The sequence below is a fragment of the Mobula birostris genome, chromosome 3 (assembly GCF_030028105.1).
Source record: "Mobula birostris isolate sMobBir1 chromosome 3, sMobBir1.hap1, whole genome shotgun sequence".
Classification (NCBI taxonomy): Eukaryota; Metazoa; Chordata; class Chondrichthyes; order Myliobatiformes; family Myliobatidae; genus Mobula; species Mobula birostris.
In genome coordinates, this window is record NC_092372.1 from 84,070,832 (window position 1) to 84,180,588 (window position 109,757).

Sequence of the window (109,757 nt, forward strand, 5' to 3'; positions counted from 1 at the left end):
CGATGGAATCCTTCTGTGATTATTCAAGGCCAAGTCCATCATTACATCGGACATTTAATGCCAGACCCCAACCAGCAAGCCCAACTCCTTCAAATTTACTTCATGGATCCTCAATACAGCATAGAATTGAGAGTGGGGATACTCCAGAATGATGGAATTCAACGTGAGATTGTTGAATTATTGGAAAACCTACTACGACAACGAAACCCGTACATTGCATCCCTTCAACTTGCAAAAGAACAAGTTCGAGGCATGCCAGAGGCGTCCATTGTCATTGATCCTGACCAGAGACTGGCATTTGAACATGAGAGAAGATTTAATGCACAAATTGCCAATGAAGCCGCTGTCATTATACCAAACAGCACCGAACCTGAAGTAAGATCACGGCACATTGAGTTGAAAGAACGAGGAGGTGATTTAAAAATAATTTCAGAGTCCCATCACTCATATGACAGCTTTCAATACATACTTTTCTTTCCACTTGGAGCCGATGGCTGGCATCATCAAATCCGAATGATGAACAACAAGAAACTGACGGCAATGCGTTATTATGCGTATTGAAAAATGAACCATGAGAATGAGTTTAATTACCTTCTCAGAGGAGGACGTCTATTCCAACAATACTTGGTCGATATGGCTGCCAAGATTGAAGGCGAGAGGCTGAACTACATCCAAATGAATCGAGCAACCTTGAGGTCAATAACATACAGAGGCCTGACTGATGCATTGAATGATGCCGATGATTTCAGAAACATTAGAAGGTGCATCATTCTCTCCTCAACATTTGGCAGTGGACCGAGATACATGATGGAACGATGCCAGAATGCCGTGATGTATATATGGAAGTATGGTAATGTCTCATTGCTCATTACAATGACATGCAGTCCAAACTGGCCTGAAATCCGACAGCATCTCTTTTTGCGTCAGCCACCAAACAATCGGCCAGATTTAATTGCGAGAGTGTTTGACTTGAAGAGAAAGTTGTTTATGAAGTACCTCACTGGAACAGATGGTCTCTTTGGTAGGTGTGTAGCTTACATTGTAAGTGTTGAATATCAAAAGCGGGATCTGCCTCATTTGCACTGTCTGCTGTGGCTCGATGAGGCATCCAAGCCAAGACCACAAGATCATGATAAATTCATTCAAGCAGAAATACCGGACCCAAATGAAGATCCAGAGCTGCATGAATTGGTATTGAAGCACATGATACATGGTCCATATTGCACCACTAAATCACCGTGTTGGCAAAATGGTACATGCAGTAAGAGGTACCCGAAGGTGTGGGCGTGATTCATATCCTGTGTATAGGAGACGGTCTGTGCAAATGGGAGGATTCGAAGGTCATCAAGTAGGACAACAAAGTCGAACCGTAACTCCTGAATGGGTGGTCCCCTATAATGCCCAACTATTAAAGCTGTTCAATTGTCATCTAAATGTAGAAATATGCTCATCTGTCAAGTCCATTAAATACATGATCAAGTACACCATGAAGGGGAGTGATCAGGCAATTTTTGGAGTGAATAGAGAAGACGAAGTCACACAGTATTTGACAGGCAGATATATCGGGCCCTCTGAAGCTGTCGGATCAATACTTAGATTTCCAATTCACGAGAGGGAACCAGCCGTTGTTCGCCTTCAAGTGCACCTTCCCCAACAGCATCAAGTATTCTTTAGAGATAATGCTGCTGTGCAACTGAATAATGATATGCAAAGAACCACTTTAACGGAATTCATGGATCCTTGCACTCGAAATCCATTTGCAAGAACCCACTACTATGCGAATATTCCCAGATTCTACACATGGACTAATAAGAGATAGGAAAGAAGGAGAATGGGGAAAAGAGTGGAAGAGTACTCTGGGTCGAGTGTATACCGTTTCTCCACGAAGTAGTGACCTCTACTATTTGAGACAATTTCTTCATCACACAAAGGGACCAGTGTCTTTCCAATCAATGTAAACACATGATGGAGATATCCTTCCATCATTCAAAGACGTCTATAGACAGAGAGGATTGTTGCAAGTTGACGATCTCTGGCAGGAAACTATGGAAGAAGCAGAGAGAACAAGAATGCCCAGAGCAATGAGAGATTTGTTTGTCGTCTTGCTAACAAACACTGAAATCAACAATCCACAGCAATTATGGAACCGGTTCAAGAATGCAATGTCTGAAGATTTCTTACAAACGGAGAAGAAAACTATCAATGATCCTAACATCATGATCAATGAGAGACATCATGGACAAGCTCTTCTGTATTTCCAAGAGAAACTTGAGAACTTGGGCAAAACACTTGAAGAATATAACTTGCCGACACCAAGAAATGGTACAATTCCTCAAAGTGCTGGCAACCTGGAATTCTTGTGTGAACTGCAATACAACAGAGACGAACAGCAGGAATTTGTTTCACAGAAGGAGCCCCTATTGAATAATGAGCAGAGAGAAGTATATGAATATGTGTGCGACTGCTTGGAAAGGAATCTCTCTTCAATGATTTTCATTGATGCACCAGGAGGAACGGGCAAGACATTTATCATCAACTTGATCCTCGCTAAAGTTAGAGGAGATGGAGGTGTTGCTATTGCTGTAGCATCATCAGGTATTGCAGCAATTATGATGCCTGGTGGTAGGACAGCACATTCACGATTCAAAATACCCCTCAAAGTCAATGAGGATGCCCTTTGTAACATCGATAAAAACACCAATACTGCAAATTTACTCCCAAATGTGAAGCTTATTGTCTGGGATGAGTGCCCCATGATTAGGAGGGAGAGCTTTGAAGCCGTGGACTGCACTCTTCGTGATGTATGCGGCAAGAATGAGGCCTTCGGGGGTATTTTAACCATTTGCTGTGGCGATTTCCGTCAGCTTCTAGCAGTTGTGAAACGCAGAAATGATGCTGATGTGGAGAATTCATGCACTAAAAAATCATACTTGTGGAGAAGCTTCATCAAGTTTCAATTGAAGAGAAACATGCGATTGAGTGAGGGAGAAGGACGATATTCTCAGTTCTTACTGGATATTGGAGAAGACAAGATTGAGAAAAATGAAAACAATGAGATCGAATTACCTGAAGATATGATTCTGCCAGTAACAACTATGGAAGAATGCATTGATTTCACCTACCTGACATTCGACAATCCTGCAGAACTCTTCTTAAGGAATTCTATCTTGCTTTCTCTTAATGAAATGATGCGAAAAATAAACTTCACATGCATTAGACACTTCCCTGGAATCATGAAAGAATACTGTTCCTCCAATGCTGTAAGTAAAGGAGCTAACACCACTCATTTTCCTACAGAATTCCTTGATTCGGTTGAACTCTCTAGATTGCCACCACATAAACTGGAATTGAAGAGGGGATCTCCCATCATTTCAATGAGGAATTTGGATCTACCAAGGCTTTGCAATGGAACGCGAATGATGGTGGAAGAACTGCACGACAATCTCATTGTAGTAAAGATAAACACTGGTGCATTCAAAAATGAGATTGTCATGATCCCAAGAATTACTCTCAGTTTATCAGAAGGGGAAGATGTCCCTCTTCAGCGGAGCCAGTTCCCGATACAGTCACGCTTTGCTATGACTAGACATAAGGCGCAAGGCCAAACCATGGAGAATGTGTTGATGTATCTGGAGAAACCAGTATTCCAGCATGGTCAGCTGTATGTGGCTTCAAACCGGGGAAAAAGAAATGAAAACGTTAGAGTATTCCTGAAGGGTGGCAGATCAACCAGAAATGTGGTCATCAAAAGTGTCCTTCCTTAAACGAGGAGGAGCAATTATTTGCTTTGCTATGTGTCTTTCTTCTTTAATAAACTGAGTTCTTCTTCTTTAATTTCCAAAGCACATCACATCAGACTGCACTACCTTTCTCTCAAAAGGTGTCCCAACGGGTCACCCAGTTGTCTAGTGATATGATAGAATTCACCCAGCAGTTTGAGAAGGAGAAGAGTAAAGGGAACACAAAATACTCTGCAAATGCTGGGGTCAGAGCAACATGCACAACACGCTGGAGGAACTCAGCAGGTCGGGCAGCATCCATGGAAACGAACAATCAACATTTCAGGCCGAGACCCATCGTCAGGACTGAAGGGGGAGGGGGCAGGGGCCCTATAAGGAAGGTGGGGGGAGGGTGGGAAGGAGAAGGCTGGTAGGTACCAGGTGAAAAACCAGTAAGGGGAAAGATAAAGGGGTGGGGGAGGGGAAGCAGGGAGGGGATAGGTGAAGAAGGAATAGGGGAAAGCACAATGGGTAGCAGAAGGAGGCAGAACCATGAGGGAGATCATAGGCAGCTGGAGGAGGGGGCAGAAGAACCACTGCCCACCAGCCTTCTCCTTCCCACCCTCCCCCCACCTTCTTTATAGGGCCCCTGCCCCCTCCCTCTTCATTCCTAATGAAGGGTCTCGGCCCAAAATGTTGACTGTTCCGTTTCCACGGATGCTGCCCGACCTGCTGAGTTTCTCTAGAGTGTTGTGCGTGTTGCTGAAGAGTAAAGGGAATTACAGAGGTAGGAGAGAGCAGCAGGCCAAAGCTGATTAGAAGAGGTGTCACTATTGGGGATGACAGCAGACAGCAACGGATGGTGCTTATGGGGGAAATACGAAAGGTGTAGGAAAGATGCATCTCAAAGATGAAGAAGTATTTTAAAGGGCGGATAAAGCAACCATGGCTGACAAGACAAGTCAAAGACAACACAAAAGCAAAAAATAGTGGAAAGGTCGAGGATTGGGAAGCTTTTAAAAACCAACAAATTTAAAAAACCATAAAGAGATAAAAGATTATATATGAAGGTAAGCTAGCCATTAATGTAAATGAGTATTCAAGAAGTTTTTTTCAGATATATAAAGAGTGAAAGAAAGACAAGAGTGGATATCGGACTGCTGGATAATGGCAATGGAGGAGTAGTACTTGGGGGTCAAAGAAATGGTGGAGGATCTTAATTTGCACCAGTCTTCACTGTGGAAGACAATAACAGAATGCTAGAAATGTGAGAATGTCAGGGGCAGAAGTGAGTGTCGTGACTATCACTAAGGAGAAGGTGCTTTGGAAGCTGAAAAGTCTGTAGGTAGATAAGCTACCTGGACTAGATGGGCTGCACCCCAGGGTTGTGAAAGATGTAGTGGAAGAGATTGTGAAGGCATTAGTAATGATCGTTCAATAATCACCAGATTCTGGAACAGTTTCTGAGTACTGGAAAATTGCACATGTCACACCACGCTTTAGGAAGTGAGGAAGGCAGAAAAAAGGAAATGATAGGCCAGTTAGTCTGACTTCAGTAGTTAGAAAGATGTTGAAATCTATCATTAAGGATGAGGTTTCGGGGTACTTGAAGGCACATGATAAAATGGGCGAAAGTCAGCATGGCTTTCTAAAGGGAAAGTTTGCCCTGACAAATCTGTTGGAATTCTTTGAGGAAATAACAGGCAGGATAGACAAAGGAGAGTTAATGGATGGAGTTTATGTGTTTTATTCAGAAGGCCTTTAACAAGCTGCCATACATGAGGCTGCTTTACAAGAGCCCTGGTATTACAGGAAATGTACTATCATGGTTGGAGGATTGGATGACCGGCAGGATGCAAGGAGTGGGAATAAAGAGGAGCTTTTCTGCTTGGCTGCTGGTGACTAGTGGTATGCCGCAGGGTTCCGTGTTGGGACCTTTGAATGAAGGAATTGATGGCTTTGTGGCCAAGTCTGTAGACAATATGAAGACAGGTAGAGGACAGGTAGTCCTGAGGAAGCAGGATGCCTGCAGAAGGACTGAGACAGTTTGGGGAATGGGAAAAGTAGTATAAGAAAATGCATGGTCATGCACTTTGGCAGAAGGAGTAAAGTCATGAACTATTTACTAAAAGGAGAGCAAATTCAAAAAAAACAGATGTGCGGAGGGCCTTGGGAGACCTTCTGCGGTATTCACTTCAGATTAACTTGCAGGTCAAGTCAGTGGGAGGGAAGGCAAATGTAATGTTAGCATTTATTTTGAGATTGTTAAAGCAAGAATGTAACGTTGAGGCTTTATGAGGCATTGGTCAGTCCACACTTGGAGTATTGTGAACAGTTTTGGGCCCCATATCTAAGAAAATAGGTGCTGGCATTGGAAAGGGTCCAGAGGAGGTTTACAAGAATGATCTCAGGAATGAAATGGCTAAAGATGAGGAATGTTTGATAGCTCTGGGCCTGTACTCACTGGACGTCGGAAGAATGAGGGGTGATCTCATTGCAACCTATTGAATATTAAAAGGTTGGAATAAAGTGGATGTGGAGGGGGATGTTTCCTATAATAGGTGAGTCTAGGACCATAGGACACAGCCTCAGATTTGAGGGACAATAACTTAGACCAGAGATGAGAAACAAATTTCTTGTAGCCAGAGGATAATGAATCTGTGTAATTCATTGCTACAGATGGTTGTGGAGGCCAAGTCGTTAAGTATACTTAAAGCGGAGGATGACAGGCTCTTGACTAATCAGGGTGTCAAAGGAGAATGGAGTTGAGAGAGATAATAAATCAGCCATGGTGGATCAGACCCAATGGTTCAAATGGCCAAACTCTGCTCCTATGTTTTATGGTCACACCGTCACACACTGTCCCATCTGTGACAAAGTCCACTTAACCCACAAGCAAGAGAAAATCTACTGATGCTGGAAATATAAGCAACACACACAAGATGATGGAGGAACTCAGCAGCCCGGCAGTACCTAGGAAAAAAGTACAGTTAATGTTTCAGGCCGAAACATGGACTGTACTCTTTCTCAGATGCTGTCTGGCTTGCTGAGTTCCTCCTGCGTTTTGAGTGTGTTGCTCCACTTATCCCACAATAGGTTTAATAGGTGCTTTTTCTGGACTTTAGAACTTGACAACTACTTTTCCTTTGTTGCAATTAAATGTCATCTGTTTTACTGTTTTTCTGTTTACTTATTTTCACTGCAAAACTGCTACCTAAATTGCATATTATTTCCAAAGTTTTCTATTTTTATTCTATCCTTCCACCCAATCTCAGTTTTTCTTTATTATTATATCGAGAATGCTTGCTTGGGTAAATTCAAACACCAATGCCTTGTAACTGTGATAGTCCAGATATTTTAGTTTGAAAAATTAATTAAATTATATTAATTATTTTTAACTTTCAATGTTTTCTTGATACTCATCCCAAAAGTCTTTCTATCCTTCATTGTGGTTTGGTTACATGCCATCTTATGTTGCTGATAAACATTTTCCACATTTAATAGCAAAAAGATTTACCTTAGATTTCCATGTCAAGCTTAAACTTTGTTTAGTATTACAAGAGTTGTATCAGGTGTTCAGCTTTGCAATTCTGACAAATTCAGATAACTAATATTTTATTGACAGCTAGAGGGAAATAAACTGTAGGTTGCTATCTAACAGTCTGGGCTAGAACTGATGTACGCTTGTGTAAGATAGAGCTTGACTTCATTTGCTTTCTTCCCTGCTACTATCAAATAGCATGTGGACCATCATAATCTAGAGCTAAAAATGAAGAACTAGCTAGCCCCAGTGAGGACACTGGCTGAGAAATACGTAGCTGACATAGAATCATATCCCATATGTCAGAAAACAAATTCAAGGAAAAAGATGGACAAACAGCAAGCAATAAATCTTTGGTAATTATAATGAATGCAGCCTTAAAGATAAGTTCATGGTCTTTCAAAACTGATTAGGCTCTAATTTCTCCAGTATAAAGTAATTTGACTTGCCTCCATATATCATTTCATATATTTATTTAATTTTGTACACAAATCTGCAGAAAATAAAACAGTATTTCACGTGATCAAACAAAGCTCCTGCAAGATATTCTTCCCATTTGTGGTTTCTACCTGGATGCTGAACGTACTGACCAAAAGCGGTTGTGTTTTCTTCAATTGTAAATGGAGCAATAGGTAGGAATTTTGGATTTAATAATGACCAGACAATCCTGCAACAGAAATAGAAAATCAGAGTAATGTTTTAAACAATTATGCATTTTCATTTCACAAGAATGAAGCTTCAGCCAATGCCACTTAGCAATTAATCAGAGATTGAGGAAAATTGTAGGGTTACAACCCTCTGATTTTGTACTACTTACTTGCAAACTTCATAAGATTATGATGCACTGTACTAATTGGGAAGTCATTCTGCTAGTACTTAAAAGACAAGAATATCTTGTTTATTAATCAAAAATAAATATCACAATATAGCATAACTGTCAAATGTTTTGATCAAAGGTACTCCAGGTAGTTTCAATACTTTTCAGGCTCCAATTTGCAGTATGTATAAAAAAAGCCTTGGATGTTAAAATTTGTTTCCTTTAGTGGGAATAAAGGGGAGGATGAAGTGAAGGTTGAACTGGACTGGATCATCCTGCAGCTTGGCTCACTATCAGGTGTTCCCACTGAACCCATTTTTTTTCAGATGCAGAGGTCTGAATGAGTTCATTGCTCCCATATGCTGGGACTCTGATGAGGCAAGGTGGGCTCTTCGGGGCACATTGAGGGCTGGGTGCCCAGAATGCACCGACAGCTTTTGACAGTCTGAATACCAAGGATATCGTCAGATTTTTTTCCTCGATTCATTTTCAGGGAAATGAATGTCACAGGGAGTAGCTTTTGCTTGATTTTAACTGACATGTGGCTGTTGTGTTTTACTATTTATTGTTACGTTTATTATTTAGTGTTGCGTTTGTTATGTTATGATTGCACTGCTCCTGGGAAACGCTGTCTCATTCTGCCCTGCAGAGCTGATGTACGGTTAGAATGACAATAAAGTTTTTTGAATCTTGAATCTTGAATCTTTTGCTGCTAATCTCCAAATGCCTTTGCAGATGATGTTGGCTGCCTATTATGAATTAATGAAGTCTTCTCCCTCTGGAAAGGTACTCCCAACAATGTTGATAGAAAGTCACCAGATTTAAGAACTGTTTACAATGAAGGGATGGGTTTGCATTCCTAAGTCAAAACAGTGTAATTCATGACAGAATCCTGCACAGTATGGTTTTCCCATCTGCCTGTTGCTCTTGCCCTTGATGGTAAAAGTTATGGGCTTGGGAAGGTGCTGGTGGTGTAGCCCAAGTGAGTAACTGCAGAACATTTTGTAGGTGGAACATGTTGCACCTGTAATGGTCCTGGATAGCAATAGCTTTTGAATATTTTGAAACCACACTTGCCAGGCTAGTGAAAAGTATTTGATCTCAACCTGGATTTGTGCTTTGTGGCCTTTGGGTACAAGCAAGTCAATCACTTTCTGCAGCATACACAGCCGCTATTTGCTCTAGTAGACACAGCATATTAGGTGAGTTTCAATTTTAACCACCAGTATGCTTATGGTGGTAAAATCTCATCGATAGAAATGCAATTCAATATCATCGGTGTTTGGGTTCTGTCAGCAGTACGTCTACACCTTGCTGCATGAAGACTTGGATTGCTTCAAATCCTTATCAGGGTTTTAAGAAAATGGAACTCAATATTATGAAATCATTAGCAAAATCACAAGTTAGGAGTGTAATGGACTCTCTCCTTTTCCCATGATGAATATAGGGTGAGTATCAAATATTGACCTTGCCTGCAATTGTCAGATCCTGAAAATGAATAAATAAAATATCAGGCTGGGGCTGGGAGAAGAAGCAACTTAAATGGAAACAAAATGCTAAAGAACATGTCAGTAAATTGTTTAAAAAAATCTGCAAAGAATGTTACCGTTGCAGACAAAGCAGTGACTACGTTCATCTATATAGCACATCCCGTGTAAATTGTTCTGTTCACATGGAAAATCACTCTTGCGCCTGGGGGTGAGACTATAATGTTATGCACAAGCCTCCTCTTACATAAAGGATTATCTACAGGGCTGAATAATGGTGGCAATAGCATGTAGCTAGAGGAGATTTTGAATCAATGTCACTTTATTTACTTAAATGACCAAAGCTTAAACTAAAACAGAATAACATTGGACATTTTGTGTTTCATCAGATTAGACATCCCACTGCCTAAAACTCCAGATTTTTATTAGCTTGACTGGATTTGCCTCTAAAGGGATCATGAGAGACTAATGGTTGCAGCTTGGATTTGCACGCAATCTGCAACAATTACCTCTTTGGCCCTAGAATGCGTAATGTAATCTTTCACATTAACCTTTATCCAAACAAAACTGACTGAATCATCTAAATGTAACCATTAAATAACATTCAATTACTGAAAAGAACAAAGACAAAATCAGGGACTTCTGAAATAATTCAAGACCATACTGCATTCTGGTAGTTGATCAAATGCTTCACATTAACAATTACTTAATACGTGACCAGCAATACTAGAATGAAGAAGGAGTCTGCACAAAATATAAAATGGGTAATTTTGAATTATTCTGTATCTGGCCTGGCAGTAAGTGGGCTAACTGAAGTCAGTGTGAGGTTTAATCCATTTATATGCTGAACTGCATTAACATGCAAGGGATGTTTTTAGCCACCTACATGTCTGGAACATAAAGGAGAATTCTGAAAACCTCAGAAAAATAATTGGAAAAGATGTTTTCATTTTGGGAGTGGTGTACAGAGTATTTTTTCAAGGATAACTAAATTGGCTGCTTAATGCTCAGTTCCAGTGGTTGTAGCACTTGAAACTTGGTGCAATGGAAGGGCAAAGCTGAATAGTCATTCAAAGAACCTCCATTCATTTGAAACTTGGATGACAATTCAACCAATATATATCCACTTTACATCCACTTCTCAGAATATTGTATTTTAGCACAAGTTACAAACTCCTTTCTTCAGGAACAAATAATGACTTTTCATCCCAAATTATACTTTTAGAATATGGAATGCTGCCAGATATAATTATGTTATGCTTTGTACCTCGAAAACATAAAAACTAATTGAAAGGAAAACAAGGGAGCCAGGAGATAACATATACGTTTGTTTTTACTTTAAGCAAGGCATGCACTTATGATGTGGTAGCATCATAACATATGCAAATCATGTATTTTTACATATAACCCACAATGAATTATTTAAATGAACACGAATGCTTAATCAAACAATATATTTACAAAATTACTCAAATATTAGTTAAGTATTAAATACACAGATTACCTATCAAATGTACCTGCTGAGTTCCTCTAACATTTTGTGCGTGTTGTATCAAATGTAATATTTAAAACACAGCACTTTTTGTTTCTAGAATTTCATTTATCTACCATGTCTGGATATCAACTCTCATCCTCTCTTTGCAAACACCACATAAGCCTGCAATTAATCATTACCCAATTTTCAACATATTGTAGGAGTACGTGGAATGGCACAAGTAAGAATTGATGTTAATAGATGCCAATAGATAGGGATGGCCTATCCCTATATCTGACCAAACATATTTTTAAATATCTGAAATCAGGGCCTGCAGTGGGCATAGGCATCAATTCATTTTTTTTTAAATTGAAATTCAACATTTCTGACTGGTTTCAAAACACCTGTGGATGGCAAGAACGGAGAATTTTGTATGCTTACAATTAACTAAGAATTTCAGTCTGAAATTTATAAAGCAAGGTAAGATAAGGTGATTTAGTTTGTTTGAAGCTATACATGAACAAACATACCTTTCCACCATGTTGTTCCAGTCTTTGCAGGGCATCTGTGATCAGCTGCTTAAGATTTTTATCCATCAGTCTTTTTGACAGCTTGATGCACATTAAGAAAAATACATTGAGTTGTAAAATTCAATATACTCAGAAACAAAGACTCCAGTGTAAATAAAAGCTCCTAAAACTCAAGAGAGGTGCAAGTTGACTACATCTGTCCTTTAAACCTGTTTAATGGGAACGATAGTGGCAAAACCACTGGTTCATTGCCCCGTGAAACCAACAGCAACTTGAGGATTTTTGCAAATGTGTCCGTATTTGGAAATCCAGCAGTATTCATGATCTCCATTTTCTCCACAGCAACCGTGTTAAAGTCACTTGTTTCTAAGCCATTTATCAATGACTGCCACCTGAAAATCTTACTACATAGTAACAAAATTTTAGTGAATTTCTAAAATGGCATCCCAAACCATAATTACCACCTGACAATACACTTGAATCACCTAAGTGCTCAATAATCCTTTACTTTTGTGCTAGAAACAGTTGAAGAAAAGCTACCAATCCACCAACGCCTCAGCATTAAGCAATGCCTCAGTGCTGAATTTGGTATGAAACTACACTTCAAAAGACCTTAGCAAGGGTAGCAAATAGTCACAATAACTAAGACATGGCTGGAAATCTGAAAAGAGTATTGTGACAAGGAAACCCACAAATACTACTGTAATAAACATAATTGCCAGGTGGTAATTATGGTTTGGGATGCCATTTTAGAAATTCACTAAAATTTTGTTACTATGTAGTAAGATTTTCAGGGTACTATAAAGTGGCAGTCATTGATAAATGGCTTAGAAACAAGTGACTTTAACACAGTTGTTCTGAAGAAAATGGAGATCATGAATACTGCTCAAAACATAATGACAAGGCAGAAGACATTGTTGAAGATAATTATGGAAAATGTTTCTGTACTGGTGCAGAGAAACATTAGTAAGAAAATAATCAGGAATTCTACAAGAAAATATTAAGACAGAAGAATGGGAGTGCGAAAACCTACTGCTACAGATCAGATTGATAGAATTTGGATAATTTATTCAACTACTGTATATTAACTGCGCAAACAAATAGTGCATTAATATGCTCTATTCAATAACCATATTTAAATTCTGTAAAATATTGTCTCCTGTTCTTCCTTAGCAGGCATATATTAAGTAGTTAAGTCATCACATCTTGAGTTAAGCCCACTTGCAGGCACGAATCCAGACATATGGACATACTACATAACAAGTACACAACAATATGGACACAGCATGGAATCATGGGAGAATCAGCATGGGTGATAATTAATAACAACTAACCTGATAATTTGAGGTCCAGCATGCTGTAAATCTTTCACAAGATATATAGAGATATAAACCTTAGCCAACTTTCTTTAAAACTTTTAATGCTGAAACTTCTAGAATTGCAGCTATGGAGTTACATGGCCTGAAGTGCAATTTTGCTGCTATTATCCTCTCATTAGCATGCATGCACCCATTGTGTAGACTGGCATATTTATTGTTAACCTAAAATGTGTCTGAAATTTATTGTGAATTTTGTAGCTAGTTGGGAAAATTAGTTTCTAGTTCTGTTTATACTGTTTTGTAAAATTCGTGAGAAGAATTAACAATGTTAAAACACAACAGAAGCCATACCAACAGCCACTTTCTTAAAGCGCAACAAATACTTACACTAGTCAACAAATGTTTAAGATGGTCATTCACAGCAGGGCCAACAACAGCACTTAGCTGGACTAAGCCATGCAATCCCCTCTCAAATACCTCAATGTCTGAATGTGCCTTTAGGGAGAAAAGTAGCAATTTTAGAAACATTCACCAACTGTCAAGATTGAAAATTTATTAATATTTATCAGCACCCAACACCGGTTGCATGCCAGTGTAGGTGCGTTATCAAAACATCCTCACAGGAGCAAATTACATATGGTTAAAATGTCTTCTTCACCCTCATACAGTTAGAACGGGGAGAGTGATGGAATTGGCAGTAATCGAATGGAGTGCGTATGTTTCTTTGTTGGTATTCATGTCTTTGGCCCTCCCAATATCCATGTGAGGAACCTTTAAAGGGACAAGCAATTGTGGTGAAGCCAATCTGGATGTCATTAATGGAAATATGGAACCATATAAAATATGGATGAGAAAAGGGAAAGATTGAAAATAGATCCTTAGATAGTATCCCAGACAGCACTATCCAATGGAGAGTTGGATTTATGAAAGCACATTAGCTCCTCTAGTATTTTTAAGAGTAGGTACAGTACTCTGCAAAAGTTTTAGGCACATCTATATAGCTAGAGTGCCTAAGAATTTTGCACAATTCTGTATTTATCAACGTGGAGCAGAGAGCAAGTTTGTAAATCTGGTGCAGCAAAGGATGTTGGGAATGGCGAGGGAGGAGTGCCACAGGAGGGGCATCGCACAGGTGGCAGAGAAGGGGTACAAGGGGAAGGGGTTGAAACAGGTGCAGACACACACAGCCCTGACACAACAGACAAAGTCATTTGATTCCAAATAATTGGCTTATTGATCATTACAGATCGTCTCTGTGATGCCTGGTGTTCCCTTCCCTCTCCCCTTTTTTCCAACTATGATTCCCTCTTCCTGTCCCTTTCCCATTCTCAGTCCACAATAGAAACCCATATCAGAATCAGGTTTATCATCACTCAATATGTAATAAAATGTGTTTGTTTTTTTGGCAGCGGTACAGTGAAATACATAAAATGTCTAAAGTACTGTGCAGAAGTCTTAGGTAACCTAGCTAAATATATATGTGCCTTAGACTTTTGCACAGAACTAAATCTGTCTGTACTTTAGGGAAAAGTAAACATGCACTCGGGCTGTTATGATGGGAACTAAGTGAACACTGCTATTCTGCTGCAAAGTTCAAATACAGTTATTTGCTGTTGAGGTTGTAATCCTGGAGAGAATCCTTGGGTTTAGGAGATCTGTGCGGAAAAAGTGTGCTACAAACTGAGTATAGAGGTAATTACAATCATAAAGCTATGACAAAGGGTAATGATAGTTATTAATTTTAAGTTAATGCAACATTAATGTTGTACTTGTGAATATTTTAAGAGTTTGACATAATACTTTGCAATGAAGCCAAATTTGTTGTTATGTTCACATCCCAATTGCAAAGAAATATTCCCCTAGAAAACATATAATGACTGAAAAGAAGTATATCTATTATTGCTACAAATCTAAATTTTGAATTGCGAAAGATTCACTGATAACTTACCAGAGCAGCTTTTAACTTTGGAATCACCTTTGGAACCAATGGAATAGCTTTTTCAGCAGCATCTCCAACCTCTAGCAGTTCCTTGAATCCTTCTTTGGCTACAAACGTGTAAGGGTGTTTTGTTTCTCTTAATCCCTATATAGGGAAACAGGCAAATTACAAAGCCAAAGGCTGGTGTTTCCCAACACAATCTGCCTCTGTCTTTATAATACAACAACCCCACCAAGTGGTCAAAAACTATTTCATAACTTTATTTCAGCAAACAATGCAATATCAGAGAAATATCCAATAGCAACTATCACTAGAGTGTTAATCTATTGGAGTGTATTTAGGGAGGACAATAAAGATAATTCTTAGAGCATACCAGAAATTTATCCTAAGTTGTTAAAACACATGGTAAAGGCTTGTAAATTGTAATCAATTTGCCTGAAAGAAATACAAGTAAGAACTTATTGAAGATAGGGGAAAGAGAAAAATAAAGACAAGCTGCAACTGCAAGATAAAAAATAATCATTGCTATCAATCCAGACTAAAAGAGAATGCTTAAAATGTTCAGCTGATCAGACAGGAACTTTAGATGAGAAAAACTGAGTTAGTTACATTAGAATTGGTCAGTTTTGGAGAAGTTATTTGAACCCCGAAGGCTCCTGTTTCCTTGGATGGAAGACAAAGTGCTATTCCTTAAGCTTACACTGGGGTACATTGAAACTGTGTAAGAGACCAGAGCCAGAAGTCAGAGTGTAAATGGGATAGGCAATTAAAGTCTCTGTCAATTGAAAGCTCAATCACATGAATGGAGAACGCATGGAACAATGGCAATAAAACATCCTAACTCCAGTTTCATTATTCACGAGAAATGCAGAACATGAATTGGAAGTAAATTGTTGCTTCATCTGCAATGTATATTTGGGTCCCTAGATAATGGGAAATAAAGACATAAAGAGGCAGATGTTCTGTCTGCTGAGCCTGTAACAAGTTCTCATGTTGAACTTCACTCTACCCACCTCCCCTCGATTAGGATATAACTATAGGAACTTCCATGGGTCCAAGCTACATCTATTTCTTTATTGGATGTATAGGGCAATTTTCATTCAGCTTGGGACCCCACTCACACTTTTTCTGGTACATTGATGATTTCACTGTTGCTGTTTCCTGCACTCAGAAAAAAATTGAAAATTTCATCTCTTTTTAAACATGACCCATCCTCTGACTCTTCCCTTTCCTTTCTGGATCTCACCATCTCCACCTCTAGAGATCTGTTACCAACCTGCAAACTCCTGTAGCTACCTCTTATATTTACTCCCTCCTTGCCACCGCTACAGATTCCATTCCATTTCTCCCGGCTTCTGCATCTCAGTCATTAATTAGTCTAGATAAAATGTTTCACATAGTTACTTCTCAAGTATCCTCCTTCCTCTTTAACTTTTGCTTCCCCTCCACTGTAGGTGACAGAATCCTTAGCTACATCTCATCAATATCCAGCACCTCTGCTTTCACCCCCTCCTCCTAAACAGAATTAGAGTTCCGCTCATCCTCACTATCTGCTTACCAAAAGATCATCCTTCACAATTTCTGCCAGTTACAGTAAAATTCTACATATCTTTTCCTCCCCTCCACTTTTGGCATCTTGAATGGACCATTTGTTTCACGACTCCCTGGTCTGCTCTTCCATCTGCAGCAAAGACTCCCTTTCTTATTACACACTTCTATGCAACTGCATGAAATGAAGCACGTCCATTTGTCCTATTTACTTCCCATGAGCTAGGGACCCAACCAGTTCTTTCAATGTTCAAATTAAATTTATTATCAATGTATGTATATCCCACCTTGAGATTAATTTTACAGTAAAGCAGAGTGATACAATGAAATCAACGTAAACTGCACACAAAGAGTGACAAACAACCAATGTGCAGAAGAAGACAAGCTGAGGAAACAAAGAAAATAAATAAATAATACTGGAAAGTTGAGTTGTAGAGCCCTTGAAAGTGAGTCCATACGTTGTGGAATCAATTCAGAGTTGAAGTGAGTGAAGTTATCCACACTGGTTCAGGAGCCTGATGTTTGAAGGGTAATAAATGTTCCTGAACCCAGTGGTGTAGGACCTAAAGCTCTCATACCTCCTTCTCGATGGCAGCAGCGGAGAGAGAGCATGGTCTGGATGGTGGGGTCCTTGCTGATAGATGCTATTTTCTCGTGGCAGCACTCCATGTAGATGTGTTCAATGGTGGGGGGAGCTTTGTCTGTGATAGACTGGGCTATGTCCACCACTGAACAAGCTGCTACTTCTTCCAACCTAGTGTACTGCTGTTGAAATTGACAAAGTGACCTCCTCTTCACTGGAGAAACCAAATGTAGATTAGGTGTTTATTTTGTGGCACACCTCCATTGCCTGCTACTTTAAGTCTCAGTCGTGCGCGCGCGCGTGTGTGTGTGTGTGTGTGTGTGTGTGTGTGTGTGTGTGTGTGTGTGTCTGTCTGTCTGTCTGTCCTGCTTGAGGAACAGTACCCTCATCTTCCATTTTTTCTTGACGCAGCATTCAGAGCTCAATATCAAATTCTACAACTATTTTGTATCAGAACTGACCATTTTTTCTCGAAATCTAAGTCATCCACCTGTGATACTGGCTCATTTTTTTCTCTCTTGATTAACATGGCCTGACTACGGTACATGTTCTACAGCCATCTGCAAGCCCTCATTAATTCATCAACTGAATGATTCAACTCATCATCCCCAACACTGGTCTCACTCGATCAGTATTATCCTTCCTGTTCTATCCACTGCAATTTAAAACCAACTTCTTTTCTCATTTTTCCCCAATTCTTTCAGGTTCCAGCTGAAATGTTAACTGTTCTCCTTGGCACACATGTTGCCTATGTTGAAAACACTTACTGGGAGTTTTCAACGTTTTCTGTTTCTATTTCACATTTCCCAGTCTCTCATTTAATGTGATATGATACATAGGCATAGGAAGAACAAATCCTCTTAATATTTAGCTAGATCAATAGCTAACTATTAATTTACATCTTTTTAATTAACTGGCCACTTAACTACTTCTAGTTCATTATTTTTTTTTATCATTTAATAATTCCTAACAGATTAACACCTGCCTCAGGCCATACAATATACTCCATTATCTGTGTATATTTTTTTTTAATTATTAAAAACGTCTTAAAAAAACATTACTAAAAATATACTTCTTTAAATTTAAAAATAATTAACAAAAAAAAACAATTTTTCCACTTTGAATTTTATCCTAGATCTAGATTCTTTAAGTTAATTGGTTTCTGATGCTATGACATGAGAAAAGACAATGATAACATGGGGGAATTCTAACAAGAACCCCGGGTACAGCTGAGCAGCACAGATGTGGAATCATCTGTCACACCTCAATTCTCACACATCAGCATATAGCAGTGCACACAGACTTAACTGATAGATGGTGATTCCAAATGGAATCTGCAATCTATAAATTTGCCGATGACACAACTGCTGTTGGTGAACTTCAGTTGGTGATGAGGTGGTGTTCAGGAGCGAAATAGATCAGTTAGTTGAGTGGTGTCAAAACAATGACCTTGTATTCAACGTCAGTAAGACGAAGGAGTTGATTGTGGACTTCAGGAAGGAGAAGTCGAAGGAACACACACCAGTCCTCGTTGAAGGATAAGCAGTGGAAAAGTAGGCAAGTTTAAAGTTCTTGGGTGTCAACATCTCTGAAGATCTATCCTGGGCCAAACATACTGATGCAATTGCAAAGAAGGCACAGCAGCGGCTACATTTCATTTGGAGTTTAAGGGGACTTGGTATGTCATCTAAGACTCTCACAAATTTCTACAGATGTACCATGGAGAGCATTCTAACTGGTTGCATTACCGTCTGGTATGGAGAAGCCACTGCACAGGATCGATAAAAGCTGCAGAAAGTTGAGAACTCAATTAACTCCATCATGGGTGCTAGCCTCACAAACATCAAGGACACCTTCAAAAGACAATCTATCATTAAGGACTCCCATTATCCAGGACATGACTTCTTCTCATTGCTACCATCAAAGAGGAGTCTTAAGACATAAATTCAACCTTTCAGAAACAGCTTGTTCTCCTCATCTATCCAATTTCTAAGTTGACAATGAACCCATAAACACCGTATCACTATTTTTCTTGCTCTCATTTTTGCACTATTTATTTAATTAATTTGTGTACGGCTTCTTATTGTAATTTATAGTTTTTAAATTATTATGTATTGCAATGTACTGCTACCACCAAACAACAGATTTCACAACATAAGCCAGTGATATGAAACCTGATTCTAAACTCCAAATCCAGTCCAGCAAGGTTTACTTGAAGAAGCTGTGATTTGTAATTTCAGGTAAGTCAAGTAAAGAACAGAAGGAACTATAATGATACCAAGAGACTCAGATGCTCAACCATTCCATAAAGCACACCATTTTAATCAGGAAAAATACACTGAACTAAACTACAGAATCTCTCAACATTAATCCAAGGACTTGATGTGATCATTCAAAATGCAAAATAACACTTGATAACAACTATGGTGCCTCAATGATCCCTATTACAATCTTATCTGTGGAATGTGACACATCCTGATGATAAAGAGTTTTATTTTCAAATTAAGTTATGGCAAATAACCCAAATCTTGCAAAAATCAGTTTGAGGAGCATCTTCCTGTATATTCAGGGGTCAAGGAACCACTATATGGCTTCATCAGCAAAGAAAGACAGATGGAATTCACATATAAATAATGACTGCTTCATTTGGAAAAAGTGGAGGGAATAATAAACGGTCCTAAAATGGAAAAGGGCACAGGAGAAAGTCACAGAGATAAGAGTATAATGACTCTCTGAAATAATTATAAATCTTTCTTCTTCATTCTTTCATATGCATATTTCTTTGAGTGATTAAGAAGAAGAAGATTTTGAATTTGCTGCAATAGATAAAGGAAGAGACAGATCTGTACAAATTGGCTTTTATTCACAGTGAAAATTCACAAGCCCCAAGAGAGAACTACTGGAGAATTAGAATCCAGAGGTAATTGGCTTTAACTGTGAAGAGAAATGAGCTGAGGTAACAGTGTCATAGTTAGAGAATATTATGATTAATCTGTCCTAGACTAATTTGAAGCTCAGATCAAGTGTAAATGAAATCTAGCTCAGGTCAAGATCAAGTTTCTCAGTCTATGAGGAAGCTCTTGATGAAAAAGTGAGGAAATGAAAGGTAGAGTTCTTGGTTGGAACAAAACTCTTGCTAATTTTGCAGGAAGTTCTAGTTCTTTCACAACTTAATTACAGACAATACAATGATGATTGCACAATTAAATGTGATCATGGAGAAATACAACTCAACGTTCATGTGGAAGCTTACATTATCCCTATGAAAAATGTTTGCAAAAAACAAATTAAAGATGAAAATAGAAGCAAACTAAAGATAGGCAGTTGCAAGGTAAGATTGGGAGAAATATACTGGCTAGAGATTTATAAGAAATAGGAGCAGTAGGCCATCCAGCCCATCAAGCCTGCCCCGCCATTCAATAAGATCATGGCTGATCCGTCCGTAAACTCAGCTCTGTCTACCTGCCTTTTCCCCATAACCCTTAATTCCCCTACTATGTAAAAATCTATCTCACTGTATCTTAAATATATTTAGTGAAGAAGCCTCAGCTGCTTCCCTGGGCAGAGAATTCCACAGATTCGCCACTTTCTGGGAAAAACTGTTTCTCCTCATCTCTGTTCTAAATCTTCTCCCCTGAACCTTGAGGCAGTATTCCCTAGTTCTAGTCTCACCTACCAATGGAAACAACTTTCCTACTTCTATCTTATCTATCCCTTTCAAAATTTTGTATGTTTCTATAAGATCCCCTCTCATTCATCTGAATTTCACAGTATAGTCCCAGGCGACTCAATCTCTCCTCATAGGTTAACCCTTTCATCTCTGGAATCAACCTGGTGAATCTCCTCTGCGCTGCCTCTAAAGCCAGTATATCCGTCCTCAAGTATGGAGACCAGAACTGCACACAGTACTCCAGGTGCAGCGTCACCAGTACCCTGTACAGTTGCAGCATGACCTCCCTGCTCTTGAGTTCAATCCCTCTAGCAATGAAGGCCAACATTCTATTTGCCTTCTTAATAATCTGATGTACCTGCAAGCCAACTTTTTGCGATTCATGCACAAGCACTCCCAAGTCCTTCTGCACAACAGCATGCTGCAATCTTTCACCATTTAAATAATAACCTGCTCTTCTATTATTCCTTCCAAAGTGGATGATCTCGCATTTACCAATATTGTATTCCATCTGCCAGACCTTGGCCCAATCACTTAACCTATCTATATCCCTCTGCAGACACTCTCCACATCCCCTGTACAATTTGCTTTTCCACTCAGTTTAGTGTCATCAGCAAATTTTGCTATACTACACTCAGTCTCCTCTTCCAAATCATCAATGTAAACAATAAACAGCTATGGGCCCAACACCCACCCCCACGGTACCCCACTCACTACTGACTGCCAACCGGAGAAACACCCATTTATACCAACTCTTTGCCTTCTGTTGGTTAACCAATCCACTATCCATGCCAATACACTTCCTCAACTCCATCTTATTTATCTTATTTATAAGTCTCTTGTACGGCACCTTATCAAACGCCTTCTGGAAATCCAAGAATACGATATCCACCTGTTCCCTTCTATCCACTGCATTCATTATGCCCTCAAAGAGCTCCAGTAAGTTTGTCAAACAGTACCCGCCCTTTCTGAATCCATGCTGCGTCTGTCTAATGGAAGCACTTCTTTCTAAATGTTTCGCTATTTCTTCCTTAAAGACAGCTTCAAGCATTTTCCCAACTACAGATGATAAGCTAACTGGCCTATAGTTGCCTGTCTTTTGTCTACATCCTTTTTTAAAAAGTGGCGTGACATTTGCTGTCTTCCAATCTGCCGGGACCTGCCCAGAGTCTAGAGAATCTTGGTAAATGATTACCAACGCTTACAAATCATGGTGTAAAACAAACGATCAGATAATCACCAACACTTGGTTTAAACAACATCCAAGAAGGAAATGGACATGGAAAAGTCCAGATGGGAACAACAAAAATCAAATTGACTACATAACAATAAATAACAGATTCAAAAACTCAATAACTCAATCTAAAAGCTACCCTGGAACAGACTGTGGAAGTGACCACATACCAGTCATTTGCAAAATGAAAATAAGGATGAGAAAATTAAAGAACCCAAAAAGATCAGAACCACTAGATTATCAACAACTACAAAATAACCCTCATCTGAAAACAGAATACACAATCAAGGTGAAAAATCGTTTTCAATTGCTGCAGGATGAAGGAGGCAAATCTTCCTGGGACATACTGAAGGAATCCATGGTTGTAGCTGCAAAAGAAACCATCCCACGAGAAGAACAGAAAAATAAGAAGCAATAGATAACTGAAGATATAATGCAATTGATGCAACAAAAACAGACCATCAAACCAAGAGACAGCGAAGAATACAAACAACTTGATAAGACAATAAAAAGAAAATGCAGAGAAGCTAAAGACAGATGGCTAAATGAGAAATGCTCAGAGATAGAAATGCTACAAACCCATAATCCTGGAACAAAGTTGATGCACAGTAAGATCAAAGAACTAACAGGGAAATTACCTTGCTCAGCAAGTGGATGCATCAAGGCAAAAGACGACAGCTTAATTATGAACAAAGAGGAAATCCTAAACAGATGGACAGAATATATAAAAGAACTTTTTGAAGACCAAAGAGGAGAAAAACCGAACATAAAGAAGAATCTTGAAGGGCCTAGCATCTAAAATCAGAAATTCGAGCAGCCATAAATAAAACAAAACATAACAGAGCAACTGGTCCAGACAACATCGCTGTTGAAATGATACTGGCCTTAGAAGATTTTGGAATAGAGAAAATAACAGAAATAGCAAATGAAATCTTTGATCATGGGGAAATACCTGATGATTTAAGTAAATCAGTGTTCATCACACTTCCAAGGAAAAAGAGGGAGCAACAGAATGTGAGTTACATCATACAACAAGCCTGATGAGCCACGTGGTAAGAATTATTCTCAGAGTAATCATGATGAGAGCAAGGCACTGTATAAAACCAGAAATCAGTAAAGAACAATGCAGCTTTGTGGAAAACACTGGAACCAGAAATGCAATTTTCATGCTACGGATGGTCTGTGAACGAGCCAAAAAGGTACAAAAAGACATCTACCTATGTTTCATCGACTATACAAAAGCGTTCGACACTGTCAGACAGCAAGATCTTCTGGAAATGCTTCAAGATCTGACATAGATGGTAAAGATATACGTTTCTTAAGAAACTTATACTGGGACCAGACAGTATCCATCAGAATAGAAAGAGAAGTGAGTAAGTATGTGAATATCATGAGAGGAGTTGGGCAAGGTTCTGTCTTTTCGCCGGAGTTATTCAACCTGTATAGTGAAAATATCTTGAGAAGTATCCAAGGCATCAAAGGATTCACAAATGGAGGCCATAATATAAATAACATCAGATATGCTGATGACATCGTACTATTAGCTGACTCAGAAACAAAACTTCAAGAACTACTCACTATAGTGGCAGCAGAAAGTAATCGCAGAGGCCTCTCAATCAACACTAAGAAGACAGAAAGCATGGTCATCTCCAGAAAGGCAAACATCGCACAATGTGTGATCAAGATCGGAAATACAAACATCAAACAAGTCAACAAATTCAGATATCTTGGCAGCCTAATAACAAATAATGGCAGGTACGACACAGATATCAAATACAGAATAGCAATGGCAACAGAAGCTTTCCAAAAAATGAAGATCATATTAACAGACAGAAAGATGAGCACGTACACTAAAAACAGAATATTGCAGTGCTACATTTATTCTATCCTGACTTATGGAAGTGAATGCTGGACCATTTCTCCAGCAATGGAAAAGAGACTAGAAGCAGCTGAATTATGGTTCTACAGGAGAATGTTAAAAATATCATGGGCCACACACACGTCAAATGAAGAAGTTCTCAGAAGAGTCCAAGCAGTTCGATCACTCATACCAACAATAAGAGAAAGACAACTCAGATTCCTAGGACACATCATGCAGAAAGATGAACTAGAAAAACTCATACTCTCTGGAAAGATTGAGGGGAGTAAACCTATAGGAAGACCTCGGCCTATGTACATCAAAAGCATAGCCAGGTGGCCACAGATCGAGGAAATGGAAGTCATCCAAAAAATTAAGGATAGACCTATATGGAAAACCATGGTCACCGAAGTCCGCATCGGATATGGTACCTAGACAGACAGACAGATTACCAACGCGTCTACTATAACCTCCGCCAATTCCCTCAGCACCCTGAGATGCATCCCATCAGGACCAGGGGACTTATCTACCTTCAGGCCCTCTAGTTTGCTCATCACTATCTCTTTAGTGACAGTGATTTTATCGAGGTCCTCACCTCCCATTTCATCCATAACATCATTCTTTGGCATATTAGACGTGTCCTCTACTGTGAAGACTGACACTAAATAGTTGTTCAATGCCTCAGCTATTTCCTTATCACCCAATATCAATTTTCCCTTCTCGTCTTCCAAGGGACTGCAGGTGCTGAAGAATTGGGGCAGCGGGTCAGTGGCAGTGATCTATTACATTTTTCTTTTGGTTGGGTCACAGCGATTGGGCAGCGGGTTAGTGGTAGTAACCTATTACATTTTGAGGCTGGGGGCAGCAACCCGGTAATTAGATAAGGGGATAACCAACCTGGTCTATTCTAATTGACCCGGCGGGCCAGTGACAGTGGCCTGGTAAATTGAAGTAACTAATTGGGTGACAGGCGGTTGACCCGGTAAATTGACCGACACAGGATGGGACAGGCGGGCAAAAGGGCTCCTCTGCAGTCTATCCAGATGTTAAGTGTTAACAAAGAAACTGGGAAACGGTGTGTGGCCACCAGGGAGAACTTGGGATATAACTTCCTGTGAACAAGCTGTAAATTTAATTTGGAAAAAGAATTGCAGGAAAAAGTGGAAATTATTGATTAAAGAATGGAAAGATAAAGCTGATACCAAATGGAATAGTACTTTACTGGCCAGTTGGAGGAACAATGCCTGTGATAAAGGGGTGTAGAGGTACGTACGTCAGAAGGAAATCCCAAGAGTTGGGAAACACTAAAGGCAGAATGCGAGTGGGTAGATGGGAGAAGGAAAAAAAGAACGAGAGAAACAAAGAAAACAGGCAAAGGCAGATATGGACAAACAGGAAGGTTTAAATCGGCAGTGCCACGTGCGAGATCCAGGGCCAATATGGGATCCCGAACCTATGTAGAACATAGAACATAGAATAGTACAGCACAATACAGGCCCTTTGGCCCACAAAGTTGTGCCGACCCTCAAACCCTGCCTCCCATATAAGCCCCCACCTTAAATTCCTCCATATACCTGTCTAGTAGTCTCTTAAACTTCACTGGTGTATCTGCCTCCACCACTGACTCAGGCAGCGTATTCCACGCACCAACCACCACTGGCCCTCTTTGTCCATAACCTCTCTGTCCCCCTCCTTGGGGTTTCCAGTCTTGTCTGGGCTGCTGTTTAAATTTACTCTGTTCCTGATAGGGCATTCGTGGGAATGCTCCTCCAAAGACGTTTATTATTGGCGTGGGGTTTTCTGGCCCCCGTCTGACAGCGCCACCGGTTCCTCCATACAGTGGTGTTTCATTCATTTCAGCGGTTGCACTCAAATCGGGTGCTACTGCCAGCATCTTTTTTCCCTTCTCTATTTCCTTCTTTTTGAGTTCTTCAAGCTGCATTTGCATTAGCTTTCTGTGCACCTCTTCCTGCTGCTCAATCAGCTTCCGTTTGTCTTTCCGGTATTTCTCAACCGCATGAATTACGTGGTCTCTAAATTCTTGTGAGTTCATTGACATCAGTCCGACCGCCTCCTCCAATTTAGATTTAACTTGCGGAGGCATTGCGTCCAAAACGGCAGTTCGGAACAGTATGGTCATAAATGAGTTGTCTTCCACTTCTTGCTCAGTCTCCAGTGTCCACCTTTTCAACTGATTCTCTACATAGGCTGCTGGATTCTCAGTATCCCCTAGCGGATCCCCTTTCAAAGCTTTGGGGTCCACTTTGGGGGGGTAAAACTTCCTGAGGGCCTGCCATACCCTCTGCCTCACTTGGTCAAAGCTGGTCCCGTCAGTCATGGGGCTGAACGCATTTAGTAGTCCAGCCGTTTCCATCAACTCTTAATTTGGAGGTTCCCATCAACCTTATCAGCAGTGCCTTCAAATCTCCCATAGCCAATAACCGTCCCGCAGTTTCTTCTTCAAAAGCTCTAATCCACTTCCCTGCTCCTTCATGTAAGCTAGGCAGGGTGTTTTTCAGCCCTTCCAGGTCCTGGGAGCCCTAAGGAACATACTGTACTTGTCCTGACCCTTTTACTAACAACGGCATCACTTTTTTTCCTTCTCACCCCATATTCTGATTTTCCTCCTCATCCGACTCCTCGTCCCCTTCTGACCTCGTTCTCACTGGCTGCCACACAAATTTCTCCGGGGTTTGCTCTCTCCCTTGTTTCCCTATTTTCTCTTGACATCTCCTTAGAGTCCTCTCTTTCTGATTCGGGCTAGCATTTGCTCAGATCCTCGTGAATTCCTCAAACTGTTGTTGGAAACCCAGTGGGAAACCCAATTTCTGCTGTAATCTCCTATACTCTTTCTCCGCTTCTCTTATCTCCCTTTCCACTCTCTCTTTTTCCCCTTCAAGGAACTCCTCTTCTATCCCCTGTCTACACTCTCTTATACCCTCATACTCATTACTTGACTCTTGCTGTTCTGATAAATCATCTTCTTTTTCAGCCTGTTCAGTGTCGTATTCCTGTAACAGGAATTCCTCCTGATTTTTCCTCAGCCTCAATTCCTGCAACCCTTTGATACGTTCTCTTATTATCTTACTTTCTCGCTCTACTTTTTCCTTATCTTCCTGTATCTTCTTCCACAGTGCCCCTCTCTCCTCCTCATATTTCCTTCTTTCCTCCTCGGTCTCCCAGACTTTAAACTTTCCCTCCAGTTCTAGTTCTCCTGTTAATACAGGGCACTGTTTAAGAGTCTCCTTCTCGTAATAAGGGGAAGGGGTTTCTACATTTCTCAGGTCTGGGTATAGAGTTGGCTCTTTATTCCCTTTCTCCTGTGATTTACCAAACTGCTTTTTTTGTTTCTCAGTGTCTTCTTTACTTGCTACTGATATTCGTCCTTTCTTTCTCAATCTTTCTCCCTCCACCCTAGAGAGTTTTAACACTTCTATCTCCTGTTTTCTTTTATTCTCCATTTTTTTAGATTTATCTCTTGGTTTATAATTTTTAATCAGCGCCTCCATTTCCTCACATAAACTTACATCAAATGTTCCTTCTTTCAGCCACTTTGTGACCAGATTTTTGGTTCTTTTTTCCCATTTTTCTGAAATTTCCACGATCTTACCTTGACACACTGGGAATATTCTACTCAATATTTCTACTGCTGTTCCTTTCCCTGTTATATTGTTCTTCCCCCTTTTAAGGTATTCTTGGCGTCTCACATCTAAGTAATACTATTTTCTGTAACCTATTTTCTATCTAGCCTTATGGTTTCTTCTCACCCGTGTCTAAATTATCTACTTAAGCTATCCTTATCTTCTATTCTGTTCTGCCCGTGCAGACCCCTTTCTCGGGTGGTATCCGCAGAACCTTCTTTTTGCACCTCCCCTATTCAGACCCTTAACTTTTCTTAAGGCGGTATTCACAAGGATTTTCTCTTTTCTTTCTTTCCCTGTCCATTCAGACCTTCGTCTCGTACAAAGCGGTATCCATAGGGACCTACCTTACCTTTCTTTCCCTGTCCGTTCAGACCTTCATCTCCTATGAAGCAGTATCCACAGGAACTCACCAACACCACGTGGAATTTTTCTCACTTAACTTCTTATTACTTTATTCACACTCACCCCCCTCACTGCAGTGTTCTTGATTAATCCTCCGAGCCTCCTTTTTAACCCTCAATTCTGCCAGATTCTTTGAATCAGAGAGACCCTTTGGCAGTTGTTTCACACTTCTGAGTACCCGAGATCTCCCCAGAAACCAACAGAATTCTTAGTCCAAATTGTCGCTAAAAAGCGCTTACCTTTGCTTGGGTGCACCCTGAATTCTGTTAGCTCTGTGGAGGTCCCCCAGGGACCTGGAAGCGCCCTCAATTTGCCGTTTCCTTCTTCCACAAGTCTCTCCCTGATCCTGCCGACTACGCCAGTTTTGTCGTGGTTTCACAAATGACAAGGAAGCGCCGAAGATTCTTGAAGAAATGTTTAAACTTTAATTTGCAAAGTAAAGCTGAGATAGACAGTGGACCAGGCTGTGTAAGTCTGTCACTGACTGCCCATTTGTCGTTTTCACACAGCATTCTTTATAGCCCTTCTGGGTTAGCATACCTCTGTAAGTTTTTTACTCTAACTAATAAATCAATTACTCTTATCTCTCTTACTTGGCTACATTCGTTTCTCATTAAAAGTACACAGGTTTCATTCAATGGTTACATCCCAAATACCATAGTAATCCCACGCACTCAGTAACAGACACTTAATGCATAGTAAAGGCATGGTCAACATCTGAATAAACACCTAATACGCAATAAAAGCACACTTAAAATAAACACTTAGAAAACAGAGTTAAAATGTTTTCCAATACGCGCGCCCCGAGCAGACACTTTCCCCCGGATTCAGAACGGCATTGCTTTAACACGTGCCTGTGAGCAGCCGTTTGCAAGATGAGTTCTAAGGTATTGGAAAAGCCTAAAAGAGCTTGTAAGGCTGTTACACAGCGTAAAACTAGACATAATTAAGCGTTTCAATCATGGTGAATGAAGTAAGGAAAACGTGAGTTTGGCTTGTGGAATCTGACAAACATGATGTTGAAGAGGTTTTGGCATCCCATGACCAAGAACTGATAGATGAACAGCTGATGCAATTGGAAGAAGAAAGGATAACAATCAAAACCGAATGCAGTAGCCAATGGACCGAAAGTGAAGTCATCCAGGAACTGAACATGAAGCAACTGCATGAGATTTTCGCTGCAATGATAAAGTACGACTTTAATTTTGAAATGGTATGTAGGTTTAGGGGATATTTGCAGGATGGTTTGAGTGCTTACAAAGAACTGTATGATAGAAAAATGCGCGAGGTTCAGCAGTCAAGCAAGCCTTCCACATCAGCCACAGCAGACGACCAACCTCGACCTTCGACATCGAAGCAGGCAGTCATAGGAGAAGATGAGCTGCCTGCTCTAATGGAAACAGACGACGAGATGACACCCCAGTGTCCCACCACCCCACGATTCACGGAGTGCAGCAGTAGCCAGGAGACACACAGCACATCTTTAAGAAAAAAGCCGAAATAAACATGCTAATTAATTAGGTGCCGCCCGACACGTAATGTCAGCCCAGATCAGAGACGATGCAATCGGAAATCAGCACCGACCTAGGCCAACAATTACGTGCCGGGCGGCACCTAATTAATCAGCATGTTTATTTCGGCTTTTTTCTTAAAGAAGTGCTGTGTGCCTCCCGGCTACCGCTGCACCCCTGCATGCTTCGCGGCAATGTATCACTCGGCAGCATGGAGGGTGGGGGCCACTGCACCACCCAACCTGCAACGACTCAGTCTAACACACCATCATCATTGTGCTCTGCGCTGAACCAATTCCGGTAAGTGATACTATACTGTACATACATCATTTCTACTTTATATCGGCTGTGTATTTTTACGTGTTATTTGGTATGATTTGGCAGCTTCATAGCTTAAAGGTTACTGGAGAGCACTTGCGTCGTGTTTTTGCCAACAGCGCTTACGTGAGATTTTCTGCCAACGGCGCTTGCGTGAGATTTTCGCTACGGAGAACAGTGCAGTAATGATTGTGGAAAAGTATTTCTACTTTATATAGGCTGTGTATTTCTCATATCATTCCTGCTTTTACTATATGTTACTGTTATTTTAGGTTTTATGTGTTATTTGGCATGATTTGGTAGGTTATTTTTGGGTCTGTGAATGTTCACAAAATTTTCCTATATAAATAAATGGTAATTGCTTCTTCGCTTTACGACATTTCGGCTTACGAACCGTTTCATAGGAATGCTCTACCTTCGGATGGCGGGGGAAACCTGTATTGGGAGCGATCTGTAGCCTGCTACGGCACTTTCACAGGAGACCAAGCCCTTAATTAATGGGAATTCGCACCCCCCCCCCCAGTTTAATGCCCTACTGCTCCAATGCTTACCAATTAAGTCAGCCAACATAATGAAAACAAATAATATGGATTGGCCTGACAATAATCAAAATCGAATGCGACGAGCTTTAACATATTATTGGGACCCAGTTTTCAAATCCTGAACAATTCTGAAGGGAACTAATATTAAAGGTGAATATGTTCACTGGGAAGAAGGACGCAAGTGGGTTATATCTGGGGATCAGAAATGGGAACAAAAACCTACCAAGGGACAGGTGGGGACAACAACCCGTTTTGAAATTGACAAGCAAGGATGCTCACTACCCTACCACCCCTCAGGAAGAGCCCAAAGTAATATTGCAAGTTGCTGGAATTCCAATTCTGTTTATGATTGATACGGGGTGCGCCACTGAGGAAAGCCAATATTATGCACCCCTCGAGGGACGGAGGTTCCCAGTCACGGTGATTGGAGAGGTTAAAGGAAAAGAGAGCAGTGCATTACTGGCCAAAGTTCCAGATTTCCTTTGGCGACAGACAGGACTGGTAGTTCCCCATACCACCGTTAGGGTTTTCCCTAGGTTCAAGCCAAAGAGCCTAGGGTTCCTTGCCTACACCTGACCGAGGGAGAATGGCAAGACATGGCCGCGGGCTAACTCCGATACTGGAAGGAGTCGGAGGTGAGGATGGGACATCTGGTAAGACACTCTTATAATATTGTCCGAAACCAAGATGTTGTACCCCATCTCTGGGCAATTTCAGGCCATGAAGTCGGCCACACCAACTTCTCCCCTGTCCATACCACCATGAAAGAAGGACAGACTCTCCCAACCCTTCCGCCATACCTCCTCAAGCCCGAGGCAACGTTTTATGAGGATGGAAGCTCTTTTGTGGATCCAGCAGGGAAACGATGTTCTGGCTGTGCGATAGTGACAGACAGTGAAGTAATTGAGCAGACCTCTTTTGAAACAGCTGTCTCCGCCCAGAAGGCTGAGCAGTTTGCTCTGACTCATGCCTGTCTCCTAGCAACAGACTAAAGTGCGAGCGTTTACACAGACTCCCGTTTTGCATTTGGAGTTATGGGATTCCTGCTTTCCTCTGGCCACTCCATTAGTAATGCTACCTTTGTAAACAATTTACTCACTGCTCTACAGCTACCTTGAGTTTTGGCTATTATTAAATGGGCAGCCCATACTGGGGAATCTGATGAGATATCTAAGGGTAATGCTAGGGCTGATGCAGCGGCCAAACAGACAGCCTTGAACCCCACACTTTTGATTCCCTCGGGAAATAAGCAGACCTCTATTAGACATGACCCATGGACGGGTATGCCAGATATGGGGGAAATACGTACGTTCCAGGGGGACGCCCCTGAAGGAGAGCCCAAACTATGGTCCCAAATGGGTTGCCACCTTGAACCTCAGACCAATTTATGGGTGATCCCTGTGGGACAGGTCTATGTTCCTTCTGTGTTCTTACCTATTTTGATAGATTATGTACATAATTTTACACACCTGGGCAAGGAGGGAACAGTTAATACATTATTACAATCTTGGTGGCATCCTGACTTCCAGCAGGCAGCTGAAAAATGAGCCAAAGCATGTTTAACTTGTAAAAAAAAATGAATGCTGGAAAGGGAATTCCTTATGTTTCCAGGACTACCCCCTTGCCTGGTGGACCTTTTTCTCGTTTACAACTTGATTTTATAGAACTACCTAGGGTACATTATTACAAGTATTGTTCAGTGGTAGTAGATGTATTTAGCAGATGGATTGAAGCTGTTCCTACAACTAATAATACTGCTATGACTGTTGTGAAAATATTGCTAAAAGAAATAATTCCTCGCTATGGACTTCCAGAAATGATATGCTTGGGCAATGGGACACGTTTTGTAGCCAAAATAAATGAGGAAGTCTGAAAAGAACTTGCTATAAAACAGTAGTTCCACTGCACCCATCATCCGAAAGCAGCCGGTATAGTGGAATAAGCCAATGGTATTTTGAAAGATAAGTTGGCCAAACTTACACAAGAAACTAGATTGACCTGGTTAAAGATTTTACCCTTAGCCTATTCCATGTGAAAATCACATCATCAAGTAAGACGGGGTTATCAGCCAGAATAATTGAAGGCCCTATATCCACAAACGCAGTAAGTTCCATTTAGTGGTCCATGGGGACCCTGACCTTGTTTGCTGCTCCTCCCTGACAGCTTACCTGCAAAATTAGATATGCATACCTTGGGGGAAGAGATGAGAAAATATTTATGCAAATTAACTAAAACTCTCCAAAGCTTGCATTTACAGATGCGGCAGCCTTACCGGGAAGACGAAACCCAGCCTAAAGGTGACTAACCCATGACTGAGCCCAGAGATTTTGTCTTGATCAAGAACTGGGATCATAAGAAGTTGGAACCTAGGTGGAAAGGACCGTACCAAGTACTACTGACAACACCACTGCAGTGAAAGTGGCAGGACAGCTCTGGTCGATACATCAAACGGACTGTAAACACGTTACTGGCGGAACTGATAAGGACTGAAAAATATACTGGTTAATGCTGATTTTAATGACTCTAAGGGGACCTGCCCCTGTCTCGGGAGGCCCCCAGGTTAACACTTTTCTGTCTTTCTGCCACACCTATGCTGAGCAGGTCAAGCAGGGAAGCATGTTGGGTATGTGCTGAAATTCTCCAACATGGTAAGACTATGATCCCCATGTCAGTGGTGTCCCTTAATACTAGCGAAGTAAATTCAGTTATGGTGTTTTCTGATAGCAGCAATGGCAGCATTGTCCATTGCACCATATCCAGGTCTGGAAGGCGAGACTGTAGATGGTGTTGCTTTGAGGGTTGGAGTTATAGATCTCCTCCACAAGAACCCTCCAAGCTATGGCCAAGAATAAGAGTAACATCTCCAGCAGTGGTTAATACTACTCATTGGCGTAGCCATAATGAGAGTGCACCCTATCAAGTGGGAGTTAGTAACTGTACAAATAATCAAACTTATGATACCCCTAGACCACTAAATGGAACTTATTGGGTTTGTGGATATAGGGCCTATCCCTGGCTGCCGGGAGAAAGAAGAGGGCAGAGGCATGGAGCCACACCCTACCAGACAGGTCCTCGAGGGTGGGACAAGGGTTGGAGTGGTTGTTGCTGTTTGGCCTACCTTATGCCACACTTGAGGATCATGGCTCAGACCCAGGATCACCCGCATTGGAATAGGCAACGGGGTATATTTTGGATGATTGCCTTTCCCTCCTAAGGGGTAGCTAGAAATTCCAGGGAAATAATTAATTTAGCAGCTGCTCTAGAAGAATTGGCCAATAATACAGCTGGAGCACTAACTGATGCTCAAGCGCAGGTGACTGAAATATCCACTGAAATGATTGCAATTCGGCAGTCTTACAGAACCGGACGACCCTTGATTTTATTCTGGCAGAAAAAGGAGGGACCTGTGCTACTACAGGGAAGGAATGCTGCACCTATATCCCTGACACATCCTCAAATATTACGGAGCTATCTAAACACATAACCCAACAAATCCAGAAAATTTGGGATGTTGGCAGTAAACTACACAATTTTGGGATCAGTAAAGCAGGGGGATGGCCCTGGCCCTTTAATATATTTGGGGACTTCTGGGGATTGTTTTTGCATTTCGGAAGTCTCATTGTATTAATTTTGATTATTGTCTGTATCCTACAGTGCCGTTGGCCATGTTTTGTATCATGTTGTAGAAGCGACAATCTATTCCGAAAGGTTATCATGTAATGATAAAAAGGAGGGAATGATAAAGTTTTAAGGGTATTGGGGAAGTAAGAAATGATTCTTGGACTCTTATAAATAATGGGTTAAAATTGCGTACAAACTCCTGTTTACTCTGCTCTGAGTGATCCACCTGAGGCTGGTTTCAGACTAACGACCTTGCAGATGTTTCCTATGGGGATTGGGTTCTGCTTATTGGTTGCACACATCCTGCCTTAGGTTTTGCATGAATTGAGTTAAGTACCCTCGTTTGTTTAGAGAAAGGGAGGACTTACTGATGGGGCAGGAATGAACATCTGTCTGTAATTAAGTCAGGGCCTAGCAAAGGGAATAACTGGACAGTACATCCATCTGTAATTAAAACCTTAATTTAGTGGACTCTCTTAACTAAGTAATTAAGTTTTGCTCCAACAGACTTGGTGGGACTAACAGTTGAACTAATTGCTCTTTGTCTTTCGGGTTCTATAAATTGTAACGTGTCTGCATGTTAGACAGAGGTCTGATACAAGCCCCCAGGTGGAGAGGAACTCTGTCCCTCTGGTGTTTTGGCTCTGTGCCTCTTGCTGGCTGAATTCGAACAAATAAACTGGTGAAAAGGGTAAAGTAAAGAACTGTTTGTGGTGTGGTTATTGGTCCAGCGAATTTAAGTTTGCATAATAGCCTTGGATATTTAATTCCCAGTCATCTCCACCTTGCAACCAGATTTCTGTAGTGACCACTAAATTATATGCCTTGGTACTGATCTGTGCCACAAGTTCACTAATCTTGTTTCTAATACTACGGGCATTTAGATAAAGTGCCCTTATACTCATTGTCCTTTTAGAATCTAGTGACCTATGCGATTTTTGCTTTTTACTTTCATGCACTCTACTCTTAGTTTTTTCTTCACTAATTCTAGCTTTGGTCTCTGCATCACTTCCCTCTTCTTTTCTATGTGGGTTCCCACCCAACCCCTCCCCCCCCGCCATATTAGTTTAAAACCTCCCCAACAGCACTAGCAAACAATCTCCCTAGGACATTGATCCTGGCCCTGCCCAGATGTAGACCGTCCGGATGGTACTGGTCCCACTTCCCCCAGAAGCAGTTCCAATGCCCCAGGAGTCTGAAACCCTTCTTCCTGCACCACCACTCAAGCTGCATATTCATTCTAGCTATCCTGCTATTCCAACTCTGGCTAGCACGTGGCACTGGTACTAATCCTGAGATTATTACCTTTGAGGTCCTACTCTTTAATTTATCTCCTAGCTCCCTAAATTCAGCTTGTAGGACCTCATCCGCTTTCTTCCTATATCGTTAGTACCTACATGCATCACAAAGCTGGTTGCTCACTCTCCCCTTTCAGAATCCCTGCAGTCTCTCCAAGACATCTCTGACCCTTGCACCCAAGAGGCAACACACCATACGGGAATCCCGTTTGTGGCCACAGAATCTCCTCTCTATTCCCCTTACCATGGAATTCCCTACCACAACAGCTCTGCCACTCTTTATCTTGGCCTCTTGCGCGGCAGTGCCACCCACGGTGCCATAATCCTGACTACTGCTGCCTTCACCTGATGAGCCATCTCCCCCAACAGACTCCAAAGCGGTATATTTGCTTTGGAGGGAGATGACCACAGGAGACCCCTGTACTACCTTCCTGCTACTACTCTTCCTGTTGGTCACCCATTCCCTATCTTTCCTCAGTTCCTTAGACTGTGGTGTGACCAACTCACTAAGTGTGCTATCCACAACATTCTCAGCATCTCGGATGCTCCAAGGTGAGTCCATGCACAGCTCCGGTGCCGCCATGCGGTCTATCAGGAACTGCAGCTGGACACACTTCCTGCACACGTAGTCTTCGGGGACACTGTCAGCCTTCCTGGGTTCCCACATGGCACAGGAGGAGCTTAGCACGGGTCTGAGCTCACCTGTCATGACAGAGCAATGGATGTTAGCGGAAAAGGGCCACGGGAGAAAGGGAAGTCGAAGCCCATTGTCTGTGAATCTGCGAATCAGCTCTTCGCCTTGACTCTTCTTTGCTGAAGCCCTATTTGAGTCAAAGCCCTGTCACTCTGCTACCCTCTCACTCCGCTGCCTGCTGTATATGGTGGTCTTCTTTTGAAACTCTTCCCACTCTCGCCTGCGCAATGCTGCCTCTCTTTACCCTGAGCGGTAAAATGCCTCCTCTCCAAAAATCCTTTCAGACGTTCCATTCGCAGCCTTCTTGACTGGCTACATTCAAAAAGGCAGTACAAGAACGGAACAAGTACAAGTTCTCAGGGTCATACAGCAGTCCCACTAATCCCTGGCAGCTGGGTCAAGTGTGGTTATCAGCAACGGACAAGCAAAGTGAGGTTAAGGCTGAACACCAGTGGAATGGGGGAAAAGTTAATGAATCAATACTTTTCAAAAAAAAAAATGTCAAGAGGAAAACTCAATAAATCCAGAAGTACTGATAACAGGCTAAAAATGGAATGAATACGTTATTCTATATTGTCAAATTACTCTTATAAACGATAACTGGTATCACAGCAGACAGAGATATACTACCAGCTGCATATTGGAAATTACAATGATGTGTATTTCAGGTCTTCCAGAGATCCTTTTATAATGAGACTCAAATGAGTGGAGTAGAACTTCTTGCAGTCTATCCGGCTGGACATTTTCCTCAACCTTCATCACCACAAGACATTGTCCTGCAAGCTGCTGGAAATGCAAGCAGACAATGGCTCAGCTAGGGCATCAAGTCATGTTGAGCGCAGTGAACAATGACTTTAATGGACAATTTCTTAATTAAGAGACTTTAAGGTGCAAATGAATTCAAGTCAAATCAAGTTTAGAAAGATAAATTAAGGTCAAAAAAGGATTAAATTCAGAGAGGGCAAAGAAGGCCAGAAAGTTATACAAAAAAAAGGTGAAGAAATAATCCATTCAGCCCCATGAATCTGCTCTATTATTGGGGTCACAAAACCATAATACATTAGAGGAGAATTAGGCCATTCAGCGCATCAAGTTTGCTCGGACATTCCATCATGGCTGATTTATCATCCCTCTCAACCTTATTTTCCCGCCTTCTTCCCATAACCTTTGATGCCTTAACTAATCAAGAACCTATTAACCTCTGCTTTAAACATACTCAAAGACTTGGTCACCACAGCCATCTGTGGCAACGAATTCCATCGATTCTTCTTCATTCCTATTCTAAATGGATGTCCCTTAATCTGAAGACATGTTCTCTGGTCCTAGATTCACCCACTATAGGAAACACATCCACTTTATCTAGGTGTTTCAATCAGATTTCCCCCCTCCCCCCCCATTCTTCTAAACTCCACTGAGTACAGTTCCAGAGCCATCAAATGTTCCTCATACATTAACCATTTCATTCCCCAAATCATTCCTGTGAACCTCCTCTGGATTCCCTCTAATGCCAGCACATAAAGAGTCCAAAACTGCTCACAATACTCCAAGTGCAGTCTGACCAATGCCTTACAAAGCCTCAACATCACACCTTTGCTTTTATATTCTAGTTGTCTTGAAATGGATGCTGACAATACATTTGCCTTCCTTACCACTTCCTCAACCTGCGTTAATCTTTAGGGAATCCTGCACAATAGCTCTGAAGTCCCTTTGCATCTCTGATTTTTGAAGTTTAGAAAATCGTTCTTTCTTCTACAAAAGTGCATGATGTTACATAGCTCAAGGAAATCTTGTGACCACGATGTAATGGTTTTGTTTGCTGGAGGTCACCTGATGTAATTTTCCCACCGATGTGAGGTCACGTGATGACATGTTCACCATGGGTATAAAAGGGTAGACCCCTGGTGATGCAGTTAGTTTTCCAGCTAGAACGTTAGTCAGTGTCTCCGTTCCATTGCATGTTTGTTTTATGACGCAGTTTCATTTTTAAAACGGAGTGTTATGTTCTATTGTAAGGTACAATAGTGCTGGACTGGCAATTTCTGCCAGGTTTGTTGATGCACCTTTTTAGTAGTATTGGAGAGTGAAGACTTTATCGAAGTACAGGACCTGAAGGATTAAAAGAAGTTGGTATCCTTCAGCAGGTTAACAAAGAATCGATCTTATTGAGTCTTTGTTGAAGAAGTAGTGACCTGCATCGAAGATAACTCCTGCCAAAAGAGCAAGGTAGTTCATGCAGGATTTGCTCGCCAGAAGACAGGTCAGTTGTTTTAAGCCGTTTATTTCCTTCATCGTGAATCCTTTTGGACAGAACCAGCAGGAAAGTCATGGCTATGAAGAAACCCTTGGCCAGAGAAGTCTCTCCCAATTGAATGTATTAATCTGTTGGACATTCGAATTTACCATTTTAAGAACTGTATTTGATTTTACCACTTTAAGAACTGTTTTCGCATTTATCGCTTTATGAACCAGTACCAAGTGGCGATTTGTTGAATGGCCGCATAGCGGTTAACTTCCAGTTAAAGTTTTGTTTGTTTTTTTTTTAATTGTTTATCCATATTTAATGAATGTTTGGTTGTTTTTATATAACCTGACTCGATTGATATTCATTGTTGCCGGTTACGTAACAATGACCGTAACAATGACCATACACATCCCTGCACTATATTCCATTTGCCACTTCTTTGCCCATTCTTCCTATCTGCAGACTTCCTGCTTCCTCCTCAACTCTACCTGCCCCTCCACGTAGCTTTGTATTGTCTGTAAATTTGGCCACAAAGCCATCAATTTCATCATCCAAATCATTGTCATATAATGTGAAAAGAAGCACTCCCAATGCCAACTATTATAGAACACCTGGTCACTGGCAGCCAACCCATTCTTTGCCTCCTGTCAGTCAGCCAATCTTCCATCCATGGTAGTTTCTTTCCTATAACATGAGTTCTTATCTTGTTAAGCAACCTCATGTGCATCACCATGTCAAAGACCTTCTGAAAATCCAAGTAAAGAAAATCTATTGATACTCCTTTGTCCATCCTGCCTGTTATTTCCTCAAAGAATTCCAACACATTAGTCAGGCAAGATTTCCCCCTAAGGAAACCAAGCTGACTTTGGCGTACTTTAACATGTGCCTCTAAGTACTCCAAAACCTTATCCTTAAAGATGGACTCCAACAACTTCCCAACCATTGAAATCAGGCTAACTAGCCTATAATTTTTTATCTTCTGCCTCCCTCCCTTCTTAAAGAGTGGAGTAATATTTACATCTTTTCCAGTCCTCCAGAACAATTACAGAATCTAGTATTTCTTGAAAGATTATTACTCCATAATCTCTTCAGCTACCTCTTTCAGAACCCTAGGCTGTAGTCCATCTGGTCCAAGTGACTTACCCACTTCAGGCTTTTCAACTTCCCAAGCACCTTCTCCTTCGTCATACCAACTACACTCACTTCTGCCCTCTGACACTTGTGAATTTCTGGCATGCTACTAGTGTCTTCCACAATGAAGACTGATACAAAGTACTAGAGTTCGTCTGCATTTCTTTTTCCCTTTACTAACTCTCAAGTATCATTTTCCAGCAATCCGATATCCACTCTCACCTCTCTCTTACTTTTTATACATCTGAAAAAGCTTTTGATATCCTCTTTTATATTATTGGCTATTGTACCTTCAAATTCAGTCTTTTCTCTCCTTATGGCTTTTTTAGCTGCCTGCTGTTGGTTTTTAAAAGCTTACCAATCCTCTAACTTCCCACTAAGTTTTGCTCTATTATATGCCCTCTCTTTTCCTTTTATGCTGTCTTTGACTTCCCTTGTCAGCCATGGTTGCCTTATGCCCCCTTTAGAATACTTCTTCATCTCTGGCAAGCCTCTATCCTGTGCCTTTCGAATTGCCCCAAGAAACTCCAGCCATTGCTTTTCTGCCATCATCCATGATCCTCTTCCATTCAGCTTTGGACAGCTCCTCTCTCATGCCTCTATAAATCCATTTACTCCACAGTAATAGTGATACATTGAATTCAGCTTCTCCCTCTCAACTTGCAGGGTGAATTCTATCATATTATGAACACTGTCTCCTAAGGGTTCCTTTACCTTAAGCTCCCTAGTTAAATCTGGTTCATTACACAACATAAACCAAAATTGTCTTTCCCTTCATAGGCTCAACCAAAGACTACACTAAAATATCATCTCATAGGCATTCTACAAATTCCCTCTCTTGGGACCCAGCACTGACCTGAGTTTCCCCACTCTACCTACATACTGAAATCCCTCATGGCTATTGTAACATTGCAAGTTTTACATGCCTTTTCTATCTTCCATTGTAATTTATTTTCCACATCGTGGCTACTGTTAGAAGGCCTGTATATAACTCCTATCAGAGACTTCCTGCATCTGCAGTTTCTTAACTTTACCCACAAGGATTCACCATCTTCTCATCTTTTATCACCTGTTTCTAAGGATTTGATTTCTTTTTTTTTAAACCAACAGAGCCACTCTACCCCCTCTGCTTACTTGTTTGTCCTTTCAATACAATGTGTATCTTTGGATGTTAAGCTCCCAGCTATGACCTTCTTTCAGCCACTACTCAGTGATGCCCATAACATCATACCTGCCAATCTCTAACTGCGCTACAAGATCATCTACCTCATTCTGTACACTGCTTGCATTCGAAAGGGACATTCATATCTCCCTTTCTGATGTTGCTCCAATGTTACACTTCAACTCATCCCACTGACTGCACAGTCTCACGACACAATGCATTGACCTGTATGCCAACAGCCCCATCCTCTGCCCTATCATTCTGGTTCCTACTCCCCTGCCCAGTTAGTTTAAACACTCCCAAACAGCTCTGGCAAACCTGCCCATAAGAGATATCGGTCATCCTTGGGTTCGAGTGTAACCCACCTTTTTTTACAGGCCTTACTTTCCCCAGAAGAGATCCCAATGATCCAAAAATCTGAAACCCTACCCCCTGCACCACTTCGTCAGCCACTCATTCATCTGTACTATCATCCTATTCCTGCCCTGTCAAGCACGTGAAACTGGGAGTAATCTAAAGATTACTTGATGGTCCTGTTCTTCAACCTCTTCCCTAACACACTGCACACAACCTCTTCTTCCTTTCTACCTTTGTCATCAGTGCCAATGTGCACCACAACCTCTGGCTCCTCACCTTCCCTCTTGAGAATATTCTGCAGCTGCACTGGGACATCCTGGATCCAAGCAACTGGGAGGTAACACACCATCTTGGCTTCTCTTTTTGACCACATAATCTCCTGTCTGATCCCCTAACAAGTCTCCTATCACTATCACTCTACCTGACTTCACCCTTCCCTTCTGAGCCTCAGAGCTGGCCACAGTGCCACTGGCATGGCTGCTGTGCTTTGCCCAGGTCACAACCCCACCCCCCAGCAGTATTGTTGCTGAGAAGAATGGCAACAGGAGAATTCTGCACTTGCTGCTTACTACCCTTCCTTTTGTGGGTGGTCACCCATCTACTATATGAAGCAGGCACTCTGGGTATGACCGCCTCTGTTATGGTCTCTCCTCTGAAGTTTTCAGCCTCCTGGATGGGCCTGGGTACATCCAGCTCCTGTTCCAGTTATTTGAACTTGTCAGTCAGGAACTGAAGTTGGGTCCACTTCCCACATCAGGGAGACCCGGCAATCCCACTTCTTATAGGAGGAGCATTCCACTGTTTTAACTACCATGCAGACACAAGCTGCATTTAAACCTCGTGCTTCCTCACCAACAAGTGACTGCTCATGATGATTGCAGACTGCCTAAAAGTTCCAAAAGGCTCAAGCTCTTTTTGGAACTTCTTTTGAAATTGCTTTACCAACAAATGAGTTGATAAGATCATGGCCATTCTCTTACCTCAGTGCCACCTTGCTGCATTAACCCCATTTTTCTGGATTCCCCTAACATCCATTCAATTTCTGTCTTTAACATAGCCAGAGCCTAACTTCCATAGCCCACTTCAGTTGAGAATTCTAAAGACTTCATTCTCCATTCAAAGTTTCTTTTCCTCTCTTCACAGTTCTTAATTGCTGACCCTTATTTCGAGAATGAGCCTCAGATCTCAGCACCCCAGCCAGGAGAAAACATCATCATTATATTCACATTATAAAGCCCCAAACTGTGTCAGTTTCAATGAACTCATCTCTCAGTCTATGAAACAACCGAATATAGCCTGTCTCCATTAATTCCTCCTCATGTGGCAATCTGCTGTTTTTCTTTTGCGAATATATAGTTCCCTTGGTAAGGAAACCAAAACTAAACATGATATTCTATGTAACACACACAAACGTAATTTATTTAGGATGTTATGTAATTTCAGTAATTTCTTGTATGTTGGCTTTTCTTCCTAATTGCTTGCTGTAGCTGTATGTTAACTTACACCGACTTATTGATGTAAACACTCAGGCCCCTTTTCAATTTCTCATCATTTATTCTTTTTCCACTTTTCAGCAAAGGCAGGCTATTTTACATCTCTCCACATTATGTTCCATTTGCCATGCTCTTGCCTAGTCACTTATTTTGTCTATACTCCACTGAAGCCTCTCTCATTATCATCAAAAGTCATTGTAATGCCCTGGTTCATAGTTTTTTAATTGTTATGCTGTTCTGTATTTGATTTTTGTGCTTGTTTGGGTTACTGAAGATAAGAGATAGCAGAATTGTGTGTCATCCAATTAGAGTGGCCGGATTAGGGGGAGGTTTCTCTGGTGAGAGACACCGGGTTGGGCTTAGGGTCTTTTTGTGAAGAAGATGAAGAGAGAAGACACCGGAGAGAAGAGGTCGTAGGATTCAACCTGGAGCAGGGCTGTGATTCAACGAAGCCCGGGATGAGATCGATGGAGGATCGATGAAGGGTAAACTGTGAGCTCCAACTGGTACACATTAGGCTGTTTCATTAAAGAAATGAAAGCCCTTTTCTTTTTTGTTCCTTCTTTACTAACCCTTTAGTCAAATTAAGAATTATAAAGCTAAATCTTTTAATAGTATGCAGTGTACTGTCTGTTATTTCGTGGCACTTATTGGTAACAGGGTAACGAATCACACAGTATCCACACAAACAGAGGGTTTTGGGGTGGGCTTCCCTCTCAATTTCACACGACTGGTGAGGCTAGAGATTGTCTTCCCTGGACTTACGCAGTGTTTCATCATTATGCCAACCAGCTTTGTCTGTCAGTAAACAGGGATATGTGACATTAATTATGAACTGCTGGGGTCCAGGCAAATCAAATTAATCAAATTTAATTATCATTCAACCATACATGGAGACAGCCAAATGAAACAGTGTTCTTCTAGGGCCAAGATGCAAAACATACATAACATATTCAAAAATAGCAAGCTTAAAAAAAAATTGTCATGCAAAAAAAAACACATATGTACCCCAAGACCCTGAACGATATGTCCCGCAAATTGATGGTGCAGTATCTGACAATGCGCAAATGCACGCAATCCAGCCTGTCATTCCACCAATCAAACAGTGGAGGGCAGCACCGACGGGAGAGGTCAGCCCCCAACCCAGCAGGGAAACCACGCTACATCACCTCTGGCATCTCCTCTCCTGGACTGCAGCAGCAGTCAAGCCCATGGCTTGAGGCTTCATCCTCGCTACAGCCGATGCTATGTAGCTTCCCTGCCACCTTTCGCATCACCAAACAAGGGAAACAGGCCCACATCATGAAGACGCTGGAGAGACTTGTTCTGGAGCTGCTCCGGCCTATGGTCAGGCCACACTTAGATCCCCTCCAGTTCGCCTACCAGCCCCGACTAGGAGTTGAGGATGCCATCGTCTTCCTGCTGAACCGTGTCTACGCCCACCTGGACAAGCCAGCGAATACTGTGAGGGTCATGTTTTTCGACTTCTCCAGTGAGTTCAACACCATCCGCCCTGCTCTGCTGGGGGAGAAGCTGACAGCGATGCAGGTGGATGCTTCCCTGGTATCATGGATTCTTGATTACCTGACTGGCAGACCACAGTATGTGTGCTTGCAACACTGTGTGTCCGACAGAGTGATCAGCAGCACTGGGGCTCCACAGGGGACTGTCTTGTCTCCCTTTCTCTTCACCATTTACACCTCGGACTTCAACTACTGCATGGAGTCTTGTCATTTTCAGAAGTTTTCAGATGACTCTGCCATAGTTGGATGCATCAGCAAGGGAGATGATGCTGAGTACAGGGCTACGGTAGGAAACTTTGTCACATGGTGTGAGCAGAATTATCTGCAGCTTAATGTGAAAAAGTCTAAGGAGCTGGTGGTAGACCTGAGGAGAGCTAAGGTACCCTGTTTCCATCCAGGGGGTCAGTGTGGACATGGTGGAGGATTACAAATACCTAGGGATACGAGTTGACAATAAACTGGACTGGTCAAAGAACACTGAGGCTGTCTACAAGAAGGGTCAGAGCCGTCTCTATTTCCTGAGGAGACTGAGGTCCTTTAACATCTGCCGGACGATGCTGAGGATGCTCTACGAGTCTGTGGTGGCCAGTGGGATCATGTTTGCTGTTGTGTGCTGGGGCAACAGGCTGAGGGTGGCAGACACCAACAGAATCAACAAACTCATTCGTAAGGCCAGTAATGTTGTGGGGATGGAACTGGACTCTCCCACAGTGGTGTCTGAAAAGAGAATGCTGTCTAAGTTGCATGCCATCTTGGTCAATGTCTCCCATCCACTACATAATGTACTGGGTGGGCACAGGAGTACATTCAGCCAGAGACTCATTCCACTGAGATGCAACACAGAGCGTCATAGGAAGTCATTCCTGCCTGTGGCCATCAAACTTTACAACTCCTCCCTTGGAGGGTCAGACATCCTGAGCCAATAGGCTGGTCCTGGACTTATTTCATAATTTACTGGCATAATTTACATATTACTATTTAACTATTTATGGTTCTATTACTATTTATGGAGCAACTGTAACGAAAACCAGTTTCCCCCGGGATTAATAAAGTATGACTATGACTATGACTAGCATCCTACATTATCAATGTCCAACAGGATTTTGCGATCGCAAGAGAAATGTCCAAGGCAATCACCCGTGGTTACACAGCACGTCGCCATTGCACACCAATTCTGATACCTTCAAGTAGTAGGCAGCTCCTCCAAACCCAATCCAGCTCCCACAACATGCCAGCCAGCTCCTTCAACACCCTGGCCAGCTACTCCGATTAACAAACAGTTCACTGATACAGTAGACCTGCAGTACCCAAAGTTCTTGGAGTCCAATATTGTCTTGTGATAATAAGAAACACATTTCACAAACAAAAACATACCTTTGGTTGGCCCCTGAAAGGCTGCTGCATCTGAAAGTGCTGCCCTCTTCCAAAAGTGTCATCCCATATTGACAGTTTTTTCCATGTATGCTGCCCATTAACAAATCCTTAATCCATGTCAATATATTTTCCAAATCTCACAGGCTCTGATTCTTCTGTGCTATCTTACTGTAAGAATTCTAAATATCTAAATACACTACATTTACTGGTTCCCTCTTATCCAGCCAGTTACAATGTCAAAAATTCTGACATAAAATCCCTTTCATAAATTCAAGTTAGCTCTGCTCAAACCTGTTTTCTGAGTCCCTATCTTTGACAAAAGATTCCAGCATATTTCCTACCACTAAGGTCAGTCTAACTGGCCTGTAATTCCTGTTTTTTTCCCTCATTTCTTAAATAATAGGGTTACATTTATTATCTTCCATTCTGTGAAGATGACAACTATTGTCACCTCTTAAAATCTTAGGATGCTATTCATTAAATTTATATTCCGCTTTCAGTCATTTTTTTTTCAGTACAATATTTTAACTAATGGTAGTTTCTTTGAGTTGCTTGTTGACTGAGTCTGTGGGTATCCAAAATTTCTGGAAATTGTTTTTCTGTTTTCTTCCTCAAAAATAGGCATACAAAATTAGTTTATTTTATGTCATTTCTTATTCACTGAATAATTTCTCGCATTAATTTTTGTTCATTTTCTCCTTATGAGTTTTAATAATTTTTTAATATTTCTTGCTTTTTTTTTACTTGTGTAATGCCCTGGTTCAGATTTCTACTGCTATGCTGTAGGTATTTCATTTCAGCAGTTTTCTGTAAAAGCAGTGTGTCCTGCTGGGAGAATGTTTTGGTTTCAGCTAAAGATAAGGAGCCATGTTGTTCAACTTAGGAATGTGGTGTCAGCCAATCAGGAAGTTGGGATCGGGAGAAAGTTGTAGAGAGAGCTGGGCGGAGAAAGATCTGTGACAGACAGCGGTCGGGTTCATGGTCTTTTGGCAGGAGATGCGGAGAGGAGAGGATCTGGGAGGAGGCTAGGGGATCCAATCCAAAGGGGAGACCCTAATGCAAAGAGTGATTTGTGAGACAAAGGAGTCCATGAAGGGAAGTTCTCCCTGTGGTTGGTGATGAGAATTCAGCACCATGAGTAAAGTGATACACCCGACCATTACAGACACATCATGAACTCCAACATTGTGTGCACATTCACACTGGTTTAATTGTAATAAACCCTTTTATTTTTTTCATTTCTTTTTTCCTGTTAACTGTTTGCTGAAGCTGAAATTGATATATATATATATATATATATATATATATATATATATATATATATATATATATATATATATATATATATATACATTCTTTATAATTTTACATGATGCACAATCTGTATATTTCTTGCCGATCAATAATTGTACATGGTCAGTATTTACACAGCATTTGCTCAAATTGAGGTTCCTTTAATCGTAATTCCCAATGTTCCTGTTTGGTTAAATCCCAGATCATACCGACCTTAGATGTATATTGCTTATGAAAGGTGGCCTTCTCAATGCTGAGTCACGTGGCTGTTGCAGAGTTAGCTAATGAGGCGAGTTTGTACACAAGCCCCGGTGAGAGGATTACACTTGTTTTCTACTTTCACAAACATTACCAGTTTCTTGGTCCTGTTTTAATGAGCTGTGAAATTTCCAATTCTTAAAACTAATGTTTTTGACAACTTTCTAAGCTTTTTCTTTTGAGCTGATACTGTCTGTAACTTTTCAATTGGACCATCTTTGCTGTTTGTTTTGCTACCTTATAAGACAAATGCTAAAAGTGACAGCCATAACTCTTGAGTGAGCTGGGTGGCTAGGCACAGCTCAAAATTTGCCGATGACACAACTGTTACTGGCAGAATTTCAGATGGTGACAAGGAGTACAAGAGTGAGGTAGCTCAGCAGGTTGAGCAGTGTTGTAACAATCAGTAAGACCAAGGAACTGCTTGTGGACTTCAGGAAGGGAAAGTTGAGAGAACACATAGCAGTCCTTATCAGGATGTCAGCAGTGAACACGTTCAAGTTCCTAGGTGTCAAAGTCTTTGAAGATCTATCCTCTGCCCAAAACATGATGCAATTACAAAGAAGGCACACAAGCAGCTATATTTCATTGTGAGTTTGAGGAGACGTAGTGTGTCACCAAAGACTCTAGCTGCATTCTAACTGCATCACTGTCTGGCATGGAAAGGCCACCACACTAAGGCTACGTCCACACTACGCTGGATAATTTTGAAAACAAAGCTTTTTCTCTTCGTTTTGACACTACGTCCACACTGAAATGGCATTTTCATCCCCTGAAAACAGAGATTTTTGAAAACACTCTCCAGAGTGTGTAAATTTGAAAACGATTGTTTCGCGTTGTAATGGGGACAGGGTAAAAAGAGATTTAAAAACGTTGGCATGCCAACACCACAACAACGATGCTTATTCTGCTTCTGCTTGGTACTGCGCAAGCACTGCCGGACGGCTGTTATAACGTGCAGTCCGTGTGAACTGCATGAGAGTTAAATTGTAAAGTGAGCTTTTTTGACTAGATCCCCTAAATTGATTTGATTGAGTCTATCTTTAAAAATATTAATGTCAGAAATACTGCGCAGGCCTGGCGGCAGAAGATTCCACTCTCTTGTTGATCTTGGGTACAGGATGGCTTCATGCATGTGTTGTTTGCTTTATCATCTATGTTAATAGCTTGTTTGGAATTAAACATCTCCATGTTCTCCACTGCTTTGCTGACTTTGTAGTCATTTGTAACTCGCAGAAACAGCTCAATTTCATTGTCTGTCTAAACGAAGAAGTCCGGTCTGATTTTTCCAGCGGAGGTTTTCTTTGTATTCCTCAAAGACATTGTTGAAAACTTTCTTTCGCTGTTGTTGTTGGTACTCTAGTTTTATTCTATGGAAATAGAACAACACTGCCGCGGAAACTTAAATATTATACCGTTTCCTCTTCGTTTGTTTTCTGTATATGTGTCTGCACATGCCCAGTAGGAGTTGATTCGCCCAAATATCCGTTTTGGTGTGGACAGAGATATTTTGAAAAACGCATAGTGTGGACGCCTGTCGTTTTTTTACTCGAAACCGGTGCTTTCAAAATTATCCGGTCTAGTGTGGACGTAGCCTAAGAAGAAGCTGCAGAGAGTTGCAAATTCAGCCAGCTCCATCATGGGCACTAGCCTCCCTAGCAGCAAAGACATCTTCAACAGACGATGCCTCAAAAAAGGCTGCATCTATCATTAAGGACCCACACTCTAGGGCCTGCTCTTTTCCTATTACCACCATCAGAGAGGAGGCACAGGGCCTGAAGACACTCAATGTTAGAGGAACAGCTTCTTCTCCTCCACCATCAGATTTCTGAACATACCATGAAACAACCCATGAACACTATCTCTCTATTTTTGCTTTCTTTTTGCACTACCTCATTTAATTTTTGTATTTCTTTATTGTTGCAATTAATAGTTTTTTGTGTACTGCTGCTGCAAAACAAATATCATGATATGTCAGTGATATTAAACCTGATTCTGAGTTGCACAATACTTAAAGATGGATCACTATCATCACTGACTCTTTTAATACCAGTGCATAGACTAGATACTTTATTCTTTCAGAAAATATCAGAAAAAACTTCCAATGCTGGAAATCTGAAATAAAACAGGAACACTAGAAATACTCAACAAGATAAAAGTTAACATTTCAGAACTTGTTCTGCATGGGTAAGCTATTTGTTTAAAATAGAACTCTTGAAAAAGTGTTGTAAAACCCTGTATTTTCCTTATAAACTACATATTAAATCTTTCAGTGTTAGCTATTACTGGCTACTGTCAAATCTATCACTGCAGCTTTCTAATCTACTCGGGCAAACTCATACCTCAGGTTTCATTACTTACTGTTTAGAATTGAGACTAGGTTTGGACTAAATTAGATCAACTCAAGTCATAATATAAAATCCTACAATATAAACAATTAGATTATTAATTGATCCCTTTTCACTAGAATGCATTAGATCTAAATATTCCTGGTTAGTTTCTTAATGTACTGACTCATGAAATAATTAGTGAACAGCTTCATTCCATTCATACTATTACTAGTAATTTGACATGCCCAATCTTCATATAGATTAAATCCCTCCACGTTATTATATTACTCTTTTCACATGCATATCAATTTTTCTGAATTATGCCACAGCCTATATTGCCAGTATCTTTTCTGCAGTCTAACAGAAAACACTCAAAGTTCTCTCGCACTTGCTATTTCGTACCTCAGTCAAAACTGATTCTACTTCTTGGAGATACAAGTATCTATCTCTTGATTTTCCAAGCAAAACCTTTCCTTCCTCTGTATTATGCAATCATTTATGATCAGGATTACCTTTCCTCCTTTGCCTTTAATTTTTCACTTTTAAATGTTAGGAATCCTGTAATATTTAATTTCCTTATTCACTCTGTAAGCACACATCCAAAATGGCCGATAAATTGAACACATTTATTTCTATTAACTCTTACCTCACCCTACAAAATTACATTTTTAATGCCCTACAGAAATGAAACTTCATACTTTGAATAGTTCATTTTATGAACTAGGAAGAGTAATTTCAAATTATTGCCACTTACCATGTGGCTAAAAGGATATTAAGACATTAAAGCAATTAACTCCCAAACTCCCAAAAAAACTCATTAGCAAGTTCAATGGGCAATTTGTGTAATTTAATGGCTGCTTAAGGGTATGGTATCTTTTCCATAAGCCTAGCCACAATGTGACACAAATTGTCCAGTGTCTTATCCAGTTCATGTTTTTTTTCCTTTCAGATTACAGGTGTTCTGCATATCAGTATTAATGTGAATTAGCTTGACAATTTTACTTTCTGCAAATTCTAGCAGAACTCCTCAAGGAAGAGTAAAATCCGAAGCAGCCATGCATCTTAGGTAAAGTTTTGATGTATTTAAAGTGCTTGAAAGAGAGGAGACAGATGTTGCTAACTGTAGAAATTGTGCAAGGCTGGGTGAATATACTGATTAAAACCTTCAAGGGATTGACACCAGAATCATGTAATTTAGTGAAATATAGACTGAAGTCATGGAAAAATTTTGCCAAACTTACCTCAGCTAAGATGATAAGGATTGGGTCAAATGGAATGGTCTCGGGTGGCTGCTCCCATTGCAGTTTATGACTGACTGAGCCATGAACCAACCTGATGGGAAAAATCTATGCATTAAAAATAATATTTCAGGCATCTGGATTTTAATACCGTTGCTAAAAACAAGAATTTTCATTTATAAACTACTTTATCTCTTCAAATTGTTTCAAAGCATATTATACATAACATTTCTGATTTTGATTTACTCTCAGCAATTAAATTAATGACCATCATAATTTTCAATTATTAGTGCAAACAACTTAATACTTCTAATGTTTTCATAAAATTGGGAGAGAAAATAAATAATCACCTTCTTGATTTTAACTAATACAATGCCCTTAATTTGAAAGAATTTCAAAATACAATAACTGATGAATGAATTCATCCAGGTATGCTACAATCTTGCTTGTTTTTAAACCCCATATTGTGTAATTTATTTAAAATTATGCAGTCATCCAAAAATGGAACACATTTGCCATTTTAGTTACTCAGGTAACATGACAAACCATATAATATTTCTTCCATATTGTCCATACCAGGTAACTGGCTTTTGATATCAGAAAGTAAGAACTTAGTGCATGGTGCAGTATGACTATGCCAATTGCCCTTTTCAATACAAATCCAGTGTTAATTATGCATACTCATGTTCACTATAAACTACTTAGTCTGCATAGTGTTCTGTTGCAATTATTGGCAAGCTTGCTGTCAGTTTGGCAATGATCTAATGAGAGATAAAAGAACAACTTTCAATCTTTTTTCTCAATTTCAATCTGTGTCAGGATAACCATCATGTATTTTCAGCAACACTTTGATATTTTTCCATGTAGCACACACTAGGCCACATAAAAAGCGGAACTACAATACTTAACTAAAGGCTATGTATTGCAAATTAACATTAATTAGAATTAATCCCACCATTGAATTATTTTATCAGTGATATAATTCTTGCTTTAATTAATTACATTCAGAATGTGGTGTGCACAAGTAGATATACGAAATTATATGACAAATAATTCGAACCAGCAATATCAGGATGATATCCTTTATCAATCAATTAATTGCATTCAATTGTTTGGAAAGCTACTGTTCATAATTGACAAAAGTAATAACTACAGTATATGATATCCAGTTATAGTGCTAATGAAATCATACTCCTGACCAGAAAGCTCTCTGATGGGATAAACCATCACATAATATTAATTTGTAATACATGCCATCTAGTTCCAGGTCGGAGAAAGCGCGGCAGGTGAAGGAGCGAGTGCAGGGATTGGCTGAGAAGGAGTGCCTGATTTAAAAAGCCAGTCGTGAGCAGCGAGCTAAACAGACCTTCCAGGTCGGAGGAGGTGCGGCAGGTGAAACTGATTACTCAAATTATCAGCTAATATAAGCAAAGCTTGCTCCAGGGGAGCAGCCTGTCGGGGAGCGGCCTTGTCGAGGGAAGTGCTTTGCGAGAAAAGTGCGAGTCTTTGGCTCAGGAGTCTTCGGCGAGGAGGCTGAGAGTGGAGACTATGCCACAGTTGGAGAGGCTGAGAAGTGGTGAAGAGATGACCGCTAGGCTGATTTAGTGTGCTGTGTGCATGATGTGGGAGGTCAGGGACACTGATAGTGCCTCTGGATCCTACACCTGCGGAAAATCTGTCCAGATTCAGCTTCTGAAGGACCGTGTTGCAGCACTGGAGAGGCAACTGGATGATGTTAGGTTAATCCGGGAGAACGAGAGTTTTCTGGACAGGACCTACAGTGAGGTCGTTACACCCAGGATACAGGAAGAGAGGAGGTCAACGATGAGCAAGGAAAGGATGCTTGAAGTACAGGAGACCCCGGGAGATGTGCCTCTCGTAAACAGGTTCTCCCTCTTGGAAGCTGTCGGGACAGAAGACAGTGCCAGTCTGAGAGGCATCCGGGTCTGTGAGTCAACAATTGGCGCTGAGGCAAAGCCAAGGAGACAGACGTCAGGCAGAGCCGTGGTAGTAAGGGACTCCATAGTGAGAGGTACAGAAAGGGGTTTCTGTGGCAACAGGCGAGATTTAAGGATGGTGTGTTGCCTCCCTGGTGCCGGGATCCAGGATGTCATGGACCGATTGCAGGGAATCCTCAAGAGTGAAGGTGAACATCCGGAAGTGGTGGTGCATGTCGGCACAAATGACGTGGGGAAGAAGAGAAAGGACATTCTACAGCGCGACTTCAGAGAACTCGGAAGAAGGCTGAAAAGCAGGACTTCCAGGGTGGTTATCTCCGGTTTGCTTCCAGTTCCCCGTGCTGGAGTGGTCAAGAACAGGAAGATAATGGATCTGAATGTGTGGCTGAGGAACTGGTGCAGGAAGCAAGGATTTACATTCTTGGACCACTGGGGTATGTTTCGGGGTAAGGATGAATTGTACAAAAGGGACGGGTTGCACCTTAATAAGCGGGGGACCAGCATTCTGGCAGGCAGGTTTGCCTCTGCAACATGGGTGTGTTTAAACTAAGTAGTGGGTGGGGAGGGGACGAACTGGAAACATAAGGATGGAGATAAAGGGAAAGTGAGAATAAGAAAAGTTAAGAATGACAGCAGAATCAACAGAGCAGAAAGCTCAAGAAGAGATCGTACAGTATGGCCAAGTGAAATAGGAATTGATATGGGAGGTGAGGGGACTAATGAATTAAAAGTATTGTATATGAATGCACGGAGTATAAGAAATAAAGTGGATGAACTTGAGGCACAGTCGGAAATTGGCAAGTATGATGTTGTGGGAATAACAGAGACATGGCTTCAAGTGAACAGGGCCTAGGAAATGAATATTCAAGGGTATACGTCCTATCGAAAGGACAGACTGATGGGCTGAGGGGGTGGGGTGGCTCTGTTGGTGAGGAATGATATTCAGTCCCTTGCGAGGGGGGACATAGAATCAGGAGACGTAGAGTCTGTAGGGATAGAACTGAGAAATTCTAAGGGTACAAAGACCCTAATGGGAGTTATCTACAGGCCCCCAAACAGTAGTCTGGATGTAGGGTGTAAGTTGAATAAAGAGTTAAAATTGGCATGTCGCAAAGGTAATGCTACAGTTGTTATGGGGGCTTCAACATGCAGGTAGACTGGAGGAATCAGGTTGGTACTGGACCCCAGGAAAGGGAGTTTGTGGAGTCCCTCCGGGATGGATTCGTAGAACAGCTTGTACTGGAGCCTACCAGAGAGAACGCAATTCTAGATTTAGTGTTGTGCAATGAACCAGATTTGATCAGGGACCTCGAGGTAAAGGAGCCATTAGGAGGTAGTGACCATAATATGATAAGTTTTAATCTACAAAAGGGAAACTCTCAAAGAGTTTCCCTTTGAGAGGGAGAAAGGAAACTCGGAAGTGTCAGTATTACAGTTGAACAAAGGGAACTATGGTGCTATGAGGGAGGAGCTGGCCAAAGTTCAATGGAACAACACCCTAGCAGGGATGACAGTGGAACAGCAATGGCAAGTGTTTCTGGGGATAATGTGGAAGGTGCAGGATCAGTTCATTCCAAAGAGGAAGAAAGATCCTAAGGGGAGTAAGGGGAGGCCGTGGCTGACAAGGGAATTAATGGACAGTATAAAAATAAAAGAGAAGAAGTATAACATAGCAAAGATGAGTGGGAAGCCGGAGGATTGGGAAACTTTTAAAGAGCAACAGTAGGTAACTAAAAAGGCAATACGCGGAGAAGAAATGAGGTACGAAGGTAAACTAGCCAAGAATATAAAGGAGGATAGTAAAAGCTTCTTCAGGTATGTGAAAAGGAAAAAAATAGTTAAGACCAAAATTGGGCCCTTGAAGACGGAAGCAGGTGAAATTATTATGGGGAACAAGGAAATAGTAGGCGAGTTGAACAGGTGCTTTGGATCTGTCTTCACTAGGGAAGACACAAACAATTTCCCAGATGTAATAGTGGCCAAAGGACCTAGGGTAATGGATGAATTAAAGAAAATTTATATTAGGCAGGAAATGGTGTTGGATAGGCTGTTGGGTCTGAAGACTGATAAGTCCCCGGGACCTGATGGTCTGCATCCCAGGGTACTTAAGGAGGTAGTTTTAGAAATCGTGGACGCATTGGTAATCATTTTCCAATGTTCTATAGATTCAGGATCAGTTCCTGTGGATTGGAGGGTGGCTAATGTTGTCCCTCTCTTCAAGAAGGGAGGAAGAGAGAAAACAGGGAATTATAGACCGGTTAGCCTGACGTCGGTGGTGGGAAAGATGCTGGAGTCAATTATAAAAGATGAAATTACGACACATCTAGTTAGTAGTAACAGGATTGGTCCGAGTCAGCATGGATTCACGAAGGGGAAATCGTGCTTGACTAATCTTCTGGAATTTTTTGAGGATGTAACTATGAAAATGGACAAGGGAGAACCAGTGGATGTAGTGTACCTGGACTTTCAGAAAGCCTTTGATAAAGTCCCACATAGGAGATTAGTGGGCAATATTAGGGCACATGGTATTGGGGGCAGAGTACTGACATGGATTGAAAGTTGGCTGGCTGACAGAAAACAAAGAGTGGCGATTAATGGGTCCCTTTCGGAATGGCAGGCGGTGACCAGTGGGGTACCACAGGGTTCAGTGCTGGGACTACAGCTGCTTACAATATATATTAATGATTTAGATGAGGGAATTAAAAGTAACATTAACAAATTTGCCGATGACACAAAGCTGGGTGGCAGTGTGAAATATGAGGAGGATGCTATGAGAATGTAGGGTGACTTGGACAGGCTGGGTGAGTGGGCAGATGCAGTTTAATGTGGATAAATGTGAGGTTATGCACTTTGATGGTAAGAATGGGAAGGCAGATTATTATCTAAATGGAGTCAAGTTAGGAAAAGGGGAAGCACAACGAGATCTAGCTGTTCTTGTACATCAGTCACTGAAAGCAAGCATGCAAGTACAGCAGGCAGTGAAGAAAGCTAATGGCATGCTGGCCTTCATAACAAGGGGAATTGAGTATAAGAGCAAAGACGTCCTTCTGCAGCTGTACAGGGCCCTGGTGAGACCACACCTGGAGTACTGTGTGCAGTTTTGGTCTCCAAATTTGAGGAAGGACATTCTTGCTATTGAGGGAGTGCAGCACAGGTTCACAAGGTTAATTCCTGGGATGGTGGGACTGTCATATGTCGAAAGATTGGAGCGACTGGGCTTGTATACTCTGGAATTTAGAAGGCTGAGAGGGGATCTTATTGAAACATATAAGATCACTAAGGGATTGGACACACTGCAGGCAGGAAGCATATTCCCGCTGATGGGTGAGTCCAGAACCAGAGGCCACAGTTTAAGAATTAGGGGTAGGCCATTTAGAACGGAGTTGAGGAAAAACTTTTTCACCCAGAGAGTGGTGGATATATGGAATGCTCTGCCCCAGGAGGCTGTGGAGGCCAAGTCTCTGGATGCTTTCAAAAAAGAGATGGATAGAGCTCTTAAAGATAGCAGAATCAAAGGTTATGGGGATAAGGCAGGAACTGGATACTGATAGTGGATGATCAGCCATGATCACAGTGAATGGCGGTGCTGGTTTGAAGGGCTGATTGGCCTACTCCTGCACCTATTTTCTATTGTCCATTGTCTATAGTTACTTATCATAATTTAGATACTAGACTGAAACAAAATCACAATGCTGGGTTGAAAAGTGTCAAAATTCATTTGTTGCATATGTATTTTGTATAATAAACAAGAAGCATTTATTATTTAAATTTGTGCCTACATTGCACAGCACTGAAAATTCCTGCATCTTTTCATCTGAATGTGTGAGAAACAAAGTGGTATCTGAATGTTGCAGAGAATACTTGACAGTTATCCTCTCAATAAAGTTATAAATGAGGAATTGAATAGAATGCTGAACTTGACCACCTGATAGATCATTTCCAATCAAAATCTAATACTTAAATCTCAATGCACTATATATTTTAAATCACTTTCATTGTATATTATCAATAAATTGTGGATACATCAGTGCACAAATATCAAATTTTACATGCTTCTTGATACAGTTCCATTAATTTTCAACATCATACAAAACAATATTGATACTACAAATTACCAATATTCATTATACAAGATAAGAGAAACTTGAAGGTGATACAAGGATGTTTAGTCTTATCTGAATATCCTTTAGATAACTGTAATACATAAGATAACATGAATTAATTACCTGCAAGGAATCTCTCTTTTAGCATACGCTGTAGCAAATGCAGATTTTTGGCTCAATGAATTGCTGAACTGAAAGATAATTCTGACATGTCAAACAAGCATAATTACAGTAAATCACATGCGAACACAACATGATATAGTATATAACGTAATTATTTCAATCTTCCTCAGTCACACAGTGATGAAATACATTTTAATCTTTGTCCTAGTCACATTATTGTTTAATTCTTAGATAAAACTGTTTAATTGTTATTTTCTTTGCAGTTTAACAATTAATTACCTGCTTATATATTAAGTAGTTCTTATATGGATACAGTTTAATATGCTTCTAGTGGCTATACAAAGTATAATTCTAGAAAGCTCTGGAAGTTTCTTTGTTCTGTTCTATTTAAATAAGTGTTTTCTCAGTAGTTAACCTGGGACTGCAGTATTTGAATGATTACTTTCTCATTGGTAAACCCTTATCTACAAATCTGAATAAAAATTTTCCTTATCTCTGTTTGTAGAAAAATAGCTGTTCTATGCCACACATCTGTATTCCAATGTTCTCATAATAAAGTCTAACATGCCGCTGTCCTTCTAAATTGATGACTGTATCTGCACATTGGCTTTCCATTATACACAATCACATCTCGGTATCTCTGAACATCAACATTTATGCAATCATTTTAAAAATACCCTGCTTTTCTTCGGTTTTTTTTGCATGGAATTTGATAGCTTCACATTTATTATGCCTGCTGATAATCTTTCCTACTCATTCAGCTTGTCATTCCACCCTAGTTTTGTATTATGACACTTCACTTCCTTGGACAAGTAATTAGTGTTACATAAACGGCAACAATGAATATCAATCGAGACAGGTTATATAAAAATAACCAAACATTTATTAAACACGGATAAACAATAAGGTAAAAAAAAACAAAAACTTTAACCAGAAGTTAACTGATATGCAACCGTTCAACGAATCAACACTCGGCTCTGGTTCTTAAAGCGTTAAATGCTTAAACAGTTCTTAAAGCGATACAGTCAGATATAGTTCTTAGAGCGATAACTTCGAAAGTCCAACAGATCTAGACGTTCAATTGGGGAGAGACTTCTCTGGAGAAGGATTTCTTCACAGACGCAACTTTACTGCTGATTCTGTCCACAGAATCCACGTGGAGGTAACTAAACAGTTTAAATCAACTGACCTTAAAATCCTTTTAGAGAGAGAGTGCAAACCGTTGCATGAACTCTTCGCTCTTTTTGGCAAGAGTTATCTCCAATGCAGGTTGCTACTCCAACGAAGACTCAATAAGGTCGATCCTTTATTAAACTGCCAAACGATGCCGACTCCTCTCGATCCCTCGATCCTGCACTTCAATAAATTCTTCACTCTCCCTTCTAATGTTGGAATTGAGTAAATCAACACATCTAGCAAAAATTTCCAGTCCAAATAATATGGTATCTTGCATCAGAACGCATACTCCATTTTAAAAATGAAACTGCGTCACAAAAACAAACACACAACAGAAACGGAGATACAGCATGTTCCACCTGGAAATCTACAAACTAAAAAACCCACTGCATCACCTGGGTCAACCCTTATATAGTCATGGGTCACATATCATCACGTGACCTCACATCGGCAGGAAAATCACATCAGGTGACCTCCAAAAGACCATTACATCATTCTCACAAAAAAAACAGATCTCCTTGAGCATGTAACATTAGATTGTGAATTACTCAGACCTAAACATTGATCCCTGCAGTACCCCAACAGACACAACCTGACAAAACAAGAACAATCCATTGAATTTTACTCTTTCATTTTTGTCTGATAATCAATTTGCAATTGATGTCAGTGCACTACAATCAATTCAGTGTGCTCAAACTTTTCCTTGAATCAACTGGAAACCTTCTGAAAATCAAGATATACAACACACCATTTCATCTATCATTTCCTATTCTGTCTGCTTCTGTAGGCAATTGTTAAATGAAGTTTTTTCTTCTTAAGTGTGAACATTCCAATGCAGCAGTGAGAAGTGAATTGTGAGACAGAAAACAGATCATCAGCAGCAACCTGCAATGTTTCAGAGGCTAGGAAGCTGAGAACGACTGTGACTGAGATCTTCAAGAAAAAAGCAGTCTTGGCCTATATAAAAGCATATAATTTAGGTCAGATCAAAGTTTCAGCATTTAGTTGGAAACAGTAATAGCAAAACCTGATTGCCCTGTTCGATAAGAACTCTTATTTTACAGACCAGTGAGGTTGAAAATACCACTGCAGACTATAATTGATTGTTACATGACTGTTGGCATTTGGGAGAGTTTTTCCTGGAATCATACTGTTGATGTAACCAAAATTCCTTGAAAATTCAAGAATCAAACTTCTCAATAGATATTAAAACACCCAAAAGCACTCTACTCCAGGCTATGCCAATTATATGGAACTGTTTTCATAATATAGATTTGTGCAAAGGGGTTTTAGGCTTGTCAGCTCAGGAACTTTTCACCCCAATATTCTGGACCGGAATTATGGTCGGTATAATTATTAGGTCTGAAGTCTTCTTCCTCCTAGTCTCCAGCACTGAACTTTCAATTTAATATCATTAATTGCACATGAAGGTAGTTACATCCACTCTAGGCAAGAGCTAAAATAAATCTGTGGAAACTTACTGGATTGATGGTTTTCGGATTCAGTCGATCACTGGGCCTTGGATGTGGTTTAATTGTAGCAGTCACAGTGCTACTTGTCACTGATCCTGATGCCTTCTTCCTTTGTACCTCGACTTTAGACTTCTCATGAAACAGCGACGACATTATTTCTGCATAACTTGAAACCGAAAGATAAAATATCTGTATTTTAAATAAGCATTCCCCTCATAGTCAATACTGTATGTTCTGGTGAAAAGCAACAGGCTGGCCTGTCTCTTTATATAATTCAAGATATAATAAATTTTACAAAGATGTTATTAAATTAATTAATTTCAAAACACATTTTATAACAGTACAATGTAATTGATAATTAAGTACTCATTTTAGACCATCTTTGGATATAGATCACAGAGGGAAACAGTGATGGAATTATCCTTCCAGTACATTTGTCTGATTCTGGTTGTCAATGCCTCGGCTTTGGCAGTCATGTGCTGAGCCCTACCAGTTCTGATGATGAGAATTGCATCTTGGAACATGCTCTTCCAATTAGTTAATTATCCATCCCCATTGCCTAGATGTGGTGGAATTAAAGGGCTATTTAACAACCATATACACCTCATTTTTTTGGTACACCTAGTTTTATTCCTGGCAAGTCCTCCTACATTCCTCGTTGAACCACGGTCAATCCTAAGTGAAGTCCAAAGTAGATTTACTCTTGTTGCAAATTAGAAGGGCAATTCTGACAACTTGGGCTGCCCTGTCTTGTAGTGCCTGAAATGCTCTACAGAAATAATCAGGTATAATATTTACATGAGCATAACGTTCAACATGGTCTTTGGATACTGAGGGTGTTATATTGTTGTAATCTGAAACAAAGACCAGTATGGAAGAATATCCCTTAAAGCAGTTGTCAATAGAAAGGTTCACTAAGATTAGAAGTCAGTGAGTTTGTATTAATGTTGTAAATATATCCATGATGTGCTTTTTTATATACACTGAGCATTAGAAGAAAAAAAGAAAAATATTCCAGTGTAATTGCTAGTTTTTTAAAAAATTTCTACGTGTTCTGAACATTACAAGCACTAGGTTACCAAATCAACACTTTTTTGTAAACAGCTACAGAATATTACAAGAAGCACATCTGATATCTAAGCTAGAAATAAAACATAAAAGTACATCTTTTGAACATTTCTAAATAAAAACGTAAGATAAAACATAAATAAGGTGAGTTACAATGAAATAATAGAAAATAATTAAAGTGCAGATATAGAAAAAGTTGCAAAACTTACTTAAAACTATTCCAAATAATTATTTCCCAAACAAAATTCCCTAGAGGAAAAGTCAGGCAAGAGATGGTGTTTTGTTTTCTTGAAGAAACCACTAATATGTTCTCTATTTCAAAACTTTTCCATGGACGGCTTCCAGACCGTTCGGGCTGACCAGAAGTGCACTGACAGCGGTAAGCGTAAAGGAGTTGGAGGCTTGCTGTTCTGGTTAACAAAAGATGGTGCAATCCTGGTCATAGTATGATAGAGGAACATGTTTGTAGACCAGATATTGAACTTTTTGCTGTTGGACCCCGGCCATATTCCACCGAGTTACAACACTGGGCGTCACGGGAGGCTGTTCCTGCCTGTGGCCATCGAACTTTGCAGCTCCCCCTGTGGAGGGTCAGACACCCTGAGCCAATAGGCTGGTCCTGGACTTATTTCCATCTGGCATAGTTTGCATATTGTTGTTTGATTGTTTGGAGATTTTGTATTGCTATATTTATGCTCTATTCTTGGTTGCTGCGGCTGTAACGAAACCCAATTTCCCTCGGGATCAATAAAGTATATCTATCTATCTATTTACATAACTGGGTTCTTCCTTCATTATTTGGTTTTTCCAACTTTCAGTACAAACGTGAAAGTTGGAGATTAAACTTTAGCGCCATCACATGGAAATACAATGTATTGACCTAATAGAAAAAACAACATAGGAAAATGATACAAAGTTCTTTGCAAGAGCATACTTAAAGCAATTATCCAGTTAGTTTGGATATATTGGGACCAGTACATTTTGGCCCAATTAAGCAGCTGCCCCAATTAGCTGAAGTTTCATGGAAATAGCTAAAAGGCAAAAAAGACAAACGATCGTTTGACTGGGTAACAATTTATGTACTTAAATGAAATGCAGAACAAATTAGAGCAGTACCTTTACCTCTACAGCACTATAAGGCTGTCTATTAGTTCTTAATTATCAATGGAGGAATTAATCTGCCATGTTCTTTTCATCGACAGTAAGTGAACAAAATTAGTGCAGGTAATGGACTGCCTTCATACAATGCTTTAGACAATTTCATCCTCCAAATTTTCATTTTCATCGTAACATTCAAGATGATTATCGATAATCATTTGTAATTCCTTACTCGTTGAAGTAGTAAAATCATTTCTTTTCACTCCTGGCCTTTTCTGGCATCTCCAAGCCTCAATGCTTGAAATTGCAGTGAGCCAAACAGTTCCAAATTGTCTTACTGCTTATTACTTGCCAACCATCAGTGACAAAAATCATTGCTTTCTGAACACATATACATACACAATTGATACTAGTTAGAAAACCGTTCGGCAACAGTATCTTGCCTCAATCAATTTGCATAGTGTCTCAAATATGACGTCCCAAAGGGAATTTCAGATATTTTTTCGATTTAGCTTGTGTTCTTTTAAGAGCTGTCCCAAATAAATGCCTGCACTGATTAACAACAGCCCAATTAACTGGAATCCACTGTATATGAAAGAAGTTTTTATTACATGATAAAGCAAATAGTCACAAATCTAAGGAAAGCATTAAAGGGTGGGGAAGAGACTGAGGAAACAGATAAAGATGAAAGTCCAGAGAGTTTAAAAACAAATGTAACAAAAAAAATGACAGAACATTTACAGGAGGCTGCAGCGATGGGGCAAATCTTGGTAACATCCCTGTGCAATAATTATTTAATGTTGTGTATTAAAATGTAAAGACGGTGTCCAAATGAGCAAGAGGGACCAAACACAGATACTTGAGGTACTCCAGAAGTAACAGAATAGAGTTAAATGAAATGCCATTCCTAAGCTCTTTTTAGCCAAGGTATTGTCACTCAGTTGGACAAAAAAAAAGGCATGGAGCGAGAAGTGACATACAATCTTTAATGTCAAAGCTGTCGAGTTCAAGGAGGATGCTAAGGAGAGCTCAACAAAAATCAAAGGAAATACTTAGTTACTTCCAATGAATCTCCATATACTTGGAATATGGAGATTCAAATATGGTTAAGGGAATATTGATAATCAAAGTAATCTTCAGAACAGCAAATAGTTTTGAAAAGACAGGCCAGGGCTTCATGTTGCTCAGCCAGACCTTGCAATAAATTCTCAAACCATGTGCAACCATTTAAATTTATATCCATTGTAAGTAATAGGGAAAAATGAGTAAACAGAAAAAGAGAATCGTATTTTCTCATAGTAAAACGATGCAGCCTGAATAACTAACTAATCCTAAGAATCTGATGATCTACAGTACATTTCAATCTCTGAAGGAGGTGGCAATGGATATAGTGTATAATTTGGTTAGCATTTTCCAAAAATCTATAGATCCTGGAATGGTTCTTGCATAATAATGGATGCTGCCTCAGAAAGGCAGTGTCCATTATTAAGGACCCCCAGCACCCAGGGCATGACCTTTTCTCACTGTTACCATCAGGAAGGAGGTACAGAAGCCTGAAGGCACACATTCAACGATTCAGGAACAGCTTCCTTCCCTCTGTCATCCGATTCCTAAATGGATTTTGGACCCGTGAACACTATCTCAATTTTATAATATATATTATTTCTGTTTTTGCATGATTTAAAATCTACTCAATATATGTATACTGTAATTGACTTACCTGTTTATTTTTTTTCTTCTATATTATATAATGCATTGAACAGCTGCTGCTAAGTTAACAAGTTTCATGACACATGCCGGTGATAACAACCCTGATTCTGATCAGAAGACTACAAGCATAACACCACAATTGAGAAAGAAGGGGAGGAAATAGAAAACAACTGAACTTATGAGCAGATCTGAAAATGGATCCTTTTTGAGTTGGCAGGCTGGGACTTGTGGGGGACCACAGAAATCAATGCTAGGGTTTGCAACTACTGAAATTAATTTGACTGAATAGAAACATAGAAACATAGAAAATAGGTGCAGGAGTAGGCCATTCGGCCCTTCGAGCCTGCACCGCCATTTATTATGATCATGGCTGATCATCCAACTCAGAACGCCGCCCCAGCCTTCCCTCCATACCCCCTGACCCCCGTAGCCACAAGGGCCATATCTAACTCCCTCTTAGATATAGATCAAGAGTAAGATTTACAAGTTTGCTGATGATGCAAAAAACTAATTAGGAACTTTGATATGAGCCAGCAATATATAAAAAAATCAAAGAGGTATGTACAATTTAATTGAGTAGCGACCATGTAGGAGATGGAGCACAATGTAGAAAAATGTGGGATTTTCCTTTAGCAGAGAAAAATGCTGAAATATTGAGTACTTTTTAAACAGTGAAAGCTTAGAAAATAGAGATGATCAAAAAGATCTGAGCATCTTTGCACAAGTCACTGAAGCAAACATAGAGGGCAAATAGGCAATTAAGATGGCAAATTGTCTGTTGACCTTTATAGAAACATAGAAAATCTACTGCACAATACAGGCCCTTCGGCCCACAATGCCATGCTGAACATGTATTTACTTTAGAAATTAGCTAGCGTTACCCATAGCCCTCTATTTTTCTAAGCTCCATGTACCTATCCTGGAGCCTCTAAAGACCCTATTGTATCTGCCTCCACCACCGTCAGCCCATTATCGCAAAAATTTGAAGACGTTTCCAAATGTACAAAAACAAGTTCAAAAATCAGCTATCTTGAACAGATTGCACATAAAATTTTAAAAAACACACATTTTAGAGATGAAAGGGGAGTTGAGACTAAACAAATGTAACATTTCCAAGTCAGGTGTCGGAAAATGATTCAAGTCAATGCATTAAAGCTAGACATCAAATGATGAAGCAATAAAGATACAAGTGCTGTACAGAAACCCAGAGTAAAATTTTGGATGTTTTCTAAATTGTTTGCCCCTCTCCATTCCATCTCATCTCTTGCCCATTCCTTTAATGTCCTCGACATTTCATTGCCAAACACTGCCCCGCTCATTTCTGTTCGCAATTATACCGTTTTTTTTCTTCTTCCTAAACACACCTTCTCCCCTCTCCGTCTCAGCTCAGTGACCATATCAACCACCTTCCTCATTCCTCTCTTGCTCTACCCACTACTGCACCACCATTAATTCTTCCTCCCTCACGTAGCTCTCCATGCACATCACTTTTTCCACCTTTCCTTTCCCCATCTGTCCCAAACCTGTCCCCTCTTTCTTTCCATCGTCACACACATCCCAGCCTCTTTCCCTTTTACCATGCTTTGCATCTTCCTCCCTTATATCTTCATCGGAACAGCTCCCCCCATGATCTTTGTCCACCCCTCACTTCACCTTTCCACCACTCCTATAGCTACCGCCTTTCTCTGTATCCTGAAATTCCGCACACCCCTTCTCCAAACCATCAATCTTCCTCGTGCCCACACTTTATTTCTCCCCGTTCCTATCCTCCTCTCCTTCCCTCTTTCTCCTATCGCTCTCCCTTCATCCTTCTATCTTCCCTGTTCCCGTTATAGTTCCTCCCACTTTCACTTCGATTGATTTCCCCCGCTCCTTCGCCTCACCTTTCGCCGCTTCCCCGTTGCTCGGCAGCGGTTTCCCTACCTACGGGATCCGCCACGCTTCAATTCTCAACGCGATTTCAAAACTATTCCTATCCCCTCTCCTCCCCGAAACACCGATTTCCTCGGTCTCGTTCACACTTCAGTAAATCATTCCTCCCTACAAGTGCGCACAGATATGTCGTTTTCAGTATGTTTTTTTCGCCTTTCCACCAGTATGTTCTGCTCTGTAGTGCGGGCAATTCTGTTGTAACCCATAACACTTTGAAACTTGTCTCACAAACGAGAGAAAATCTGCAAGATGCTGGAAATCCGAACAACACACACAAAATGCTGGAGCAACTCTGCAGGCCGGGCAGCATCTATGGAAAAAAAAGTACAGTCGATGTTACGGTTTTAATGTGGACAAATGCTTCTCTGGGCAAAAAGGTTGCCGTGGACACAGTGGATTAAAGGATACTAAGAGATGCGGTATCTAAACCACAGATCCCCAGAGCTTCGTGTCACTGCTCCAGGAGGTTCTGCTAATTTTTTTTTAAGTATGTCACAGAAAGTAGAGTAAGTTGAACTTAAGGTAGGAATTAGGCAATTATACGTCGGGCTGTGCAGCGCGGCAGATTTAAAAGGGCAGACATCCTGCTTCGGCTTTGATTCGAAGAAGGAGTCTGAGAGTCTGAGTGGGAGTGCCGAGAAAGACATTTTTGAAATTTTCGTTATTTTGTTTTCTCCAACGGCGTTCAGAGAGGCGGGACTGCGCAGGCGTGTGACGTCGGGCAGTGCAGCGCGGCAGATTTAAAAGGAACAGAGCCTCATAGAGCGGGCAGCGGAGTGATCCGGGAGCAGAGTGAAGAGTTAAGGGCTTCGGCGGAAACAGGCGAGGAAGGTTTGGCATTCATTTTTAGTTGTTATTTGAGGAGAGGGGCAGTATGAGTGTGAGGGCAGTTTGCTGTTCTCGGTGTCGGATGTGGGAGGCCCTGGAGTCTACAAGCCTCCCGGACGTCTACATCTGCGCCAAGTGCATCGAGATGCAGCTCCTAAGGGACCGCATTACGGAACTGGAGCTGCAGCTCGATGACCTTCGTCTGGTCAGGGAGAGTGATGAGGTGATAGAGAGGAGTTGCAGGCAGGTGGTCACGCCGGGGCCATGGGAGGCAGACAAGTGGGTCACGGTTAGGAGGGGGAAGGGGAAAAGTCAGGTAATAGGGAGTACCCCGGTGGCTGTGCCCCTTAACAACAGGTACTCCTGTTTGAGTACTGTTGGGGGGGACAGCTTACCCGGGGGAAGCGACAGTGGCCGTGCCTCCGGCACAGAGTCTGGCCCTGTATCTCAGAAGGGTAGGGCAAGGAAGAGGAGGGCAATTGTGATAGGGGACTCGATAGTAAGGGGGTCAGATAGGCAATTCTGTGGACGCAGTCCAGAGACCCGGATGGTAGTTTGGCTCCCTGGTGCCAGGGTCCGGGATATTTCTGATTGTGTCCAAGATATCCTGAAGTGGGAGGGTGAGGAGCCAGAGGTCGTGGTACATATAGGTACCAATGACATAGGTAGGAAAAGGGATGAGGTCCTGAAAGGAGAATATAGGGAGCTAGGAAGGGAGTTGAGAAAAAGGACCGCAAAGGTAGTAATCTCGGGATTACTGCCTGTGCCACGCGACAGTGAGAGTGGCTGAGGGATTGGAGCAGGGGGCAGGGATTCAAGTTTTTGGATCATTGGGACCTCTTTTGGCGCAGGCGTGACCTGTACAAAAAGGATGGGTTGCACTTGAATCCTAGGGGGACCAATATCCTGGCAGGGAGATTAGCGGGGGCTACTGAGGTGACTTTAAACTAGAATGGTTGGGGGGGGGGGTGGGAATCAAATTAAAGAGGCTAGGCGTGAGGAGGTTAGTTCACAACAGGGGGATGGGAACCAGTGCAGAGAGACAGAGGGGTGTAAAGTGAGGGTAGAAGCAAAAAGTACTATGGAGAAAAGTAAAAGTGGCAGGCTGACAAATCCAGGGCAAGCATTAAAAAGGGCCACTTTTCAGTATAATTGTAAAAGGACTAAGAGAGTTGTAAAAGAGCGCCTGAAGGCTTTGTGTGTCAATGCAAGGAGCATTCGTAATAAGGTGGATGAATTGAAAGTGCAGATTGTTATTAATGATTATGATACAGTTGGGATCACAGAGACATGGCTCCAGGGTGACCAGGGATGGGAGCTCAACGTTCAGGGATATTCAATATTCAGGAGGGATAGACATGAAGGAAGGGGAGGTGGGGTGGTGTTGCTGGTAAAAGAAGAGATTAACGTAATAGAAAGGAAGGACATAAGCCGGGAAGATGTGGAATCGATATGGGTGGAGCTGCGTAACACTAAGGGGCAGAAGACGCTGGTGGGAGTTGTGTACAGGCCACCTAACAGTAGTAGTGAGGTTGGAGATGGTATTAAACAGGAAATTAGAAATATGTGCAATAAAGGAACAGCAGTTATAATGGGTGACTTCAATCTACATGTAGATTGGGTGAACCAAATTGGTAAAGGTGCTGAGGAAGGGGATTTCTTGGAACGTATGCGGGATGGTTTTTTGAACCAACATGTCGAGGAACCGACTAGAGAGCAGGCTATTCTGGACTGGGTTTTGAGCAATGAGGAAGGGTTAATTAGCAATCTTGTCGTGAGAGGCCCCTTGGGTAAGAGTGACCATAATATGGTGGAATTCTTCATTAAGATGGAGAGTGACATAGTTAATTCAGAAACAAAGGTTCTGAACTTAGAGGGGTAACTTTGAAGGTATGAGACGTGAATTAGCTAAGATAGACTGGCAAATGACACTTAAAGGATTGACGGTGGATATGCAATGGCAAGCATTTAAAGGTTGCATGGATGAACTACAGCAATTGTTCATCCCAGTTTGGCAAAAGAATAAATCAGGGAATGTAGTGCACCCGTGGCTGACAAGAGAAATTAGGGATAGTATCAATTCCAAAGAAGAAGCATACAAATTAGCCAGAGAAAGTGGCTCACCTGAGGACTGGGAGAAATTCAGAGTTCAGCAGAGGAGGACAAAGGGCTTAATTAGGAAGGGGAAAAAAGATTATGAGAGAAAACTGGCAGGCAACATAAAAACGGACTGTAAAAGCTTTTATAGATATGTAAAAAGGAAAAGACTGGTAAAGACAAATGTAGGTCCCCTGCAGACAGAAACAAGTGGGGAGCAAGGACATGGCAGACCAATTGAATAATTACTTTGGTTCTGTCTTCACTAAGGAGGACGTAAATAATCTTCCAGAAATAGTAGGGGACGGAGGGTCCAGTGAGATGGAGGAACTGAGCGAAATACATGTTAGTAGGGAAGTGGTGTTAGGTAAATTGAAGGGATTGAAGGCAGATAAATCCCCAGGGCCAGATGGTCTGCATCTCAGAGTGCTTAAGGAAGTAGCCCAAGAAATAGTGGATGCATTAGTGATAATTTTTCAAAACTTGTGAGATTCTGGACTAGTTCCTGAGGATTGGAGGGTGGCTAATGTAACTCCACTTTTTAAAAAAGGAGAGAGAGAGAAACCGGGGAATTATAGACCGGTTAGCCTAATGTCAGTGGTGGGGAAACTGCTGGAGTCAGTTATCAAGGATGTGATAACAGCACATTTGGAAAGCGGTGAAATGATCGGACAAAGTCAGCATGGATTTGTGAAAGAAAAATCATGTCTGACGAATCTCATAGAATTTTTTGAGGATGTAACTAGTAGAGTGGATAGGGGAGAATCAGTGGATGTGGTATATTTGGATTTTCAGAAGGCTTTTGACAAGGTCCCACACAGGAGATTAGTGTGCAAACTTAAAGCACACGATATTGCGGGTAAGGTATTGGTGTGGGTGGAGAGTTGGTTAGCAGACAGGAAGTAAAGAGTGGGAATAAACGGGACCTTTTCAGAATGGCAGGCGGTGACTAGTGGGGAACCGCAAGGCTCAGTGCTGGGACCCCAGTTGTTTAGAATATATATTAATGACTTGGATGAGGGAATTAAATGCAGCATCTCCAAGTTTGTGGATGACACGAAGCTGGGTGGCAGTGTTAGCTGTGAGGAGGATGCTAAGAGGGTGCAGGGTGACTTGGATAGGTTGGGTGAGTGGGCAAGTTCATGGCAGATGCAATGTAATGTGGATAAATGTGAAGTTATCCACTTTGGTGGCAAAAATAGGAAAACAGATTATTATCTGAATGGTGGCCGATTAGGAAAAGGGGAGGTGCAACGAGACCTGGGTGTCATTATACAACCAGTCATTGAAAGTGGGCATGCAGGTACAGCAGGCGGTGAAAAAGGCGAATGGTATACTGGCATTTATAGCGAGAGGATTCGAGTACAGGAGCAGGGAGGTACTACTGCAGTTGTACAAGGCCTTGGTGAGACCACACCTGGAGTATTGTGTGCAGTTTTGGTCCCCTAATCTGAGGAAAGACATCCTTGCCATAGAGGGAGTACAAAGAAGGTTCACCAGATTGATTCCTGGGATGGCAGGACTTTCATATGAAGAAAGACTGGATGAACTGGGCTTGTACTCATTGGAATTTAGAAGATTGAGGGGGGATCTGATTGAAAAGTATAAGATCCTAAAGGGATTGGACAGGCTAGATGCAGGAAGATTGTTCCCGATGTTGGGGAAGTCCAGAACGAGGGGCCACAGTTTGAGGATAGGGGAAGCCTTTTAGGACTGAGATTAGGAAAAACTTCTTCACACAGAGAGTGGTGAATCTGTGGAATTCTCTGCCACAGGAAACAGTTGAGGCCAGTTCATTGGCTATATTTAAGAGGGAGTTAGATATGGCCCTTGTGGCTACGGGGGTCAGGGGGTATGGAGGGAAGGCTGGGGCGGTGTTCTGAGTTGGATGATCAGCCATGATCATAATAAATGGCGGTGCAGGCTCGAAGGACCAAATAGCCTACTCCTGCACCTATTTTCTATGTTTCTATATTGGAAAATGCAAATGCACAATTTACTCAACAGTATTTACTCAAATGCACACATTGTATTTTCTACAATATTTACTATGTTAGCTCATTAGAAGGTATTCATTATGTAGCCATGCCTTTTGACCTGTTCACTATTAATTCATGAGAGCTAGAATGAAATCAAGTAGAAAGATAACGGTGGTGAGTAAGGTGATGAAATATGTGGCAGTATGTCAATGCAAGACTAATTAAGAAATAACTGTGGTTAGGGATGAGAAGACATATGGTCTAAAATGTAAACTAGGACATAATTAAGTTGGGGGGTAAAACAATAGTGGAAAGTCAAGAGCAGATATATTGATGATATGTAATCACAGGCTGATTGGATATGATAATAGAAACATAGAAACATAGAAAATAGGTGCAGGAGTAGGCCATTCGGCCCTTTGAGCCTGCGCCGCCATTTATTATGATCATGGCTGATCATCCAACTCAGAACCCCGCCCCAGCCTTCCCTCCATACCCCCTGACCCCTGTAGCCACAATCTAACTCCCTCAGCTAAGATAGGAGAATTGCTATAAAAAATGCGATGTACAAGGATCGACGGACAATCAGCGACTAGCTTACTGACTGTCTCAGCTTTGATGTGCAAATTAAAGTTTAAAACTTCTTGAAGGATTTTCTGCGTCTCCTTGTCGTTTTTGAGAAACGAGAAACCACGACAATTGCAAGACTCCTTAGATGACTCTTTCCATATCCACATTCTCTATCACTGGATCTAAATGCTGGAACTCCCTTTCAAACAGCGTGGTGGACTGTTGCAGTTCAAGACCGCACTGAATGTACCTACTTTAAAAGCAGTGTTAGATCAGTACATTACAGTATTTCTGCAAGACTGCAGGAAACTTTCGAAACTGTCTTCAAAGCTACACTGCATTCTCAGTTCTCATAATGTAATTGGACAAGAAATTATTGTAATTCACTGGAAAGGAAAACACTGAGGGGAAAAAAAGTAGTTAATCATTCTGATTTTTTTTTCACTTTATAGTTGTTAGTGGTTTCAGCAATCACACTGGAAGGACTTTGCTGATATTAGGGTAAAACTTTGTGTCTATTCCACAGTACCCTAAGGCAGATAAGTATCTGCTTCTCACAGTGACTATTTAGGCCAGGGGTCGGCAACCTTTTTGCCTCTGTGGGCTGGATCTCATATTAATGAGCGGACCATGGGCCAGATAAATGCCAAAAAAAACTTGAAATATGGGAATTATCCATTTAAATACATCGAATTATGTTTTGCCTCAAATTAATGAATAACGCATGCTAGAAAATCATTTGTGCTTAAGGTTGCCTAGCCCTGATTTAGGCAGCACATTCGTGCACATTAAAAATTGGATTATTCTGCTGGAATCTACCTGATGAAACTCAACAAAGCCATCTTTTTTAACTTCTTGCTAATCTTGGCTTCCAGACTGTGTAATTTGGCTTACCTTATTTCACTTAGAAATCATATCTTCTCAGACAAATAATTACTAAAGGAGGCTGCCAAGTCAGTGCTCAGATGTTCCTCCAAATTTAAAACTAAATTGTTATGTATGTAGTCATGAATATGAAGCACATCATCAAATCCAAAGTCATCCAATATTTCACTTCATCCTTAGACTTCTATTAATATATATTATTTGACTAACTTTCAAACATTTCACTTTGTCTTCTGCCATCCTGCTATACAATTTGCCTATGTTCCTTATGTTTCCATTGTTAGCTGCCATCTGTCACGAGTTGCTATTATTTCACTTGGCTGTCCCAGCACTGTGATATTAAAGGTAGCATTTCATCCTTCTGCCTACGATGCAGGAATTAGCTGCTACCTTGTTGAATGTAAGATAATCAGACAATGAGCAACAAGCTGTTCACAGCTGAGCAAAAGGTTGCAAGTATAATCAGTCAGGAATGGACCTTGGAAGAGGCAAATGGTAATAACTGTGTAAAAGTCGTAGAGAGGTACAAGGAAAGTGGCATTTTATCCCACCAGATCTGTGCAATTGTCATTTACAGTAATCCTACATTAATCTTGTTATAAAATTCTTTCTACATTCCCAACAATTCCTCCTAGATTTTACCACCCAAGCTACACACTGGGAGTAATTTACAGTAACCGATTAAACCTCCCAGTCCAGTTGTCTTTGGAGTGTGGGAAGAAACCAGAACAGCCAGACGAAACCCCAGCAGAGGGAAGCTGCCAATAAATTATCAGGGTCAGAGCACACTTTCATGGGGAAGCTACTTCAGGCACTACAGTCACACTTCTATGTTTTTTGATAGATAACAGGCACAGATAAATCATGATAGATGATTGCTTATATATAAAGTCATTGTGTTTGTTGACTGCCAAAACTTCTTAAGCTGACCCTTATATATGTTATATATGTTTACCCGTTGTATACAGACTCTTGGAGAACTTAAATAAATTTCCATTCTATAAATGGCATACTAATCCCAGGTCAGAGAAAAATAACAGTCTTCATTCCTCCCTGACTTAAGACCAAATTTCCTTGTCATAAATATGTAATATAAAACATTAAAAGGAGATGGCTTTCATTCTTTGTGAAATCTATATTTATTTTCTTCAAGCTTGCTAAATGCACATGACCACAAATACAGCCATTTGTGGGCATGTGCATTACAGGGAGCAACCAAACAATTAAAGCAAGAATATTTCAAAGATAGGCCTCTCACTGCAGTCCAGGGACCTCACTGCACTGTTGTTGCTTCCATGATGGTGGCAGGCATGCTGCTTCCATGCAATAATATTCGCCCTCACATCTGGATGAAGTATTGGCAGACCATGGACAGTGAATCCTGGTGGTAAGACTATGTTAGCAAGATCATTCAGCTGTTCCCATTTACAGATCTACAATATAGCTCTTGTAGCTTAGCCCATTCACATCCGCTTTTGGCCTGTACTTTCGATCCACCTGTGTTCCACTATCTTGTTGTGTATTTGCTTGAAGCTATTAGTGCTCTCAGAAAGAGTATTAAACTAAATCAACACACATCAAAGTTGCCGGTGAACGCAGCAGGCCAGGCAGCATCTATAAGAAGAGGTACAGTCAACGTTTCGGACTAATTGAAGGAAGAGTTAGTAGAGATTTGAAAGTGGGAGGGGGAGGGGGAGATCCAAAATGATAGGAGAAGACAGGAGGGGGAGGGATAGAGCCAAGAGCTGGACAGGTGATTGGCAAAGGGGATATGAGAGGATCATGGGATGGGAGGTCTAGGGAGAAAGAAAGGGGGAGGGGGCAAGCCCAGAGGATGGGGAGTAACGGTTGGGGTATAAGAGGGAGGTGGGACATTAACAGAGGTTAGAGAAGTCAATGTTCATGCCATCAGGTTGGAGGCTACCCAGACGGAATATAAAGTGTTGTTCGCCCAACCTGAGTGTGGCTTCATCTTTACAGTAGAGGAGGCCATGGATAGACATATCAGAAAGGGAATGGGACATGGAATTAAAACATGTGGCCACTGGGAGATCCTGCTTTCTCTGGCGGACAGATCATAGGTGTTCAGCAAAACAGTCTCCCAGTCTGCGTCAGGTCTCGCCAATATATAGAAGGCCACATCGGGAGCACCGGATGCAGTATATCACCCCAGCCAACTCATGGGTGAAGTTTCATTAGTTTTCTCTACTGTTACAGTGAACTGGTTCAGTAATCTAAATATCATCTGACATTATATCAATAACAACGCTGATTTTTCACAAATAAAATTTGCAAGCCACCGAATACTTTTCTGATGCTTAGATAACCTTTCACTGTGAGTAGGATGAACAAAATACTGATAACCATCTCTTCTCTCCAATAAAATATTCTTTCATGTCCAAATTGCAAAGTATAGCATTTACAGAGTTTCAAGTGTAAGTCAACATGCATCTCAAATTTAATAACTATTCTATTGTCCTTGTTTCAAAAAATAAAAATAAAACTACAATTTCATTAATATTAAAAAGATGTCAGTGTATGAAGTAGAAATATTATTGATGAGACCATCTATTATATTTGATGGACTATAAAACTCTACTTGTTTAACATATTTATTTCTCCATTTACTGTATCAAGTTACCTCTGAACTTGGAAAATTATTTAATTCAGAAGAATAACCTGCAATTCCACATACTGCATAATCAGAGTGTAGTAAAAGAATTAGACTGAAGTAAAATGTAATACCAAGTCTTTAGTTGGTAAGTTAATTTCATTTTAGAAAAGTGTAATTTGGAAAAAACAAGAAAGGTAAAATTACATAATATTAGAAAATAAACATAAATGGGGAAGTGAAGCAAAAACGTTTAGACGCAGCAAACACTATAAGTAGCAACACAATTAATAAGTAAGTGAACCAGGCGCAAGGGATTATCTCCTGAAAGATAGAATGGAAAAGTAGTTACTTTACAATGGTACTGAATTTTGGTTAGATATGCTTGGGTTAATGAGAAATGTTTAATATAAAAATACTAGAAATGATGAAAAGAAGATTTATCAGGATGATACCAGAATCATGAGTTGTTCTTTTCTGAAATGGTTAAGTAAGTTCAGTTGTCTCATGGAAAAAGCAGCTGGAGAGTTATTAAGGCAAATAGAGTAGATATATTTTGATAAATATATGTGAATATAATTGTAAAATATGTGATGGAAGGTGTTCAAATGGAAAATAGTGTTTGACATAGATAAAGTACTTTGTGTTCCATGTAAAACTAAGGATTATTAATATAACCTGGTCATTGATAACATCAGGAGAACTCACAGTACCAAGATAATAGTTAAAATGTGGGACTTACATTTCCCATTCAAACAGACAATTTGACAAAGTTTGTGTTTTACAACCTATGCTGTTGTATATTAGATAGTAAGCTTAGTCCACTGAACAGAATGATAAAGCAGTTTTGATCACATTCCAGCCTTAAGGAGTATTAGGCAACATGGTGCTACAGTGTTTCACATTGCTACCTCACAGCTTGAGAGACCTGATTTTGAGTAGTGTCTCTGTGGATTCTTCAAATTTTTCCCATGAAACATGGTCTTCTTTTGGATGCAGTAGTTTTCTCCCACATCCTGCTGATGACGGATACATCAAGTGGTTGGAATACATTACTCCTTATTGAAGTAAAGACTAATTGAGGGATAAGAAAAGCACGAGACAATGAGTTGTAGGGCTAAAGGGAATATGAACTAGGAGAGTGGGACTAAAGTGGTTGTTCTATTAGAAGGTTAGGAGCTGACATGAATCTGATTGGCTAAACAGCCACTCACCATATTGTAATAAGTAAGTTAGCTAACAGTTTTCACTTCCTTGGCAATAGCTAGTGACATGGATCATCCATTTTATTTTGTAGTACTCAACTCATCCATTTGAATCAATAAAGATAAATCACATTGGTCTCCTAATGGTAGCAATCTAATCTTTTAGGTAACTGCTTCAACTAACAGGGGTCTGCATATTAATTATATTCATATTAAGTTTTCTAACTTTGATAATGAACCTAAAGATTTAATCAGAAAATTTGTTTATTATGTATTATATTTTTAAATGCCATCTATACATTTGCTTTAAGAATGTTGCATTCAAAATGCAAATGATATATGTATTAATCAAATAATACATTGATTAGTCATCTTTGTCTGTGGGTACTAGAATAAGCAAATCACTATGATGAAAAAACAGGAAAGAATTGTTCCTGAGTTTGGGAAACAATGAACAGATTTGAATAAGCAGACACTTTCATTGCAATACCAGTCAAATTACAATTCATTTTGGCAACCAATGGCTGATGCATTTGCCTGACTTTAATTAAAACTGAAAACTTCCAAACTTGCAAATACATGAAGTGACACTCCTGAAATTACGAACAGTGATAGAATCGTTCAAGATATTGACATGTTGCACACATGCACACAAGAATGCATGTGCATGCTTATGATTCATGGACAGCTCGTATTCCTGCTTGCAAGCCCACTGCAGTGCTAATGTAGGCAGTGTAAAAGAACATGGTCTATTGGTTCTGTACTTATAGGAATGAACACTTTTTTCTCCCTCATTTATCTCTAAATCCTAAAGACTTCACTGTGTCGGTGTCTTACTGTGCATTTTGCTTGCCTGGCAAGTTTAGATTTCTGACTATATGTTCGAATATTTTATCATAAAAAAGAGAAAGGAGGTTGTAATACCTTTATTCAAGTTGGAGAATCATTCACAAGTACAACATTGGAAACTATGTGGTCCGTATGCTGGTCAAAAGGATTTATTTTCCCCCAGATGTACGTATATGTTTTATTAAATTTGTATTTACATTCAAACATCACCATTCACAGTACAGGATGAAACTCTAGTTCTTGGAACGTGACTGGTGACAGACTAGAAAATACAGATCACAGAAATTACCCCCGACCAGCTTTCTCTGAGCTGGAGAACTTGTTCTGTTTGAGAATAGATATGTCCCAGGCCACAAAAAGGATCCAAGATTACCATCCGTAATCTAAATTTTCCATAAATTGGAAACACTGTCAGCTCAGGTTACAAAAAAAATAGCATCAGCTGTTTAGTTAGCTAACATCCTAATTCATTTCAGGTCTAAGTTAGAATTAGTTACATTGTTATAAATCTGTATTACTGATTCAAACCTTGCCAGACCACAGAATGCTGGACTAAAGAGTTACACTTTTATAGGATATAACATTCCATTTGCTCACAGGAATTACATTACATCAACAAGCGACCCCATTTATTTTTCATATCCATTCCATGAGTAATGAGGTTTTTATATATTCTCAGTGTGCAGTGGCAGAAGGTCCTACAGACTATACTTCATTAGGAGTTTGAAGAGATTTGGTATGTTAACAAAAACACTCAAAAACCTCTATAGATGTATCGTGGAGAGCAATCTGACAGGCTGCATCACTGTCTGGTACGGGGGGTGGGGGGAGGGTTACTGCACAGGACCGAAGGAAGCTGTCGAGGGTCGTAAATTTAGTTGGCTCCATTTTGGGTACTAGCCTACAAAGTACCTAGGACATCTTCAAGAACTGGTGTCTCAGAAAGGCAGTGTCCATTATTAAGGACCTCCAGCACCCAGGGAATGCCATTTTCTCATTGTTAGCATCAGGTAGGACGTACAGAAGCCTGAAGGCACACACTCAGTGATTCAGGAACAGCTTCTTCCCCTCTGCCATCCAAATCCTAATTGGAAATTGAACCAGTGAGCACTACCTCACTTTTTTTTTTACTATACATATATTATTTCTGTTTTTCCGGGACACTTAATCTATTTAATATGTTGTTGTTGTTGTTTGTCCATCATTGACGTTGATGAGGACCTCGACACCATAATGATGGTGTCGAGACTAGCGCGTGATTTGGATTTATGTGAGGGAGAGTTGAGCAGCGTCAGCCTCACTCTCTCTTCCCAATTCCCATCTGGATCCAGTGGCAAGGCAGAGTCTAGATGGCTGGAGATGGGACTAGGCGCAGTGGATGACCAGGATGTCTTCCGTGTCTTGTCCTGCTCTACACGCTCCACGACGCTTGCAGAGACAGCTTTCTTGACCGTTGGACCTTCCATTGGTCTCGTCGGCTCAATCCGCCGGAGTCTGTCTGCACATGCTGGGATAGACAACTCCCTATCTCACCGAGGGTTTGAGACCCGTCGGCTACCCTCACCTGGTTTAGCCGGCTTGTCGAAGCCGTTGCCTGGGGTGTGGCCACTGTCGCAAATCTATTCAATATACATATACTGTAATTGATTTATTTATTTATTTATTTATTTTTCTTCTATATTATGTATTGCATTGAACTGCTGCTGCTAAGTTAACAAATTTCACGACACATGCCGGTGATAATAAACCTGATTCTGATCCAGAGCCAGTGGCTATACCAGTCTCAAGTGTTTCCCTCAGCATATAGTCCTGCATCATAGAAAGCACAAACACGTTGGTCAAAATAAGAGCTTTATTGAAAAAAAAACTTAAATCATAAAGTATGCATTTATGCCGCATAGGAAATTCCATTGCCTTAATTACTTATACTCTACATCCCATTGACTTACAATATTTACAAAATGCAAGCTTAACAAAGACCACAGCATCCTTGTCTAGATCTTCTTGAGAAAACACATTTCAGACAAATTTGAATTTTGGTCTCATCCACACAAGAGCTTCTCTGAGAGCAATATACAGTGTGTTTGAGACTCCAGCTGTACATGAAGAATCTGACCATGAGCCAGACTGTTTGAAAAATAATTATTAAACCTAATCCCATCTTTCACACTCTATCTGGTACCTACAGGTTACAGCTCTGTAAGTACACAAAGTACACGGTACATTGTCTATTATCCCTGCAGACGGTGAGCTTTGGAGCCCTACCACCTGCTAGCTAAAGGAAATAGTTATTCTGTCTAGACCACTCAATTTTATACATTTCAACTAAATCTCTCCTTGGCCTCTTCTATTCCAAAGGATACAATGCTGTCCTGTCAAATCTCATATCTAAAGTGTTACAGTCCTAATAGCATCCTGAGTCTTTTCTGCATCCTCTCTGGTTTAATCGCATCTTTCAGAAATCTGTGGAACGGAAATGTACACAATGCTTAAGCTGTAGGTTAATATGCATGATTTGCAATTTGAATAGAACCTCCCAAGTCTTACGTTCACTCTATTAAACATAAGAAGCCGGAGTAGGAGTGGACCATCTGGCCTGTTGAAATGGCTCTGCCATTCAATAACCTCATGGCTGATCTGGCCATGGAATCAGCTCCACTTAACTGCCGTCTCCCCATAACTCTTCATTCTCCCACTACGCAAAAGTCTATCTGTGTCTTAAGTATATTTAGTGAAGTGTCCTCTACTGCTTCCTTGGCAGAGAATTCCACAGATTCACTGTTCTCTGGGTGAAGAAGTTTCTCCTTATCTCCATTCTAAACCCATTTCCCTGAATCTTGAGGTTACCCTGTATGTCCTTTAGTTCTACTTTGACTTACCAGTGGAAACAACTTTCCTGCCTCTCTCTCATCTATCCCTTTTCAGAATCAGAATAGAGTTTAATATCACTGGCATATATCATGAAATTTGGTATTTTGAGGCAGCAGCACATTGCAATACATAATAATAATAATAACAATAAAATCTGTGTGTTATAGAAAGAAATGAATATAAAAAATAAATAAATTGAGCAAAGTGAAAGCAAAAAAATAGTGAGGTAGTGTTCATGGATTCATTGTCCATTCAGAAATCTAATGGCAGAGGGGAGGGAAGAGGTTGTTCCCGAAAGGTTGGGTGCGTGTCTTTGAGCTCCTGTACCACCTTCCCTCCTTAATGGGAAATGAGAAAAGGGCATGTCCTGGATGTTAGGGGTCCATAATGATGGATGCCGCCTTTTTGAGGCATCACTTTTTGAAAGTGTCCTTGGAGGCCAGTACCTATGATTACAACCTTCTGCAGCCCTTTTATAATTTTATACATTTCTGGTGGATCTCATCCCATTCTTCTGAATTTTAACCAATATATTCCCAGGAGAATCAATTCTTCCTCATAGCTTAGCCCTCTCATCTACAGAATCAACCCTATGAACCTCCTCTCCACTGCCTCCAAAGCCAGTATATCTTTCCTCATATAAGGAGACCAGAAGTGCACACAGTACTCCAGGACCCTGTACATTTGCAGCATAACCTTCCTGCTCTTAAATTCAATCCCTCTCACACTGAAGGCCAACATTCAATTTGCCTTTTCGATAAATTGTTGCACCTGCAAACCAACCTTTTGAGATTCATGCACATGCATTCCCAAATCCCTCTGCATAACAGAATGCTGCAATAGTTCACCATTTAAATAATAATATCATCTTTTATTTTCCTTCCAAAGTGGATGAGCTCATATTTACCAATATTATACCCCATCTGCCAGACCCTTGCTCACTCTAACACTTAACCTATCTACATATATCTCTCTGCAGACTCTCCATGCAGACTCTGCACAATTTGATTTTCGACTCAGTTTATGTCATCAAACTTAAATACGCTACAGTTGGTCCCTTCCTCCAAATCATTCTGCTCGCCATTATCATTCAGAGAAGTATATCTATCCATGCGCTCTGTCTTCTATTGGTTAACCAATTGCCTATGGATAAGCCTTTTATGAGACTCCTTCTTAAATGCCTTCTGGAAATCCAAGAATCCAAGTATACAACATTCACCTATCAGCTGCAAAGACCTCCAGTAAATGTGTCAAACTGACAAAGGTATGCAATTATGGCCCAAGTGCCGGTAGAGACACTGAAGTTGATCAACAGCTCACTGGCCTTTAATAGGAACTGTGCAAAATAAGGGAAAAACAATACCACTATACCAACAGGGCTGTTAACTAAAACTGTCAAACTAAAGCTAATGCCAATACAGCTGCTTGGCAGAAATAGCTTTATACCATTCTTATAATAGTCTGCACTGTTCCTTTAAACAAAATACATTATCATACCTTTTCCAACACTGTATTCCATCAGCCATTTTTTTCCTCATTTGTCCAATTTGTCTAAGTCTTGCTGCAATTGCATTGCTTCATTGCAGAAGGCATTTGATAAGGTGCCTCACATGATAAAATGCTATGATGTTACAGGAAATATACTGCTATGGATAGAGGAATGGCTGACAGGCAGGAGGCAGTGAGTGGGAACAAAAGGGGCCTTTTCTGGTTGGCTGCCAGTTACTAGTAGTGTTCCTCAGGGGTCAGTATTAGGACCGCAACTTCTCAGATTGTTTGTCAATAATTTAGATAATGGAATTGATGGCTTTGTAGCAAAGTTTTCAGATGATGCAAAAATAAGTGGAGGGGTAGGTAGTGCTGAGGAAGTAATATGATTGAAGCAGGATTTAGCCAAATTGGAAGAATGGGCAAAAAAATGGTAGATGGAATAGTGTTGGTAAAGGTATGATAATGCATTTTGGTAAAAAGGAGCAATAGTGCAAATTATTATCTAAATCGGGAGAAAATTCAAACATCAGAGGTGCAAAGGGACTTAGGAGTAATCATGCAAGACTCCAAGAAGGTTAATTCACAGATTGAGTCTATGTTAAAGAGGGTAAATGCAATGTTGGCATTCATTTCAAGGGGAATAGAATAGAAAAACAAGAAGATCATGCTGAAACTTTATACTTATACTTTATAATTTATTGTCGCCAAACAATTGGTAATAGAACGTACAATCATCACAGCAATATTTGATTCTGTGCTTCACACTCCCTGGATTACAAATATTAAATATTAAAAATAGTTAAAATTAGTAAATATTAAAAATTTAAATTATAAATCATAAATAAAAAATAGAAAAATGGGAAGTAAGGTAGTGCAAAAAAACCGAGAGGTAGGTCCGGTTATTTGGAGGGTACGGCTCAGATCTGGGTCAGGATCTGTTCAGCAGTCTTATCACAGTTGGAAAGAAGCTGTTCCCAAATGTAGCCATACGAGTCTTCAAGCTCCTGAGCCTTCTCCCAGAGGGAAGAGGGACAAAAAGTGTGTTGGCTAGGTGAGTCGTGTCCTTGATTATCCTGGCAGCGCTGCTCCAACAGCGTGCGGTGTAAAATGAGTCCACGGACGGAAGATTGGTTTGTGTGATGTGCTGCGCCATGTTCACGATCTTCTGCAGCTTCTTTTGGTCTTGGACAGGACAACTTCAAAGGTGCTGGTGGGCCTTCTTGGCAGTGAACTCTGCTTGGTTGGACCAAGTCAGATCATTTGTGATATTGACCCTGAGGAACTTAAAGTTTTTGACCTGTTCCACTTGCGCACCACTGATGTAAATTGGGTCGTGCAGTCCGCTACTCCTTCTGAAGTCAACAACCAATTCCTTCGTCTTGCTGACATTGAGGGATAGGTTATCGTCTTCGCATCATGCCACCAGGTTCTTAATTTCCTCTCTGTACTCAAACTCACCATTACCCGAGATACTGCCTACAATTGTTGTGTCATCAACAAACTTACATATTGAGTTTGATGGAAACTTGGTTACACAATCATGGGTGTACAGTGAATACAGCAGAGGGCTGAACACACAGCCTTGTGGGGCACCGGTGCTCAGAGTGATTGTAGAGGAGAGCTTGTTATTTTTACAGCCTGGGTCCTGTCTGTGAGGAAGCTGAAGATCCAGCTGCAGATCTGAGTGCTAAGGCCCAGGTTCCGGAGCTTAGGAATCAGTTTATTTGGATAAAAGGCAGAGCTGTAGTCAATGAAAAGGATCCTTACGTATGCGTCTTTATTCTCCAGGTGTTCTAAGGAGGAATGTAGGGACAGAGAGATGACATCTGCCATTGACCTGTTGCTCCGGTAGGTGAATTGCAAAGTGTCAAGGTTGACCGGTAGGCTGTGGTTGATGTGTGCCATAACCAATCTCTCGAAGCACTTCATAGCAATTGATGTCAGAGCCACAGGTCGATAGTCATTCAGGCATGCCACCTTGCTCTTCTTCGGCACTGAGATTATCGTTGCCTTCTTGAAACACGAAGGGATCTTAGACTTAAGCAAGGAGCAGTTGAAGATGTCAGCAAACACTCCAGCTAGCTCGCTTGCCCAGGCCCAGAGAACCCATCTTGGGGTGCCATCTGGGCCTATCACCTAGTCAGGCCACACGTGGAGTATTGTCAACAGTTTTGGGATGCTTATCTCAGAAAGGATGTATTGTCATTGGAGAGAGTCCAGAAGAGGTTCACAAGGATGATTCTGGGAATGAAGATGCTAATGTATGGCAGCTTTGGGCCTGTACTCACTGGAATTTATAAGAACGCGTGGGGATCACATTGAAACCTACAGAATGTTGAAAGGACTAGATAGCGTTGATATGGAGAGGATGTTTCCTAAGGTGGGGGTATCCAGAACTAGAGGGCACAGCCTCAAAATTGAGGGGCAACCCTTCAGAACAGAAGTAAGGAAGAATTTTTTTAGCTGAAGAGTGGTGAATCTATGGAATGCTCTGCTACAGACTGCGGTGGAGGCCGAGTCTGTGGGTATATTCAAAGCGGAAGTTGATGGATTCCTGATTGGCTGGGGATCAAGGGATATGGTGAGAGGGCAGGTGTATGCGGTTGAATGGGGTCCAGGATCAGCCCTGATGGAATGGCGAAGCAGACTCGATGGGCTGAATCTCCTAATTCTGCTACTATGTTTTATGGTCTTGTACTAAATAAATACTGCTCCTTAACAACGTCAGTCTTTAGTAGCCTTCTTTCCTGGAACTAGGATAATGTTAAGCAGCAAGCATTGACTTTACTCTGCTTTTGGTCAAGTTTCGATAAGATGGAAATGTGGGGAAGGGATTTATATACCACCAAATTAAACACTAATTGGCTGGAGCATGATTGTTGAACCCGTTCTGCAGCTTGCCCAGGAGGGCCAGCAGGTCCTGTGGCAGAGTCTGTGGCTGTGACACATGCAGGCTCTGCCTTTTTTGAATCCACACTGTGTCTGCCTGATAGAACCACTTCTATACAGATGTCTCACTATTTCTTTCTTAATGATAGCTTGATGTGTTTTTGACTACAGATGTTAAGCAAACTGGCCTATAGTTTCATATCTTTTGCCTATGTTCTTTTTTAAGCAGTGGCATGACATTCACTGTTTTTCAATCTACTGGGACTTGCCCTGAGCCCAGAGTATTTTGGTAAGTTATCCACCAACACATTTACCATAAATTCCACCATTTGTTTCAATACCTTTAGATGCATCCCAACTGGACCAGAGCACTTGTCTTACCTTTCGGCCTACAAGTTAACTGACCACTACCTTTTCACTGACAGTGATCGTATCGACGTCCCATCACTTCACATCCATACATCTCTCTTTGGCTCATTAGATGTGTCCTCCACCACGAAGACAGACACAAAATTGTCTTACAAGACCTTAGCCATTTCCACATTCCTCCATCTCATTATCCAAAGGATCTACGTTTATTTTAGCCACTCTTTTCTACTTCAAATAAGAACTTTTCCTATCCATTTTTATATTTTGTGCCAGTTTACATTCATAACCTATCTTCCCTTTCCTTATCACTTGCTTAGTAGTTCATGTTGCTTTTTTTAAAGTTGTCCCAATCTTCCAGTTTGCCACTACCCCTGATGAATTTGTATGCATAAGCTTTTAGTTTGATTCCTTCTTTTATTTCCTTAGTATTGCAAGCCTGCCTCTCATCACCCTTATTGCCCTTACTTTTAACTGGAATATACTTTTGTTGAGCAATGTGAAAAATTGCTTTGAAGGTCTTCCACTGTTCCTCAACTGTCCCATTGGCCAATAAAGGAAATCATCCAATATGGCCTTTTTCTCTACCTTTAAAGATCTGTGTGCTCCACAGTTTCTGGTGTCCTCCCATTTTCTGTTTATTCCTTCCATTGTGGTACTTTGCCAAGTGTAGTATCTTATATTTCTCCAAATGTTATTCTTTTTGCTACCTTTAAGTCCACCTGAACAGACCAATTATGTCCTCCTACAGTAAAAATGTTACTCCTTCTTGATAGCCACAGGTCCAATTTGTGCATCAACTACAATATTATTTGTCATGCACTCTTGGACCTCTCCACTTAAGTCTAAATCACTCGCATGTACAACAAATAGCAAGCGACTGAGGACTGATCCTTGAGGGACACCAGTTATATTATCTTCAAGTCACAAAAATTTCCATGGTACGAACCAATTTTGAAACTAAACTCAGAACCCATGTACATTCACTCAGAACCCATGTACATTCACTCTTTCAATCAACCTGCTAAGCAGGGCCTTGTTAAAAACATTTATGAAATCCATGTAGAGCTCATCAACTATACCACCCTTATCAGCACTTTTGTTCCCCCTTCAAAAAATTAATCTATTACATCTTTTAACAAATACTCAGCCAAATTGCTTTTGTGTGCATTGAATAGAACTAATTATGTACAAAAAATTTTCACTGAGTTTGAAAACCATTTCAGGTACAAATAAACATGATAGATGGCAGATACCCATGGACGGATGTCAAACCAGTGAGTGCTGTGGGTGAAGACCAGCATTCCCCGTGGTCAATGACCAAAGTTAACAGGCCCCATGGATGGGTTCAGGTAATCCCCCAGGTCAGTGAGTCCCAGGATTGGAGGTTCATATGTGCAGGAGACATGAGAACCAGTGACGCCTGCGCCCAAGTTGAAAGGTCCTATAGACAGAGGTCCACGTGATCCCCGTGGTCAATGATGAAAGTTGACGGGCCCCATGAATGAGGGCTGCTTATCTCCAAGATGGGCAATGCTCCTGGGATTGGACCTCTGTGCAGGTAGACAATATGAGAGCAGTAACTGCCCCACATACACCCCCCCCCCCACCCAGGTTGGCAAGTCCCGGGGTTGGAGGTCCTTGCAAGTCTGGAATTCAGGGCCAGGAGTTCAGGGTCCTGTGATTGATGAGTAATGGGGTCGATAATGAAGATTGAAGCCTGAAGGTTGAAGAACTAAGTCAGTGAGTCCAGAAGGTGAGACTTGATAGTCAAAGCCCTGGGTCAGGAAGTCAGGGGCTCAATGTCTGTAGTCTGTGAGTCCTCAAATCCATTGACAGCTGGAGCTTTGATGGCATCCTGTCCTAGGGTTGGGGGCCTGACTGTCTATGTGAATGGGTGCACGGTAGGGAGGATAAGAGCTCCTTTTGCTGCTGTTGCTTTGGTTTGTTGTATTACTGTTATTGCTTATGTTCTTCTGTTGAACATTGTGGGCATGCTATGTTGGTGCCGGAATGTGTGGCCCCATTTGCAGGCTGTCCCCAGAAAATCCTTAGGGTGTGTTGGTTGTTAATGCAAACAATGCATTTCACTGTATGTTTCCACGTACACGTAATAAATAAATCTGAACCAAGCTTAACGAAGTTTCACAATTATGCATATAGCCAATTAGTTATTAGCTTAAATTAGTTTGTGGCTAAATAGAAAGGCATCAGCATGACATAATTCTATTTATGATGTTTAATTTTAACTTTGATGCTTGATATTTTTACGGTAGCAAATAACTGATTCCAACTGATACAGAACACAAAGTTTGTTAGCTTATTGGCTATGGCAAAGTACTCAGTCCACCTTGTGGTTGCATAAATTCTTTGAAAATAACTTAAATCATAAGACCATGAAACATAGGAGCAGAATTAGACCATTTGTCCCATTATGTCTGCTCCACTATTTCACCCTGGTTGATCCATTTCCCTCTCAGTCTCAATCTCCTGTCTTCTCCCCATATTCCTTCATGCCCTGACTAATCAAGAATCACCAATCTCTGTTTTAAATATACCCAATGGATTCCACAGATTCACCACCCTCTGGCTAAAGAAATTCCTCATCTTTCTCACCATCTTCCTCACCACTGACTCAATCTACAATTTAACCTTTAGAGAATCCTACACAAGGACTCCCAAGTTCCTTTGCACCTCAGACTTTTGAATTTTCTCTCCATTTAGAAAATACTCTACTCTTTTATTTCTTCTACCAAAGTGCATGATCATACATTTCCTGACACTGTATTTCATCTACCACTTCTTTACCCATTATCCTAATCTGTCTAAGCCCTTCTGCAGTCTCTCTGCTTCTTCAAGACTACTGCCCCTCCACCTGTCTTTGTATCATCCTCAAATTTGGCCAAAAAGCCAGTAATTCTGTCATCCAAATCACTGACATGCAATGTAAACTGAAACGGTTCCAACAATGACCTCTGGAACGGCACTAGTCACCAGAAGCCAAGCTAAAAAGGCTCTCTTTATTCCCATTCTTTGTCTGCGGCCAGTCAGCCAATGACAGAATCTTCCCTGTAATACCATGGGCTTGTTGCTTGTTAAGCAGCCTCATGTGTGGCACTTTATCAAAGGCCTTCTGAAAATCCAAGTACACAACATTCACTGATTCTCCTTTGTCTATCCTACTTGTTATTTCTTCACAGAATTCCCATAAATTTGTCAGGCAAGATTTTAACTTAAGGAAACCATACTGACATGGCCTATTTTATCATGTGCCTCTAAACACCCTGAAAATGTCCTTAACAATTGACTCCAATATTTTCCCAACCACTGAGTCAGACTAACTGGCCTATAATTTCATTCTTTCTGCCTCTCTCCTTTCTTGAAGAGTGGAGTGATTTTTTTCATTTTCCGGTCCTCTGAAACCATGCCAGAATCCATTGATAATTGAAAGATCATTACTAATACCTCCACAATCTTGTCAGCCATCTCTTTCAGAACCCTAGCATGTAGGCCATCCGGTCCAAGTGACTTTTCTACATTCATAACTTTCAGTTTCCCACGCAGCTTCTCCCTTATAATGGCAACTTCACACACTTCTGTCCTCTGATACTTTGGAACTTCAAGTATATTGCTATTGTCTTCCACAGTGAAGACTGATGTGAAATACTTTCTCAGTTCGTCCACCATTTCCTTAATTCTCATTACTACCTCTCCAGCATCATTTTCCAGCAGTTCGATATCTACTCCCGCCTCTGTTACACTTTATGTATCTGAAGAAAAGTTTTGCATTCTCTTTAACATTACTGGCTAGCATACCTTTCATATTCCAACTTTTTATTTGACTTCTATTATTTTTTAAAAGCTTCCCAATTCTCTAACTCTCCACTATTCTTGCTCTATTATATGGCCCTCTCTTTGGCTTTGACTTCCCTTGTCAGCCACAATTGCGTCATTCTGCCTTTAGAATACTTCTGTGTTGGGATGTATCAATGCTGCTTCTTCCAAATTACTCCCAGAAATTCCAGCCACTGCTGCTCTGCTGTCATCTCTACCAGTGTTCCCTTCCAATCAATGTTGGTCAGCTCCTCTCTCGTGCTTCTGTAATTCCCTTTACTCCATTGTAATACTGATACATCTGACTTTAGTTTCTCCTTCTCAAATTGCAAGATGAGTTCTATCATATTAGGATCACTGGTCCTTAAGCGTTCCTGCACCTTAAATTCTCTAATTAATTCCAGTTCATTGCACAACGCCCAATCCATAATAGCTGATCCACTGGTGGACTCAAGCACGAGCTGCTCTAAACAGCCATCTCATAGCTATTCTACAAATTCCCCCTCTTGGGATCCAGCACCAACTTCATTTTCCCAATCTTCCTGTATACTGCAATCCCACATAGCTATAGTAACATTACCCTTTGGACATGCATTTTCTATCTCCCGCTGTAATTTGTAGACCACATCTTTACTACTGTTTGGAGGTCTGTATGTAACTCACATCATGCTTTTTTTTAATCCATGCTGTTTTTTAGTTCTACCCAAATGAATTCTACACCTTCCAATCCTATGTCACCTTTCTAATGATGTAGTTTCATTTTTTTAACCAAAAGAGCCATCCCACCCCCTCTGCCTACCTGCCTGTCCTTTCAATACAATGTGTATCCTTGGGCTTTAAGCTCTCATATATAATCTTCTTTCTGCCACAATTCAGTGATGTCCTCAATGTCATACAAACCAAACTGAAACTGTGCTGTAAGTTCATCTACCTTGTTCTGTATACTGTGTGGCATTCAAATATAAGACGTTCAGTCCTGTATTTCGATTTTGTCCCTGTTTCACATTGGAACTCCTTGCTAGCAGTCTCACTACACACTGCCTCTGTTTGTAAATCCACTACTCCATCCTCAGCCCTATCAGTCCAGTTCCCATCATCCTGCCAAATTAGTTTAAATCTTCCTGCTCAACTCGAGCAAACCTGTCCATAAGGATATTTAAAAACACAAACACGAGGAATTCTGCAGATGCTGGAAATTTAAGCAACACACATCAAAGTTGCTGGTGAACACAGCAGGCCAGGCAGCATCTCTCGGAAGAGGTACAGTCGACGTTTCAGGCCGAGACCCTTCATCAGGACTGACGAAGGATATAAGGATATTTGTCCCCTTTGGGTTCAAGTGTAACCTGTCCCTTTTGTACAGGTCGTACCTTCCCCAGAAGAGATCCCAGTAATCCAGAAATCTGAACCCCTGCCCCCTGCACCAGTTCCTCAGCCATGCATTCATCTATCAACCTATGCTTATCCTCACTGGTGTGTGGCAGAGGCAGCAATCCAGAGGTTGCTACCCTGGCATCCTGCTTTTCAGCTTTCTACCTGGCTCCCTAAAATCTCACTTGTCCTACCGATGTCATTGGTGTCAATATGTACCAAGACTTCTGGCTGCTCACCCTCCCGTTTTAGAAAGCTGTGGACCCAATCCGAGAGGTCCCTGACCCTGGCACCTGAGAGGTGCAAACAGCTACAGTATATCACAGTGCTCATTCCCCTACACACCAAGTTTAACCAGCTGATGATAAAAGTTGGTATCTAACAATAGAGTTCTCAGAAATTAAATGCCCAATTAAATTTTATCCTTTACAGATAAGCCTCAATACAAAATTTTCTCATTACTGGTAGTATACCTAAGACAAAAAGCTTACAATAAAATATTTCTGCAGTGTTAGTATTATCTATGGAAACCCCTTTTCAGTGCTATTTGCACTATATTTACAACATCCAAAAGAGGGAGCTGTTATACCACAGAAAGTAAATTAGTGATTTCTTTGTATATTGTCTAATTGGATATTCAATCCTCTTCACCTGCATTCACAAGGTATAACATTTCCCTTAAAATCTTTGGTTTTGGAATATTTCCCAAAATGTACATTTGATGCAGAAAATAAGTCCCAGGTAAAATGTCTTTTGGTTGCCTCATCCAATAAAAAAAATCACGAGGCATGCAGACATTCCTAAATAAAAACCTGTTACTCTTTATGAAGGAACCTGCATATTTAAAATAAAATAGCCTAAGAACCAACAATCCACCACCAGGAGTTGAAAGAAAAGAAAACGAACAAACTGTTTTCAATAATCATTTTGACTTCCTATTCACTTATGTTCAGATGTATACCTAGAAAACCAATAAAAACTAGACTTATTTTCTTTAAGTAAAGAGATAAAAGTAGCTAGTTTTATAATTTTGGACCAAAGTCAGGTTTGATTCAAGCCTAAAGACACAGAATGGCCTCATCTCTGCCATTCCAAATGTCACACATCTGATCCATCCAATGTTTATCATATGTCTGATTCACCTTACATTCATTTACAGTGTGTTTGGGAGATTAAGAGGTGAACAACTTCTGGTTTTAGAATACCAAGCAGACATTATCCATGTACTTCAGTGATCCAAAGTCTGAAAGGAAGTATTTAAACATTCACTCAAGCACCATCAAGGCAGAACTAGTTTGTCTACATTTACCATTACATCCGTCCATCCTTTTTGAACAGCGCAGCTATATTTGCCTTTCTACTGACTTCTGGCACTACTATAATCTAGAAGGAATAGTAAGATTACAGAAAGCGTTTTTGCAATCTCCATCTCCGTTTTTTCACATCAAACTAAGGTGGACCCCATCTAGACCATCCTGATTTATTTATGTTTTGTTATGTCAGCTTTTCTACTACAGCCTCCTTTTCAAATTTGTTCTGCACCAATTATCATTACCCACTGACATTTAGCCAATTTCCTTATTCTTGCTGAAAATCAATGTAAAGTACTTAAGATTTTAGCCATGCCCTCTCCCTCAATACAGTGATTAGCTACTTGTTCCTTCATCAGCACCAAATAGGTATTGGCTTATTTATAAGGTCAAGTCCTTACCTAATCTATATCCCTGTGCACCTGCAAGATTTTGCTGCAGACATCCTGTTCCAGTCTTTGTTACAAAACACACACTATTCTTTCTAACAGGATTACAGCAGGTCCACCAGAAACATATTGTCCATGTTTGTAGCTGAAATGCATCACCTTATGAATATAGCATGTAGGTAGTGGGTAGTGGCTCCATACGTCACTACTACAGGGAGTAATGACCCTGCCTTACACGAGCCCTGGGCTCAGCTGGTTCCAGCTGACAGTACCCGGTATGGGCACCTATCCAGGGTTACTGATCCCACTGCCTTGTGGGTATCTTTGGGAGAAGAGAAGGCTAAGAGGTAAACCCTACACAAATCCGGAGTGGAGCCCCTAAGGCGGTTGGATGACGTATCACGTCACCTCCCGGCAGCTCCTGCAGCCAAGCTGATGCCAAATGTACTGCTTCACATTCCTTTGGACCACATCTGTGAGGCTGAGAGGGGGATCTTGATGTCTGGGCAGCCCAGGATCTCCATATTTATCACCCAGGTCTGCGCCCTGGAACTGGCGCATCCATTGTCTACTTAGACAGACAGAGCCATGAGTGAATATAGCCTTCTGTTTCATCCTTTATTGTGCATTTATCTTGATCTCCAATTAATGCAGTAATCACTTCATATAGTAGCAAGTTCTACATTCTCATTGAATAAGAAAAGGTTCATGTAAAACTATTGAATGCATTAATAATTACTACATTTATAGATATTGGTCTTGCACCACTGTGCATCTCCACTTCTCCCTTACTGACAACTTTAATAATCTTATAAAGTCACCTCTCAATTGATTTATTATTTATTAAAAGTTACAGCAGTTTTATTTGTTATTTCCAATATAGCTGTAGATCTCAGTTCTTACATTATGTGCGCATATAATTATGTTGCCTGGAAAAGAAGCTTGTGGTTATAAAGAGAGATTTGATAGGCTGTGTTTGTTTTCATTGGAATGTAGGAGGTTGAGGGGCAACATTAGAGATTTATAAATTTACGAGGGCTGTTATATTTTTAATATTTCAATAACATTCAAGTAATGTCATAAACATATTGTTTGATTAAACATTCTTTATTTACATAACCCTTTATACTTTATACTTTATACCCTATTGGCACCAAACAATTGATACTAGAGCATACAATCATCACAGCAATATTTGACTCTGCTCTTCGTGCTCCCTGGAGTACAAATCGATAATAAAGATTAAAAATTTAAATTATAAATCATAAATAGAAAATAGAAAAGGAAAAGTAAGGTAGTGCAAAAAAACCGAGAGGTAGGTCCGGATATTTGGAGGGTACGGCCCAGATCCGGGTCAGGATCTGTTCAGCAGTCTTATTACAGTTGGAAAGAAGCTGTTCCCAAATCTGGCCGTACGAGTCTTCAAGCTCCTGAGCCTTCTCCCAGAGGGAAGAGGGACAAAAAGTTTGTTGGCTGGGTGGGCCGTGTCCTTGATTATTCTGGCAGCACTGCTCCGACAGCGTGCGGTATAAAATGAGTCCAAGGATGGAAGATTGGTTTGTGTGATGTGCTGGGCTGTGTTCACGATCTTCTGTAGTTTCTTCCGGTCTTGGACAGGACAACTTCCATACCAGGTTGTGATGCACCCTAGAAGAATGCTTTCTACGGTGCACCTATAAAAATTAGTGAGGGTTTTAGGGGACAGGCCAAATTTTCTTAGCTTCCTCAGGAAGTAAAGGTGCTAGTGGGCCTTCTTGGCTGTGAACTCTGCTTGGTTGGACCAAGTCAGGTGATTTGTGATATTGACCCCATGGAACTTAAAGCTTTTGACCTGTTCCACTTGCGCACCACCAATGTAAATGGGGTCATGCGGTCCACTACTCCTTCTGAAGTCAACAACCAATTCCTTTGTCTTGCTGACATTGAAGGATAGGTTATCGTCTTCACACCATGTCAGCAGGTTCTTAATTTCCTCTCTGTACTCAAACTCATCATTACTCGAGATACGGCCTACAATTGTGGTGTCATCAGCAAACTTATATATTCAGTTTGGTGAAAACTTGGCTACACAATCATGGGTGTACAGTGAGTACAGCGGGGGTTGAGTACACAGCCTTGTGGGGCACCGGTGCTCAGAGTGATTGTAGAGGAGAGCATTACGGGTTATATGTGAAAATACGTCAATGGCATACATCATTACGCCACCAGATCATATGCGTGCACCTCACTAAAAGTAAAAGTGAAGTTTTACCTGGCTGTGTGTTTTCCTTTCGATTAATTTCTGGAGTTACAAAATATAGCAGCAGTGACGAAGAAGTTTTAAGTGAACCCGAGATGACTACCTTTCTACTGAATTGCAGTGAGACATTCAAGTTAAAAAAAAAAGCACAGCATGTGCATCTTCAGGAACAGGCAGAGAAACAAGAGTTAACAAAAAGGCACAAACAGTGAGTACGGTGCGATGATGATAATAACAATAAATTTTAAAAGGCAGAAATGGCTGGCTACATCCAAAATATAGAGTATTCAATTGCACAAAAGATAACTCTCTGGTGCAAAAGGAATAGTCAGAGAAAAGTAAGTGCCAGTTGTCTTGAGTGCAATAGGTGTAAGAGCATACAGCTTGCCTAGAAATTTGACTGCACCAACCAAACAAGTCAAAATTAGTTTTGCTGATAACGTGAAAGTAACATAGGAACATTTAGAACCAAAGCCATTGTTGATTGCAGAACGCTTTAGGTTTCATAAGCTGAACCAAAAGGAAGAAGCGTCTATTTCAGCGTACATGGCTGAATTGAAGAAGTGTCTCAGTATTGTCAGTTTAGTAATGGACTTAATGGTGCACTGAGAGATATTTTAGTTTGTGGAATCTTACAAGAAAGCCATTAAAAATGGCTCCAAACTGAAGCACAACTCACATTTAAAAGAGCAGTTGAATTTGCTGTATCAATGGTAACCGCAGTCAGAGGTGCAATTGAGTTGGAGCCACGAAAGAATCTGAATAAAATTACAACATCATAACAGAAACCTGCCTGGCCTAAAAATTGCGTTACTGTTGTGACAGGGACTCATATACCCCAGACCAATGCAGGTTTAAAGGCAAAACTTGCAGAAAATGCAAAAAAAGTAGAACACATACAAAGAACATGTCAGGCAGACAGAAATAAATGAACTGCACAGGGAAGAGAAAAAGATAAGAAGTGAAGATGCAGTTTCAAAAAGAGCACTACTCTGCATGCTATTGATGAAAAATCTGATAATGATGAGACTGATACAGGACTGGTTAGCCTTGAGATTTACATATGAAAACTAACACAAGGCAAGCAATATGGCTTACACCAGAAGTAAATGGCAAATTAATTAAAATGGAACTGGACACTAACTTGGCGGTCTTGGTCATTCCAAAAAATGAGTTTGGACAGCATTTCAAAGATACTGAACGGAAGCCTGCAGATATCCAAATAAGAACTTATACAGGAGAAATGATAACTCCTGTGGGAATGACATTTGTAACGGAGAAATAGTCAGAATCAGAATCAGGTTTATTATCACCGTCGTGTTGTGAAATTTGTTAACTTAGCAAATCTCTTTGAAAGTCTTCCATTATTCCTCAACTGTCTCACCATATAGCCTGTGTTCCCAGTCTATACAAGCCAAATCCTCCCTCATCCCGTTGTAGTCTACACTGTTTAGACATAATACACTGGTTTTAGATCGAACTATTGCTCCCTCTGTTTGTATGAGGAACTTGTGAGTTGTTGGTTGTGGAGTGTGCTGCATTGCGCTATGCAAGGAGGAACGGTGAACTTCTGATTCAGTGTTAGAGTGTTCTGCTGACATTGCTCAGTCCATTCATTAGACTCTGGACAAACCTTTCTTCCAAGGAATTTGTAGCTGTCATTATTACAGTGTCTTATTCCATTCATTTTTAGCAATGACTGAAACTGTTCCGCTACAAACTGTGGTCCATTGTCACAGACAATGGTGTTCTGGAACACCAGTCCTTGAAAAGAGGCTTCTTCACTCATCAACAGTGTGCGAGACTGTAGCAAAGGTGATTCGGAACACTTCTGGCCACTTTGTAGTTGCATCCACTACTACCAAGAAATTTGTACCCATGAAAAGTTTGGCAGAACCCACATGGAGGCCACCCGACATGGCTTTGAGTGAATGCCTTCATTTTGGTCATGCCCAGATGACTGACATGTAGTTGCTCCAACACTTTAGCTCTCAGCATGGATGGTACAACAACTCTCAATCCCCACAAAAGGCAACATCTGTCAAGAGCAAATTCATCCTGTGCTGGTAAAAATGGGGGAACTAGAATTTCTGCTGCACATTCCAGCCATTTTGGTTGGCCATGTAGATGTGAGACAATATGGGTTTTTTCCTGTTTCCCTTTTTGAATCATCTCTGCTGTAATAGGAAGACTTACAATTTGCATTAGGAAGAAACTGTTAAGAGAAATGTCCTCTTTTGTAAAATTTTCAGGTATTTCCTTTTGCAAGGGTAAATGGGACAATCAATCAGTATTTCTATGATTAGTTTATATTTATTATTTATTGGGAAACATTGCAGAATTGGCCCAACGAGCTGTACTGCTCAGCAACCACTAAGTTAACCCTAGCCTAATCACTGGACAATTTACAATGACAAATTGACCTACCAACCAGTATGCCTTTGGTCTGTTGGAAGAAACTGGGGCACCGGGAGGAAACCCACGCAGTCAGGGAATGAATGTACAAACTCCTTATGGACAGTGGTGGGAATATCCTCTTGAATTAGATGTTGTAATTGTGCCCTCCAAGAAACAGAGCCTATATCTACATTTGTCCTCCTGCTGTTAGAACACCTTTCTGTGGATTGAAAATGGACACCATAGGTTGATGATCAGTAATGAGGGTGAACCCTCTCCAATACAAGTACTGGTAGAAATGTTCTACACCCAAACCAAACTCAAGGCAGCTTTGTCAATCTGTGTGTTTTGAAGGTCACCTCACACCACTTTGACCATTTCCATTTCTTCCTGATTTGTACTCATGAGTTCAAGTGATGAGCACAGTAGCCAGGTTTTGCAGGAATCTGTTATAGTAATTTAGAAATCCTAAAAAAGACCACAATTGTGGCACATCCTTTGGCCTTGGGGCATCTACCACTGTTTGAATTTTCTGAGCACATATGTGTATTCACTGTGCATCAATGGAGTGACCACAGTAAGTGATGCTTGGTTTAAAGAAGTCACATTTGTTGTGTAGTTCTCTGAGGCAATCATCGTCTAATCTTTTTAACACTATCTTGACATTTGAAGATCTTCCTTGTCATCCTCACGGGTAACACTGAGTAGCACCTTGCAGCACCTGATCTATAGCTTTCTGCTAGACTGCAGGTGCAGAGGCTACTCCAGAAATAAGCCTATTATAGGGATAAAGTCCTTTGTGTGTGTGTGTGTAGGGTGAGAAACACTTTGGATTCTTCTTCCATTTCCATCTGTAGGAATGCTTCAGCTAAGGCCACTTTGCTGAAATGTTTTCCTCCAGAAAGTTTTGCAAAGATATCCTCTATCTTGGGCAGAAGGCATTGATTTACTTGGCTGATGGTAACTTTAAAATGACCACAGATCCTGATAGACCCATTCTTCTTAGCTACTTGGACAACTGGTATTGCCCATGGACTCCACTCAAACTTAAAAAGAATTCCTTCAGCTTCCATGCAATCGAGCTCACTGGCTACTTTATCACAGATGATATTAGGAACTGGACAGGATTTGGATAACTTGGGTGTAGCAGTTTCATTTAACACTATTTTACCCTTGATACATTTGAGTTTTCCAATGCTGTCCTCGGATACTGCTATGGCATTATCCAGTACCTTTCTTAATTCACTTTCAGTTGACTTTATTGCAGAGGATGTCGCATGCAAATGGTGGATGAATCGTCAACCAAGTTGTAATTGTCTCAGCCAATTACAACCCCAAATGCTGGCCCTCTTATTTTTACCACTTACAAGCTGTCTTTCAACAATATTTCAAGGGCAAAGGGACAATTTCGAATGAGGTTGGAGACGACATCGGATGCACAACAACTCTGGCAGGTTCTGCAAGACGTTACTTCCTACAAAGCGAAACCCAACAGCGTGAATGGCAGTGATGCTTCACTACCAGATGAACTCAATCGCTTCTATGTACGCTTTGAAAGGGAGAATATAACTACAGCTGTGAAGATCCCTGCTGCACCTGATGACCCTTTGATCTCTGTCTCAGAGGCCGATATTAGGCTGTCTTTAAAGAGTATGAAACCCCATAAGGCGGAACGTCCCAATGGAGTACCTGGTAAGGCTCTGAAAACCTGTGCCAACCAACTGGCGGGAGTATTCAAGGATATTTTCAACCTCTTACCTCTACGGGCAGAAGGTCCCCACTTGCTTCAAAAAGGCAACAATTATACCAGTGCCTAAGAAGAATAAAGTGAACTGCCTTAATGACTATCTCCCAGTAGCACTCAAATCTACAGTGGTGAAATGCTTTGAGAGGTTGGTCATGACTAGACTGAACTCCTGCCTCAGCAATGTCCTGGACCCATTGCAGTTTGCCTATCGCCACAATTCTATAGGTCAACTGCACATGCAATCTCAATGGCTCTTCACATGGCTTTAGACCACCTGGACAACGCAAACATCTATATCAGGATGCTGTTCATCGACTATAACTCAGCATTTAATACCATCATTCCCACAACCCTGATTGAGAATCCTGATACAGAACCTGGGCCTCTGAACCTCCCTCTGCAATTGGTTCCTTGACTTCCTAACCAGAAGACCACAATCTGTGTGGATTGGTGATATGATCTCCTCTTTGCTGACGATCAACACTGGTGCACCTCAGGGGTGGGTGCTTAGCCCACTGCTCTACTCTCCCTATACTCATGACTGTGTGGCTAAGCATAGCTCAAATACCATCTATAAATTTGCTGATGATACAACCATTATTGGTGGAATCTCAGATGGTGACCAGAGGGTGTACAGGAGCGAGATATGCCAATTAGTGGAGTGATGTCGCAGCAACAACCTGGCACCCAACATCAGTAAGACGAAAGAGCTGATTGTGGACTTCAGGAAGGGTAAGACGAAGGAACACATACCAATCCTCATAGAGGGATCAGAAGTGGAGTGAGTGAACAGTTTCAAGTTCCTGGGTGTCAAGATCTCTGAGGATCTAATCTGGTCCCAACATATTGATGCATTATAAAGAAGGCAAGGCAGCAACAACACCTCATTAGGAATTTGAAGAGATTTAGTATGTCAACAAATATTCTCAAAAACTTCTATAAATGTACTGTGGAGAGCATTCTGACAGGCTGCACCACTGTCTGGTATGGGGGAGGGGGGCTACTGCACACGACCAAAAGAAGCTGCAGAGGGTTGTAAATATAGTCAGCTCCATCTTGGGTGCCAGTCTACAAAGTACCCAGGACATCTTCAAGGAGCGGAATCTCAGAAAGGCAGCGTCCATTATACAGGACCTCCAGCACCCAGGGCATGCCCTTTTCTCACTGTTACCATCAAGTAGGAGGTACAGAAGCCTGGAGGCACATACTCAACAATTCAGGAACAGCTTCTTCCCCTCTGCCATCTGATTCCTAAATGGACTTTGAACAAAAGGTTGGTTTGCAGGTGCAGCTGGCTATCAAGAAGGCAAATGGAATGTTGGCCTTCATTGCTAGAGGGATTGAATTTAAGAGCAGGGAAGTTATGCTGCAACTGAACAGGGTACTGGTGAGGCCTCACCTGAAGTACTGAGTGCAGTTCTAGTCTCCTTAGTTGATATACTGGCTTTGGAGGCGGTGCAGAGGAGGTTCACCAGGTTGCTTCCAGAAACGAGGGGGTTAAACTATGAGGAGAGATTGAGTCGCCTGGGACTGTACTCACTGGAATTCAGAAGAATGAGAGGAGATCTAATAGAAACATAAATTTATAAAAGGGACAGATAAGATAGAGGCAGGAAAGTTGCTTCCACTGGTAGGAGAGACTAGAACTAGGGGACATAGCCTCAAGATTTGGTGAAGTAGATTTAGGACAGAGATGAGAAGGAACTGCTTTTCCCAGAAACTGGTGAATCTGTGGACTTCTCTGCCCAATGAAGCAGTGGAGGCTACCTCAGTAAATATGTTTAATACAAGGTTGGGTAGATTTTTGTATAGTAGGGGAACCAAGGGGCGGAGCAAAGTGATGATGGTGCCTAACGGCAACTCCTTTGCTTGCATCTTCAGAAACAGCTCTATTTCTATCTTTGATTTCTCTTTTTTCCCTTTCAAGGTTCTTTTGATAACCCTGACCCGGAGTGACACTCTGACTTCGGTTCTTTGCAGGAATGGGGCCCGCTCTCAGGGCCTCATGTCTGGCCTCTTTTTGATCTCCCAAGGACATGGCCTGGATTTTTGTGGCTCTGGAAACGTGTTGATTCAAGGACGATGCCCCGACAGAGGCATCGCAGGAGAACGCGGAACATCGGGAGCAGCTGCCGTGGGCTATGTGTCCAGAGACCTAAGTTCTCTGGGTGCAGAGTTCAGAAAAAGCAACACAACAGACTTTTACCATCATAAATCCATGAGTTGTTTGTTTTGTCTCCCCTCTCACTGTGAAATGGGGGCATCTCTTTTTCCCGAGCTACCTGGTGAACAAGTAGTCTTTGAGGTTCTGCAAGTCTGTGTCTTTATTGATGCTTTGCTGCACGCTTGAGCGCTCGGTGGGTGGTGCTGATGTTTTGTTGCTGGTGGGTGGCGCCAATGTTTTGTTGCTGGTGGAGAAGAGGGTACGTGTCATTGCCTTGCTGCTGCTTGTGTGTAGGAGGGGGAGCTGGGGGGCAGGGCTTTGGTGTTCTAACATTTAACTGTGATTCATTCTTTGGGGCACTCCTCTGTTGTGTGGATGTTTGTGAAGAAAAAGAATTTCACGATGTATATTGTGTACATTTCTCTGACATTAAATGCACCCTATTGAAACTTATTAAGGGTAATGAGGAAAAGGCAGGTAAGTGGAGATGAGTCCATGGCCAGTTCAGCCATGATTTTATTGAATGGCGGAGCAGGCTCGACAGGCCAGATGGCTGACTCCTGTTCCTATTTCTTATATAACTCACCAACTATGTTGTTTCTGGGTTATCCCATGCTTATGTTTGGATTTGCTTAAACCCAATCTCAGAAGGAGTATGCAGGACAAACAGTTGAGACAAATTGAGTGTTCATCTAACAAAGAGGTTTGATGTTTCGCTCATGGACAAGCAGTCCTGGCGAGGGACTACAGAGGTGATCAAAAGTTGGTAATTGGAAAGATTAAATACAGAACTGGATTACGAATAAACTCTTCTCGAGCCTCCAGTTGCGTACAGGTATCGATTTTAACCAACGTTTTGATGACAAGCTCTGCTAGCTTCAACAAGGATGTTATCTGGGGTTGTCTAGTCCAGTGGTATTTATACCCCGTCAAAGTCAATCCTATGGCCATCGCGAATGCAATGTTCTGCTATTGCCGATTTCTCTGGGTAACCCAAAGCGATACATCTCCTGTGTTCCTTAATATGGCTTTCCACCGTGCATCCTGTATGGCCAATATACGCAATAATAATAAATATAAAAATAATATTGTGTGGGCATGTGGCGAAGTGGTTAAGGCATTGGACTAGCGACCTGAAGGTTGTGAGTTCAAGCCCCAGCCGAGGGAACGTGTTGTGTCCTTGAGCAAGGCACTTAATCACACATTGCTCTGCGATGACACTGGTGCCAAGCTGTATGGGTCCTAATGCCTTTCCCCGGACAACATTGGTGTCGCGGAGAGGGAAGACTTGCAGCATGGGCAACTGCTGGTCTTCCATACAACCTTGCCCAGGCCTGCACCCTGGAGAGTGAAGAGTTTCCAGGCGTAGATCCATGGTCTCGCAAGACTAACGGAAGCCTTTTAATAATAATATTAACTAATAATAAAGTACATAATTAAGTACACAGGAGATTAGTGTGCAAACTTAAAGCACACGGTATTGGGGGTAAGGTATTGGTGTGGGTAGAGAGTTGGTTAGCAGACAGGAAGCAAAGAGTGGGAATAAACGGGACCTTTTCAGAATGGCAGGCGGTGACTAGTGGGGTACCGCAAGGCTCAGTGCTGGGACCCCAGTTGTTTACAATATATATTAATGACTTGGATGAGGGAATTAAATGCAGCATCTCCAAGTTTGCGGATGACACGAAGCTGGGTGGCAGTGTTAGCTGTGAGGAGGATGCTAAGAGGATGCAGGGTGACTTGGATAGGTTGGGTGAGTGGGCAAATTCATGGCAGATGCAATTTAATGTGGATAAATATGAAGTTATCCACTTTGGTGGCAAAAATAGGAAAACAGATTATTATCTGAATGGTGGCCGATTAGGAAAAGGGGAGGTGCAACGTGACCTGGGTGTCATTATACACCAGTCATTGAAAGTGGGCATGCAGGTACAGTAGGCGGTGAAAAAGGCGAATGGTATGCTGGCATTTATAGCGAGAGGATTTGAGTACAGGAGCAGGGAGGTACTACTGCAGTTGTACAAGGCCTTGGTGAGACCGCACCTGGAGTATTGTGTGCAGTTTTGGTCCCCTAATCTGAGGAAAGACATCCTTGCCATAGAAGGAGTACAGAGAAGGTTCACCAGATTGATTCCTGGGATGGCAGGACTTTCATATGAAGAAAGAATGGATGAACTGGGCTTGTACTCGTTGGAATTTAGAAGATTGAGGGGGGATCTGATTGAAACGTATAAGATCCTAAAGGGATTGGACAGGCTAGATGCAGGAAGATTGTTCCCGATGTTGGGGAAGTCCAGAACGAGGGGTCACAGTTTGAGGATAGAGGGGAAGCCTTTTAGGACTGAGATTAGGAAAAACTTCTTCACACAGAGAGTGGTGAATCTGTGGAATTCTCTGCCACAGGAAACAGTTGAGGCCAGTTCATTGGCTATATTTAAGAGGGAGTTAGATATGGCCCTTGTGGCTACGGGGGTCAGGGGGTATGGAGGGAAGGCTGGGGCGGTGTTCTGAGTTGGATGATCAGCCATGATCATAATAAATGGCGGTGCAGGCTCGAAGGGCCGAATGGCCTACTCCTGCACCTATTTTCTATGTTTCTATGTTTCTATAATAATAATATACACAATAATAAGTTACCAATGTGCAATAATAATGTACAAAATAATGAAACAGAGACTATGGTACTATAATGTGTGTTCCCCTGTCACACAGAGATGAACTGTTGTACATGCGTATTACATTTGGTAGGAAAGATTTTCTGTAATGATCCTAGTGACAGTGGAGCTAAATGAGTCTATAGAAACTAACCAAAGATCTAAACTATTAGAAGTGGAATTAGTAATTAGTATCTCTCTCTACCCTACTTACTGGAAATCCACAGAGTGAAACTCCTGGAGGGGAGATGATATCGCTGAAAGATTTATTGAAGCTCCGGCGATAATGAGCATCAGGTATAGCGAGACAATATCAGTAGACAGCAGTGTACAAGATCTCTACCATGTAACTGAGAATTAGTTCTGTTAAATCATACCAAGGGATTTGGTGAACTAAAAAACCTTTACTGTTCCAAGTGTATAATTTGTGTGTGGAAATACGTTCAGTAGTGTTGTAACTGAGAAATGTTTGGAAATGACAATGTGATATTGAGTTATTTTGAAAGAGAAAATAGAATGTGTATCAGAACTTACGAATTGTAATACTGTGTATACAGATCAGGTTTTTCTTTTGTGTAAGAAATGTGAATCGACTTTCCATGGATGACCCACTATTTCATCCAATGAACCAAGAACCAAGATGGAGAGCCACTCAAGATCGAAGAACCAGTGTTAGAACAAAATGTTTCAAGACATAGAGGATTTAACATGGTTGGATGTACAAGCTTATGTCTCATTCGAAGGACCTGAATTTAATTTTCTAGAAGAACGGATTGATTTGCAAGAACTTTGATAAGTGACTGAATGAGATTTACTTTGTTTAAGAGTTGTGATGTTGGAGAATTTGTTGTCAAAGGAGTTAGACTGTATAGATATAATTCTGGGGAGTGTTGAATTTGAATTTGTAGATAAACTGACCTGAAACTGAAACTGAGGTTAACCATAATACTTAAAAATAGGAATTCAATTGGTTTCCTAACTCACTAGGGATAAATAAAAAGGCAAATGTCAGTAGGTAAACCTTTAAAAGTGGGCTAATATTAGATCTAATTAGTTAGAGAAATTGGTGTAGTAAAGGTTATTTGGATGAATCACACTAATTCTACCAAAAAAGAAAATTGGTTTTCGTTGATATCTGAGATTTGGAACCTAAACAGAATGTTGAAATTTTGTAATGTTCTTAGCCATGTAAATATTTTGCATAGATTGCTATTTTTTTATACGCAGCTCCACATACACAAGAAATCCTGTAAATGCCAGATGTCCTAAGTCCCTGGTCATCTTTGACCTGCATAAACTATGATTTGAGCTTCATTACAGGTTTCTGGATGATATTAATAGTGTATTTCTTCAAGATCCTCGATCTCTTTCCTGGCACTTACAGGATTCCCTGTGACTGTGGAGCAGCATATATTGGCCAGACAGGACGCACGGTGGAAACCCGATCAAGGAACACAGGAGATGTATCCGCTTGGGTTACCCGGAGAAAGCGGCGGTAGTAGTTTGAGTGGCACTGGTATCCCACAAAAATACTTACTTGTTATATATCACCATTTACAACTTTGATACCTGTGAGAAAGGCCTTCTATGTGGCAGCAATATCCGAGCCTATCCGGCTATTATTTGAGCTGTTTCATACTGCCAGCTCAGTAGCTATTCCAAGACAATTACTTTAGTGATGTCATTTAAAATTTCTCTCTAAAAGCTTCTGCAAAGTCAATGATTCTCGAAACTGAAAGTTAATCTGATTTCTTTCAATTGTTAAACATAAACCTGGTAAATGCAGTGAATTAAACAGAATGTACAAAATGAAAATTCTACAATCCGTTTTATTTCTTCACCTAATCCCTTCTTGTAGAAGTAATTGCAATTTGTCAGTAAGTCACTTTGAAAGGTAGTATGATTCATCTCACTGTAAGTTATTACACAGCTCTCTACTACACTAAAGTCACAATGCAATACATGTGAATAAAATGATACAACTGAGATGGGTAAACGAATATCTGGCAGTTCCAGCAATATATCATGCATTCTAGATACAATCAAACAGAATCAACTTGAAATAACTTGACTGTTCAAACAGATTTGCAGACAAAAGCTGAGATGAATTCATATTTTGTGTGAATGTAAGATATTCTCAGTTTATTAACAGCAACTAGATATAGTTTAGTTGAACCTGGTGTGACAACATGGTGAAAATAGTGCTTTGCTGCCTATGTAGCTAGCTCATATTATTTACAAATTACCTGGTTTGTTCTCAGAATACTTTGCAAATAATCAAGCAGTGCAAATAAGATGTGAATGTGCATAAGACAATAAGAGAAAGGAACAAGGCCATTTGGCCCCTCTAGGCTGGTCCTCCATTCAATAAGGTCTGAGCCTATCCAGATTTCTTCAATCACAAACAAGAGAAAATCTGCAGATACTGGAAATCCAAGCAATAACACAAAATGCTGAAGGGTCCTGATGAAGGGTCTTGGCCTGAAACGTCAACTGTAGTCTTCTCCATAGATGCTGCCTGGCCTGTTGATTTCGCCCAGCATTTTGTGTGTGCTGCCATCTCTCTTCAAGTCCACTTTCTTGCCTCTTTCCAAAATCTTTGACGTCCTTGCTCATTAATAAAACAAGTTTTCTCAGCTTTGAATGTACTCAAAGTTTGAACCTTCACAGATCCCTGGGGCAAAGGTTGTTGTTCATTCTTCAAAGATCCAGTGAGAACAGGCCCAAGCTTTGGATATCTTCTCATAACAGCATCCCTTCAGACATAAGTTTATTCTAGTAAACCATTCTGAACTTTTCACAATGATAATACAGGTCCACAATCCTTTATCCAAAATCCTTGGGGCCAGTTGCATTTTGGAATTCAGAATTTTTCAGTTTTCAGACACCCGCCCCCCAACACTGATACCAAAAAACACGTATGCTCAAGTCTTCTATTTAACCAGTCTCAGTGTGGTGGACTTTAGGACCCAAAAGGCGCACCAAACCTATGCACATCCTCCCGTATACTTTAAATCATCTCTAGATTACTTATAATACCTAATACAATGTAAATGTTATGTAAATAATTGTTATACTGTATAGTTTAGGGAATAATGACAAGAAGAAATTTTATTTCCAACAAAAACATAAAAATATACAGCTTCATACGAACGGAATCAACCACATGGTAAATGACTTATTGGAATAAATGTAGAACGTCACTGTCACTGTCACTATAAAACTTCAGTAACTTGTATTTCTGTTTATTTAAATCATATACAGTGGTAGTTCCGACACTATTGTCTTCAGTAAGACGCGACATGGACACACCACGATCAAGCTTCTGCAATAACCCCACTTTCTGCATTATTGATAGAGAAGATTCCTTCTCTTTTTCTCATTGTTACCCATAGGGGTATTTGCAGCTCTTTTTGACATTTTCACAGTGAAATTAAACACAAAGTCAAAAGTGAACACAAAATATTAGTGAACAGCAAATGCATGTGTAACCAGTACGAGTGCTGAGCCACAACTGCCGTCTGGCAGCCTCTGCTGGTGCTGCCACATCACACCTGAGTGATGTTAGCTGTTGGCGAAAACAACTTTGGTTTTTGGAGCTTTTTGGATTTCAGAATTTCGGATAAAGGAATGTGCACCTGTATATATTTCCTCAATAAGTGGACTAAAGCTATTCTCAATACTCTGGAAGTGGCCTATTTTTAGTGATGTACAACTGCAGTATGACTTCCTTAATTTATACTCCAGTTCCATGAAATTAAAAGTCAATATTCTATTAAATAGTACTGTTCTTTTATAACTCTTTCTAAAAAACATCTTCACATATTCCCACATGCCAGCATTTTGTCACTCATTTAGTCTATCAATATCTTTCAGTGAATGTTTTATATTCTCATTACAGTTTTCATTTCTATCTACATTAGTATAATCTGCATGCCCATCTATAATGCATTCTTTTCCATCCACTATAGCATTACTTAGGTTGTAAATAGCTAAGAATTCCTGTGGTATCCATCATTACAGGTCACCAATCTGAAAATTACTTTGTTATCCTATTGCACCTTGCTAATTATCCAATCCTCTACCATGCTAACTTCTCTAAAATTATGACCATGGACAGGTAGCTAGCAGCCAAACCTGCAGAAAACATGATAGGAAAAGAAGCTATCTTCACACAACCATGTTATTGTGAGAAGTAGAACACAAACAATTTTAAGTAATTAGCCCACAACAGAGGAATGGACAGTGTTTTCAATGTGAATTAATATTTAGAGGCTGCCATATACAAAGATGGTTAATTGTCCAGGAAGTTCTCCAAGAATGCTAAGAAAATATCAGCAAGGAGACATATAAAAACATCAAAGGTGTACACCACCAGCATCACAGGATGAAGAATTCTGGTGCAAGATTACAAACAATAAAAATATTGGCTCCCTGTTTGTCGTAAAGAACAATCGGCCAATCTATGATGTCTCTTATCACATCCAAGGCCTTGCCATCGGGCAGAAAAGCTGATTAGTTTTTTGACAATAAGAGATAATTAAAGGCCAGGTTATGTTAGTGAAATAGCCATGTAGGAAATCGTGGTCAAGAGACCCACATGGAGAAGCTGTCAGGAACAATCATTTATTTATTTTTATTTGGCGGTACAACACAGTAACAGGCCCTTGTATCCCAATAAGCCCAAGCCACCCAATTACTTCTATGTGACCAATTAACCTCCTACCCTTTATGTCTTTGAAATATGGGGGGAAAAGAGAACACCTGGAGGAAGCCGATGTGGTCACAGGGAGAACGTACAGAATCCTTACGGACAGCAACAAGGTTTGAGCCCGGGTCGCTGGCTCTATAATAGCATTACACTCAGCACTATGCCACTGTGCTGCCTGCCTTTCTATGCTCCCCTGTGGCTGATGGACTCAGCTAGGATTTGAGGAGCCCCAATTTTCGGAAAAAAATGTATAAGAACACAAAGAAGAAAGATTGAGTACCCTGGCAATTGATAAAGAAGAAGAGGAACATTGGATCTGGGATATGACTGATAGATAGAATCCATATTGAATCTGGCTAGATTGGAAATATATAATACTTTATCATTAACATATCTGTAATGCATTAGCTTAATGATTTGTTTAAAGAGAACAAATAAACAGATTTAAGATAAATTAAATATACAAAATATTTTCTCCAGGTGACCAAAAGACTGGATTTCATGGTGAATAACCCCAATATAGAACACAGAATATTACAGGCCCTTCAGCCTATGATGTTGTGTGGACATTTTAACTTTACTCAAGATCGATCTAACGCTTGGGTCCCACATAGCCCTCTATTTTTCTTTCATCCATGTGCCCAAGAGATGCTTAAGTGTGCCTAATGTATCTCTTTCTAATGTTTCAACATGTAGTCTTATATAAATGTATTTGTGTGCACCTTGTCAATTTCTTAAATTAAATAATGGCTTGCTAAATATTCCAATATTAGTTGCGTAATACATGATTCCAACAATTTCCCATTAATGGAGGCTGATCTATCTGAACTATTGTTCACCCCTCTGTTTCCCCTCCTCTTTCCTTTTCTCCCATGGTCCACTGTCCACTCCTATTACAGTAACTTTCTTCTTCTTCAGCCTTTTGCCTCTTCCACCTATCTCTTCCCACCTTCTTACATCATATCCTCTCCCCTACACAATCACCCTCCCCCTCACATGGTCTTACCTATTATCTGCCGGCTTGTACTCCTTCCCTTCCCCATTTTCTTATTTTTGCTTCTGGTTCCTTCCTCTCTTGTCCTGATGAAAGGCCTGAAGCACTGACTGCTTATTCCCCTGCATAGATCCTGCCTGTCTTACTGCGATCCTCCATCATCCTGTGAATGTTGCTCAAGATTTACAGAATCTGTAGAATCTCTTGCACCTACATTTTCTGAACCTAAACCATCCCTCCTGTAATTACTTCTCATCAGCTGAGCTACTCCCTCACATTTTAAGCTTGTCCTTCCTAAAAGCAAACTATACTTGAATATTATTTCCAAGCTCTTATCTCCTAATAAACATTGTCTCTATAATGATTATTAGATTAGATTAGACTAGATTCAACTTTATTTTCATTGTGGCAAGTACAGATACAAAGCCAATGAAATGCAGTTAGCATCTAACCAGAAATGCAAAGAATAGTGTTACTTACGAAATAACTGCGAATGAAAAGTAAGTGCTACAGCGCACAAATATAAAAGTACTGAGACAGGACAATATGGGTGCAATACAGCTTACGCTGTGATGTGAGGTTCAGCAGGGTCACAGCCTCAGGGAAGAAGCTTTTCCTGTGCCTGCTGGTGCGGGAGCGGAGGCTCCTGTAGCCCCTACCAGATGGGAGGAGAGTAAAAAGTCCTTGGTTAGGGTGAGATGCATCCTTGATAATGATTTTCGCCCTGCCCAGGCTGCGTTTATGGTAGATGTTCTCAATGGTGGGCAATTGGGTGCTGATAATCTGCTGGTCAGTTTTCACCACACGTTGGACTGCTTTGCGGTCCGATACGGGACAATTGCCATACCACACTGAGTATGCCCTCAATGGTTTTTATTTACTGACAAGCACCTTTATTGAAGATGGCAGCACGTGTGTATCATGAGGCTCAGTGTCTTACTAGATTTTGAAAAATAGTGTTAATATTATGATTATGATATCATACCTGTATATCAGTATTTTGCTGTTAATTCATTGACTGATTTTCTTTTTAGATATTAAATATATTTAGATATAGTGCTTTTAATTATATCTTTTCCTTGCATTAACTCTATCTGTCAGATCCATTGCAACTGTTTGATTGTCTCCATTCTTTATTCTAATTTCCTCTTTTGTTTCCTTTTGTCTTTCATTTCCAACCTTGCTTCCTTCCCCTATAAACTCTCTACTCAGGTATCCCAATCCCTTGCATACTAGTTTAAACCCACCAGCAAACAATCCCATGAGGAGATTGATCCTAGTTTTCAGTGTGTAGCTCACCCAATTTGTACTAATCTTACCTTCCCCAAAGTTACTACCAGTGCCTCAGAAATCTGACTCACACCCTCCTGCACCACCCATCTAGATGTACGTTGATCTCATTTATCCTCCTATTCCTTCTCTTGCTGCTGGCAGCACTGGCAATTAACCCTACAGTTATGATTTTTGAAATCTTCCGTTTACTCTGGCACTTAGCTGCTACCTTGTGTTTATAAAAACGGTGACATGCTGATACTTTCCTTAGTTCTTACATTCAGAATCAATTGGGTATATATTGATCAATGCTTACTAAGCACTTATTGCTTTGATATAGAAATCAACAATGGTTTAAATAACAGGAGTCATAGACTACACAAGATTAGAACTGCTGAAAGAATTTTCTTTTAGAATGTTCTTTACAATTATGTGCAATCAAAAACTATCATGAATATTAGATTTTATTTCCTTTAGATTAGATTATGAGGACACTCAGTCCTCGTTTATTGTCATTTAGAAATGCATGCATTAAAAAATGTTACAATGTTCCTCCGGTATGATATCACAGAAACACAAGACAGACAAAGACTAAAACTGACAAAAACCACATAATTATAACATATAGTTACAATAGTGCAAAGCAATACCATAATTTGATAAGAGCAGACCATGGGCACGGTAAAAAAAAGTCTCAAAGTCCCGATAGCCCTAACATCTCATGCAGATGATAGAAGGGAGAAACTCTCCCTGCCATGAGCTTCCAGCACCACAAACTTGCCGATGCAGCATCCTGGAACAATTGTATTTCCTTTACAATTAATTTTCTGTTAATATCCTAGCTTTTAAAATTGCTTTAGTATTTTAGCACTTTGACTTTGTTCCAAACTGATAGTACACAGACTTAATTGGTAAGTTTGTCAGTTTTCCCATCTCATTTTCCCAACAAAAATGGGATGTGGCATTAGCTTACATCACTGAAATTAATGTAGCGTAAAATACCGAGGAAGACACTACTTAAGGGATTTACTGATTGTGGGGACGTTGCTGTTGAATGCTTCACCATTGACAATTTGGAAGTTAAGTATTGATGCTGTTTTGTGCGGATACAGCTTGATCTGCTGAGTATTTCCTGCATTTTTATTTTGGAATTCAAATGGGAAGAAATGAGATAGGAAATGATTTGCATTGAAAATTGAAAAAAAAATTATTTCAAAGCATTGTCCCAACCTTTGATCTGGTTT

At 40.8% G+C, this 109,757-nt stretch overlaps 1 protein-coding gene and 1 pseudogene across 2 annotated transcripts; one reads left to right on the forward strand and one right to left on the reverse strand.

Moving 5' to 3' along the window:
• Nucleotides 1-633: 633 nt before the first annotated feature.
• Nucleotides 634-1,819, forward strand: LOC140195677 (uncharacterized; annotated as a pseudogene).
• A 5,897-nt stretch (nucleotides 1,820-7,716) lies between these two features.
• On the reverse strand, nucleotides 7,717-64,772 carry LOC140194630 (PACRG-like protein). Of its 2 annotated transcripts, none has more exons than XM_072251877.1 (8): nucleotides 64,742-64,772; nucleotides 58,992-59,148; nucleotides 56,335-56,402; nucleotides 50,154-50,244; nucleotides 14,836-14,970; nucleotides 13,275-13,382; nucleotides 11,569-11,649; nucleotides 7,717-7,927 (listed from the first exon to the last, which is right to left on the reverse strand). In XM_072251877.1, the coding sequence occupies exons 2-8, from the start codon at nucleotides 59,133-59,135 to the stop codon at nucleotides 7,871-7,873; spliced, it is 684 nt and encodes a 227-aa protein (XP_072107978.1). In that variant the 5' UTR covers nucleotides 59,136-59,148; nucleotides 64,742-64,772; the 3' UTR covers nucleotides 7,717-7,870. The 2 variants fall into 2 exon arrangements, with proteins under 2 accessions (XP_072107978.1, XP_072107977.1); XM_072251876.1 differs by lacking the exon at nucleotides 64,742-64,772 and adding an exon at nucleotides 60,260-60,616.
• Nucleotides 64,773-109,757: the final 44,985 nt, after the last annotated feature.

Bases quoted from the DNA above. Each gene is read 5' to 3' on its own strand.
- LOC140194630 (XM_072251877.1), bottom strand. From the start codon at position 59,135: ATGTCGTCGCTGTTTCATGAGAAGTCTAAAGTCGAGGTACAAAGGAAG. The intron at 50,245-56,334 runs GTAATTAATTCA...TTTTCCCATCAG, and splicing joins AAAAGAGAGATTCCTTGCAG to GTTGGTTCATGGCTCAGTCA. The intron at 14,971-50,153 runs GTAAGTTTGGCA...TTCCCTATATAG, and splicing joins TCCTTATCATCTTAGCTGAG to GGATTAAGAGAAACAAAACA.